General features: G+C 40.7%; 1 protein-coding gene across 8 annotated transcripts; it reads right to left on the bottom strand.

Moving 5' to 3' along the window:
- Positions 1–25,551: 25,551 nt before the first annotated feature.
- Positions 25,552–131,912, bottom strand: LRRC8D (leucine rich repeat containing 8 VRAC subunit D). Of its 8 annotated transcripts, XM_036998096.2 has the most exons (4): positions 131,285–131,429; positions 111,862–112,007; positions 59,323–59,419; positions 25,552–28,495 (listed from the first exon to the last, which is right to left on the bottom strand). In XM_036998096.2, the coding sequence occupies exon 4, from the start codon at positions 28,491–28,493 to the stop codon at positions 25,917–25,919; it is 2,577 nt and encodes an 858-aa protein (XP_036853991.1). In that variant the 5' UTR covers positions 28,494–28,495; positions 59,323–59,419; positions 111,862–112,007; positions 131,285–131,429; the 3' UTR covers positions 25,552–25,916. The 8 variants fall into 8 exon arrangements, with proteins under 8 accessions (XP_036853991.1, XP_036853997.1, XP_036853992.1 ...); XM_036998102.2 differs by lacking the exons at positions 59,323–59,419; positions 131,285–131,429 and adding an exon at positions 131,775–131,912; XM_036998097.2 differs by lacking the exons at positions 59,323–59,419; positions 131,285–131,429 and adding an exon at positions 131,705–131,844.
- Positions 131,913–144,179: the final 12,267 nt, after the last annotated feature.

Raw genomic sequence — 144,179 nt, 5'->3', positions numbered from 1 at the left:
TTTAGGAATTCTGTGCCAGGAACATTTAATATATATATATGTAATCTATTATAATATATATTTTTTCTCATATTTCACAGCTTTATGTGTATATGTAAAATGGAATTAGATCTTAGGTTTGGTGACTACAAACAGGTTTCTCAGCTACATGAGCCTTGATCTGGTGGGATATTTGAGAACACTGTGTGATGAGGGACAGTTCTTTGTTGTGTGGGCCATCTCACTTATTAAAGCATATCTCTTTTCCCTGGTGCCTACCCACTAGATGCTAGAAAGGCTAGTCACAAATTTCCATATAGTCCCATGGGAGACCCACTTCTATTGAGGTGAGAGAATCCCAAGTGCCAACAGCACTGAAGGTCTACCTGTTACAGGTAACGTAGGAGATACTGTCTACCTTTGAGGGTATTATGACTGATTAAAATGAGATAATATATGGAAGCACATAGCACAATGCCTGGCCCATAGTAACACTCAATAAATAGTAATCATCCCAACTTTATTCTGTTCTTTGAACATCCCAAACCTATTTTGGGCTGAGAGTTTTAGAATTCCTGCTCCTTCTGTTTAGAATGCTTTTTACCAGTCTTGTCCCACTCAAGTCTTAGCTCTGAAAGTCTCTTATCAGAGAAGCCTTTCATAACCACCTACCTAAAGTAACAAACCCCATTCCTTCTTATACCCTGTCATATGACCTTGCTTATTTCATTCACAGCGATGGTCACACTCTGAAATGACCACGTTCACTTGTCTACTTGTTTATTGTCTCCTTCTGCACACCGAAATACAAATTCGGTGAGCGCAGGGACCTTGTCTGTCTCCCTCACTGCTCTGACCAGCATCTAGAGGAGGCCCAGGCACAGCGTGAGGCCCTCAATGAATGCTGACTGAATGAGTGGCTAGTGTGATGGTTAAATCAACATCAATATGGCTGCAACTTGAAACTGATCTAACTGAAAAGATCTTAGAACTAGACGGCCTCCCATGAAATCCTCCAGTCCAGCCTCTGGAATCTCTCCTTGTTACAGATAAGGCAAAGAAGGAGAACCTTCACAGCATGGACAAGACTAGGCAGCTGAGCATAAGAGTGGGGTAAATAACAGCTCACATATTTAGTCTCGAATACCCAGGAACATGTCTTTTCACTCCTTACTGGGATCTGAGCAATTAATTTATAGAGAAGTAAAACAGGAGTGGAGCTGGAGCTGTGGGCTAAGAAGTTTGTACCTAGTTCACGGCAGTGCAACAACAAAAAAGTGTTAAAGTCGGCCAGGAAAATGCAGAGGCCAGAAATGCCTATGGGAGGACCAGTCAAAAGCTGGAGCCCCCCTTGGAGCCAGAAGCTCTGCTGATCTCCCTTGTCCGCTACCGACTTTGATAAGCCCCTGGAGAAGTAAATGTGTGACCAAATACATATTGGGCACTTCATATATGCAAATCAAAGGGTGGAAATTAAATATCCATTTCCATCTTATCTTATTTCTGAGGATTTATCCTGAGGAGCTTAGAGGGGCCTGTTCTTTCATGATGACTGGATCTCTGTATCTTTGCAGACAAAGGGCTACTTCTTGTAGAGACAAGCCCAGCCAAGCAGGCTGCAGGGTGTCTTAATCCTCTCTAATTCTGTGTTTATTTCTGCCCCTTAGGAATTTAGATGCAGGGAACATCCTGTGGGAAAGGCACTAGAAAGGGCCAGAAATTTGGAGTCAAGTGGACACAGGTTTGAAATCCACCCACCAATGATGATTAACTAAGACCTTAGACAATTTACATAACCTGCTGTGCTTCAGTTTCCCACTTTTAAAATGGAGTGAATATTTCTGCTATGAGGTTCATATAACAACTAAACCAAATTGCAATGTATATAAAATACTTAGCATACCATTCAGGGGCTGCATGCCAAGTATTTATTTCCTCACCATTAAATGGGAGGGTGACAATTACCTCCAAGTGGGGGAGCATGATGAGGGAAAGGTTCCCACAGCTCAGGTTCTTGGAGAAAATAGAAAAGCAGAGACAAAGGGGAGGACACAAAAGTGACTAATGCAGAAAGAGGTCACAGCTGAGTTATCAAACAGGCTAAAATTACCTGAGTTCATAATCAGCCCTGGGAGGCCCCAAACAGCTTTGTGACTTTTGCATGGGTTTTGTATTCATATCCCAGCTCTGCTGCTTGTCTGTGAGCTGGGGCATGTCACTTCATTTCTCAGGCTCTGAGAGGCAAAACCTTAGGGTCAGTAATACTTGCCTTTAAGACTATCATGAAAATGTACTGCACTGCGAGATGGAAGGCACCTGGCTCCCAGCAAGGGTCTGATATGTAGCGGCTGAGCAGGCATGTGAAGAGAGGCAGGACTGATGAACACGAACTTCAGCTCTTTGATAACATTTTAGTCAGGATAGGCAAGAGGATGCTGTGGTTCCAAGTAACCCTAAAATTTCAGTGACTTAAATGTGAAGATTTATGTCTTACTCATTCTATCTCTATCCTGTCAGCTCCTGTCAGCAGGAGGCTCTATTCCATACCACTGTCGTCCCCACTCCAGGACCCAGGCAGACAGAGCAGCCACTAGCGGAAAGGCCGCTGGTTGCCATGACGAGAAAATGATTAGATGGTGATGCATCTTGACTTTCAAAGCTCCCACTCACATTTCATTGGCCAAAATAAGCCACATGGTGGCACCTTCAAGTGGGTGGGAAAGAACAGCCCAGCATATGTCAGGGAGGAAGAGAATGAGAATGTTTGTGAAGAGCCCTAATGACTACTGAAGTTAGGGAGCAAAGACTTCAGGAAGAGTTAATTATCTCTTTTCCCAGAGAAAGATTTGCTGTGAAGTAGCTTGTGGAGAACTGGCACCGTTATCAAGGATGTTTTCTTTTCTTGATGGAAATAAATTATTAGCAAACAACCTTGCTGAGTCATTGCACTTTTCACAGGATCGTCAGTCGCCATGCCCACTGCTGGGTTTAACCGCTCTCCATCATTATAGCCAAGACGACTGCCTTTCCTTCATCTGTGGAGCTCCTCCTCTCTCCCGTGTATTAAATGGGTACCTCCCTTACACTCTCTCTGATCACATTTTTGAAACTCTACATTTCTAACCCAAAAATGGAACACAGTATCAAAAGCCAATGGGTCTGAAATGTGCCTTTTTGTATTTGATTTCCCCCTAGAGTTGGCACTCTTGTATTGTGACTTAGAAGTGCGGGACAACATTGCTTCCAATTCAATGTTCAATATGCAAGTGCTTCTCAGATCCTTCTTCTCTAGGGAGCTTTCCTAAAACTCAGGGAGTGTGTTTGTTCTCTACTGCTGCGTAACAAACTACCCCACTACTTAGTGGTATGAAAGAACAATAAACATTTGTATTTCTCACACTTTCTGTCAATCGGAAATTCTGGAACAGCTTAGTGGACAGTCTTGGCTCAAACTCTTCCATGAGGCTGGAGTCAAGCTGTCAGCCAGGGTGGGACCCCTGAAGATTTGACAGAGGCTGGAAGGTCTTCTTCCAAGACAGCACCAAAAACACACTTCCAAATTACTTGTAAGGCTCACTCACATGGCTGGGGAGTTGGTACTGGCTGGTGACAGGAGGCCTCAGTTCCTCCCTGTACATGGCCTCTCCACGAGGCTGTCTGAGGGGCCTTTCCCCTGATAAGTGATCAAAGGCAGGCAAACACAGGAGCTGTAATGTTTTTTATGACCTCAACCTGAATTTTGCCACATACTTAAAAATCTATAAGAACTATACTTATAAGCCTATAAGAAACTATTTCTGATCAACTTTATTGATTAGATTGTTCCCCCATAGGCACCAGGTTTGAGAATTAAATGTGTACATAGGTCTGGGTTTGTTTAAGGTCTGTAGGATCAGTTTTTAGTCACATAAAAAATTTCAGAAGCCTTCTGGGAAAGAACTGACTCTTAATAGAAGTGAGAGTTTGGTTGAAAAAAAAAATCTTAAAAATGGGAAGGGAAAGGCAATTTGAAAAATAGCCCCACATGTACCTATCAAATTATATGATTTCCTAGCCCCCGTTTGCTCTTGTCTGATTGCCCAAGAGATGGGGCTAGAAATAAAATGGATGCATTAAAATCTGCAGCAGCTTGACACAGAGAGGTTTTTCATGTGTCACCAAGAGCTGAACACAGTGCTCCTAGGGTGGTCTGATCACAAAGGAAGAAAATGTAAACATTCCTCTATTTGGGGCATTATGAACTTAAAATTCTACTTTGGAGGGGGTGCATTTTGTCAACTCTTAATTCACAGTGAGTTGACAAAAATCAAAACTTCATTTTGCATTGTAGTAACCACATCTTCACCTGGACTTTATATTAACCACCATCTTGTTAGAGTCATGCCATTGCTCTTCTCAGTCTAGCTCCCTCTGGATCCTGCTTTATGTTGTTAAGCAAGTCGTACCTTGGGTAAGCATCCCAAAACTCCACACTCTCCCTCTCCTGCATTTGATATCCTGCTGGAGCCCCTCCTGGCCGGACCCAGCCATAATCCATGGGAACCTGCTGGCATTGGGTACAGCTAAGTCAGCCTCTACAGAGAGCAGGCCAGAGGTAGGAGAGCGCCTCTGCAGGAGCAAGTCCAAGCTAGGCAGCACAGGTAGTCTTTTCTGGGTCATTAATTAAAATGGAGACCACCCAGAACCATGAATAAAAATCTTCTGCACAGCCAGGAGAAATTTTTCATTTGATATTCATCTATTCATCTGAAACGTGCAGTCTGTACGATGTATCTTAACCAGGAAAATTCTTAAGGTACTAATACCTCCTTCTTCTAGTACTTTTTTAAACAGTTTGACATATAATTCACACATCAAATAATTCACCCTTAACAGTGTGTAAATTAATGGACTTTAGTATGTTCAAAGTTATGCAACTATCACAATAATCAGCTTTAGAAAATTTTTTATCATGCCAAAAGAAACTCCATGTTCATTATCATTCACTCTTCATTCCTTCTCGGACACCCCAAGCCCCTGGCAACCCCTGATCTACTTCCTGTCTCTATAGATTTGCCTATTCTGGACATTTCATATTAACAAAAGTATACAAAATGTGGTCTTCATGTGTTTGGCTTATTTCACTAAGCATAATGTTTTCAAGGCTCATTCATGTTGCAGTATATATCAGTGCTTCATTTTTTTTTTATTGCCAAATGATACTTCATTGTGTAGATCATGTTTCTTTATCCATTCATCAGCCAATGGACATTTGGGTTGTTTGGGACTTCTTGCCTATTATACATAATACAGCTACAAACATCGAGGTACTAGTTTTTGTGTGGACATATGTTTTCATTTCTCTTCAGGCATATGTTTCCTTTCTCTACCTAGAACAAGAATGGGTAGGTCATATGCTTATTCTATGTTTAACCTTCCTAGGAGCTGCCAGATTGTTTTCCAAAGTGGCTGTCCCCTTTTACATTCCTGTAAGCAGTGTGTAAGGGTCTGTTCCTCCACAACCCTCACCAACACTTGTGATTTGTCATTTCCATTATAGACATCCTAGTGTGTGTGAAGGGGTATTCCTTCACGGATACAGACACCAAGTGGTATCTGCAGTTTTAATTTGCATGTACCTGATTGCTAATGCTGAGCATATGTTCACATATTTACTGATCATTGGTATATATCCTTTTTGGAGAAATGCCTATTCAGATCCTTTGTCCACTTTTAAAATTGGATTATGTGTCTTTTTATATTGAATTATAAGAGCTCTTTATATATTTTAGATAAAAGTGCTATTAGACATACGGTTTGCAATTTTTTTCTCCCATTCTGTGGGTTATCTTTTCATTTTCTTGATGATATCCTTTGAAGCACAGTTTTTAAATTTAAAGATGTCCAATTTATCAATTTTTCTTTTGTTGCTTTTAGAGTTATATTCTAGTGCTGTTTTTAAAGCTATTTTTTTCCTAGCTTGCTATTCAGTTTTAGAAAAATAGTTCTAATTTCCCTTTCCTGCCCCAAATTACATAGAATTGTGGAAGCTAATATTTACTAATCCCTTACTGTGTGTCAGGCTCTTGCTAAGAGTTCAGACAGCTTGGGTAACCAGCCTCTGGGCTAGGAGAGACCAATCCAGGCAGTCTGACTTGGGAGTCCATACTCTCAACCACTTCACTGTCCTACCGAATGTATCGTCCTCACCTTGACATTTGTTTCACTTTTGCAAGAGGAAAATGCTACATCTGCTATTGGTGTTGGACAAGTTAAGCAGCTCTTGCTCTTTGTTCCCTTCCCTGCCCTGAGGTGAGTCCCCCGCACCACCCTTTCCAGGACTGCTAGAATCTACAAACTGTCCAACACACACACACATTCATCCAAGAAGGCAAAACAACACCCTTGCTCAGCAGAATACTGAGGTCCTAATGCTGCAACGGCAGTCAGTCACTCCCTGACTGTCCCTCCCCAGCTGTGCTGAGTCTTTTCTTTGGTTGTGATCTTCTAGGACATCCAGGGCAGCTTTGGAAGGGAATTCCACTCTGTGGTTCACCTTGGAATCCATGTTAAAAGCCCCCAGGTTTAAAATATTTCAACTATCAGTTTGATCAAGTAAAATCATGTGGAACAGTAGATAGTGAAATCCTCTCAGTTCTTCCTTTCCCTTTGAAGGTACTGATGTTTGACTTCAATTTTATTTTCCTGAGAGGTCAGAATTATGTAACAGGAGCCCAAGAGCTTCTTGCCCCCACACTGTCCCCTTTCCCAATGTATCCAGTTGCCTATCAAATCTGTTTGAAACTACTTCAGAAAAATCTGACTCAGCCTCCTTCGCCCATTTCATCAGCTGCATCTGTTCTGATCCTTGTTATCCCTTAGGTGAACAAACTGGCTCATTTTGCAGTCTTCTCTTCAGTCTAATTGAATTGAAATGAATCATCTCTTCATGACGTCTTCCCCAGTAGATATGAGACCCTTCAGGTCAGAGACCAAAAAAAACTAATTTCCCCTGAACTTAGCATAGGGTCTGCTATCTAACACCATTTAACCAGCACTTATGCAAAGAATATCAGTGCCAAAATGAGCCCAACACCTGCAAATCCTTTATTTAAAAAAGGCTTTTTAATAACAATCTTTTAGTGTCACGTGCCCCAGATGCTCCGGGAACCCCTTCCTGTCCTCCCACGTTCATGAACTTTGCTAGCACCTGAGGGAAATCAAGGTAAAGTAGGCATCTTGTCTGTCATGATGAGGAAGTCATCTGCTGGTTTGTAAACTCTTTATCTTAGTTATGTGGGAGTCTGGCCTGTGTCCCTCTTAGACCTGTCTCCACAAGGGCCCACCAAGTGATCAGGAAGTTTGCAGCCTTACCCAAACCCATCCATACCGCTTTCCTAAGTCCAGGCAGCCCCGTGAGCACTGATGAAGGAGTAACCAAAAAAGGTAGGTAGGCATTGCAAAATCACTCCTAGTATGAAGACCCGTAGTCTGACACTATGTCTTAGTAACCTGCTCCCTCTGACCATATGGGGCAAGGGGAGGTAAGCAGACGGAACCAGAATTCACAGGTCAGGCCTTCAGGAGCTACCCCAAATGGCAGCTACCTTGCTCTCTAATTCTCTCGTCCCCGGCCTCCACTGTCCTCCCCCCTCATGTGTTCCCTCTAAGGGCCCTGGGTGATGTTCCCATCCCTTTGCCACAGTAAACTGTCCCATTCTGCCCCATTCCCCACAAGAGGAAGTGGTCCCAAACTGCCACTTGCCTCTTCTCATTAAGTGCAAAAATAAATGTTTGAGCTTCAGCTAATGTTGATAGAAGGTTTCCTCTGCCCAGCCAGCAGTTAGCCCTCAAGTGGGAGGACCATGGTAGGAGAACACACGGGAGGACACTAAATATATTTCACTTCCAGGCAGCGCAGGCTGCTGGCCGGGCATTTCCTCCTGAATCACCCAAGGACAAGTGTCTCCCCAGGGGCGGTAGGACTCTTCTTCCAGTGTTACAAAGGCCAGCATATCTTTCAGCTTAATAACATGGTTTTTGCCTGATTCTATTATTAAAACTCTGGCATTATTGTGGTGAAGTAGTCTTTGTTTCCTCCTGGATCTATTTTCATTACAGAGGCTGCTTGCTGGTTGAGAATGTTTGTTTACTTCCTATGATAGCATTTGTGGATCCCCAAATCTCTCCCCAGATGGAGGGGGTGTGGGAAGGATCTCTGCTTACTCTGCCAGAGCAGTAAACTTAGAAGTTAGACTATAGAATTAGCAGGGTAATTGCAAAGGGAATGTTTAGGGATTCAGGGCCTTGATCTAGTCTCCTTAAGAAATCAACATCTTCAGTTTCAAAGGAAATAGTGAGATTCCTAGGCAACATGTGTCTTTCTGCCTAGGAGCTAAACTCTCAACTCCTCCCCACCCACTTTCAGCTCACTGTCTGCAAGATGAAAGGAAACAATCTAAGATTTCCAGAAGATCCTTCAAATTCTATGTAATTCAATTAATGTCTACTGAGTATCTTCTATGTGCAGTATTGGGTGATGAAAATCCAATTTTGTATCAAAGTTCCCATGATTTCTACAACCCTTCTTTGAGAAATCCTGCTAGAGAAAGGTTAACACAGAGCATTATTTCTTTTGCTACGTGAACCTAACAACAAAGAAAGAAAACTTTTCCCAAATGATTTATCTTAAAAACCCTGAGCACGACTGTAGAGTCTGATGGCACAGGTCACTGGGGTCCAGAGTTTATGGAAAGGCAATGAATTCCTTCTGTACTTTCCTTCAGTAGTGACTTCACTTAACCTTGGTAGTGACAAGGAAAAACACCCTTGAAGAGGAAGAAAGTATTTGAACAATAATTCAATCTTAACCATTCTTTCAGCTGGAAATATGAGCATATTAACGGTATAGAAAAATGTGTTAGAAGTTCAGGCAGGGGGAAAAATTAACTCTTCCTTAAACTCTTACAAATGACAGAAATTATTCATGGGAATACCAAAGGGAGCAATCTCTGAGAGTAGAACACTATGATTTAACAGTGGGTCTTCAGAAATACCCTAACTTTCCATCCACTCCTGTTCTAAGAAATCATCTACTTCCATTGGAAAATTCCAGGCTTAGGCAAAAGGGTCTATTTAAATTGCACTATATTGCAAAACATTGTTCCCAGAGAACTCCATCACTTATCAGGGGAGCTTTTTTTTCCTTTTTAATGATGTTAGCAAATTATTCCAAATTCTCAGATGCATTTATTTACCTTTCTACCTTCCTTATAAAATCAGATTCTAAGTGACATTTTCACCTGCATACTTACAAACAGATGCTTTAGGAGAGTCATTCTTGATTTTCCCTTTTCCCTTGGCCAAAAACACAAGTTTCATTTTTTGCTTTTGGTTTTCTCTCTCAGGAAATGGTGTCACCTGCTGCTTGTTGATGAAAACGTAAATCCAGTGGACATCCTTGATATATCCTTCCTATCTCCCCTCTCTCTCACCCACCCATTTGTCTGATTGGCTCTGCCAGTAAATCACATTCCAAGTCTTCTGCTCCTCTGTTTCAATTGCTGGTCCAAGCCACTAGCACTGCACACAAGGGTACTACTCTGGTCCCCTAAAATCCCTTCTCCTTTCACTCCTGTGCTTCTAAAGTTCATTCTTCCCATGGTTGCCAGGTTGATCTTCAAGGTTTAAATTTGGTCATGTCAATCCTTGCCCCTTTGAGATCTTCCCATGTCCTCCATCATAGTAAAAGAAAAGTTCAGGCCTTTGAGGCCCTGTGTAGTGTGGCCTCCTTCTCTGATCTTACTGCACACCCCTCAACCCTCCCTCACTACTCCCTGCATATGTAAAATGGTGTTTCTCGAACCCAAATATCAAACTCTTTCTCACCTCACACCTATGCAACTGCTGTTTCCTCTTCCTGGAACTCTCTTCTTCAGATTCTTTTCATTATCCTTACAGCAAGTGCTCCTTGGGCTAGAACGTAAGTTTCACTTGGGACCTTTAAAGAAATGCAGTATCTCAGGCATCAGTCCTCACCTATGAAATCATAATCTGCATTTAAACAAGATCCCCAAGTGATTCATATACAAATGAAAGTTTGAGAAGGTCTAGCTAAGGTATCCGCTCAGTTGTTACCTCCTCAGGAAAGCTTAGCTGACCCTCAATCCAAGCTAGCTTCCCAAATCATTCTCTATTATTTACACCACATATTTGATTTTTCTCACAGCAATTAACTTGAGATGAAAATACCTTACTTGCTAACTATTACCTTTATTGTTTTTTCTCCCACCAGAGTGTAAACTCCATGAAAGCAGGGGTCATATTTATATTGCCTACTACTGTTTTACAACTTCACTATTTCACCACAATCATCAATACATATTTAATAGAAGAATGTATGTTCAAATACACATTTAATCTTAATGTTCAAATAGATAGTGAAATAGAACAAGTTTCTGAGTTCTGTTTATCTGGTTCTTTTCTGACCTAATTATCACACAGAAAAACCGTGAATCAAATCAGTCGTTTTGGCACAGATCACTTGTAGTAGTCTAACTGAATTGAAGGAAGGAAGGAAGGAAAGCAAGCAGGCTGACCTTGGAAGATGAGATGGTAATAAATGAAATGGCATTACAAAGGACTACATAGGACAGGGCTGCAGAGACAAGCAAAAGAAATCACCAGGGGACTTCCTGGCATGGTGTAAAATTATGCCAGTTTCTCACCTTCTAGAGCTTGTAAAACACTGAAGATTGAAGCTTTCTATTTCCTATTGTACTGCCTGGAATAATCACCAGTCAGTAGCCATTAAAAAGGAAAAAAGTATGTTAACATTTGTGTAGTAAAAACACCTCAGTCCTGGGTTTCTTCTTGCCTCTCACACTACTACCACACTCACACCACTTTGGACAACAAGAAATTCTGCAACATCAGCTGTGTGTCCCACGATTAACTCAATTCCCACAGGTTAAGTAATCAGTCCCAAGACTGGCCTCCATTTCAGATGCCAATTGCAAGTTACCCATACTCCTGGCTGACTTGGCTGCAAATCATTGGTTCCCATGAACTTCTCCTCCTTGGACTGATTATTTGGCAGAACAACTCACAGAACTCAGGGAAATACTCTGATTCATCAGCTTATTAAAGAATATGATAAAGGATACAGATGAACAGCCAGATGAAGAGCTATATAGGGTGAAGTCTGGAAGGGTCCTGGGTGCAGGAGCTTCTGCCCCTGTGAGGCTGGGATGTGTTCACCCACCTGGAAATTCTCCAAACCCTATACTATTGGGATTTTAGTCAGGCTTTCCTCACACAGGCATGATCAATTATTAACTCCGTTTCCATTCCCTCTCTCCTGTCTGGACAATGGGGGACAGGGCCTGAAAATTCCAAGCTTCTTCTAGTCAGGCTTGTCCTTCTGGTGGCCAGCCCCAACCCAGGAGCCATCCAGGAGCCCACCCAGAGTCACCTCATTAGAATAAAAGATGCTCCCAGTGCTCTTATCACTTAGGTATTTACAAGGGTTTTCAGAGCCCTGTGTGAGACACAGGGAGGAAAAACCAATCTATATTTTTTCTATTATCTCACAATTCAATTAAGAAATTAATCACATGACAACTTAAAGCAATGTATGATCCTCAATTGGATCCTGGGTCAGAAAAAAAAAAAGAATATTTCGGGGACATTTGAGGAAAGTTTGAATATGAATTGTGTATTAATTATTGTTTTGTACTAAACCATTCCAAAGCGTAATGGCTTGAAAGAATAATGTAATCATTTAGTTTCTCACAATTTCTTTGGTCAGGAATTGGGAAGTGGCTAGGTTGGGCAGTTCTGGGTCAGGGTCTTAGAGGGTGTAGTGAGATGCTGGCCAAGGCTGCAGCCACCTGAAGGTTTACCTGGGGCGGGAGGATTCTGTTAAACTGGTGCTGGCTAGTTGGCTCCTGTCCTGTGGCTGCTTGGGAATCCTCGCTACAGGGCGGCAGGCTTCCCCCAGGATGAGCAATCTGGAGAGACCAAGGTGGACGCTGCAGTGCCCCATGTGGCCTAGGAAAACACAGACCAGCACCTCTATCCTGTCATGTTCTATTGGTTACATGAACCAGACCTGGACCAAGTGGGAGGGAAGTGCCTAAGGGTCTGCATACCATGAAATGAGGATTGGGTGTCGACCTGGTAGCTGTCTGTACAGAATTTATATTAGATAGCATACTATAGTAATTTAAATTTCCTGAATGTGAAAACTGTAATGTCTCTGTTCTCAAGAGAAACGTGCTAAGGTACTTAAGGCTCAATGTTGCAATATCCATAATTCACTCTCAGATGGTTGAGCAAAAATAACTATAAACAAGAACAAAAAACAAACAGAAAAACTTAAACACTGCATATTTCATATTGTTGCACATTCATATAGAATTATTATATATATTATATAACTGTTGGAAGCTGGAAATCAGCCATGGTGGGAATTTTTACGCACACACAGAAGACAGCAAACATTACAAGTGTCCCAGGAGGGAGAGAAAGAGAAAAAGAGAGAAAGCAAATGAGGCAAATGTTAAAAATTGGGCAACCTAGGTGAAGAATGTACAAGTGTTCTTATACTATTCTTGAAACTGCTATAGATTTAAAATTTTTCCAAATAAAAAGTTACAGGAAAATGTAAAATGCACTCATATGTAAAGGTATATTACAAATGAAAAAAACATGAGCCGTAAGTTGATACAGTTAAATTGGATGAGGTGCTCTTAAGGTTTATTATAATATTCTTTCTACTTCAACATATTTGTGAAACTTTCCACAAAAAAAGCTAACAAACTCACACAAATGAATTAATATATAAAGGCATTTAATTAGAGAGAAACACATTGCTGAAATATGACAAATGTTAAGGACAGAAATGTTCATTGAAATATATTAATTTTGCTCAGGCCAGGCTCTACCTGGCACACCTTGAAGACAATGCATTCAGAGAACAAGTGTTTGCAAGAAAATCTGAACTTTCAGTAAGTAACCACACTAGGAACAAGTTGCCCCTATTTTTATGATGCCTGAACCATAAAACCTATGATTCTACTGAGAGTCAAATTGAATAATTAAGCATAGGGAGTTTGTGCTGTCCACACAGTAGGCAGTCAATACCTATTTACTGAGTGAATTAAGAAAAGAAAGGTATCCTTCCTAATCTCAGGATAGGTAAGTGCACGAACAAACATTAAGACACTTGGGCCAAAGATGGAGACTGTGTGGTGAGAACAAGGGAGGGCACAGTCAGAAGGTGTGTGTCACAGCTCCTGAAGCACATTGGGGCGTGGAGCAAGGAGCAAGGTCTGCTTTGAGAATGCGAGACCTGTGTATGTCTCACACTTGGTTTAATTCTCCGCTGTCACCTTCCTGAGATTTTTTATAATTTTATCTTTGAACTTGGATTTCACAAGTCATGCTGATGGGCCAAGTGAGCAGGTGTGTAAGCAGACGAGCTTGAATGCAGCAAGAAAGAAATGGCACCTTAAATGTGTTAGTTATTTAACAAATGAGGAACTCCATCATACCCTTTTTCACTCATGGTACTTCCCTGACATAGTCAAGCACTTAAGCTCAAAATGATGATGTAGACAGAAAGAGGAAGATGGCAAACTGAAGCTTCTTTTCCTCCCAAGTTTTGCCTGCTCATCCGTAAACTTGAGGTAAAATATTGATAGCACATATTAGTATCGACAGGTGAAATAAAAACAGCTGCGTTAGTTTTGTCTAGCATTTCCACTGTTCTGGTAAGGAAAAAATCCATCTGCATGATTGAGATATGAAATACAAATTGTGTAATTTCACTATTTTGCATTTAAGAGTCATGCTCTTATATTTGCCTTTAACTGGGACATTGCACAATATAAAGATGAATGGCAGAATATATGCTGATCATCTAAAATTAAGATTTTTCTTTTCTTAGAATATAAATAGCAAATTAAAAACATCCTGACAAGTCAAGAGAAAGAATGAGGCAGAAAGGATAAAGCTTTCTATTTAAAAAATGACTTCTTTAACTCTAACCTCTAACTTGCTTCTAGCTACAGTTCACAGGCTGCCAAGGGGCTTTTTTTAAAGGAGATCAGCCTTCCTCTCCACCCCCTGAAGCATTGCACACAGCTGGAAAGTACAGAGTTGAGTACCTTCTCCATCTGGCATCCTTTTCCTTTGATATGGAGATTTGCTCATTAACCAAACCTTCTCAACAGCTCAAGGGGAGACGGAGAGGAGATTGTTTTGTGCTCCCTACAGGCTCAAACCAGGCCTTACCCAGACCAGAAGAGCCTGTCAACCCAGGGTTAGGCACCGTGGCTTTAAAGTTTACACAAACAGTGCAGTGCAGCCCAGGGCAAGGTCCATAAACATAGGTCCCAACACCCTTACCTTAGTGTCTTGATGGCTCTGAATCATGAAGACTTTGAGGTTTTGGCCTCCATGGGAGATTTCACAGAGCCATTTCTTGTCTGGGCCCCATGGCCTACAGCCATAGGTTGACCCAAGCTGCTCACAGATCTCCCAAAGCCCAGGAGAGGGAAATGTAAGAGGCAAGAGAGTGCGTTTCACGTGGAAGGCGGCGTGGTGGCTGGTAGGAAGCCTGGGATGTGAAGTCAAAGCTCTCTTCTTATCAGCTGTGTGACCTTGGGCAAATCACTCTCCCTGTCTAGGCCTCAGTTTCCTCCTCTATAATGTGGAAGAAATGATACTTATCCTGCCTGCCATATGAGACTGTTATAAGTAAATAAAGTGGAGTGATTTTATAGGAAAGTGCTGTTTAACAGTAAAAGCACGCTGAGTTATAAATTAATAAAGATGAAAGGCTCTGGAAAATATTTTCAAGTTAATGTTTTCAGTAGTCACTTAACAAATATGTATCAAACACCCACTATTGACCAGGTTTTATTCTAGGCAAAGGAGATAACATAGGTGAACAAAAACAGGCAAATATACATATTGAATTTGTAGTTTGTTAGCCAAGGATAATAACTATGAAAAAAAGTAAGAGTAGAGTTGCAGTTACAGATAGGTTCAAATAGCAGATAGTTACAACCATGGTCCCTGGCAAATCATACTGTCCTATGTCCACATCCCCTTACAGTGGACTCCAGTGTTTCTGACTTGCTCATCAGGAGCCCAGGCCCTGAGGGTCCTTGAAGCTTACATTCTTGCCCTTTGGAAGCATTCATGCTGTTGTGTGAGGAAGCCAGACTAGACAGTAAAAGAAATGAGATACCCTATGAAGAGGGAGACCTTGCCAACAGCAGGACTGAGGCCCAGCTACATGGGTGAGGCAAGCTTCCCCTGCCATCTCAGTCGAGCTGCCAGATGATTGCAGCTCATGAACGTCCTCAGGGAAGTCAGCTGGCCCACAGAACTCTGAGAAATAATGAAATAGTGTTCTTAGGAGGAGGCCAGAGAAAGCTTCTCCAAGGTGATATGTAAACAAGGATATAAGAAGGAAGCTGTCAGAGACGAATGATTGTCCTTCCCAAATTCCCATGTTGAAGCCCTATCCCTCTGTGTGGCTGTATCTGAAAATAGGGCCTCTAAGGAAGTAACTGAGGTTAAATAGGTCATGAGGATGCCCCCAGAAAAGGCCATGTGAGGACATGCCAAGAAGGTGGTTGTCTGCAAGCCAGGAAGGGAGTTTTCACTAGAAACCAAATTGGCTAGGGCCTTGATCTTATTCTTCTGGTTTCTGGAAACGCGAGAAAATAAATTTCTGTTGTTGAAGGTACCCAATCTATGGTATTTTGCTATGGCAGCACAAGCTAAGACAGGAGCCAAGCAGACATCCAGGGAGCGCATTCCAGCAGGAGCAGCCAGTGCAAAGGCCCTGAAGCGCAGGCAATCTGGAAGGTTGTGAAGGGGAGCACAGTGAATGATGGCAGAGCTGGAGGACAAGGGATAAGGAAGGAGTGTGCAAGTCAGTAAGCCATTTAAAGACTGTGCCTTATACTCTAAGTTAGAAGGAAAGTCTGTGCAGAGTTTTGAGGGGTGGAGTGATTTGTTTTCAAAGAACGTGCATTTCTTTAATTTTTGACTTTTATGTAACAATGAACATGTGTTACTTTTGTAATCTGGAAATAAAGGCATCTGAACACTTAGAAGATGACACAAAAATAAGGAAACAAATACAAGCTGTGTCCTTTAATGCCAACATGTGGGTGCAGAGGAAAGCGGGGAGAGGCAGTGAGGAGTAAAAAAGGGTTGGGGGAGAGATGGCAGCTGAGTAGAAGTGTTCATCTCCCCACACCACTACCCTTGCCTTGGGAGGATTTGTCATGTCTTTTGACTGCTCTCCCCCTGGAAATTGCACCTCTGGACTAGTGCCTAGCAAGCAATGGGGTCATGGAGTAGAGGGTGGGGCAAAAATAGAAAACAAGCATGGATTGAATTCTTTCTTGATAGGAATCATGCATGTCTGATTTATCCCAGCACTGAGCACATTGCCCAACTACAGGCGAGCAGGAGCTAGATTTTCTCAATGAAATGAATGAACTGGCCTGAGCAGTCTCCCTAAATTATTCTGCACCCCATTCTCTCCCCCTTCTCTGTTGGCACAATTGAATTGTAAAGGGGATCTTTTGAACAAAGAGTGGGTGTAGTAGGGGGCTGACCTCTGACATAATAAAACAGTAAAAGTCTGCTGTATGTAAGTCCTGAATATCTCACAATCTGTGACAGACTGAGCTGAACTTCCAAGGAGAGGTTGAGATCTCACAGGTTCTCAGATAAGCCCTCCATCTCGTCATCATTTATAGCTAAGTGTGGCCTGGGACTTGCAGAGTTAAAAGCACAATGGAAATGTTGTACGAGTTGTGTTATCTTGTGTAAGTTCTATTCACTTTTGTTTCTTCTTTGATTGGCAAAGGGACAGATGACTGACACAGATGCTCAATGCAAGCCTGGACCAAGGATGCTATTTAAACAAGCATACTGTTTAAAGTGCAAGTATGCTTTGCTATAACCAACAGATGCACTTCCTAAACTTCCTACTGTACATAACCCACTTTTGCTGAGTTTCAGAGGAGCCAGCCCTGATGTACAAATGGAAAGATTGTTTTGTTTTTGTTTTGTGGATGACCTCTTAGTCATTTGTTCTATTAACATGGCATTTTATGGATCAGGTATTTTAAAAACAGGGTACATATCTATATTTTTAAAATGAATTCTTTAAAGGGAGCAATGACCAACTATTTGTGATCACAGAGATGATTTTTCATTTTCTTGGATAAGAAAATGTCAAACACTTTTAGCCCCAATGACCAGTCTTAGTATGAGTTTCAAGTTAACCAAAAAGCAATACAAAATACTGCTCATCCCAGTGAAGAAGTATATGCCATCCCAAAATATGCCACCTTGGCATAAGGATTATTTTGAGCTAAAAGCAATTGAGAAAAAGCATACAAGGAAAGCTCTCTATCCACATCCATTTGCCTAAAAGCAGCCCATAAATTTGCAAAGCTGTACTGTCCCCCTCTCTACCAGGGAGGACAGAAGTTAACAACTGGAGACCTGTAGCCCTTTATCATCTCAGAGTTGGCACCAGAGGAATCTACAAAACAAACTTTGCTAAAGTTAACTCTTATCTGCTATTAGTTTCCCCATATATTTGCCTGCCCACAATTTGCCACCCCTAGAAGTTCAAAGTCCTTTTCCTTTGCTTGTCACTTCTCTAAAAATGGATTATTCTTTAGTTAAAATGTTATATAGGCCCAAGATCTAATCATCCATTTGAGTTACTCCTCTTTGGGTATTCCCATGTGTATGCACAATGCACAATGGGAAAATCAAACCTCTGCTTGATTTTCTCTTGTTAATGTCTTTTCTCAGTCTAATTTATACCAGTGAACCTTAGTAGAGGGAAAATCATTTTTTTCCTCCTCAATACCAGCAATCAATTCCTTATCTTCTGCACAACTAACACGGTCAACCTTCCTTAGTGAGGACCCAGAGCATTAGCCCGGGGCAGTTCCTTGCAGTTGTTCATTGGAAATCTGTCTTTAGGCCTTTGGCCAAGTGGGTCACTGGGTCTGACCCAAGTTTGGAGAACTGTTTAGACACATTCATAACCAACCAAAGAGAGTTCTTAATACTACAAAGTCTGGTTACTCTGATTTGCTAAGCAAAATACACAAATTAATACATGTATGAAAAGCTGCTTGTGAGATAGTCATTGCCCAATGACTTTTGAAGAAAGAGCACAGTTAGTTATTTGGGCAGTGTTCATATCCTTAACCCTAGATTAACATCACATTTAAATAGCTTTATTTTCTTTTTTTCTTACGGACACATCTTCCAAATGTTTTAGAAACATTATTAATGAAAACCACTAAAATGTATTAAGCACTCATGCTAGACATTGTCCTAAGTGTTTTATATTTGTTAACTCATTGAATCCCACAACCATGCTCTGAGGTAAATACCCTAATTAACCTCATTTCACAGAGTAAGAAGTTAAAGCAGATCCATGCTAAGTACCTTGCCTGCAAGGCAGTTCCAGTAGCTTGAACCCCGGTCACTAGACTCTGCAGGTTCTCAGTTCCAGTGACAGAGCTAGTGGTCAGACTTTGGGCAGAAGGCTGTATTTATACACAAGGAATTAAGTCTGAGGCCAAGAAAATTTATTTAATTTTATACCATTAGGAGAATTTTAGCGACTAAGAACTCAGTACAAGTAGTTAACTACCTCTTCTAATCTTCCCCAAAGCAATTGCAACAGATCCTGATTCACTGCAATTTAGCACACATTATTTACTACATCTCTAGCTCTGGCTGGTGGAAGAACTGAGGCTATACTCAGAATGTGTCATTGGGTTAATTTAATTCTGTAAATAATAGAATAACTGTTAACAATATTTTAAAACCTTTTTCTGGGCCTCCTCTGTGCTCCTTATTGATCCATCTGCAGACTTTCTTGGTCACTACTGACTCTAATTTTAGTCCCGGTAAATGAGAAGATTCTTCTGCTTATATTGATTGTATATGAGTTGTTATCTTATAAAATCTCTGCTCACTTTTACAAGGGGTTAAAGATATGAAACACACATAAATGCTTTCCTAGGGATGATTCATGTTTTGGTGAAAATTCACTCTGCCAAACTGAGCTCACTTTAGGCATTAGGACTAATTACAATGGATAATGAAGGAAGAAAGGCAACTACCTGCCTTCCCACCTCTTCTAAAAAAATAAAAATATTCTGGAGGCTTTGAAATGTAAATCTGGAGTGTGGGGGATGCAAAGGCACGGGAATGTTCTTTCTCTCAATCTACTTCATTCTTTCCTTCTTGTAAGCAGTTTATTCCATGTAAAACTGGTTCTTTCTCCCCACGGACCACAAATAACAGCTTCTTGTCCTAGCCCAGATGGCAGAGTACAGTGCCTATCAACAGAAGAAAGAGATTCACTGAAAATAAAGGTCAGGACGATGCCAGCGCCGGTGCCGCCTGGGCTGGCGACAGCCTGGGAATCTGCGTCTGAAATGCCACGCTGAGAAGAAAAGTCACATCTGCCCAGAGGGCTCAGCAAATGTTAGTGTTTTCCTGCACCCACCGTTCTGGACCTGTTGAATGTCACTCAACCACATTCACTCTGCAGTAAATAGCCGAGACAGAGCTTTCTCATTTCTGAGTAAATGACCATGAGTAAAGATGGTCATGCCTTGAACATTTAGTGAGGGGAAATAATTACGTTACCTTGAGTGGATTGCCCTTTCATGACTGTCAGGCAGCCGACAGAGGAAACAAGTTGTATCGCTAAGGACAGGTGCTGAAGCACATCAAAAACTTCTCTCTAATGCTAACAAATGAAGGAAGATCTTAGCTTGGGGCAGACTTATGTAACCTGATGTCAACAGATTTTAGAACCTTCTTCTGAGTTGCTGACGAAGCAGCAGGCATCTGCCATGTAGCTTGGTGGTAGAGCATAGGTCTGGTTGTAGGTATGCCTGAGTTTCTGCAGCTTACCATGTGGAACCAGAGACAAGTTAGCCTCTCTGCGTCATAGTTTATTCATCTCTGGAAAGGGAATAATGCTCTTCTCTTATTGGTTTTCTGAGGATTCCATGAGATAAGATATGTACACTGTTTGATGTAGCACAGCCCCTGTCTCCTGCTGGGTAGGTGACCTTGGGCAGATTGTCCAACCTGTTTCTTCACCTGTAAAATTCACACTCCTGGGACTGCTGTGATGAGTAAGTCAAAATAAGCCAAATGCCCATGTGGCAGAGAGTCAGAGCTATTAATATTGCTACTTACATGTTCAACCTGCTTCTTAATGTCTTTTACCTTCAGAAATGGAAACCTGAAAAACAAAATCTATAGAATACAGTTACTTAGAATTGATCAGTGGAAGGTGTAGTCTTGAATATACATAAACTATGCCTCAGAGATGAAAAAACTGTCTCCAACTGAATTTCCTGCCTACCACAATGATACATTAACAGCAAAGCATATTTATGCACTGTTTATCACCAGGGAGCTCCAGGCACCGTGCTGATAAATCTTTGCAACATCCTGGGGAAGAGAAGAAGATTGGTTAATCACCATCTTCAAGATGAAGAGTTATTATCTGGATGGTGACCAGCTACTTCCACCACAACCAAAGGCAGATAAAGAGCCATCAGGCCTAAGTTGCAGGAAAGACTTAGGTTAAACCCTTGGAGATACATCTTGAAGAGGTTTCCATCCAGGCGGTACTTTATTTCAAATCACTGAATTATATGCCTACTGTTTATAGTTTTATGGTGGCAAATTGAGAAATATTTCTTTATAGTATCTATGTAGTTTGGCTCAACACCTGGGTGATTCCTTTGGGTGGGTCTTCCCTGAAACTACTCCAGCCAATTTTCACATGCTATTTGGCAGTTTCCCAGGGACATTCTGAGAAGGCTCAAAATGAGCAGGTTATGATGCAGTTGAGTGAGTTTTATGCAGCTAACCTGGACTCAGCCTGAAGGTTCAACAATGGAATGGAGTTGTTTAGCAACCTGGGCTTATGAAGAGCTAAGCATAAGCATGTATGTCCTTAGAGCAGTTACAGGACCTTCAACCTCACAGTCCTGGGAGAATGACATACAGTACTGATGCCTCTTAAGCAGCTGGACTGCTAGCCCTCCTTCCTATGGCTGCTGTGGTGACTGATATGATTACTAGCAGGAACTAATGGGGGGCATGGAAGTTGGTATAAACCACAAGCATCAGCAAAACCCTACTTCATCCCCAGTTAGAGCCCAGCAAGGAGCTGATGGGACAGACTCCGATGATGGTAGAAGCACCTGTCACCAGTGCCCTCTTCTCCCTGGCTCCTGATGAGGACTGGCTGACTGGCTCTTCACAGGTGTGTTAAGTAGCACAATGCTTCTCACATTTTAACATGCCTGTAAGCCATTTGGAGTTATCACGTAAAAAAAACAGATTTTAGCTCAGCAGACCTGAGCAGGGATCTGAGACGCTGCATTTCTAAGTTCTAAGTGCTGTCCCTGCACGGCAGTTTGAGTGGCAAGGTCTTTAGGAATTGCTGCATGTATCAGGGTCCTAATCAACAGAGGCTTAAACAAGACTGAGTTTATTCCTCCTTTATGTAATCCTGCTCCTTGAAGCTGTCAGGGGCTCAGGCTGCTTCTACCCTGTTGCCGTGCCTGGCTTGCTGCCCTGCTCTGCCCAGTCTACACTGGACTCATTTCTGTGTCTGCAATTTAACCAGCAGACATGGGACAGGGATGGTACGCTCTTTCCCTTTTAAGGGCCGGAGCCAGAAATCACATATTCCACTTCCATTCCCACTCTGTGGACTAGAGTTTAGACACATGGCCATATCTAGCCCCATGTAAGGGTGAAAACCATTTCATTGTAGGCACACGTTATTCTGTGTTCCTATGTGTTCAATGAAAATTCTATGTCCAAGGAAGGAGAGAACACATATTAAGAGAGGTTAAGTAACAGTCGGGGATAAAAATAACAGTGGGATGTTACTAATGCTTACTATCTGTCAGGCGTAGTAGTACCTTAAATGAATCACCTCATTCAGTCTTCACAAAAAATGCCACTGGTAGGCACTATCATTATTCCCATTTAAAGAAACTGAGGCATAGAGTAGTAACTTGCTATGGTCCTAGACAGGCAGGATCTGCTCCAGATCCTGGAATCTTAGGGGTTAAAAAAAGGACTGATGACAGAGACAGCAGGCAGTTCCTGGGTAGGTTCTACCTCAGGGTCCCACAGCAGTGGGAGGGTGGTGGTCCTGAGCCTACAGGATGAAACCCTGCAGGACTGATCAAGTAAAACATCTTGTGCATTTCCACAAGGAAGACCATGCTTACCTGGGACAATTTATACATTCTATTTCCAGAGGCTGGAGGATGAAGGACAGCTATTCTTCAGAGTAAAAATTTCTCTGGATTTGTGAGCTAAAGGGCTTCTTCCCCCCATGGTGGTGTGACCATCACCCCAGACTGGGTCAGACTTGAGAAGCTGTCTGGGCCTGCTGTTCTGTCCCTTCACCCGACTCCCCTGCAGCAGACATCACTCTGCTGCACTTGTCACAGGAGAGCCACAGCTAGCTAGGACCAGATGGGGCCACTTCTTTGTGTCATAGTCACAAGTTAGAGGACATTTGAAAACTGTTTTCCAGAGTTTCTTTCCCCCACTTCTTTTCATGAAAGGGGCTTTTTGTTAGTACAGCTTTTGTTCGGGGATTCGGTTGATAAAGGGACCATTTTATTGGAATGAATTACTGACGTAAGTGCTGCCAACAATCTTCGCAAGAGGACAGCACTCTGGCTTTTATTCAGCAAGGTGAATGGAGACAACTACAGTGAGTCAGTATCAAGAACACTTGGGAACTTGCTGCCATCAGCAGCTAGCATTTAGTTACTGGTTGAAGTACAGTCCAGGGGAGACAGTCAGAGAAAGTGTTAGCAGTAGTATTAATAAAATACAAGATGTTTCCCTTTACATATGAAAACATATCAAACGGCTAGAAACTGTTGGCCAAGACTTAGATAGAATGAAGTCTTTCTACCTATTAAATTGCTAAATATCTACTCCTAAGAATGGGGTCCCTGTAACAATTTCAGTTCATCTTTCTGAACCCCTAAAAAAGCCAATCCTCTCTGCTGAGCCAATTCAATGCTGGTGAAAAAGTCAGAGAGCCAAAACTAGATTCTCTCAGACTCTGTGGGGCTCACATAGATATGGAATATTTAAAGACACTTTATAGTAATTTTCTTCAGATGGTGCTCAATGGACTTTGGAAAAAAATATGAAAATACTGGTAAACCAAAAACTTCACATTCTTATGTGTCCACCCTCCACCCACCCCTGCCATGTCTGATTCATGCAGCACCAACATAAACTTGTGGACACATGGGTTGACAACAGTGTATTTGGGCCTATGATCTCATCTGCTGCTTGGTGGAGTCTCTGAGTTCAGTATATTTAAAGACTGTTAGGTCAATCAGCATTTCTTGGGATACCTCTTTTAAAATGTTGCTATTTGCAAGCAGTGGCAAGAATGTGACATTTAAATCAATTGACCATGAACTCTTCAGAGTTCAGGGAAATCATTAAGGTTTAATAAAGTCAATAAATGTTTGGGTGGAAGAAATGGTACCCCTTGATATAGTTTGAAGGCATGGAACACCAATCAGGTCTAAGTGACTGAACTCCAAGTACTGATTAGGAAACAAGCACCTATGGGCAGCTGCCAGTGGCCAAGCTTTGGGAGTGCCACACAGACTCTGACTCTCACAGGTCTCTCCTCTGAAAAGCAAGGTGAGCAGTGTATCACTTGTGCCCTTCAAAAACAAGCACTCATTTTAACAAGAAAGATAAGTTTCCTGATCTTTAGAGCAAGGATCATAAGGTCTGGCCTGTTTATCTCACAAGCAAGATGGTGTGGCATCTACTAAAAATGCTGTACGAATTTCTGGTGGTAGCATTACTATACAGGGAGAACAGTGTCCTATGTGGCTGGTGGGAAGGAAATATCCAGGATAGTTTATAGGCAGTTTGTAAGTGCAGAACTTCTCTGAAGCTCCTCTTTAACTAAATATGCCCCTTCCCAGCTATTACTCATTCATACAGATTCTATATATGTTTTCTATTACAGTTGCAATTCATCAGTAGAATTATTATTTCCTCCACTTTGCTATAAAGCTCCATGTAGCCAGGGGCTCTGATTTGTTCTAACAGTGAATCCCCAGTTCCTTGAACTGGCTAGGTGCAAATCAGGGGCATAATCAAGACTAGCAAATACATCAATGAATGCTGAGAGAAATGAAAGATGCACACATGAAAGAGAATTTGCTTTTACCAAAAAAATGCCCTTGTCTTCTGATTTTCTAAACTTGGGCTTTTGTAAGCTAGACTTCTACCTCATGTCTTTTAGGAGGAGAGGGAGCAGCCAGGAAGCGGGAGCTGGGGTCAGTTCCTAAGTCAGCTGTGTGGCCACAGCCTTCCTACTAGTGACAGTACCTCTCAGAGTGTTTACAGGCTCTGCAGCAGGCAAGAGTCACCAGAGCTTGTAACAGGCCAGTACCCTCAAAGACCAGTTTGGGGGAGGAAAAGCAAGGATGTGAGTCCATCTTTTCACATTCCCTGCAAAACCCTTCAAGCCACTCAAAGGTGTGACAAGTGCATGTCCAGTGTTTCATTAAATGAGGCCAGTTCTATACAGAGAGGACAATACTTTGTCATCCAGAGTTCCAAACAGCTCTCTCCTTTTGAAAAAACACTCCTGTAGAAAGGCCTATGAGATACCTGCCAACTGATACCTAAACAGGTGGCAGGGAAATTCTGAGATGTATTTAGACATTCTGTTTATAAGTTAGATAAAGGAAAACCATCTTCGGAAAAATACATTCTACCAGCAATTCTTAGGACATGAAAGGACCCTTCCCAGCTACAGATAAACACAGGAAATACAGCTTGTCACTAAAATGAATAGAGAAAGCCAGTTTTCCAACTCAACTCAATGAATCACAAGTCCTACTTTTTCTAACAACAGTGGAAAAGGCAATAAATTAAATGATACTTGCTTTGAGTCTGTGTTATTTTCCAAACGGTGAAATATTTGTTAATCACTAGGCCATTAAAAATTGTATTAAATTGTAATTAAATTCTTTTTAGAAAACATTTTCTATTTATATGCAATCCTATGGTATTGATAGAAAAATATATAATATAGTCAGAACTCCAGAAAAGCAGTTTTTAATAAAGGGAGTGCTATTTTTATTTTTTCTTGTTACTCGTCCTTAAAAAACAGTCCTCCCACCCCCAACAATTTCACACCTTTACTGCACTCTAGGCCTTCAGGAGTGTAACATCTATAAAATGGATTTTCAGAAGCAGGAGTACCTGCTTCTGAAATTAGTAGTGGCTGAATTGGTAGTCAAATATCATAAAAAGTGCTTATTTGAGGTGCTTTAAGTTAAAACAGGAAAGAAATCAGTATTCCAGCAAATCTAAATTTACACATTTGGACCTGATGTGTCTTTAGTGGCCTGAGTTAAAGCAATATGGCACCAATTAAGAAAGTAAATCAAGACACCTCCCAAAAGGTGGTATAGTAAGAAAATGTCAATTTAATCATTTACGTTAGCAGGCAAGCAATTTGTAAACATTCAGTAGCGGCAGCATCCAAGTTACAAACAATTTAAAAAGAAACCAAGATTAGTGATTATAATTTTTCCTTCCCTTTCCCCAAAAGAAATAAAGAAAAGAGAGAAGATTTGGAAATGAATGACTTAAAACACTACAAACATGGAACATTCAGTTATGTCTTCTATCAGCTTCTATGCATCCTCTGTGTGTTTTATTTTTAAAGATGTATCTACTCCTAAAATGCATTACCTTGCACTAACTTGTAGGTGAGCATTTGCAATCTAGGAAGTTGTCCCTGCACATGGACGTGCACAGATTGTCTCAGTTTAAATCCCATTTGCAAAGGGAACATTTATGTCCTGATTCAATGCTTCTTTGACTTCGAGCGGCAGGGTGTCAAAAAGGTGATCTTCCACAACAAGCCCGCCTTTCTTGAGCAGGCGACACTGGCCCAGCTGGGCTGGCAGGCGGTCCAAGCAGTTCCCCTTCAGCTCCAGCTGAGTGAGCTGGGAGAGCTGACCAATTTTCTCTGGGAGGGAGGTGATGCAGTTTTGCCCCAGACTCAAAGTCCTCAACTTCACACATTTAAACAACTGTTTTGGCAGTATGTCCACCTTGTTCCCAGTGATATGCAAATGCTGCAGGTTCTGAAGCGATCCTATTTCTATGGGAATCACTGAAATGTTGTTGTAGCTCACATCTAAGCATCTGAGTTTCTGTAAACTAAACACTGCCACTGGTAAGGATTCCAGCTTGTTATTAGAGAAATAAAGTGACTCCAAGTTTTTGACATGGGTAATGGAGGAAGGAATGGTAACAATTTTATTATGCCATAATTTTAAACAAGTCAGACGTTTTAAGTGCTGGAAACTGATGATTTCCTCGATTGTGCGGATGTTATTTGATTTTAAGTCCAGTTCCTGTAAATTAGAGAGGCTGAAAATAGCATGGGGGATTCTCTCTAGCTCGCAGTTCTGGAGCTCGAGCTCGGCGACATTCATCATTTTCTTAAGGCTGTTCAGTACCAAGAGTTTAGTGCCATCATTATGAATGACTAACTTCGTAAGATGTGGAGCCACATCTGTAATGTTGGAGGGAACTTTGGTCAAATTGCTCTTGACATGGAGAATCTTAAGGTGCCGCAACTCTCGGAGAGATTCAAGTCCTATCATCTTATTGTTTTCAGAGTTCAAATTGCCTATCAAGTACAACTCTCGAAGGTTTTTGAGCAAATATACCCAGGCAGGAATTTCAGCCACATCGGTGAACTTGACATGAAGGCATCTCAAGTGATCTCGGAGGAAGCTAAAAGCAGTCTGTTCGACTTTTGCAGGGCAGTGGCAGAGATGAAGCTCTTGGAGATTAGTCATTTGAGAAATTTTAGCAGGAATTTTAGCTTCTGGAATCAGTTCAAGTTTTAGCACATCCAGGTCTGTGAGGTCAAAGACGGCATCAGGCACCCCTGACAGCATGAACAGGTGCAACTCCTGCTTGTCCTGGGCATTCCGTGACACATGCTGCCTAAGTTTTTCAAATGTCCACTCATGATTCAAACTGATCTCCCTAAGTTTATTTTCACTGACTTCAGACAAGAACACACCAAAACGCTTGGAATACAGCTGGTCATACTGGTCTACCATGTGTAGAAGGAACGCAAAATCATTTTTGACATCTGGAATGTCACTGAAACTGCTCTCTTCTCTGACTTTTTCAAAAGAGTATTCCTTCAAAGGGATCCTGAATAACCAGAAGAGAGTGTAGAGGCAGATAAAACCATAAACACAAATAATGGATATGTAACTGATGAGAAGCTTTTTCAGCATGTAAGCCATATTGTGGGTACACTCAAATACCTCATAACCAGTCAGGTGCTCGACTTTTGGCTTGCAGACGTGTTCAAAGCTGATGGCGTTGACAAAGTTTGCAGTGTAGCAGAGAATGAAAATGAACTTGGCTGTTTTGATCACTGTTTGGACCACATAGAGCTTGTAGATCAAGTCGCTGTCTTCCACATGTGCCCGGAACTTCCTCACCTTCTCGAACAGGGCTTTGGCCTGCTCCCCGTCCTTCTTGTCCAGGATGGTCATGCTGGGGACTTCGATTACCGGCTTCTCGGCTGAAAACCTGAAGCCTGTCTTGTTGATCATCGGGGTACTGGCACTGGGGCTCCCTTCATCGCTGCTGGTAGACACATGCTTTGGTAGAGTCTGGGCACCAGTTATTCTCTGCTTGTTTTCCTCCGAGTCTTCACATGCTGTCTCAGACAACGCTTTAGTGGTCCAAGGAGACTCAAAGCACTTTCCTAATATTGATACAAAATGTTCTACTTTTGAGCATGTTTTGGGATATTTGAACCAAAAGTTGCTACTGACCATGAGAATAATAGTATGTATAAGAGCAAGGTATGGAAAGTACTTAGAATACCATGGAAGGGCCAGATGGTAACACATCTGATTAATAAATACATATTGCTGAAAATCCAAGTTTGTTTTTCGGCCTGTCGGATCTTTCTTCTCCTTCTTTGCCTCCTGACTTGGAACTGTGGAATCTAGGTGAGGATATGTGGCTCTGAGAGGTATGTCAGGTGTCACAGCAGATGTGCCAAAGGAAATGTCATTCGTTGTTCGCCCATCTTGGTCTTGGCCGGTGACTGCGTCCATCTTCGGGATACTGGTGGTAACGTCGGCATTTCCCGGTGGTGCGTGTACCTTTGAACTTACAGGGGATGGCAATACTGGCAAGCAGACCACCTGATCTTTGGTAAGTTGCATGGTTCCTGCAAAGATGGCTACCATCAGCATAACGACAGCCAGGTAATCCATAAATACGTCCCACCATGGTTTCAGGATTCGGTAAGTTGGCTGAATGTCATTAAGTGAAGCAACTTCCGCAAGGGTAAACATTCCTAGAAAACAAGAAAACAAGAGACATTATTCCAGGGATGTGAGTGAGAACATCTAATGAGAAAATCTCTTTCCTTGTGCCAAACTAAAACTTTCTCATTCAGGTTCTGTCTTTTTATCCAAGATGGGTGTAGCAGAAAATAAAAGAAAAGGAGCAAATATGAGAAAGGTAGTGGTTTGTTGTAGCAGCTTTTTCCTTCTAGCTCATGAGAAGAGAAAAAATGGGTGGGGAATAAAGATGCCTTCCAGGTAAGAAATACAGTCTGCACGAGGTCTTTAGTGGTTAGAGTAAAGAGGGTGGGGGAAATCTGAGAGCTATTTAGGAAACTGAATTGAAAGACTGGAAACTGACTGGACTTGAAGAAAGATATGAGAACAGTATGGTAGTTGTTGTGGATTAGACTGATTTAAGGTTCAGACTCAAGTTCTGGGGTAAAGAGAAGGGTGGGATGATTTCTATTTTGTACAAGCCAAAACGGAAGGGTCTGGGCACATTATTAACCTCTACATAGCCTTGTGTACAGGACTCAGGCTAACCACTTATTAACGAGTCATTCTTTAAACTTTTATCTCAAATCTGTATAATGGGGATGATAACTTCTAAGGATTGTTGGAAAGCTTAAATTAGGTAATGATTGTTGGAAAGCTTAAATTAGGTAATGATTGTAAAGCTCTTTGCACACCCTCTGGCCACAAGTATTTGTTAGCTCTTATCACCCTGGTGGAAATTTCTCATGGATGGTTGAAATTAAGGGTCTAGAGTTTAGGAGAAGCCTTAGTATACATACTTGAGATTTATCAGTATACATAGCTGGAACTCTGGCCTTGGTGCAGCACCAATGGGAAGTGAAAAAAGGAATGAGAAAAGGGCCAAAGACACAGGTGGGCATGGAACCATCAGTGATGATGATACCGAGGAAGTCAGGACCAGAAAGACCTTCTGATCTCCATCAAAGCATGTGACCCTGCAGCAATGAAGGGATTTCCAGTGCCAGGACACTCAGAAGCATGGCCACAATATATTAACAGCTGGCAGCTTTATAGTCCTGAAACTACTTATACAGATAATAAAATACAAGGACAATCATTCTGGAAGTAATCAAGAAAAACACAGAGTCAAGTAATGGGAATGGGCTTCTGTATTCATGAATGTGAAAAAAACATTTATTTTCTTGAATTTGGAAGTTTCAACTTCTTGAAAAGTAACATTACCATATTCTACTTTCTCAGGAGGTTCTCAGGTTCCAATATTCATACATAAAATGTTATCTTTGAAAAGCTAGCCAGATAGAACAAAAAGGTAAAAGGCAAGGAAAGTACTAAAGTTTCTGGGAATATACTTATTTTTATAACAATGGATAGAAGATTTTTATCTATCTATGCAAAAGTTGCCTGGGGCGCTTTTCTGGAAAGGATTTTGAGGCTGACTCTGGCTTCAGTAGGAAATTGTGCTATGACTGGTTACTAGTGTCTTTTCTGGAATGACCGAATGGAGAGTGGTGCCACCATCACTTTGATTCTGCTCGTGCTGTTTTAGATCAAGTCTCTGAAAGCAGGGACCACATCTTATTTTTTTCTGACGCTCTCCCACATACTTAATACAGAGCAGGTATGTAATATTTCTTTAAAAAATTCATGAATATCTATTCAATTGTAATAGCAATTCTCATATCTGTAGGTTGTTTTTAAGTGAAATATCTTTTACGTAATCAGGTAAACATAAGCCCAGGAACTCCAAACATATCTAAACTATTGAGTTGTACTTGCAATTTGGGGAAAATTACTAGAAATCACATTTTCATACTTCAGGACTTAAGTATGAACTGCCTGGCACCCAATCTTTAAAAAAAAGAAAGACAGAGGAACTGGGGAAAAAAACAAGAAATATTTGTACCCCAGGAGGGCAAATGGGAGATAACATCTCCAAGGGAGCCCTTTATTCTGAGCTCCTGTATCTTGTATGTGTCTTGCTTTTGTGAGTGGTTGGGAATTTAAGCAGGAAGCAAGGTTACTGAAATGCATAGTGGACTAAATGAGAAATAGTTCAACCACATGTCAGGTGAGAGCCTGAGTCCCTGTCTAGAAAGCACAAAACACAACACTGAGCCACAGGTTGCACAGTGACCTGACATCATGTACAGAGATCGAAGAGCACACTTTGCACAGGTTTATTCCTGGCAAGGAACTTCATATGGCCACACCCAAGGACCACGGTTTTCAAGGGCCATCTTGAAACAGAAAAATATACATTTGTGTATATAACACTTCTTTCTCATAGCATTTTTCTTTACTCTTCAACTAGCTGTATTGTATAGAGGAACCAGGATGTTGGGGTTGGAGGACTGAGGCAGAAGGGAGTTTAAAGTCACCACAATGAGAAGGTTGGTTACTTGTCTTTTAAGCCCCATTATTACAACCGGTTTCTCTGCCTCTAGTCTTAATTCCTTTCAATCCGGCTTCTACTCTGCCTCTGGTCCTTCGGTTAAAAGCCTTTTTCTCTTGAGATTCTCTATGCTCTAAATTGATGACTTCTTCCACTTTCTCCAACCAGCCATTCTCCCTTGCGTTCAGCTCCTCTACACATTGCTTCCTCTACCTGGAATACTTCCTTTCCACTCCCCTTCATGAGGCTATCAGGTTTCTGTTGCTTTTTCCAGGAAGCCCTCCCTGATTCCTAGGCTGGGTAAGGTGCTTCACCAATGTGCTCTCACAGGACTGTACCTCTACCTATCACAGACATTATCACACTGGTAGAACCAACTGTTTAACTCTCTGATCCTTCATAATTATAAATTCAATGGGGACAGGGACCATGTCCGTCTTCCTTATTGCTATATAGCCAATGACTGACACATAGTAGGTGCTCAATCAATGAAAGATGGTATGTGCTCTTGATCATCATCTTTAGCATCATTGTCATTATCATTATTAATAAAAATTCCTCAAGAAGATTTATTAACTGCCTACAGATGGTACTGGGCAGAAGAGCATTTTATTTTACTTAATTGCCATCACAAAGCAACCTGGGCCCACACAAGAATAAATATGTAAGTCAGGCCTCAACATAAAAATAAACAGCCAAAGGACCACATGGCAAAGAAATTGTGGGATCTTTGTAACCAGTGATATTTTGCAGCTATCAAAGCTTCAGTGGTCATCTTCAAGCTCTTGTACTTGGAACAGGCTTTGATCCCAGGAGAGAGAAGAGACTGATCAGGAGAAAGGAAGAGGGAAAAGGTGGAGGCAGAGAACACAGCATTACAGAGCTGTGACTCCACACTGACTCTGAATGGTTGGCAGCCCAGCAGCCCCCACATCCCTGCAGGACAACAACACCAAAACCACTGAGCTCAGCAGGCAACGCCTTCAACCTTGGCTGTGCTCTTCCCCCTGCACACCATCCATGCTGTCACTCTCTCTTGGCATTTGTGCCCCTGCCACTTCCTCTAGCCCACTTCCCTTTGTTTCTTTGGTGAACTCTTATTGTTTAAGTTTCAGCTCAAGTTCTACCTCTGTCCCCAAACTCCTATCGTTTACTGTCTAACAATAATCTGTTTCCAATATTGTTTTCTTCAACTAGATCTTGAGCTCCTGGTGGGTAGAGACTATGTCTTATTCACCTTTGTAATGGAATACAAGTGGGGCACTGCTTAAATCCCATCCAACCTTCACAACATTACTCTAAGCTGCCAAAATGCTATCATTTTCCTTTGACAGGTGAAGAAATAGACTCCCAGGAGTTAAGCTGTGGGAGTCAAATAATTAATGGTGGAGTCTAGAATTAAAATCTCATCCAAGACCATACCTCTTGTTCTTTCTGCCAGATTACATGGCCTCTGTTTACTTCTCACATTTGCAGTGTTTTACAGTTCACAAACTACTTTTCTATAAAATATTTCAACTGATGTTCACAATAACTCCATGCATTAGGCATTACTATTGCCTAAAGGTATGAGGAGGGCTGAGGTACCAAAAGCTTAAAGACCTCTTTGAGCTAAGTGAGAGAGCCGACACAATCTTCCATATCTCCAAACCTTTCTCTATCACCCAGTCATCCAATGGCCGTGCAGTTGGCTAAGAGTTGGTTGTTGATGAAGGAACTTCTCACCATTGTCCTCGGCTTTGAGGACCCAGAGGCATGAAGTTATGTAATTATCACCTTCCCTAAGGCTAACTTCCCTAAGAAAACCAAGGGCCTGACACCATGGAGGGGAATACAGAAATGATGTAACCTCATCCTTGCTTTCAAGGAGCATCTAGTCTAGAGAGGGTTGGCAAGCAGTAAGTGTGCTATTACTACACAGTAAGAAAAAATTGCTCTGACCTGTTTAATGTAAGTACGAGAGAGATGCAGGACTGGGGAAACCCATGTCTGCATCTGGTAATTGGGAGGGCTTTCAGAGAGGTGGATTTTAAGCTAAGATCATACAGAGGGAGAATGTCATAGAGTGGTGGGGAGGGGAGGGAATACAAATTTGGCAGAAGAAACAGCAAGTACAAAGGCACAGAGACATGGGACAAATTATATGTTACAGAAACCACAAATAATTCTAATGTCATCCATTATTGGCCTTATAGGCCCTTGTATCGATACTGCATTTTATGAGTAAGTAAAGAAATGGAAATCAAGGCATGGAAGAGCAGTTTTAAGGAAGTGCTTGGGCCACAAGGCAGGAAAACAATACTTTTCTGCAATTTCAGCTATTGACTAGCTCTTATCTCAAACAGAGACTTCAATTAGTCTTGTTATCCTACCTTACCTCTTAAGAACTAGATAAAACTTTTCTATCTCCCATGGAATGTTTCAACCATTAATTGCTCAAAGATGCAGTAGCACTCTGAAAATAAAAGTTGCTTTTCATATATCATGTATGTGTGTGTGCACAAAGTATATTAAATGCATATTCATATAGTATATTAAGTCTATCACAATCCTCACGTGACTTTCTAATGTAAAAGTCAACTCAATGAGAGTACCTAGCTTTCTGAATTCCATATCTTGAGGTTTGATCTTCTTAGTGAATGAATTCAAGACTTAGAAGGGCTATAAGTGGTTATCAGGGGATTTTTTTTTTAACCCCAAGAAGAGGCATTTAGTATTAATTGCATACATTTTTTGGGTTCCCCTTTGTAATATGTCTGCTGCAAAAGACTGAAAGAGTTACATTATGAGGAAGTGGATTTCACATTCCAAGGCTTCTCTATCGCACATATGAAAATCAGCTTAATATTCCTATAAGCTAAGATCATACGGAGGGTTGGCACTCCCCTTCATGAGGCTATCAGGTTTCTGTTGCTTTTTCTCATGGAAGTCGAGGAACCTTCCTGTACTAGAACTGAAAAGAGGAATTTACTGGACTTTGGTTGAAATAAGATGAATCAGAAAATAACAAAGATTTCTATATTCTTTTATGATATATGATTCTATTTTCTTATCTGAAAGTATGGCCAGTAATAATGAAATAAACCAATAACCAAAAGTCAGGTTCAAAAATTAGAAGCTATGGTGGTTGGATAACCTAATAACTATACTAAAAAACACTGAATTGCACACTTTCAGTGGCTGATCGTGTGGTACATGAATTATATCTCAATAAAACTGTTAAAATGTATAAACTACACCTCAATCTTTGCTTTTGTACTACCTAAACTGCCTTTCAACAGAGATATGGTAGTGTAAGTAGATAGGGCTGTAGCCTAATTGTAGATATGCAAGCTAAACTACATTTTAAGTTCAAATATGTTTTTAAATGATTGTTGTTACCATCACAATGAACTGGTTCTGGAGAAAAATCTTTAGCATTTTATTTATCCTCCCTAAGCATGCCTCATCTATGAAATCTTGATAACAGTACCTATCTCTCAGGGTCATGTATGAAATACCAAATTAAGGGTCTAACATAAAATAAGCCCCCATATATCATTAAGGAGAAAAGTAAATATGCACACTTTAATCAGTCTTTAACTGAAGATAATCAGGTCTTTCTTGAATTTTGAACTAACACGTAGCACTGTGTACACAGAAGAAATCCTGAAATAAATGACAATAAAACTTTGTATTCAATTTCATTTATTCTTTCAAAAACATTTCAATTAAAAGTACTTATATTAGGAGGTGTCAAATTATACTAGAAAGAGGAAAATTTGGATGTCAAAGGGATCTGGATTTAAATCTTGCTCTTTGTTCATGTGTATTACCAGTGTAAATGTGGGTCATTTAGTATTCATTGGAAAACTTACATTAATGAGGTCATTATTAGCATACAGCAAAATTCTAGCGCCAAAACAGAAAAATATTGCCTAATTTAAAACTTCAAAAATTATTCCCATCTGCGCCAGGAGGTCTTGGATACCCCAACTAAAAGGAAGTCAAATGGCTTTGAAATGTTATTTATGAAAAGAATTTAGTGTATGAAGAAGCAATCAGCTTGATTAATCAATTTAATATAAACTTTTCACATAGGCATGAGTTCCCTACCCAATCAAATACCAATTTTCATTTTCTTTCTACTGTGTTCTGTGAAAAAACAATCAGTTTTCTTAGCCGAACAGGGTGAACAAGGGAACACTCAAGACTGGTGAGGATCAAATTCTCAATCCTTCATTGAAATAAGTCAAAGAATAACAAATTAAAGTTCATAAAGAGATAATAAACTACACTATCACTACAAATAGCCCTTTGTCAACACTCAATATACACAGAAGCCTATCTATATATATCTATACCTATACAGATATATAGAAATATAGATACCTGTACATAGATGCATACACATACCACACTCAATTCAGATCATCAAAAATTCATATGGTTAAGGGAAATAAATACTTCTGAAGAAAAATGAGAAAGAAGAAATGATTCTGTTTTTTTCAACCGAGCTTGTATTACTGGGATAAATATTAACAGTTATGGATATTACTATTATGCAAGATACTCCATAGCTGATATAATTCTACATACAAACAAAACAATTCACTAGTGCTTACTCCCTCTAAAAAGATTATGCTAAGAAATTATACTTTTTAAAACTGGTTTTCTTCTAACACTATCTTGGTGTAGATACCTCAAAAATTACTGAAGGAATAATGTTTAGAGAAAAATCTGCCCAGATTTTATAAAACACTTGTTATAGAAAGCCTACCCAAATCAGAGTTCACACTGGGCAAAATCCATCCATTTGGTAATCTCCCAAAGCTTCTTATAAATCCATTTAACACCCAAAAGTAGAGAACTATGGAAAATTCAGAACTTGTGAACTAGAAGAACTTTACACAAAGTATCTTTTAGTACCTATTTTTTTCTTTCTAGAAACAAGTTTCTTTGTAGAGTACTACTATTCACAGAGAAAATTTACTTCAAAGCCAAGGAACATGACTCTAAATACACTTTGGTAGATCTAAGGCTAAATACCTTAGGAATTAACAGAAGTGTGCCAAACACTTGTGAATTTTTGTGCTTTTTCTCCTAGCTCTAAATTCTAAAAGTCAAGGCCCATGTTTGAGAATTAGAAAATGAGTTCTTATTCATGGAACTATATAAAAGAGCCTCTAAATCACTAGCTGCCACATTTTCTTCCAGTATCAGTTTCTTCTGTAAGTTATCACACTTCCACAGTATCAATTTCTTCTGTAAGTTATCACTAACATTCCCTTAGCCATGAACTCAGACCAACAGAATTTCACAAACGCTTCCATAAATACAGACCTCGCCTAGTGTACCTTCTACTAGAAATTTCATTCAAGAAATATTTATGGAGTATCCTCTAGGTGCTCGATACAGTTTCTGGTAGTAAAAAGGGAAATAATAATGAAAAAACTAGTAGCTGTCCTTACCAAGAAAGCAGCCCAGAGGAAACATGGAGAAGGACATAATGACAATGGTCTGAGCTGTAGCTAATAGACCTTAATAAGGGCTCCAGAGAAAGCCAAAACCACGCTCAGAGTCAAGTATTTGGTCAAATCTTTAAAATCGAAATTTCATCCAGTTTACGAGGCTGCCAGGAGGACTGTTTAAGGGCAGCTTTGCACTTTTAAATTTCCTGCTTTTTTCCATCTGTACCAAGATAGACAATTTAGACCAAAATTGACCATTGTCCTTATAAGTTTACTCACTTATATATTGTTTCTCTACAGTATACTTTGCACATGAAACTGCACTGAGGGATGTTAACTAGGATGGAGCTCCCTCACAGCCTAAGCAGCTTTCCAGGGTCCCAAGAAGTCTGCCACATTCTCTTCCAGTTGTCTTGAGGACAGAAGTCCCCTCTGATCACAAACCCATGGGTATCTCTGCCCTAGAAATGGAAAGCTGGGAGCTGACCCATCCTTATTCCCGGTTTGGTAAAGACTGCTCAAAGCATCTAAGTACCTTGCCCTGGTGCCCATCTTACTAATCCTCAAAAAACTTCTCAGTTAATAAAAGATACTCAGATATTGACACTATACCTTGGATAGATAGCTTGCTTAATTAAAAAGGCTACTTGGCAGTTTATTAGGAGACCCTAGCCACCAACACTAAAAATGAACCTAGGGTGAGACAGTGGTTGCTCATGACCCTTGCTGGACTCTTAAGTTCCATCTGTTTCCTTTCCTCCCTCCACCTGGGTTTGAGTTTCTAACCTAAGGGACAGGAAAACTTTCACTTTTTTTATCTGCATGCCCCCAGGGCACGGCACAGGCTAGGCCCTTAATAAAGGTCTGTGACAGAATGAGTATCAGGCAGATCTCTAACAGCATTCTAGAAGCGATTTCAGCAGGCACTTGAACCTGGGAGCCAAATACTGTCACTGTAAGTCACAGTGACACATAAGGTCACTATCATGTGACAGTCAAAATGATCAGCTCCAAGGTCCAGATGGACAACAAATACAACTCTTTCAACAGGCTATTCTGAAGGTAACGTTAATAGACCTTTTGCAGGCAGTTTGGCTCATATTAAAAATTCTACAGGAAAACAGAAAGACAAAGGTAAGTTTGGGCAGACTCTCCCCAGGAGAGAAGACTAAGATTTGACTCCTGAGGGAGGGGAAGGGGTAAGCCAGGGAGAACTCTGTGGCATAGGCAAAAGAGCACACACTTTGGCACACCGCCTGGGGAGATGCTGGCCCCACAGGAGGGAGCGCCACAGGGAGCCTGCCTGATACCGCGAAGCACCAGAGCCTCGGGCCTTCCGACTTTTTGTCTTCAGGAGGGTTTTCTGCCTTTCCCCACAGGAAATGGATGCAGAAGTTCTGACTGTATCTAAATGTATCTAAATGTGTGTGCACAGTTTACTGGAGTCAATAAACACTTGATCATAATACCCTGTCAAAGGGTTGAGCAAAGGCCCAGCACATGCTACGTGCTCAATAAAACTTAGCTGCTGTGGTTATTCACTGCCTTGAATGAGGCACTTTATATAAAGAACCCTATAAAATTCTTCTCTACCACTAGGTACTAAGAGAAGTTTGTATTTCATGATATAAAGAGCCGTGGAATCCAAATGTTAGCTTTCAAGAAATTCAGCGAAATTTTATATAGGCATTACAAGCACTGACTCTTGGCCTGTGTCTTCATTATTCACTTACTTTTCCCTCCATCCATGAAGTGCATACTGTACACTTGAGTGCTACTGTGATGCAAATCCCTAGACCTTGGTGAGCAAATTCAGACATATTTCTTTTCTCACAGAGTGTACAGTCAAGGGGAGAGAAACAGTCATGCAATTAAACATATAAAATGGTTAACTCAGGAGAGTTGCCTAGGAGAGGCAGACTCCCTTCATAGGCCCCTTTCAAGGCCCTGTACCTACTTTTCTATTTCGAATGTGGTGTTCTTTTTCTTAAAGAGAGTCCCTGATTTCAGATTCTGGAAAACTCAGACATTCCCCTGCTTGCATGGTATTATGAAGGTGGACAACGGGAGTTTTTTCCAGTCAACGAGATCAGGGAGGAAGTCCCAACTGAAGGGAGGTGGGAAGAAAGAGCACAGGAGGAGGCTGGCCCACAGTGGAAGAGGCCCTGTAAGGGCAGAGAAGGAGCAAAGACCAGCTGAGGAACTGAGAGAGGTTAACAGCCAGGAGCTTAGAGAGTGAAAGTTCTGCATGAGAAAATGCAGGGTCCCGTAAGCCACGTGAAATTTCCTGATGTCATTAAACTAAGGCCAGTAGAAAGGAAGCCACTGATGTGTTCAGCTGGACATGGCTGGTGGATGAAAATCAGCTTTGTGTCTCTTCAAAGATTATTGTTGGCCCAGTGAAGAGGTTAGTGAGGGAAGATGTGAGGTCAGGAAGGCAGCTGCTGCATTCCCCTGGGAAAGGATGGAGCTAAAGACTAGGCTGTGAGTGGTGGAGAAGGGAGTAAAATTGGCTAATAGGACTTACTGTACCCTACAGGGGGGGATGGGGGTGGGAGTGGGGTTGAAGGGAGAAAGGTGTCATGGGTGACTCCCAGATTCCTTCTAATTGTCCACTTTACTGTTCCATACCCTTGTTCTTTTATATCCATTTACATGATTTTATTGAAAATTAGTATTTTTTCATAAGCTCTCCAAATTATTTTTCTCACACATCTTCTAGAATTTTTTTTTCAAATTCTTTTAAAAAGTAGGCAGATTATGTATAATAAGTGGACAGAAATATAAGCCCTCACATGGGTGTATAGTTCATGCTTGGGCAGTGATATCTACAAGCTTAGGTAGTTTAGAAAACATTACTTAGGTGTTATCAACATACTGATTGATAACTCTTTTTACAATACTTCTGAGATGACGAAAAAATTTAAAACCAAAAATAGTTCTATCTTCATCTATCTTTAAGAACACATACATTGCACTCTGCAACATTATGTGTAATACAATCAAAAGGAACCAGCATATAATACTCTGAGAATCCTATAGTCGAAGCCTGTGATTACTCATGCTAATAAAATCTGGTTTCTGGAATGAACCAAAATAGAAATTATAAAAACAAACCCAAAAAACTTTCATTACAACCTTCTTAGGGAGGTAGAGGAAGACAGCATAATTCATTCTTCACTGTGTTTTGTTTAGGTCAATATTAAAATGAGCCTGCATTTTATAAGTAAATAGCCAGGCAGGGAGTAGCAGTGAAGGTGTGGCAAAGATGTAAAGGTAATAGTATGGGAACAAAACTAAATACTTTAAGCCTGTACAAAGATAATCAAGAAAAAAAAACATAACAAATGCAGAAATAATCTAGAGTCTCTTTTCACTGAGCTAATAATTTTAAAAAAGAATTTCATTTCTTAACAAGGTGGTAGCATAATGGACAAGAACGTGGCTGAAGGAGTTAGCCTGCCTGAGTTTTCATCCCATCTCCACCCCTTAATTCATCTGTAAAATGGGACCCCAGATAATCTCTCACATCGCTCGCTCTGCACACTTGAGCCTGCATCTCCCTTACCAGTGAGATGGGTGACACACATCACCCAGTATCATGCTGAGAGACTAGCAGGCATGCTCACTGAATGTTCCCTCCCCAGCTACACCTCAAAACTGGCTCTCCACATCCAGAAAAAATGGAAGAAGATGGGAGCCTCTGAGGAAAACCCAGGATTTGGGTTCTGGTGGCAAGAGACAGGAAGAAGAACCAGGATGGCTTTGAAGGGAAAAGAAAAGAATCAATGAAGAAAAAAAGAGGAGAATAGACAATCAAAAAAACCAAAATAATGAGGAGGAGACTAAGGTATAAATCAGTCAAAAAACTGCAGAGATGAATGATAATCAAAACTCTTCAAAATTAATGACCTTTGATAATATAAGCTCCTTTATAGTAGAATTCATTATTTGACCTAAGAGACCATCTTAGGAGTTAACCAAAAATTCCTTGAAAGGGTTACTTAGCCTTTTAAAGTAACACAAACTGAGCCTTATTTTGGAATAAGTGAGAAATTAGTAAATGTGGCTGATTATCACTTTTGTCCTATTTCAAAGGATTTGATAAAACAAAGGACTGTGTTACTCCTATTCAATTTCCTTAATCTTGTTTTAAGTACTTAGCATCTATATGAATAGCTCTTGTGAAAATTACAAATGATCTTTAGAAAAGCAGGTCTGATAGGATATTTAAATGGAAACTGTTCACTAGCTAAGGGGTGTGTGGAATTAATGGTCTCTTTTCTTTCCCAAATTGTAATGAACTAGTAGAGTTTTAATATATAACCACAGCCATGATGTTATAATTTATAACGTTTCCCCCGGGTACAAAGAATTAGTGGAGCTGTAAAACTGAATCACTACCAAGCAGCCCACAGTTGTGAAAACCCCTAAACCTTGCTATGTTGGGAAGGTGGTGTATTATCAGCTTACCTATACATAATCACCTTAAGTATAAATAAGCATGATTTTTAATGCAGTATGCTTTTACTTATTTTAGATGAGTTACTTCTTTAAAGATTATATGAAGATCTTTGACTTTGGAAAATGTTGAATATTTACTTTCTGATAAAGTAGGACTTCTACTTAACTCTGAAAAAATGGCCCCTAGGTAACATTTTTAAAAAAATGTGTTATACATGCAAGTGCCAGTAGTGCCAATGCATTTATTTATTTAAGCATCGGCTATTTTAACTGTAGAGATCATTAAAAGTACTCCCCAATCCATTCCATGTCATGGCCCACAGAGGAAAGGACATTTTTAGTGCCCTTGGGTAAACTGAAGAGGGTACATGCATACAATCCCAGGGTGTTAGGCTCCACCCAAAGAAACTGATATTTCATCCATCTGGTACCCATTCCTGGCACACCTACTGGTAATTCCAGACTAAAGAATCATTACAGGGTGTAAACTAAGGTCTAAATCTTCTAAGTCACAGAATTTATCCATCGGTGACATACTACTTCATGGAATGATTAAATGGTACCTTCCTTCTTTCCTCATGAGAGCTAAAACCAGTAAAAACAGATCATTATAACCAAGAAACAATTAGCTCATTTGTGTAATTTTACATGCAACACATCAGAGCTATAGTAATAATTACTACTGTCTTGATGGACCAATATCATTAGGTAGAGGCTGCTAATGCTCAGATTGAGGTGGGCTATTGAGTCATTCATCTCTTCACTCTCAAACACTACACATCGTATTAGCCATTAGAGATTTGTAGTTGAAGGTAGCTTGTCTTACCTATCACTGACTTCAGGAAACCTTTGTTGCCATGAAGCCATCAGACTTATACCATCCACATTTGCAACACATATTTGGCTTAGCAAATGTGACATGTGCTGAGAATATGTACATAATAGAGCAAGATGGATACAGTCCTTGCCCTGGAGCTTAGAGATTTGTCCATGCTTACCTTAAGTGATAGGAAAAGATGAAGCATGAACCACTAGCACCACTGTGCCCAGAATTTTTTAGGGTAAATGGTCCTCAAACACCCTAATCTAAATGAAAACAATGTAAATGTGTGACTGTTAAGAAACTGTGATAGCTGAGACCTGCAACATACTGTAAAAGCAAACATATAATTCACACTGTGAATCAGAAAACTTGTGAGTGTAACAAATGCTAAACAAGGTGGAATGGCAGGATAAGGCCTAACTGGGACCCTTCGAGGAAAATAAGGACTTAACACCCTAAGCATAGGCCACATGGGCTAGAAATATCTGATGCCATTATATAGGGCTCATATATAACACAAGTCTAGATTTTTAAGGGAAATAACTGGTAGACACATTCTATCTTAGATATTTCATGTTACTATAGCTGATTCAAAGTAGTTGATGTCTCTAGATAGTCTTTACTACTTTATGAATGGGGACTGACTTTTATCATGGTAATGCATTACATATCATTATTACTTCTAGTAAGAAATCTAAATTTAAAAAAGGTATGACATAGACATAAGCCATCTAAATAGCATGTCCCAATAGGATATATGTAGGAAATGATAATATTTGTACTATACCAAGTAGAAAACTGTTGAAGCTGTTCAAAGCTGGAGCGCCCTGCATTGTGGGCTAAAAGGATTTGTATTTGGGCAAACACGTCCTTTTCTGTTACTAGCATGCCATGCCACACTGGCTAAGAAATTGATTCAAATTATGCAACACATTAATAGATGATGTTCATTTGCACATCTGAGAGTGAAGAATACAAAATGGCAGGATGAATAATTCCACTTAAAAACAGACTATATCAACATTACATTTCAGAAAATGTCCTGAAGATGGTGATAAAATGCTACCACAAGTTGCACTGAGTGTGAAAATAGAAGTGATGATGCAAAATGGGTAGAGGGCAATTCCATGCTCTGAGTATCAGTCTGTAGATAATGCTCATGTATCTTGTGCCACCAATGTTTACCACAAATGCATAAGCTGAGGAGAAGAGCTACAAACTGCCCTTTTCATTTTATATGTCAACCCTGGATGGCATACTTTATGGAAGGGGAAGGAAAAACAGTAAGAGGTGTTTGATGACTCCTATTATCTACATATGGCAACTGCTGAAACGTTCCAGAGTGTGTCCAGGTGGGTTAAAAAAAAAAAAAATCACTCATTTTCTCCCAGTTCTTTGTTCCTGTGATAAACACAAGTAAGTGTCCTCCAGAAACCATTCTCCCTTTCTGCTTTTTGGTAACAGACACCTCCTATCATCACCACTCAGTTTAACTGAGTGCACTGTTGCTCAACTGAAGATATTATTTCCAAGCCTCATTTGCAACCAGGTATGGACATGTAATTAGGCTGGGCAAATAGGATATGAAAAGAAGTGATTGTTCATTTCCTGGTAACCTCTGTAAAGATAAGGCTATTTGATTTGGCCTTCCTTTTCCTTTTTTAATGCTGGCTAGAAAATGGGAAAGCAGGCACAACCTTAAGAACCCCGACTGAGGCATGGCAGAGCTGTTCCGCCAGCCTTCTGCTCTTATCCGGACTGTATTTGAGAAGGAAATGTCTCCCTTATTTAAGCCACTCTAACTTGGAAATTGCTGTCATAGCAGTTTAGCTGGTACCACAATTAATAAAAATTTGAGGTATTTAAAAACGACTCTTAAATAAAAGTATCTAGAAATTTAAAGATTTGGCTAGCCTCCTTTGTGAGTACTCCAACACAAAAGGGCAAAAGATTTTCCAGGAGTAAGACTCAGGGAAAGCGCAAAATTATCAGATCCAAATTATACAGGGTCAATACGGAATGCTGAAGGGTTTGAACAAAAAGGGAAGGAGATCTAGCACTCCGGTTTAGAAAGAAGTCTATCCAGAGTATGATAGTGAGGCAGCAGCGAGGAAAGACTGGAGGAAGAGAAACGCATGAGGGTTATACTAGTCAAGATGACTGCCAGGTAAATTCAGAATTTCAGCTTGAATAGCTAGAGTTGTTGTAATGAATTTATGTAGAGATGTCTAGCAGTCAGTTGACCCAAATCTCAGAAGGATCTGGGATGGAATTGTACATTTATGACTAATCAGTATATGGACGATGAGACTACCCAAGGAGAATATATATACAGAAGAAAAGGTCATAAAATCCTGCAGATCACTAACAGTTAAACAGGTAGAAGAAAAGGATTCAGCAAAGGAGAGGGAAGGAAGAAGTACAGGAAGGGGAAGCCAAGGGGAACAAATGCTTCAAGAAGAGAATGGTAAGCGGTACGACGTGTCACAAGTTGTTAAGGACATTAGAGTGAAGAGTGACTGCTGACCTGGTATTTGAGAGTCACTTCAGACTTCAGCCCACGTACTCACAGTGAATAAGACTGGCTCGTGGTGGGCAAGGAGTAAATGGGAAAATAAATGTTTGCTTCTTGAAGGTTGGCTGGTGAGAAAAACAAAAGGTTGGGACAACATCAAACAGGTTTGATGGAAGGGTTTGCTTTTTAGGACAGGCAAAAAGCAGGGAGGTAGAAGTTAAAAATAACAAGGTGAGAAAGAACAGAGATGTTTTTTCATATGGCAGTTCCTTATTTTGAGGATAAAGTAAAATCATATGCAGTAAACACATTTCTACTAGTAGCTCTAACTCAAGTATGTAGCATGCCATTATGACTAAATAAAGGTTTCAAGCTGAAGGAATTCATAATTCCACAGAAATTTTTAAACAGAATTTGGATGTATATTGTTTGGTTTCCCCTTCAGTAAATTAACATTAACCATATATTTCTTATCTAGTTGTCAAACTTGAAAGCGTCCTTTTTGGGAAAAGTCTAAAGGGAAAAAAAAAAGATGTCTTGCAAAAAAAATTCCACAATGCATAGAACTTTGAAAACACAGCATGTGGACACATCAATGAGCAGCTTTGTATGTTCAAGTAATCCAAACAGTGCCAGGTTTCTTGCCCACTGAAAACTCCCGGTGAAGGTCTGTCAACATTAAAAGAACTCAATTCACATTACACTGAAGGAAGAGGGTGGGAAAAGAATACTTCCTATTCCTAAGGAGAGTGTTAGTGACTGAAAGCAGCTTAATTTACTTATCATTTCCCTGGCCACAGTATGGAGGGAAGAAGTTGAGGTAAGGAGGAGAGGTGGTGTGCACTGCTGGCATCTTTGAGGGGCAATCGCAGGTTGTATCGCATTGAGCAACACCGAGACTACTGCAAATATACAAGAGGAAACAGAGAAAATAATCCCTATCGACTACCAAACCCTTCCACACTCGAGCTCATTAAATTCTCACACCCTCCCTGAGTGGTGGTACTACTGTTCTAGTTTCATTGAGAGAAACTGAGGCTTAGCAAGTTTGAGTGAACAAGATCATGCAGATAAAATATGGTCATCTAGGATTCAGACCCAGACTGGGCTGGCCCTACCAAGCCCATGCCTGCCCCCTTCAGCTTGTTTTAAATTACAGATCAGCTCAAATTAAATTACTGCCCTCCCACAAACCCCCAATTTACAAATTATTAAAAGGAACTCTTAAGTGGAAGAGAAAAAACCCTGGTGTTCAAAGGCTGCCTGAGGAAACAAGCAGCAAAGTCTAAAAAGTGAAATTATAACTTATAATCAAACTGCCATTTATAACAGTATTACATAATGTCTTTTTCATCATCTCAGTTTTTATGCACTTCCATGGATTCCAACTAATCTGCTGAGAGACAAAGAAATGGTGTCAACTTCACTTTTCAGCCAAGAAACCATTGCAACAAGGAAATGGCAGAGCTGAGGTTAGAAGAGAGGAGTTCTGCAAAAAGGCACCCTACAGTATGGGAGAATATATTTGTAAATGACATATCCGACAAGGGGTTAACATCCAAAATATATAAAGAACTTATATGTCTCAACATACAAAAAGCAAATAACCCGATTAAAAAATGGGCAGTTCTCCAAAGAAGAAATTCAGATGGCCAACAGACACATGAAAAGATGTTCCACATCACTAATCATCAGAAAATGCAAATTAAAACTACAATAAGACATCACCTCACACCAGTAAGGATAGCCAGCATCGAAAAGACTAAGAAAACAAATGCTGGTGAGGATGCAGAGAAAGGGGAACCCTCCTACACTGCTGGTGGGAATGTAAGCTAGTTCAACCATTGTGGAAAGCAATATTGAGGTTCAAAAAACTAAAAACAGAAATACCATTTGAAGCCGGGAATTCCACTCCTTAGAATTTACCCAAAAAATACAACTTCTCAGATTCAAAAAGACATATGCACCCCTATGTTTATTGCAGCCCATTTTACAATAGCCAAGAAATGGAAGCGACCAAAGTGTCCATCAGTACATGAATGGATAAAGAAGATGGGGTACATATACACAATGGAATATTATTCAGCCATAAGAAAGAAACAAATCCTACCATTTGCAACAACATGGATGGAGTTTGAGGACATTATGCTCAGTGAAATAAGCCAGGTGGAGAAAGACAAGTGCCAAATTATTTCCCTCATTTGTGGAGTATAACAATGAAGCAAAACTGACAGAACAAAATAGCAGCAGACTCAGAGACTTCAAGAAGGAACTAGTGGTTACCAAAGGGGAGGGGTGTGAGAGGGCAGGTGGGGAGGGACAGAGAAGGGGATTGAGGGCTATTATGTTTAGTACACCTGGTATGGGGGATCACGGGGAAAACAGCATAGCACAGAGAAGGCAAACAGTCATCTGTGGCATCTTACTACACTGATGGACAGTGACTGCATTGGGGTATTCTTATATTAAAATAAGATATTTTACTTATCTTCAGAAGAGTTGTTAATGAAGTCAGACCAAATATACAGTATAAACTTTTCTTGAATTATAGGTTGTGAAGATTTCCATTTTATTCTGAACTCATTTAAAATAAATGGTAATTCTTGGAGAATAAATCACGTGGGCCAGCCAAGTGCATACTATGTATGGATTATCCATCGTCAACAGCATATCGCTGTTGCTATGATTTTAGGAACTGAAGGGGACTGAGGGGCTTCAATCAGAGCTAAGATTTTTCCTCAGCTGGAGATTTTCGATGTTTACTACATTCTTATAATTCTACTTTGCCAAATAAATCTCCTCTAGTTTGTTTCTGGAAAGATGCACCGTTGGTGCCCCTACACACATTCTCTTTCTTACATTGGTCAATGAAAAAAATTGGCATTAGAGAAAATATTTCTACCTATTACTCTTACTTATGAAGTCATTGGTTATTATGCAGCCAAACCCACTGAGCGGCATCCTGGTCATCTATACACCTGACAGCTACTTTCCATAAACTATGTATGGTGGCAAGTGAGGAGGGAGTTATTTTTAAATGACTTGGGTCTTTATTCACTAACAACACAATCACAGGAGGAAGAAAAGCCAGACCTGAACTGCACAAGAGTAATGCCACTGATATGAATTACAGGCCTCCTCTAAATCAGACTGTCATCAATCTCACATAGAGCTTCCTGTCCAGTACAATCTGCCTTAATTGGTTTTCTTTCTGTTGTTATTGTTGAAAAACAGAGAGAATGAGCCAGCCCTGGCGGCATAGTGAGAATTTCAGACACGCACACACACACACACACACGCAGGAACGCACGCACACACACGCTGACACTTTAAAGCTCAAGCGAGTACATCTAGCTTTTAAGGAAATACTAACAAGGAACAGGTTGGGGGTATTTTCCACTGGTTTAAAAATAAAGCATTTTACCCTTTGAAAAAAATAAATCTCAGAATTATAGAAACAGGAAGCAGCAGCTGGATTTATCATCCTTCATTTCCTCTGAGAGTCACAGTAAGGAACTCCCCATCGAGACAAAAGCAATGGCAAGGCTGGCCACCTCCTGCCTGGGTCCGTACAACCCACACGCCGCTGCTGATGGTTGCCCGGTTGGCCACTTCAAAATCAAACTGTTCACTTTATCTTATAAAGCGTTCTGTCTCCAGACCCTGCATTTTGATAAAATGAAGAATCAGATTGGAATCTGAACAGCCAAATGGAACGGCCCTGGTTAGAAGAGCCCAGGATCAACTCTCCTGTTATCCCTCCCAGGTGTGTCTCTCTGGGGTTCACTCCCCGAGGTGTGCGCAGAAGCTTCAGGACCTTCAGGACACACCCTGTGGGACTCACTTCCTGTTCTGGTGGCTGTGCTGGAAAGAGCAAGAGAGCTGGCTTCGGGCTCCTTCAGGCTCTTGTGATCTGCAACTGGACTACTTCATCTTTCTCAGCCTCAGTTTTCTGATCTGTGAAATGGCCATGACACCACAGGGGTATAATGAACAGTAAATGAGATGCTGAATGTGAATACTTTGTGAATCACACACAAATAATAACAGACTAAAGTAATAGCAATATACATCCTTGTACAAGGGGTTTTACCAGTTCCAAAATTTTTACAAATATTATCATTTCCTTTGATCCTCAAAATGATACAGTATGACAAGTGGCAATGCGGAATCATCATCATCAACACTGTTATTTTTATTGTGTTATAAATGAGCTATGGTAGAAGAACAAAACAGGAAAATTTTGTTCTAACTCCTTAGCACGCATCCAAATCATTTGAAAACATTTCTGGAAGCACATGAATGATAAGTACTAGACTGGGAGTTACAAAAGCCATTCACATTTCAGGTCTGCTACTCTGGGCAAGTCCCTTAACCTCTCCAGGCCACATGATTCATCCATTTGTCACCAGGCTGGTGGGAGACAAAAATAAATTAGACCTGTTTCCAGCTCTTGCAGAACTCACTTGGAGGTAAGAGTGGGGGATGGAAAGAAGTGACATATAAACAGATTAATTAAAAAATAGTATTTACTTAAAATATAGAGTTGAACAAAGTGCCTTGGGATCACAAAGCAGGAAATGACTAACTCTGTCTGGGGGACTCATGGAAGAATTCCTTTCATCTGTAAACTGGAAAAAGAAGGAAATCAGACTACATATTCATCAATGTCCCTTGTGGGGCTAAAACTCTGAGAAATTTAGGAGAGACTGTCAGCAATCTCAACACACAGCACCACTCCTCTTAACACAACTGCTCATGGCCAATACCTCATTTAAAGTAACTGAGCTGGTAAAACCCCTATCTTAAGTGTTAGAAACCTATACTACAGGGAACTCCAAAAAATAAGATTTTTAAGAATATCAGTCAAACACCTCTATAGCATTTTACTATGCTGATTGACAGTGACTGCAATAGGGTACGTGGTGGGGACTTAGTAATAGGAGGGAATATAGTAACCACAATGTTGTTCATGTGAAACCTGAGGATAAGACTCTATATCAATGACACCATAATGAAAGACAAAAGAATATTAAACACAAATCCTACTCAGAGGAGTTCATGGTAGCTGAATCTATAGTTAGCCCTACCCGTAGTAATTACAAGACTACATCACAGAACCGGACTGTCTGAGTTAAATTCTTGACTCTACTAGTTACTGGCTTTGTTATTAGGCAACCTGCTTGATCTCTGAGTGCTTCAGTTTCCTCATCTATGAAATGGTGGAGGTGGTAACAGGAGTAGTAGCAGTAATAACAGTAATAAAGCTGCCACCGACCTCACAGGGTTGTTGTGAGGAGTAAATGAACTAATATACACAAGCACTCAAAACCGTTCTTAGAACAAAATGCAGGCTGCCTGAGTTAGCTGCTCTTCTGATTTATGGAGGTGTAAGAATGGGCATTTTTGAATTGCTCTTCTGAAAATACTCTCTAAGCCTAAACATTTCTAATTTGGTCTCAATCCACAATTTATATTTTTTTGAAATTTATGGAAAGTTCAGTTAGTCAATCATGATATATAGGTTGTCTAATTCAGAAAACACAAGTAAATTTGGGGGAATGTAACACACTAACTGTAATTTTAAAAACATATTTCCAGTGGCAGGTATGAACTTAATATAGGCAATACAGATTTAAGGTGATAGAATCAGAAATGTTTGTATTTCAGAAAATTGTATGCCTTTAAAGTGACTGAATCAGAGTTTTGAATGGTATTTTGGAAATTAAAGAAAAGCAGAAAATGAACAAAGGGGGAGATGCTTAGATTCCTATAAAAAAATTTTTCTCCTATTGTTTAGTTTTAAATTTAAAACAATTTATAGTACTTCAAAATTTTAAGCATTTGGTAGCATTCAAGTTGTAAATTTAGCCACTACCAAAAAATAGAAACATCTAAAGAACAAAGTTACTATTTTCATTTTTCTCATCAAATTCACATAGAATTTTAGGAAATTATGTGGGCCCTAACAGTATTTTATCATTATATAGTAAGTATCAGGAGAAATGGGTTATAGCTAGATAAAATTAAACTACTGTAAATCAAACTGGATGTTTTAATTGGCAGAGTTAGCACCATGCACCAAACTAAAGGATTTTGCATTTAATATTTAATGTATCAAACATCATTCATCCATTGGCTCTCAACCAACATCAATACTTACTGACTCTTGGGGCCTGTGGTTTCTATCTTAGTCAATAATGCTTAGGTTCAGGCTTCAAAACGAACCCTTAAAATTTGCTGCTGCAAAAAATGTTCGCCAGAACCTCGCAAGAATAGAGAAGCAGGATATTTACCATACTCTTACTATGTTCTGGAAAGAATGGGATACTTAATCGCAATACAAAACAGGTTTGTTTTGCGACTCCTCTTGACGCTTTCTAACATATCCATATGAAATGAAGCAAAATAATTTAAGCTATGATTTACTGAGAGTCAAGTGCATGACGGGCATGTTGCTGGTGGGATTTCAAAAAGATTGTTTCATTGAACTGGTGTAACTCTTTGAGGCAAATTATTTCTCTAGTTTTACAGATGAGCAATGACAGAACACTTGGAAATGTTAGGTAATGTCCTTATAAAGTCACAGAGAAACAAAACTACACACACACACACACACACAGTTTTGCAGGTTGTCCAGGTAATCCTTTTACAAAAATATTAAGGAAGGAAGGCATTCAAATGTTTCCTGATGAGGGTATTAGTCTCCCTGATCCTACTCATCAGAAATTAGACATGATATGCTGAGATACTCTTCTAAGTGCTTTGTTGGGTACACGGTCAAAAACTTAGGAATAAACTTTACAGGGACAGAAATTTTTGTAAGGTCAAAAGTCCACTCTAATTCTCACCTAACTAATTCGTATAATCAAATAAAACAAAGAGTATAGTGGTATTTTAATTATTTTATAGAAAAGATTTATTTAATACAGGGTTCAACATTCAAATAATTCTGTGCCATTTATTAAGTTTCTGTTATGTACCAGGAGTGATGCTCAGAAAATAAATGAATGAGATTCTTTCATCTCTTCTTTTATCTGCCTAATTATATTACGTGATGTGCTTATGTATTTGGTGAAATGATTTATAGCTCCTAGATTACCTGTAGGCCACAAACTATTCCAATTAGCAAGTTTCCAGAGTGCCCTGCCTTTTACTATTTTTGTAATAAAATATTAAAACAATGCTGTTAGTCCATGTACCAGGAGAGCTATTACTTCAGGCTCATACAGAAGAGAATTTATCCATTAATCAACCCTCCTAAGACAGGTTTGAGTACTCCAAGTTATTTTCTAGAAGAAACTGTAAAGTTCTGATACTGATTAGCTATTGGATCCTAGCAATGGCAGTTAAAATCTCTAGGTTTCTGGTTCCTTATCTGTGAAATGAGAAAAACTGCCTGAGGTTGTTTCTTCCTTCCTGACATAAAATTCTAAGTTGTAGTCCACACTTAAAATCAAAACGTGAATATATCCTTCAACGAAAGCCATTTGCCCTCCATTCCCACCATGAAGCAGAGTTAGCTGCTCAGAGTAGCTGCGTCCCACACTACCTACCTCACTCACAGTTCATTAGGATATAATTATGTTTACCCAACAAACTCTAAATTATTCCAGAGGAGAGACTGTGTCTTACTGATTTTAGTATAATCTTCATCTAACAGATTCTAATTGCCTGGTATATAAAAGACATGCAACAAATGTTTATAGAATAACTTCTTTGAACCACTTTATCAAGCATTCATTGGGTAAGTCCTTCATTTGGGCCCTAGACCACATTCTGGAGATATATCAAAGTTCCCACCCATTAAAGCATTTCCAATATAGGAATGGGATAATCATGTGTGATGATGAATAACAACACCAGTTTTGTGCATTTAAGCCATACATTTAAATGAGTTCTATAGGAAAAAGCACACTTTTGGGATTTAAGATCTCCAAGATCCTTTGCTGCTTTAACATTTTGTGACCCAACATGCATGTATACCTCCTCTATCCCTCCCCTCCTCTGTACTATTGGCATGAATCTGTGTCATGCTGATTTTTAGTGGTTCAACTGTTCAGGAGAAAAAGTGATATCAGAAGGGTAGAGACCAACTATGAGCTGGAGAAAGTGAAAACACTTAAAGATAAGCAAAAGAAAAGAAGTTTAGCAAAGGTTGACAAAACATTTTAATGGGGTGGTGTAAGAGTGAGGTTACATCAGGCCAGAGCAAGGAAAAGAAAAGAAGTAAAGATACATGTTTTTTGGCCTGGAAATGTTTAGCTTTCAAGTTCCAAAATAAAATTTCATGTGGTACTTGTCTGTTCTTTGGTATTTTTCTTATTCGGCACATCTCTGGCAGTTAGCAACAAAAGGGAGTGGAAGCTGTTGGCACTTGTGCATAAAAGCACAGTGGAAGACAGGAAGCCCAGCACCTGAAGGATGGCCAAGAAGCCCTTTGGGACCCTTGCTGAACAACTCACAATGGATTTTCTGCATGAATAAATGCTGACAGGTTTTATGTGGAGGAGCTTGAGTTACCCACTCTTTTGTGTTTCTTCTAAAGTAACAACTGAACCAAGATGAGCTGGGGTATATATTACAAATCCAGCTGCCTGGCCTCTACTCAGACATACCCCTTTCTACATGAGCCCCCACAGATCTGCAAGAGAGCCTCTGATAGGCTGGAATGCAATGAGCAGTAAAGCAAACTAAATGCAGGCTAGGAGCGCTTGCCAGCTGGGCCGCACCAAGATGACTCAGCAGGTGAGAGCTGTGACCCTTTACTTCTGGAGTCATTACTCTGGTTCTTATCCAGTGGCTACTACACACAAATGCAGATGCATGACTGGTCTTAAACCAAAGTCCATTAGAGAACAACATGGAGTGGCTGATACAACTTGGTGTGATACACGGGCAGGCTTTTTGGAAGATAGCCAGCCCCAGGTCCTGGTTGACAACCAGCACCAAAAAAGTCTGGTGAGAACACTAACAGAATAGTCACGGTCCTACTTTAAATTCTGTTTTTTAGAGAGAGCACACAAGTTGGGGAAAGCAGAAAAGTGGGGTGGGGGGTAGGATTTTGGGGTTGTCGGTTAAATGCTATAAATCCATTTTCAAAGCAATGAAACAATCACAAGAATAATAATGACAATAAATTCTCTTCAGTGGTGAGGTTCACTCTATTTTTCCTATTCTTCAGCAGCTGCCGTGTACTTGCTTCTGTTTGAGGAGAACCACACAATGTGCTTTTTATCCTGCTTATTATATATTTGGGGTAAAATTCACCTTTGGGCTATGTTGTTTACACCTCCAGATGTTTGGAAAGCAATTTATGAAGAGGAATTGTTCCTCTCCCCATTTTTTTAGTCAAATAAGAATTAACTTTTTAAGGCCTAAAAGTGGTGCTCAAGAAAGAAACTGCAAACGTAGGGAGGGAGCCAGAAGTGTAAAGGGATGGGGGCCAGGTTAAAAGAGAGGGGAAAATGTGGAGCCACATAAAACGTGCTCCTCCTCCACATTTAAAGCTTTAGATAAAGCCGTGAAGAGGGTAATTTTGGATTCAACGTAGCTATACAGATGCCCTATCTCCCTCCCTCACTGAGTGTCCCTGGGGAGCAGGGCCAGTCTAATCCATCTGAAGACCCCACAGTTACAAGAGGACTTTGAATCACTCTCCTAATGCTATCATTTGGAGAGAATTCCCCATGTAATAGACCTGGCCTCCCTCTCCACCTCTTTCCTCCTCTTCTCTTTGGGATCTGCCTGCCTGCAGAGATGGTGAATTCTGTACTCCTCTCCTGCTGGGTGGTAGGAGGCTTTTTCCCTGGCGGATGCCAGCTTCCATGGTCCTGCTATGCCAGGGGAGGAGTGGATAAGTCTATCTAATTCAAGGATGAATTTCAGAAGGTCCACTTGGCTGCAGACCCAAAGCCACATTCTCCAAAAGGCATTTTCAGTAATAAAGATGACATTTTGCTGTCAATGAGCCTGACTCCTTACTTAACCTCTCTCCACTGCTTTTTAATTTGGGTCAGGAGGAGGGGTTATTTGTGGGCCCTTCACACTTCAAGAGTGGACAGGTCTCTTTGCCTTGTGTATCTTATAATTTTTTGCAACTATTTATTGAAGATAAATGTGCAAAAAATGTGGTGAGAAGGAAATTAAATAATGATTTGTTCATGGGTGGGTATGTGACCATATCCCATGACACCAAATTCCTGGGAAGGCAGTCCAAAACACAGTATCTAATTTCTGTGTGGATTCTTAGAGGGAAATCAGTCATCTAAAATATATCCAAAAGAGAAACAACCCTAGCAAAAATATTGATGACTTAGCATGTGGAAATAGGTTTTTGACCTATGAGGAGTATCAGCCACCTGGAAAATTTCTTTCAAATATTTTCTAAGCCAAATGACACAGGGGAAAACTTAACCCTTAGGATGACTGCTCTGTGTGTGCTGGAATAAACCGCAAGGGCACCATGGCGTTTCTTCACAAGTTCTTCCCCATTTTTAAGGCCAAATATTTTGTACTATCAATCCTTTATAAAAGGGTTATTACAAACCTTCAAAATGAAATGCTTCCATTGTAACAACTCACATAGCTAGCAATTTGCCTGCAACTGAAAAAGCCAGCTGTGGGTGGAAACCAAACAGCACATATACTGGATAGCTAACAGAGTGACTTGAACTTGTGTCATCACTTTAATTCCTCTTCGTGATACCCTGCGAAACAGGTGTCACTATCAACACCGAACTAGGGGAGAAAACTGTTCAAGAAGTTCATGTCCTCACCCTAGATTACTCAGCTAAGTAACAGTAGCAGCAACAGCACTCAAACCCAGGTGTCTTGATAATAAAACATAGTGCTTTCCATGAAGTCATGATTCTGGAGCTGGGATACCAAGGTGTCCACATCCTTTCCTGCAGGGACTGGGCACTGGAGGAGTGACCCACAGAGCTCTAGGTACAACACTCAGCCCCAGACAAAAGTAACCAGAAGCATAAGCAAGCTCACCAAGTTCAGATTCCCCTGATCTGTATTCCTGCATAGTCCTTTGCAGAAAGAAAAGTGAATGAACTTATTTATTTCCTTCCTTCCCTTCCCTGGGTTTGACCCACAGAGACAGCCCAGGAACCAGACCAGTGGGGAGCCATCATCTCTAAAGACAGTTTCACATCTGTGAAACTCTAGGATTCTCCATTAACTAGAAAGAGAACCTTCTGCTTTCTTGAATTCCCCAGTGGTCAGATGGTCATTTACAGCTGCGATGAAAACCGCAGCTGAGCCTGGGGACTCTCAAAAGAGCCAAACTAAGGGTGAAATGCCTTTGGCTTTGACTTAGCACAGGGGGAGGGTAAGAGAGATCCTTTCAGAGTGCTCAGAGAACTCTCTCCACTGCTAAATTTTCATCCTGCCCTCTCACTTTAGTTCTTTAGACCTCACTTATCTGGTTTATCTTTGGAGTAACAGCAAACAGGCTTGAATCCTGAAGGGGGAGTTGCATGGTCTTGGAGTAAACTGAGAATTCCATGATGACCATTATCCTTAAGGGCAAAAACACTGAGTAACTGGAGCCTCCCAAGTCACTAGAATCATTATATAAAGTCCAAGTGTATGTTAGATATGAGTTATTAAGAGAATCTTAAAAGTATACTTATGTTTTGGAAGAAATCAGTTCAGAGATAACTATAAAATATCTGGACTCAGAATGACCTTGAGGCATCAAATTAGTCTTCAGAACTCCATTCACGGGAAGTACTAGACTGAAATGATCATAAAGTAAAGAGACTCCTGTTTATAACTCTTGGTTGTCATCACAGTTATGAGCACCAGCAAAAATCCCAAAAGGTCACTACAGAGGAAATATCTACAGGAAACCTGCCTTCTTAAAACAAATCAATCAACAATACCAGAATCCTGTAGATACATTTCAATGTGTGTATCTGTGTTTGCCTGCAGAGTGAGAGATACCTAAGATCACCCTTTCTGGCTAATCCTACGATTTATCTCCCTGGTAAGAACAGTGTCACCTGATTGGAAATCATACTTGGCAATGCGATACTGTGTACCTCATGGAAAAGGTATCCATATCAGACAACTTCTGTTTTAATCAAATTTGGGGTAAAAAAAAAAAAAAAAGATGAGGAATACTGAAAAGATGGGATTACAGAGAAAAGATATTACTTAATATATTCAGGTGGAAGACCTTTCTGGAATTCTTGTTAACAATTCAAATAACTTTCATCTTGATGCAAAGAAATTCAGAATCAGGTGTTCTTCCCAAACACAAAGTACTACTACTTTCCCCAGGCTGCCCCCAGCCCCCCACAGTGCTCAGCTCCTCTTCCTGTGAACACGTACTACAGTGTAAGAGTCAAGAAAGGGCTCAGAAATCCCACTGATAGAGTAAAAATTCTGGCTCTGCTACTCATCATCTGTATCATTGCCAGCTGGGTCAACGTCTCTGTTCCCTCCCTTTCCTCATCACTAAGATGGAAAAAATAGCACTCATGTCAGAGGCTGTGGTAAGCACTTCATGAATCCATACACACACTGCATTTAGTACAGTGCCTGGCACATAATAAGACTCAATATATTTAGCTTTGATGATGATGACAATGACAGGGGCCTAACCAGACTATGTGAACATAAGGAACTAGGGACCAATCAGGGCCTGTGCAAAAAGCCCCATGATCCCCTAGGCAGCCACACAGACAGAATCCACTAGAAAAAAGCCTTGTATTCCGTGGGCACAGGGAACACAACTTTATTCCTCATCTCAGTGGCTACAGCAGCTTATCAGAAGCGGCAGGCCCAAAGGCCCACAGCCAGGACAGGGCCAATATGGAGGAAAAGAGACAGGGTGCCTGAGCCTGGGAGAAACTAGTCTGGAGCAGCTCTGAGAATGCGACAACAGTCCACAGGCGTGGGATTTAGCACTTAGAAATGAAGTGGCCATTCAGATACCCACATTTTGTTAATGTGGTAAAATACCACCACGTTTCCTCCCAGGTCCCTTCATGAGGGAGCACCTTCCAGAAACCACTCTGCCTCTGAGTTCCTATAACACTACTTCAGATATTTATGGCCACTTTTGGCATTCAATTTTCTGGAGAATAACTTCTGTCTCTGTTCGACTGTAAACTCTGAAAGGAGGTAAGTGTGTCTTACACTTTTGTGTCACTCTTCAGGGCCTACCTCTGTCCCAGGGCCTAACATCTACCACAGACATGTTCAACTGGAAATAAAATACACAATAAAATGGGAGACTCGGAGTGAGCCAGTGCTAGAGACACATGTTACTGTACTAAAATAAGCACACAAATGGCTGGTATGCAGAAAAGGGCAGAGCACAGCAGTGTGCTTGCCCCTGCCTCTGAGTCCAAGACGTTTAGAGGAAGAAGATTAAGCCTTCAGTGGTCTTAAGTTCTGAAAAGACTGTAGCATTCCTCCAGACAGAAATTAATTTAAAATAACAAATCATAACATAGGAATAAGGAAGTCCAGCAAAAGTCTGCATTTTTCCCATGATGCCTGCTTTGGTATTTTTTTAAGCAGTGAATATCAAATTCCTTTAAAAACATTTTCTAATGGTGTCTTTGCCTTGCAGGTGCCTTAAACACATGTTGAGTCTGCTTATCTGGTAATCTAGCCCTACTTGGGCACCGAAGGAGTCCCTCCTGATACAGAGAGACAGCATGAACAATGGAGTTGGGCAAGGCAGGGGGGAAGGGTAAAGTGGATAGTGGGAACCACGGAGAAGGGGGTGGGGGCAGAGATGGGGGAGGAAGGGGTGGGGCAATGATGCAGTTAAAGTAAGGTTAGCAACTTCGATTCTTATCAGGTCAAACCTAGACAGAACTTCAGACATGATCTAAACTCAATCTTCACCTTCTACAAGAGAAAAATTATAACCCACTGATGATGACTTGAGGCCAAAGCTGCTAGCTTCAGGCAGAGCTGAAACTGAAATCCAGGTCTCTGGGCTGCCTCCTCAGAGCTCCTCCTGCTCAGCTCATGTCCTCTCCTCTACAGTTACATGGCATGGGGATAAGGGCTCAGACAGACAGCAAAGAAAACCTCCAGGAGGAAGCCCTGCAGTCTCCCCTGCCTCAGTACCACATGTCGACAGAATCAGCAGAAGAGGCAAGAAAGATTAGTCCCTTGGTTACCACACTGTTTTTGATGAAACCAGTGGGACTTCTGATAGGATTTGCTGGACCAGAAATGTATGGGTACAGTCTGTTTCCGAGCCAGGAGGAGGTGTGGCTGGATCAGGCTCAGGCTTGGCAATTCATGGCATAAGTACATACAGCACATGAATTCTGCACCCCTTACGTTCCCTGCCCCACCCAACCTCTGCTGGCTGTTGTAGGAGAAATGAAATCACCACTGGATACCTGGCTTTGTGATTCCTGACTTCCAAGAGAGTACAACTGGTGAGGATAAGACACATAAACCAATGGAGGCAGCTGCTTTAAGAACAGCCTTGAAGGGATGTCCTGATTTTGCTGGCTGTAAAACCAGGACAGACACAGAATATTACTGTGAGGCTCACCAGCTGCTCCTGGTCAGGGCTCTGTGTGTGTGGACCATGTCGATTTAACCACAATTCAGACCTCCTGAGCTCTAATGGCTTTCTTTATAAAAATCAGCCTCCTTCCTCCAAGAGACGCCCTTGCAAGTTGCACTGTGCTGCAATGCCTGCCTCAAGTGTTAAACGCATATGGCACCTGACCTGGACAAAGGGCTCTTTTTAATCAGGGGGTTTGATGATGTACCTAAATCATCAACCTCACTCCTGCTCCGTATTTCAGACACCTATACAAAACAATCAGGCAGATGAAGAGGAAAACACATGATGACTGTTTTAACCTCTACTGTCTTCTTTCCTCCTTGAATCCTTTCCAGTACACTCTACTCAACAAAATGTCATTTTTCCCAAGGGAAAGCAAATGAGAACTGAATATGTCTATCAGCATTAGTGTCACATCGTCCCTCTTCCAGAGTCTCAACCGTGAGCCTTCATCTACTCTGTTCCCTTTGCTTTCTCTGATTCACCCTGTTAACTTCCTTTTTATCTGCCATCAGCATCCATGGAAAGCCTTCTTTGAAATCCCTATGCCAATATCGTAGTCCTTCGAATCCTCCCTTGATGCTCTGAGTATCCTGTGCATTTCTACCCCCTGACACCCTTTTATAATTACCTGGTTTTGAGTCTATCTCCTTCACCAAGCTGTAAGATCCTCCAGGGCAGGGATCAGAATTTATTCATGTCTGTTTCTCCAGGGACTAGTACAGCACCTGGCACACAGCAAAAGCACAACACACACAGTTTGTAAGGTATTATCATACACATTCATTAACTGGAGTCTTAAAGTAACACTTAGGCAGACATCATTAGCCTCATTTTACAAACAAAAAAACTGAGGCTCAGAGAAGTTTTATAGACTCCCCAAGGCCACCAGATCTGGCACCTTCTAGCTCCCAGGTTAGATGTGCACTGGAACAGATTATCAGTTAACTATACACGTTCCACCAAGAAGCTAAAAGAGAAAGCACTGATCCCTTAATGTAGGCACATACATAGTGACCTATTCAACTGAAGAAAAGACACATAAAACTTTCATTGTTCTGAGGGAAGGAACACTGATCATATATGGAGATGGAGTTTACACTCTTTTCTCAAGAAACTTTCCATCCCCCAGCTCTGCAAAAATGTCTGGTGGGCATGATGAATTAAGATAAAAACAAAAGTTCATCTGGGTAAAAAGGTCATGAAACGTTTGTCTCTGGTTAAACTATTAGCACTGCCTCAGACACCTTGAAAAAGCTGGTGAGCCTGGCAGCTGCCAAACCAGAAGTAACTTGGCCATGGCTGGTTCGGCGCTTGGGCTCAGGGAAGCACAACGGGCTAGAACTGCGGCAGCGGGCAGGACAGGGCTGGTTCAGGCCTTTTACCCTTCATGACCCTCTGAGAGCATTCGAGCCTCTCTTCAGCTGAGGAACTTAGATTTCAGCATAGCCGCACCCTAGAATAACACAGGGCAGCCTCTGAAAGGCATCCAGTCAGCCCCAGAGGTGCTGACTTAGCCTGCCCGGTGTGTGGCCCTCACGTCTGCCCCTGGTGCGTGGCAGCGTCTCCCCAGTCCTACTGGGCAGCCAGAGTAAGAGAACAAGCCCACGGAAACATCTTCTGGGCCCTTCTCGTAAAGGAACTTAAAATTTCCATCAAAGTTTAAAGCACTTAAGTGAGCATTGTCTCAGCACCCTAGGGAGTTCAAACTGCTTTAGAGTTACTTAAAATCAGCTTGCCTAGAGATGGAAGCAGAACATTCCTCTACTATATCCTTGACTGGGAGATTTTTCCAGACTATTCTACTCAAACGTTTCCCATGACAGGAACTTGCTACCTTAAAAGACACTTTGGAATCATATGCTTAAAACAGGTGGATGATAGCCTACAGATGAGCAACGTCATTTAACACAAAGCCTATTTATAATAAAAGACCGAATATCCCCTGTAATTTATTGAATGCTGAACTGAAAGTGAAAAACAGAATGTGAGCATATTGGCTATTTACCCTCATGATCGCATGTCTGACTGGGAGCTGGGGCTCGCTGCTACTGCCCAGCATCACAGGAGAGGATCCTACTGCAGATTACCAGCCCAGGAAAACATCACAATTAAAAATTTGCAGTACAGTTTCCACTGAATGCTTATCGCATTTTATACCATTGTAGGATTAAAATATCGTAAATCAAACCATTGTAAATTGGCGACCATCTATATATTTCAGCAAGCTGGTGCATGCATGTATGTAAGGCACTTTCATTTGGGGAACAGCGCTTATTACAAGAAAGTGCTTTTGGATTAGTGTAAAAATCAGCCTTGCCATACACTATACCTACTGCTTCTAGCTTTGCTACTGGGCCACTCAGACTTAAGTCTAATTCCTCTTCCACTTGATTCTGGAGTCCAGCATACCTGGATTTGAATCCATTTACTCATTAAGTGACCCACAGCAAATGATCCCCACATTGTAGGATTTGTGAGGGCTGGAAAGCCCATAATACCTGAAACACTATAAAGTGATCAATGAATAATGCAGGCCCTTTCCCATAAAGGTGGTGTGCAGGTCTTCTCCAAAGTTCTCCTGTTATAGACTAAACATAGTGTTTAGCAATCCACAGCTATTTAATGATTCCACATTGGGCTGTGTTTGTTCCATTCTTCACCACCTAGCTCTCCTCTGAGCTCCTGACATTTGACAAACGTTGGTGGTGGCCTCACCTCTGTTGCATCAAGGAATTCTGGCAGAATGAAGGTGGCATACCATCAACTCCTTATGGCTCCCTGTTAAATGGTTTTCAAGGTTTAAGAGCCCAAGATTTCCCTCCTGGCATCAGTTGCCTGTGGTCACAAAACTATCTGGAGAGATTCAGCCACATTTCGAGGCAATGAGTCATCTTTGCTCAGTTCCTCGGGAGTAGGTTCAGGTGTCAGGTGGGAATTCCTTCTGTTACCTGCTGTGCTGCAGGCAGAGATGGCCTCCTGTTACTGCACCATGACAGACTTGCCCTTGTCACAAGCTTTCAGGACCAGGTTTACATTTTGCATGCATCTCATGTATCATATTATGTCTATCAGAGGATGTATTTGTAAACTACATTGAGATTATATTAAGTCTACAAAGTCTACTAGTGATTCCAACAATAGCCTATTGGGAGAAAGGATAATATATATGCTATGTAAAATGTTGAATAAACATTTTCTGACATGCCTTTCTTCTCCCAGTGTTCCCCATGAAACCTTACCCCAAAGTGCTGGGGATGATATTTTGTAGTGTCAGAGTCAGAGACAATCTATGCTGGGCTTTACAGATTATATACAGATGTGAGCCACTTCAAGAAAACATGATGAAGAAATCACTAAAATCATAAAAAAGAAAAGTTATGGGTGATTCTTTTTCTTTTTTTAAGAGCTCTTTTAGGATACCTAAAAATAATTTAGCTTATAAAAGTTCAAGATCTCAACAAATTTTCAGAAGCTTGATCGCTATATAAAATGAAATATAAGTGAACAGAAACTTATGAATATATAGACAATTTCAGTAATTTTAAAAATTACATGCCAAACCTGTTCACATAGAAAATTAGAAACTAAATGTAAGCTAAAAAGAGAATGAACAGACACTTCTTTATATAACATTTTCAAATCAACATTACATGCTACTTAGAGGATGCATGTATTACATAGAAAAAATTCACTATACAAATATTTATGTACAGTTTTCAGAGCTTGCTCAGGGCTAACTTAAGTTGCCTTTGAATTTAAGCAAATAACTGGGGTAAAATTACCTTCCTGTGACTTTTTCTAAGCTGTTTGCTTGTTTACAGTGATAGCTTGAAGGAAAAACAGTCTACCATGTTTATAAGTACAAAGATTTAAAACTCTTTGTCAAACAAGAAAAACAAATTGAAACACCATCTAATAGCCTTCTGGACATATTCTATGAATATAGTAGGCTTATCTTTTTTTGGCAGTAATCTAAAAGTCTTGCATATGCTCCCAGTATATTCAGTTATACATTTAGGAATATCTAATAATTTTGCTTCACAAAAATTTTAATGCATCATCATGCATGGTGTTCTTAATTATCCAGCACATCTATCTGTCTCTGGGAAGCAATTAGAGGAGTCAGTTAACAATATTTTCTGTAGCCACTGAAACACCAGCCTGTCTGCTCACTGAGTAATAGGTAGGTGGTGGAGGACACATTTGGGTCCTGGAGCTAACAGTGAAGGAACAGGGATATGCTGTGGGAAAGAACAGCCTTTTCCTTTTTTGGTCGCATGGTTCTCTCCAAATTTGACAGAACTTTCTACAAAGAAACCAAGAGCTTTCTCACCTGTAATATATGCAACACCTTGTATCTTGAGGAAAAGAGAGATACCCATTTAAGTGGTTGTTTACACTGCCTTTATGAAAATACTTATGTCACACACATCCAAATAATAAGTGTAAGTTATTTTCTATAATTCAGCTTAGTTAATATTGTGCTGATAATGTACATGAATTTTGTCTTCTTTGTTTACTCTGTTTTCAATTCACATTTTTAGCCAATTTCTGCCACTATCCTTGATTATACTACCTTGGAACCCAAAGAATATGACTGTCCAATTCACTAAAAAAAGGATTAATGTACTTCTCTAAATTTCTATGTAAAGTGATGTTCAATAAGAAGGACCATCTGAGTTTTCTATTTCTGAAAGTTAACTCTGTGATAAACAAGAATCAGCCACTTGTACTATACATTCTAGTCATCTTCTATGATTTCCTTTTATGTTCTTGTGTTACTGATATCAAGAATGCTATACACTTGGCTCACTGTGAAACAAAGAGTAGAGAAGTGAGAGAGATGACATGGAGATACAGAGCACTCTGCTGTCAGCATATACTGCTCCATCAGTTACAAGGGAAGGGCTTAGCATGTTTTAATCTTATGTCCATTTAGAAAGAATCAGTTAAAAATGCAAAAAAACACACAATTATCTGTAAATACCAAAACAATCCAAACTAATAAATTACTCCAGATGTACATCGAACAAAACTCTCGTTTTCCACTATGCTCTATTGAAAAGACTAAGAAAACTTCTATCATCTGATTTACAGCAAGTCTGCAATCATCAAAAGGTCTTCAGTCTAAAACCCAAGTGCATGTTTTTAAGGCTGTATCTATACCAGATACTCATGCATTCAAAACAATAACCCATTACAGTACAGATGGGTATTCCAGTTATGAAATACCACTGTACCTACACTAGGGAAGACATGTACACTTGGAAAGACAAGAGCATTCTTACCAACCCTTCAGCATCCATACTTTCCAGGATTTTGTTTCTTATTTTCAGATGATACTGTATTCCTGGGAAATGTACTGATCCTCTTTCTGCAATTCTGTTCTCCCTTTTTTTCCTACCATTTATGTGAGCAAAGAAAAAATTCTGAGCATAAAATTAGATGTTTTCTAGAATAAAAAAGCATAAGCAAAACTTAAATAACTGGACCATGCCCTTCCGTTCTTTGAGTATGTCAAGTTCACACATGTCTCAGGACCTTTGCACTTGCTCTTCCCTCTGCAGGACTGTTCTTCTCCCAGATTTTCTCATAGTTTCTTTATTCTTACCATCTAGACTGTTTCACAATTATCACCTCTTTACTGAGGACATTGCTGATTAAACCCCACCCTGCTTTACTGTCTTCATAGCTTTTATAACTATTGGAAATGATCTTATTTATGTTTTCATTTGTTTGTTTATCCATAAGCAAGGGCCTTATCTATTTATTCACACTATAGTCTTACACCTAGAACAGTGTCTGCCATATAGATGTTCAATAATTTTATGTTTAAGGATGAATGAATGAAAGAAAAAGTAATTGAATATCAATGAAAGGCCATAAGAGACATGTAATTTCAAATGAATTTTGTCCCACCCAATTTCACCTTTCTATGCTATAGCAGGGAACATAAGAGATAGTCTATCTTGATCTCATAAGTCTTTAACGGAGATGAACACAGTAACTGAAATATGATAGAAATATCAATCCAGTGACAATTGTGTAGATTCCTTACACATTGAACCACTGCACCTAAAGGGTGAGAAAGAATGCCAGAGAGGTTCCTCTGTGTACTTGGTCCTGCCTTACCCTACACTGCTGTCACTGGGAAATAGAAAAAATGTTTAGATTGCACAAAGCTGAACAGATAGCAAATGGGCTGGAAAACAGAATTAGATATCAGAAAGATCTCCATCAGGAAAGACAGGCCAAACCAAACAAGATTATATTTAATAAGAATCAGCCCAAAGTCTTGCACAAGAGTAGAGAGACGGAGTTCAGGACACCTTGTTTAACAGCAGCAGTACCTGTGAAAAAGACCCAGTTTTCATCACTGAAGGTGAGCTTCACAGGGCACAGCACCATGGCTTGGCTGCCGAACAGCCACTACAAGAATGTGAAACAGAACAATGTAGCATGATTAGGGAGGCTGAGCCAGGGCTATAAAGGCCCTAAAATTATTTCATTCAAGTTTCTGGGCACTTAGGATGTGGCAGGCATTCCACACAGAGCTGGAAATGCAGGGGTAAGAGACCAAAGGCCTAGTGTGGGAGAGACAAAACCCAGAATGACCACAGAGGGTGGTAAGGATGACGGCAGGAGGGCAAACTCTAAGTGACAGGAACAAAGAGAGTTATTCAGTCCATACAGAGAAGCTGGAGAAGGTTCTCCAGAAAAGGTAACTACTGTGACTGGATGATCTAATTTAGAGGGTGTTATGAAAAGTAAGTGAAATCAAGAGCTTAGCACAGTGCCAGGCACACGGCAAATCATAATAACAATGCTGGTGTGTTACTATTATTATTATAATCAGTATTATTGTTGTTTGTAATGGTTATTACTAGAAATGAATGCACCCCAACAGTTCTTTATTAGAGAATTCCAATTAGAGACAATGATGGAAACAAAAAATCACCATAAGGCAAACACTATAAATTAACTGCTGCAGGCAAGAATCATTGATGGATGTATTAGTAGGTAAAAGTCTGATGAGAAAGAGGATTTTTACAGAGTCTCCAAGTATCTCTCCACAAGATGCTTATTACAACAGGAAAGATAATAATTTGACAATGGAGAAACCTAGCATATACCATGCCGACCAAGAGGCCAAAGTTAAAACCACCAGTGATAAGACATCAACATCGCATACTTCTTGGTGTGAGGGACCAGGAAGAGCATGTCTCTTCCGTGGGATTCTTGTCAAAAATGCATAACCCCCATCTGGTCATGAGAAAAAAAACAGAAAACCCAACTGAAGGACAGGGTACATAACTGGCCGATATGCTTCAAAAGGACCAAGGTTATGAAAGACAAACTGAGGAACTAGCTCAGAACGTCAGAGGCGAAGTGCCCCATGGGATCCAGGACTGGGTTTGAAGTAATAGGACATTAATAGAAAAAAGAAAAATTCTAATAAGGCCTGCAGATTGGTTCATTGTATTGTATGAGTGTTAATATCCGGTTTCTGTAATTGTTCTATACTATGTAAGATATTAGCATTAGAGGAAGCTGGATGAAGGGTATTTGAGAACTCTTATAATTTTTGTGACTTTTCCTTAAGTCTAAAAATACTTTAAAATAAAATGTTAAAAAGGTGGATGTACCTGAGCCAGGAGCCAGAGATACTGCCAGGAGATAAAAGGAATGAGAGGATGCCTCAGACCTGAATTTCAGATACTGGCCAAACTCTATCAGTCAGACTGAACGGATGATACAGAGTGTGTATAGAACCCGGGGCTAGAAATATAGAGAAGCTGGCTCTGACCAGGAAAATGTAGTGAGAACTACTCTGAGATGAAGTGGTACATGGGTATAGTTGAACATGTTCTTGATGACTCAGCTCCGCATCAAGAGTATCAATTAACACGCTGTTTTGTAACATGGAGGCTCCCAGGCTCCTGGGCTATGATGGGTAGAAACTCTTTCTGGTAATGCTTTTGGAGTCCTGGCACTTTTTTTTTTCCTTTTCTTTTTCTTTTTAAATGAACGCTTTACTTTAAAATAGTTTCAGATTTAGAGAAAAGTTGTGATGAGTTGGAATAGATCTCACACTATTTCCCCTACTATCAAATCTTACATTAGCATTACATTTGACACAGTTCATGAACCAATATCAACACATTGTTTTTCTTAAAGTCCATGCTTTATGCAGATATCCTGGGTTTTACCTACTGTCCTTTTCCCATCCCACCGTATCACATATGTTTGGTAGTCCTGTCTCCTTGGGCTCCTCGTGGCTATGACAGTTCAGATTCTCCTTGTCTTTGATGACCTTGATAGTTAGAGGTCAGGTATTTTGTAGAATATCCTCCAACTGGGATTGAAGTTTTTCTCATGGACAGACCAGAATCACAGGTTTCTGGGAGGAACACCCTAGAGGTAAAGTGCCAGTCTTATGTCACATCAAGGGGAAATACTATCATGACTTACTGCTGTTGCTGTGAACTTTGGCCACCTGGCTGAGGTAGTTCTTGTCAGATTTCTCCCCTTTCCATACTGTATTCTTTGGAGGGAAATCACCATGTGAACCCCACACTAGTGGAGTGGCAGTTAGGACCAACCTCCTTGAGGGAGGGTATCTACATAAATCATTTGAAATTTATTTGCACAGATTTGTCTGTTCTTCCTCATTGATTTACTTATTCAACTATTTATTTATATCAGTATGGATTCAGCATATTTTATAATCTGGGTTGTAATTCATTACTATGTTGTCTTTTTGCTCAAATTCTTTGAGCTTTGGCTACCAGCTGGCTGCTGTGCATCTCTGACAAACCTTGGTCACTGTGGGCTTTGGTGAGCACTTCCTTACTTTTCAGTACTACAAGATGCTCCACGTTCATTGTGTACATTCCCTGCCCCAGCCCTAGAACCAGCCAGTCTGCAAGGAGTCCTGGTTCCTTTTATCAGAGGAATGTATTAAAAACAAAGATCTGGGTGCTAGGTATGCTCATTGTTACTGGGGTGGTAGTGTTTGTAGGCCTTCTCAGCTGACAGAGCAAAGAAATATATGTGTGTATACTCACCTGCATATACACACATATCTATAAATATATTCTATGTATCCATCTGCTGAACATGAATTCATACTGGTATCTCCACCTGTAATCCACTTCCACAGATCATTCCTTCCCATTTGTAACTTCACATTCCAAAATGAGAAACGTGGCTCCCACCATCCACTACCCATTTATGTAATTATTCAATTCCAGTATACATGTATTTAGTGGTTTCAGAATCATTAACCTGTAACCTCAGCCTCCTGGGAAATAACTTTCCCTCCCAGAGTTTATTAAGTGCTTAGGCAGGCCCTCTGCCTTTGGCCTTGCTGTCTCCACTCACTTCCAAAGCTTATGTCAGCACTCTTTTAGTGCACTCCCCTCAGTGAGTTCACTTCACACACTTGTAATGCAATTATTCTTTTGTCATAGTCTGGATCCCATCCTGGGATCTTCTAACACCCTAAATGTCATGTATCCCCTGGGGACTTTTATTTATTTATTTATTTTGCCTCTTCCTGCCTCCTCCTGGGGCATCAGACCATCATATCTCAAGATATGGTCAGGCCACCAACCTCGAAGAATCCTTCTCCCTCTGATCTTTATTATGTCCCTCCTACTGACTTTGTGCTTCATTTGTTCTTCTTTTTCTAGTTTCATTAATTGTGAGTTAGACTGTTCATTTGGGACTGTCCTTCTTTCTTGAGATAAGGCTGGATTGCTATATACTTTCCTCTTAGAAGACTTTGTTGTGTCCCACAGAAGCTGGGGTGCTGAGCTGCTATTTTCATTTGTCTTCATATATTGCTTGATCTCTGTTCTTATTTTGTCACTGATCCAGTGATTATTAGGAGCATGTTATTAAGTCTCCATGTGCTTGTGGGCTTTTTTGTTTTCTTTGCACTATTTATTTCTAGTTTCATACCTTTGTGGTCTGAGAAGTTAGTTGGTACAAGTTCAATCCTTCTGAATTCATTGAGGCTCTTTCAAAGCACTTTCTATTAATTAATTTAACCAGATCAGGATTTTTGCTTCTTGGTGACTCCTCCAGATTTCTGCCCAAGTGACTAACCACTATATTCAAGAGGGCACATCAAATCATTTGTTGTCCCACATTATATGCCATGTTTTTTCCTCATTGTTTCTTTTAAAAAAATAAAATTTAAATGAACACCAAATTGGCACACACCCATCATGTGGCATAACTCTTTAAAGAGCAACTTTTCAAAAATGATTTTTGATGACAGTTAATAACACTCAAAGAGAAATGGAAGACTACAGAGAGAAGGAAGCAAGAGAAACGAAAACAAATCAGATAATTTTCCAGCCACTGTTATCATGTGTGCCTGTTCTCTTCCATTTTTGGCTGTGAATAAATTGGTGGTTTTCATTTTCCAATGAGGCTAGCATACTGCATATGCATATTTGTATTTGACCTGGTTAACCTGATAGGCATTTCCCCCTTTTACTAAACAGGCTGTATTGCCATCAATTTATGGGCTGTGAATATACCATATGTTTCGAGGTAGAAAACAAGGAAAATGTTTCCTCCTCCACCCCATTTTAAATTACTTACAACCAAGTGCTTTAAGGTTTCTAAAGAGATATCCTCGTTCTTGGAAAAAAGAGTGTTAATAGAAAAAGAGATGCAGCTTCTTAATTGTAAAGATGATTTAATGAGGACTTACATTATTGGGTAAGGAGAAATTTCAGTGAGCGAGCTAGACTGTGAGAGCTAGCGGTAATTAACCCTCTAAGAAGAAACTCAGATAAAGAAGAAAATCCTTAATGTCACTGTCATCTTTCAGGCTGTTACAAATTACTACTCTTTGTCTGGGCCTCTTGAAAGGAGCACATTTCTGTCTTAAGGAGGTTTCTTCCCACTCTTCAGAAGTGAACTGACAAAAAGAGAAATCTTTGGATATTTAAGTTCCTACTACCTGCCACAGATGAAGACCTATACATTAGAAAACAGGAGAGAGAATTTCAAAGAGGAACATCTCTCTCCTTTCCCTCACCTTAACCTCTTATGGAAATAAAGGGATCGAAGGAAAAATGCAATTCGGTGAGGTGAACTATCTCTACAGACCACAGTAATTTTAAATTGTGAAGACCAAGCAGAACAGCATATGTTTACATGTCCAAGAAACATCTGGATGTACCTAAAGAACACCCCTGGAAAGGAGCATGGGGGTGAGCCCACATTAACACCGTCCCTGCATAACCAATGCTTCCAGCTATGCCTTACTTTCATTAGTTCACAACACAACATCACAGACGTGACTTCTGATATTTGAATGAGAATATATATGGCACTCGGGAGCTCTAAAGTGCTGAACAGATGTTAGGTATTATTTTTATTATTATGTGGGCGTTTTCTTTCAGTGACTAATGTCAGGGAACAGAAAGGGCTCCATTACACACACAGTCTACCTCATCTACAGCCCACCCTAAAGATGAACTTGTTAAGGCTTACAGTGAGATCATTTCCCTTTATACCAAGATACACAGGACAAACAAAGACTATGTGTTCACACATTTAGGATTCATGCAGGAAGGCCTGCCTGCAACTTTAGGTACAGGCTGCAGCACGGCCAGATGCTGTACAAACAGCCTGCCCTAAACGTAGCCTGCCCTAAAAACAGCCTGCCCTAAAAAGTTCAGCAATGACAAAGGGAAAAAAGGTTAACATGAAACACTCTAAACTAGCTGGTTTGTTTTCCTATAAACTTTACCTACAAAGTATTGGTAATGCGTAAGCAAGAAATGGATCAAAGCAGCCACATTCTGCCAAGCTCTGTGAGATGCCCTGTGAACTGGATGCTGGCAGGGGGTGGCTGGTTGGGTTTTCGGAAATAACCCAGCTTTTTTAAAGTCCCTATGTCTCCACGGACAGATTCACAGAATGATGGTGCTCAACAGGATCTGAAGGGTAATTTGACAAAGGAGGGAATTAAAGCCCTAAGAAATCAACACTCAGCATTCTGCATTTTCTGCCCAATCACCAATATTCCAGTTACACTGCTTGTACTACATGTTGGATCTACAAAACATACAAGCAGCCCCTTTGGGTTTTCCTTTCTCATCCCCCTGCCCCACTGAAACCCCAGTACTAGGCATTTTAACAGTGGTTTCAAAGGCCTGGAATCTGCAGCTTAGTCCAGCTCAAATGCCTGGCTCAAATGCCACTCTTAAAAGAACCCCTCTCTAGTATAGTAGCAAGTTAATTTCTGTCTTGTAACATGTACTTATTTATTCATTAATTAAATTAGTATTTATTAAGCACTTGAGTACCAGGTACTCTGCTGGGAATATAAAGATACTTGGAAGTAGAAAGACAAATTATCAAGTAGTGGAGTTTCCATAGCAGGATGTGTTTCTGGAAGCACCATGGCTTCCCTTTTCCTGAGTAGATGGTACACTCTCTGAGGACAGGGTGAACCCTTTTCTTCAGCCTCTTCTCACGGCACTCAATACCAACTGTAGATGCACAGAACTCTCAAGCTATCTCAATTACGGAATAAATATAAACGTATGATAATTTATCTGCTTATCCTTGAACACAGTGACATTTGTTTACATTCTCAACAGACCATCCAGTGCATGCATGTAGCAGTCACTCAGTGCATGAATGAATGGAAGGGAGGAAGCAAGAAGCAAGCCACCTTGACAGAAGGGGTGCCTGCCTTCTTCCCCCTTGTTTCCCAGGAGGCCCAGGACAGGGCTGGGCACATCTGAGAACACACAGTTAGCAAATAACCACAGCCACTGTCCTTGAAGAACGTATCCCTCAACCAACTGTCAGATTTCTAGTCTCATTGCCCAGTGTACAACCAGGGGAAGTTGTGAAGGAGGCAGGTTTATAAACAAAAACAGAAGTCCTGGTTCCAGTGCCAATGGGAAGAGGCCTGAGCTCTGCTTCACCCTCCCTGGCAGCTGCTCTACTGGGCAGGGCCTTAAGCGCCCGCTCCTCCTGTGACTTTACTCCATCATCTAGGCAGCGATGTGGATGAACTGCTTCCACACTGAGACTCATGCACAGCTCACAGAGAGGTGTCAAAGGACCAACTCCATCTCCTTAGTTCATGCCAGGGGTACCCTCAGCATGGTCTGGGCCAATGACCGCTTCACTCAGTTATCAATTTGGAAATGAAAAGCAGAAGATAAAAATAAAGTTCCCTGAAACTGTTCAAAGTTAATGGGATGGAAACCATGGAGAATTCAGGCCTGAGGGCAAGGCCCTTGCTTCTGGGAGATAGCTCACAATCAGCACCTCCCGGCTCAGTGCTTTGTAACCTCTCACAAGCCCCTTCTCAGAAAAAAGAAAAAAAAAAGAAAACCTGCTCTTGTGTCTGGGGCTGTATGATACAACTCAGTATCGAGTTTGCTTCCACCTAATGTGGCTTCAAGTTCTTCCTTGAATAAGGTGAGGCACAGATGCCGTTTCATGTCTGTGAACCTTGCCCTGGAAGGAATGCCCTCCAGAGAAGTGGTGGCCAGGGATCTAAGTGCAACTTGCTGCTGTGCTAGCGATTTTAAAGACATTAAAATCGTGACTCTGTTTTTGTAAAACTGGAAGATGCAGCAGCCTGGGATCCACACACCCCATGGTAGTAACAACTATAGCGGAGCTGTCCCCCTTCAGGAGGACCACGTGCCTGCAGATGACCACAGACCCCTCCCACACTTCATTTTTCATTTTTTGAAATTCGTACTCTCCTGACCCCATGAATACCTGAGCTTGGAGACCACACTTACCTAGGCAACGCAAGCTAAAGCCTCAACAGCATCCCCTACTTCACTCTTTTCCTTTCACTCCACATCTAAGCAATAGAAAGTTCTACTTACCTTTTAAACATTTCTGAAACTCCCTAATTTTCCATATCACTCCCTCTAGTATTTACTCTAATAAACTGTTAATCCCACTGAGACTAAATCCCACTAATGCCACACTGTCACCCAGCCCCCTCACATGCTCTCTCCACCCGTCTATTATAAGCCCTGCTTTCCTTCTTTCCTTCAGCTCAGCTCCCCCTGCCTCTCTTTCCTTCTGCATCCCACTCACCTGGCTTGTAGGCTCAGTTCTCGTTATAAACCCAAATCTCTGCTCCCTCTGCACCTGAACCCGGGCTGCTCAACATAGCTGGAAAAAAAACCCCAAATCATGCTGACCACCAAGATCTATTTTAAAGTCATGACCACTGATCGCCGGGGGCCCTCAGTTAGCCTTGACAATGCTACTATAGTACCCTAACTCATCACTCCTCCCCTTTCCAAGACTATTTCATACTTTCTCCTCTCTAGAAACCTCCTTCCCACCCTCAGCTGAAAACTGTGAGTTTTTATTCCACTGAGAAAACAGACGCAATGCAAGCATTTCCACTTCCACTTTTACCAACCTTCCTGCATTTATACCCACACTCTTTCTAACTCTGTGGATGACCTATCTGCCCCTATTTAAAGCAAATCCTGCATTACTTGTATACTAGATGCCTATTTGTCCAACTTTACCACACCATCATTCCTCCAGCTTTCTCTCCTGTCACCAGTCTCCCCCTTGCCACTGGTTGTACCCTTCAGCAAACTGCAGGCTACAATTTTTTCCATCTTAAAAAAAACCCCATCATCTGACATCCTCTTCCAGGTTCTGTTCTATTCCTCTGCACCCCTTTATAGAAAAATTCCTCAAAAGAGGTGTTACACTCATTCCATTCCCTTTAAAGCCCTTCCATTCCACAAGCATAATCCACTCCAGCTCCTTAGGATTCCGTAATGAAACTAAATGCACCAAACATCTCTTCTGCCTCAGGGCTTTTGCCTCGGCTAACCCCTGCTTGGCACATTCTTCCCTCAGATGGAGCCAAGGGGCTCCTGCTATCACTCCCTGACCGTCACATTCAAATACACACATCTCGACACTGCCTAGTCCCCCACCATCTTATTTTTCTCCATAGCCCTTATTTCCACATGACACATTCTGTTTGTGCCATTGTTATCTCTTTCCCCTCTCACCAGCTTTCTCATTATTAGGTTTTGAATATAATAATTTTGTGTGAGCTTTTGTCCTGTGTGACCTGTGGATACTCTACTAAGATCACAGAATACTCCTTGGATTATCAGGAGCCTGATAAATCCAAGAAAATAACTAGTTAGCAGTCTCCTTTCTGTGCAACTCTGGGCGGATGCTGGGAAGGCTGCTAGCAAGCTCCTTAGGTGTTCATTCCAACACTGTAAACAGTTGTAACTCAATGCAAGTCTGCAGACCTCCTGATGCAATGAATTACACATAAATCTGCCACTCACATAAAAGTATATATTGAGTGCAAAACTAAACTATTCAGATGCTTCTCAACAACATTTTCAAGATTATTTCATAATCATCCAGATGCAAAAGTCACTTGGTGGACATAGGCATAAAATTTCTTTTTTCCAAACCACTCAAAGCTGTGGTCGGTGTAATATATTCATCTACTATTTGGTTAAAATAATGCTATCATTTCTTCATCAATTGTCTAGGCAGGGGATAAGTAAAATAAGCATTGAAGTATTATGTTTTGAAAAAGCTATTCCATCAAATGGTTCTGCTGTTATTTTTAACATTTAGAAGGAGAAAAATAGCCTCTTTGGAAATGTCACCAAGGAAATAATGCCAAACCCTAGAAGAATGACAGGCACATGATAACCAGCATTACAGGCTATAGCATTTTGCATGACAACCTGATTTTCCAAGCATAGCAAAATGATGATGGTATGCCACTCAATGGAACATTACACGGTAATATAACAATGATGATGGTATGTTAATATGGAAAAATGGTAGTACCTCCAATGTTCTGTGTACCACAACTTTAATTATATCTTTGGAAAGAGAAAGTGATCAAGATGTTAACAGTGAGTGTGGAGGCATTATTTTATTTTATTTATTTCCCAAAGTTTATTATATTGCTGCTATAATTTAAATGTGCCCCTAAATTTTAAAATAAAATTAAGAAAATATAGATGATTTTGGCACATATATTCACATGAAAGGGCTCATCTGCATGTGCTATTTTGTGACTTACTGGGTCTTGAGATTTGAGTCCATACCCTGCTCCAACTCTCCAGTCATTCCTAAGCTCCTCTTTAGTTCCAACCTTCTCTACTTAATAGCTCTGTTTTAATTTCCAATTTATACATCTATAAAAATCACAACTTAAAAATATATACAGAAGAAATGCATACAGAAGACAACAGACACCTTAACATGTTATCTCTTTCAACAGACTAAATTACATATAAATATCTACCAGTATCACTTTTTAATGTGAAAAGTCAAAAGAATAGCTATTTCCTTGCCTGCCCATCACTTTTTCAATTACCAAGGAATGTTATTCTTTTTTTTGTAAATGCAAAGATCAAGACAGAATGAGTGGTTCATTGTCTCACTAAAAATTCCTCAGTATATCTACAATTTTGTACAAAACTGGAATGATTTTGCTAAACTAACATAAATTCAACCATTTATTCAACAAATATTTAGATGTCACTAATGTAAGGTGCTTAGTGCTATAAATACATAGTTCTAGCCCTCAGGTACCTTACAGCCGGGAAGGAGTGATAATGTGCTTCTGCATATGTCACTAGGTGACTCGAATGGGGATGTGACTTCATCTCATCTGTTTCTTCATCACCTGATAGTATGTGACACATATTAGGTGCTCAATCATGTTGGCTGAATAACTGACAATGAAAAATGACACAAGAGATATAGAGCAATAGAGAAAAGAGACATTAGTTTGTACTAGGAGGATTAGGGATGGAAATGGCACTGAAAATGAGAAGAAGCCAGAGAAAGGCAAGTGAGAAGGAGAGATTCACACTGGGATAGTTGGAACCACTAGGTAATAAACCTGCTTTACATTCTTCAGGAGACGGAATGTCATTGAAGATCTTTTAAAAGGACAATAACATGTATGTTGCACTAGAAAAAATTAGTCTGACATTCTGCATTTAGGATAGCTAGTGTAAAATTGGTTCAGAGACCTGCAATATGTAGTCCATGCAAGAAGAAATAGGTGTTAAACCTAGGAGGTTGACATGGGATAGAAAGGAAATAAATTTAGGGTATCTGGATGACTGGGCAAGAGCCTTCAGCCTTTAGATCCTATTTTTTTATTTAGATTCAACTGATAATTTTATTAAGTTCCATATATATGTGTATATATATATATATGTATGACCCCAAGCCTCAAGCAGTCACATATGGGGCAGTATTTTTGGCCCTCATGTTATGGATGAAGAGACTAAGTCTCTGCAGAATGCTTAACCCTAAGCAGTAGGAAAAAAAATTAAATCAACCCAGGTCTCTTATCTACTCGTTGGGTATTATTTGCACTTTATGACAAACATTCAACTTAATGAGATTTCTCTGTAGTACAGTCTAGAACTGGTATCTAAAGTTCATCACTCCAAAGCCAATACATTCTGCATAAACACTTTGCCTCTGATTGCCTCTGGCAGTCCTCGGAGTGACTGGAAAGTCAAGTTTTTCATTTGGATTAGATAATTTGACTCCAGTATATCATTCCCATCTCTCATCTAGTTTTCTGTATCCCACAAATCCTACAATGAGCTATATCAGACTACTCAACATTCCTTCCTCACACATCCTGGCCCAATTCTCTCCTATCCCTAACCAATTTTCTGATCTGTAGAATGAAGAAAACAGTGCCAAATCTCCTGGAGATATCAAAGCACATTTAAAAAAAACCTCACACATTGCAGATACCAAATAAATGTGAATTATTATACCTGCCCCTTCCAACCTTATCTGCCTTTAAAGTTTTGTCTGTGTCAACTCCCTGGACTATTGCAGGAAGAATTAAGTGACTGTCTCTTGACATTTTTTGCAATTTGACTTTAATATTTTTCATAGTCTCACTTATTTTCTAGCTAAAGTGCACATGTCTATTTCTTCAATTAGAATACAAAGGCAGTGTCTCATTTACATTTTTTATCTTCCATGAGGCTAGCAGAGTGTGATGGGTACAGTAGGTCTCAAATAAATACCTGCTGAATTCATTCATGTATATTTTAATTAGTAATTTGCTAATTAATTTTAAAATGAATTTGCAGGAAGAATAATTATAAAACACACATCATTAAAACAAATGTATCTACTAGAGTGCACATTTAATGTGTTAGTCTCATTCACCTATGACTTAGGAAAAAATAAGTATTTCCTTGGACATAACACTATAAGTAAGGTAACATCATATATTTAAAAGAAGTATTTTTGCTATAATATCTTTGAAGTGGACAATATCACAGTATAAAATAATAGCTAATCCAGCTTCTTCCCCATTTCCACATCCCCACCAGAATCATCTGATTGAGCACGTCCAAGGTCTGATAACAGCAGACTGCCAGCCAGCTCCAATGCTTCATAAATGTTTTCTTATACTGAGCTTAAATCAGTCTTCTCATAACTTCCATTCATTAATTCTAGCTCTGCAATTTATATTAATAAGGTTTCTACCCCAAGGAAATGTATAACTGGAACCACAGTCCTCTGAACCACAAGCTGAACTCCTCTCTACAGTTCAAACAAAAGGAGAGGGGAAAACTTTGGATTTATAGCAGGAGGAAAGTTTTTAATGGTTACTCTGTTTCAGCTGAGGTGTGCAAATGGGTGTCAATGGGTGGTAGACAAATGTGCCAGAAGAACGTGGATGAAGTCTAGCAGGCAAATGCAGAAAGGTGATAGGGCAGGTTGGTGCAGATAAGTGCATGTAAAAACAGAGTCTGCAGTCAAATGGCTGTGCTTACTGAACAAACTATTCCTTCACAGGCCACATCACATCAGAGACTTCGATTACTTCCATATCTTCCCCCTCCCTAAGTTGGCGGAAGTTTAAGGCTGTACATGGTTTCCAGCTAGAGGATATTAGTAGTTGATTATTTTTCATTCTTTCTGCCCTGTGTAAAATGAGTCCACAAAAACTCTCAGCTTGATGCATCTCAGCTACAGTTAAACATAACCTAGATTTCAAAAATCAAAAACAAACACTATGGCCTAAAGGATGGGACCGCTACTTTTATGATGAAACTGCACTTGCCATCTGGGCAAGGCTTTCTTTTCATATTATTTTCTTATCAAGAGTGTTGTAACATGGTCTTACAGATCAAAAAGGCAGCCTTGAAGAGTGACTATTGAGCACATAATATCTGCTGAACACTCTGTTGTTGCAGCCTTGGAGAACAGATCTAAGGACTAAGAAGTATTGTCACATCATTACTGCCTCAGAAAACCTGAAAGCAGATTTTCAAGAGGCTGTATTCATTGGCTTCTAAGAAGCCTTTAATAGATACATTGTTTAGCCATGGCAAGATACAACGCTGGATTATTAATAGATAATACCCAAAATGAGAATATTAACAGTCACTCAATCTTTAAAAACCCACAGTGATATTCTGAATATTTTTTTCTGACTTCTATTACTGTTATCATTTATACAAACAATTGCCACTCCCACCAACCAGTATGTTCATGCCGGCCTTGCTCACGCTTCTATAAAAAGGTAGACATCAAGCTTACTCATGTTAGGAGATTCTGACGTGTCTTAAGATAAAATAGGAACAAACTTCCTTTCAAATATTACTAGGACTTCTTCAGCTTAGGGACAAGCATTAACACTAAGAAATGGTCTGCTTCTAATTAAGTATGTCTGTTTTATTTGTTAAAAGTTTATGCAAAATAATCTGGTCAGATATCTATCAATATTTACAGTAACCATCAGTAAAACTCAGATAATACCAAACTCAGACAACAGGTTAACCCAAGAACCTGCACAGAAGGACATGAAACACAGCTGGTCTCCAATTAGAAGAGACTACCTTAGCCAGGTAAATGTACAAATTGTCCTAGAATTCAGAATCAATTTCTTTAAAAAAAAAAACAAAGAAAGGGGTAAATAATAAGGATTGCTTTGCTACACTAGGCCACAAAAAAAAAAAACTATGAAGCAATAATAAGAGCAACAAACAGAGTTTTTACTACATGCAAGGCACTGTTTAAGCACTTAAACTTTATAACAATCTTGTAAGGTAGGTACTAATTCCCTTCCTGTTTGACAAATGAGGAAATTGAGGCAGACAGAAGCTAAGTAACTTGACCAAGGTCAAAAAGCTGTTGAGTGGCAGACATGGATCCTAAACAGGTAACTTAAAACTCACAATGGAAAAAATGAAAAGTTCTAAAATGTATCCTTTCTAGATGCTTCTGTCCCCAGGCTCCCTCTTCCCAGTGGCCTAAAATAAACCTTTGACAGTACTTAACTGACATCCCACAGCCAACCCTAACCTGAAACCTTTTCTCTAGTCCTGTACAATCTGTTACAGTTACCAGCAGTCAAATGTAGCTATTTAAATGTGAATTGATTTTTAAAATTAAGTTAATTAAAGCTAGATAAAATGGGAATCTCAGTTACTCAGTCACATTACCCACCCTACTCAACTTCAATGATCAGTGGCTAGCCTATTGGAGAGTATAGACAGAAATGTTTCCATCTTGACAGCGAGTTTCTCTTGGATAGCTCAGCTGCCTAACAAACTTTTTCTGTGATAAACAGTTCAGGTTTTGCAGGCTCTATGGTCTTTGTAGCAACCACTCAATTCCACCATTGTTGTGCCTAGCAACCACAGATAACACATAAACTCATGAATCTGGCTCTGTTCCAAAAAGCAGGCAGCAGTCCCACAGGCCAGTTTACAAAGCCTTATCCTGGATGCCTCTGGAGTTTTCAACTTTTCTTCCTTACCCAGCAGAGAAAAGAACTGTAGGAGAGTAAGTATCCCCTGCATGCTCTGGAGAGAAACTTGTGTCCCACGATTCTTCCCTATCTCATCTCTTCTATGGGTAAGTGCACATCTTCTAACCCAGGAGCTCTTAATCAGTTTTTAAAACACAGACTTTAGGGCCCCATGTGCAAAGATTGATTTTGTGGGTCAGAGGTGGAGCCCAGGTGTCTGCATGTTAAATGAGACCCACAGTGGTCTGTGGACCACGATATGCAAAACACAGCCTATAACACATTAGGTGGGGGAACAGATGGGGAGTTAGAAGGTAAATTCCCCTCTAGAAGTTGTAATCCCTAGACAAAAGAGAGAAGCTATCACTTAACTGCAGAGACCCAGCAAAGTCCAAGTGTCAAGTGCACAGATGAGGGAACAAATGAGGTCTCAGATGGGTCCATCAAGAAAATGCACTGAGTAGATGGGAAACCTAGGAAGAATGGAGGCCTCCTGGCTTGAAATGCAGAGGACATAAAAGCTTTTCAGAGGGACCTCAGTGCTGACATGCTCCCAGTGTGTGTGGAGTCTCATCCGGTCTGCTGTTCTGAAGCCCAGAAGAACTGCAAAGAATCTTAAAGTCTTATCTTTCTTTACATTATTTTTTCTTCTTTTATAAACAGATTGATTCATTATTAGCTATAACCTCCAAATTCCTCAACATCTTGATGCCTTAGTTTCTTCCTAAAATTAAACAAAGTATACTGAGGTATTTGTGAAAATCAAATGAAGTAATATTTGTAAGAACTTACAACACTGTTTCGAAAAACGAATTTTTAAAAAATCACTATTCTATAAAACACACAAATGACAACAAAAACCTAAATGGAGAATGTGCTCTGTGGCCCAGGAGGCCTGAGGTGACCTGCACACCTCCCTGTTCTGAACTGTCCCCCTGCTCTTCCCATAGCTCACTCTGCTCTGCCAGGGTGCCCTTCCTCAACCACAGAGCTGTCTGTCGTAAGGCCTTCGCACTTACATTTCCTCTGCTCAGAATGCTTGTTCCCCTAGTGTCCCATCTGGCTTGTACCTTCACTCCTTTCAGGTCTCTGGCTCAAGTGTCACACAATCTGAAAGTCCTTCCCCAATCACTAACACCCTCTTCTCCTGTTGCTGTGTCCCCTTATCTTGCTTGATTTTTCTTATTAGCACTTATTACAGGATAGCTAATAGATACCCATAGAATGCATGCTTATCAGTCCCATCTACTATACAGTCTCTTTATGATCCCTACTGTATCTCTAGCTCCTAAAACAGTTCCTGGAAAACAGCAAATGAACAAAAACTATTTATGACATGAACTAATGAGTGGATGAAGAACATTTAATGAACTCTTATTATATTACAGTACTTTGTAAGGGCCAGGTAGTCAAGTATTTTAGAGCCTCTCACTTTTTAAATCACATGTATATTCTAAAAGTTGTAGTCTGGTAAATTCCTTCCACATTAAAAGAAATAAAACAGGAAGATCTGACAATCTAAAGAACATTTATACTTTGAGTCAAGTCCAAAGATTCTGCTTGGCTACTTAACATATAAAATAACATTGTTCATGGCTTCATTCAGACATCTCATTTATCCTCATAATGATCTTGAGGGTAAAGATGGGATAGATATTTCTCCCACTTATTAATGAGAAATTATTCAAAAGCTGCCTTATACACACACCATGGATAAGTAATAAAACTGGAAATCAGACATCCTTTCCCCTCTCACAAGTTTTTACTGAATCACTAAGACTAAATGATTCAAATGCCACTTATGAGATATTCCTATTATAGAAACTACTGGAATGACAGTCACAGCAAAGTCTTAGTAGAACTCAGAATTAAATGGATATATGAATAAACATTCTCATTAGCCAATCCAGCCAGCCTCCTTTTCTACCAACCTCTTAACATTCCTGACTATTCCTTAAGACTTTATCTCTACTTTTATTTGTGAGTGGCAGTTATAGTTATTAAATGTCACTTTCTGGCCACAAGTCAAATTAAACATCTCCAATTCAGATTACTGCATACTTCTCATCACTAGATGGTATCTGCATCCTATGTCGATACATACTGAGCAGAGAAGAAGGCAGGATCCACAAACAACAGGCAACATGTGGAAAGTCACCCCATTCTTTACTGAGCGTGGATTTTTATTTTAGGCGATACAGTCTCATTACTCTTGATATGAGACACATCTAAGCAAAACATCTCTCTAATAAACAAAAAATTTCATACTTCTGTAAGAACAATGAGGAAATCAGAGTCATCATTTAAGGGTCACACAGTCCAACATCATCTTATCACAGATGAGAAAATTGAGAGCCAAGTGAGTTAAAAGATTGTCCAAAACCACACAGCTAGTTTTTGCAAGAGCGAGAGCTAAACACCCAGTCTGCTACCTCCCAATCCAGAGTTGTACATTTACAGGCTGACAATCCATATAAACGGGGACCTTTTCCTCCTAGTTTTCCCTGTAATGAGATTTTTGGTTTTGTGTAGAGGAAAATTAGTCATTAAACAAAGTACCCACAGACCTTTTGACCGTTAAATGCCCCATAAATATTTGAAGTGAACTGAACCAAATCTGGATATGACCTATCCCCATAAAAAGCAGAACGCCTAATACTTAAAGACTATTCCATTTGTGATTTTTGGTTTCCATAGTGATACATAACATTTAGTGCTATAAGTGGTCTGGCTTACATCTATGAACAAGCATTTCCTGATGAATGGCAACTCCCACAAGATATAATTTCCCAAATATTTTAGACCACTGATGAGGAAAAAACATTCCCCATCGAAAAGATCAATAACTAATTAGGTCATTCAGTATTGAAAGGCACTGTAAGTTTGTTATGATACAGCTGATACTCTGCCCTTATAAATTTGTTTTAGGAACATAAGGGTAACATTTGAGCTCTATTAGCAAACTTATTAGACAGGACTATGAATTTAGGATTGTAAGAACCATGTCATAAATTTGATTCAATAGTTTAAGTCAAGGTACTTTCAATCCTACACAATGACCACGATGTATTTCATATTTTAATTCTTCAGTGGTTAGCTTGAGCTTTACAGGATGGTCCTGCTTTATGACACTGACACCCCTCTTCTATTGTATCCAGCATATTGGGAACTCAGCAATGCTGTCATTCCTTCTGAACATAATCTCAGAGTGATGTACAAAGGAGAAGCCATGGCAAGGAGCCGTGAGCTTCAATAACCACCTTTCCCCTCATGCCTACAGCTGTCTTTTGTGTGAGATAGTTCAGTGTTTCCACAAGAACTAAACTTACCAAAAATGTTTAAGGTAATAAGTCATTAAAAATAGAGGAGGCTTCAGAGTTGGTTCTTTTGAGAAAATAAAAATAGATAAACCCCTAGCCAGACTTATCAAGAAAAAGAGAGAGTACAACATAAGCAAAACCAGAAATGCAGAAGGAATAATTACAGTGGACACCACAGAAATACAAAGAATTACTAGAGGATACTAGGAAAAATTATGTCAATAAGTTGGACAACCGAGAAGAAATGGACAACTTTCTAGAAAAATACAACCTTTCAAGACTGACCCAGGAACTAACAGGGAATCTGAACAGACCAATTACCAGCAATGAAACTGAACTGGTAATCAAAAAATTACCTAAGAACAAAACCCCTGAAACAGATGGCTTCACCACTAAATTTTATCAAACATTTAGTGAAGACCTAATACCCATCCTCCTTAAAGTTTTCCAAAAAGTAGAAGAGGGAATACTTCCAAACTCATTCTATGAGGCCAGCATCCCTCTAATACCAAAACCAGATAAAGACACCACAAAAAAAATAATAGAATATCCCTGATGAACACAGATGTAAAAATCTTCAACAATGTATTAGCAAACCAAATTCAAAACTACATCAAAAAGATCATCCATCACTACCGAATGGAATTTATTCCAGGGATGCAAGGATGGTATAATATTCACAAATCAATCAATATCATACAAAACATTAATGAAAGAAGGATAAAAACCACATGATCTCAGTAAATACTGAAAAAGTATTTGACAAAATTCAACATCCATTCATGATAAAAACCCTCAACAAAATGGGTAGAGGGTGTGTACCTCAACATAATAAAGGCCATATATGACAAATCCACAGTCAACATCACCCTAAATAGCAAAAAGCTGAAAGCTTTTCTTCTAAGACCAGGAACAATACAGGATGTTGACTCACCACTTTTATTTAACATAGTACTAGAGGTCCTAGCCCCAGAAATCAGACAAAACAAGAGGTAAAAGGAATCCAAATTGGTAAGGAAGAAGTTAAACTGTCACTATTTGCAAATGGCATGATATTATACATAGAAAACCCCAAAGATTCCATCAAAAAACTATTAGAACTAATAAATGAATTCAGCAATGTTACAGGATACAAAATTAATACACAGAAATCTGTTGCATTTTTATACACTAACAATGAACTAACAGAAAGAGAAATCAGGAAAACAACTCCAATTACAATTGCATCAAAAATAAAATACCTAGGAATAAACCTAGCTTAGGAGGCGAAAGACCTATACTCTGAAAACTACAATACACCTATGAGAGAAATTAAGGAAGACACCAAGAAATGGAGTCTATCCCATGCTCATGGATAAGAATTAATATTGTCAAAATGGCCATCCTGACCAAAGCAATTTACAGATTCAATGCAATCACTATCAAAATATTAACAGTATTTTTCAATGAACCAGAACAGTTCTAAAATTCATATGGAACCACAAAAGACACCAAAGAGCCAAAGCCATCCTGAGAAGGAAGAACAAAAGCTGTGGGGATTACATTCCCTGACTTCAAGCTCTACTACAAAGCTATAGTAATCAAAACAGTCTGGTATTGGCACAAAAACAGACCCACAGAACAATGGAACAGAATAGAGAGTGCAAATATAAACCCTGACATATATGGTCAATTAATATATGATAAAGGAGCTATGGATATACAATGGGGAAAAGACAGCCTCTTCAACAACTAGTGTTGGAAAAACTGGACAGCTACATATAAGAGAATGAAACTGGATTATTGTCTAGCTCCATACACAAAAGTAAACTCAAACTGGATCAAAGACCTGAACGTAAGTCATGAAACCATAAAACTCACAGAAGAAAACATAGGCAAAAATCTCTTGAATATAACCATGAGCAACTTTTTCCTGAACACATCTCCTCGGGCAAGGGAAACAGAGTAAAAAATGGACAAGTGGGTCTACATCAAACTAAAAAGCTTCTGTACAGTAAAGGACACCATCAGCAGAACAAAAAAGGTATCCTATAATATGGGAGAATATATTCATACAACAATTTATCCAATAAGGGGTTAACATCCAAAGTATATGAAGAACTAATGCCTGGACACCCCCAAAATAACAACTGATTAAAAAATGGGTGGAGGACCTGAATAGACACTTCTTCAAAGAAGAAATCTGAATGGCCAACAGGCACATGAAATGATGCTCCACATGGCTAATTATTAGGGAAATGCAAATTAAAACCACAATGAGATACCACCTCACATCAGTTAGGGTGGCTGCCATCCAAAAAACAAGGAACAACAAATGCTGGCAAGGATGTAGAGAAAGGGGAACTCCTATACTGCTGGTGAGAATGTAAATTGGTGCAACCACTATAGAAAGCAGTATGGAGGCTCCTGAGAAAACTAAAAATATAAATATCATTCGATCCAGTAATTCCACTTCCAGGAATTTAACCAAAGAAAACAAAATCCCTGATCTGAAAAAATATATGCACCCCTATGTTTATCACCGCAGTATTTGCAACAGACAAGATATGGAAGCAACCTAAGTGTCCACCAATAGATGAATGAATAAAGAAGATATGGTACATATACACAATGGAATATCATTCAGCCATAAACAGAAAAGAAATCCTGCCATTTGCAACAACACTGATGGATCTAAAGGATATTGTGCTCAGTGAAATAAGCCAGGTAGAGAAAGACAAATACCATATGCCATATGATTTCACTTATTTGTGGAATATGAAAACAGCAAAACAGAAGAAATAAAACAGTAGTAGACTCATAGACACAGAGAAGTGACTACTGGTCACCAAGGGGGAGGTGTTGGGTCAGTGGGGAGGGAGGGTGAGGGGAATTAAGGGGCACATATAAACTGATCACTGGACAGTAAATACAGCATGGAGAATATCGTCAGTGATTCTGTAACATCTTTCTATGTTGATAGTAACCACACTAGAGGGGGTGAAGATTTAATAATATGAGTAACTGTTGAACCACTGTGTTGCACATTTGAAATCAATATAAGATCAAGGATACTTTAATAAAAAAAAAAAGGAGGATGCTAAGAAGGGTATACATGCAATTACACATTTAGAAATAATGCCCCCCTCCACAACCCCCAGCATTCTCTTTTCAGAAGGCTGTAACAGAGACACTGATTTTGATCTCTTTCCTATTTTTGCAACTTTGTGTTGACAGCTTTGAGGGGTTGCTGAGTTGGACGGAAGGAGTCAAGTATTTCTCAAAGAGGACAGGCTGAATTAGTATCTTGATGTTCCCTGGATCTCTATTAGCTCTCCCCTGTTCAATTACAGAAGCCTGTACACACTGTTTCTAAGAACATTTCAACAAAATTGCCTTTGGTGAGAACAAGACAACTGTTCACAGTCTGGACAGAATAAGCTAATCTTTTGTACTGGAAGCCTGGTTTTAATTGGCTTAAAAATCCATCTTTAATCATCTCAGGTTATAAACTATTCCTACCTAAAATTCTCAAGGTTCTATCCCAGTTTCAGCTCTCCACTAACCCTCTCCCAAACTTGTGAAAATTAAGCAAAATATTAAATAAGAGTTAGGCCTTTAAAAAACATTCATGCAAGCTTTGTCCTAACATAAGCACTTATTATACACCTGGCACAGTGCAGGAGATAAGTTAGTACAGTCCCTGAGGATAATTATGAACATCCATTTAAGAGAAGAGGGGCAAAGTTCGGGAAAAGAACAAAAAAACACTGCATTCACTTCAAGGAAATGCCGCTGAATTTAGCAAATAAATAAAACCCAGAGGAAAGTCAAATAGCTAAATACAGATACTGTTTGGTTTCTCCAAAAGACAGCATAGATTTACCCCTTCAACATCATTTGGATATGTTTCTCACAGTAAGGCTGCCCTCACGGAAATTCTCAGAGAGGTGGAATGAGTAAACCAAAGCTGGGGAATGCAGAACAGACTGCTAGTGTTTGGTAGAGAACACGGCTGATGGGTGGCTCACCTTATGCCTCCTCTGTGACATACAGCAGAACAAAGTCCTGGTCACTAAGGGCCCCCATAAAGAGTGAAGAAAGCATTAACGGCTAACTAATTGCTCTACTTCCCACCCCACTGGACAGTGTCAAACCTCACGTCTTGGTAATGAGTGGTTTTGCCTGGAACGCATATATGCAACATCTCTTGACAGCAGCCAGCAGAACACTCTATGTTCCACTTCCAGATGATAAAGCTGCTCATTACGCATACTGGGCAACTCACTTCAATGAGCACAGACCATCAAAGTTTAATATTTAGTTAGCTAGCAGCATGTTAGTTGCTGTAAGGAGATAATTTACATTTAAGCTACAGTACTTGTTCCAAAAATATGCATTTAAGTTGGGGACCATTTATACATTCTCAGGAAAGTGATTATGTATAGACACCTAAACCATATACCAATTCATAAAATATAAATTCGAAATTCTGCAAGAGGTTGACAGGTACTGAGGAAGAAATTACTCAAGGGGCTGAGCCATACCATGTCAACAGAACTGTAATGGCCCCAATGCCAAATGAAGGTAAAAGCCAAGGGCGCCCAACAGCAAAACTGGAGAAATATGAGATAGCATTTAAAAGCAAATAAACAAAACTAAAGACCTTGAAAGTATGATAAAAAAAGAAAAAAACCTCATAATATTTTTAATGCAGTTTTACTACAAAAAAGAGCCACTGAAGGTACTGAAATAAGCCTGTCCACCATCTGTACCAAGCCACAGGCAATCAGAAACTATGGGTCACCAACATTTCCAATTGCAAATCACTAGTAAGTTTTATAACGAAGCTGACTGACATAAATCATTAACTCTTGTGATGATAGTTAAGGGATCTTGGTAGCATTCCTGTAGTAGTATTAATGAAAAAGTGGAACTTTCTCGCTATTAGAGACCTAAGAGTAATTATAAGTTATGTAAATTAATATAAATGAGAACAGCCAAAGAACTCTAAGCTTTGAATTCTGTTCAAATATATTTTAAGTCTCAAAGTAAATATATATTTTCAGGAGTGGTAAGTGGATATCTCCTGAATATTTGAACCCTGAAAGACAGTTATGTACCATCACTTGGGAGAAAAGCATTTCTGTGTGTTTTTAATTAATCATTAATGAGGCTCCAATACCAACTCAACCTCAGGTAATCATCTACTCACTTTTTTTTTTATCAAAGTACAAAATAGGAACTTCATTACGCTGCCCATGACATGTTTAGTACATTAACCCACGACACTGACATTTAACCCTGGATATACTTGAGATAATTTTACTCTGTAAACATAAGACAGCTGCAAGACAAGACCAGAGATAATCACCACACTAAATGCCTGGGGCCTGTACCTTCTAGCAGCAGCAAATGACTTTTCTTCACTAGTATTTTATCTGTAAACAACTAACATAACTTCCCAAACTTGAGGAATGAAAGAAATAGCAACACAGGGTAACTTCATCATGTGCCACTTCAATTCTATATTGCTAAGTATCTCAACTCAGAAATCGACTGTGAAGTAGAATTATTAAAGTTTAATTATATACCTAAATTGAAGGTAAGGAGTCTCCTATAGAAACTACTTAAATTCTTCCAAAAATAATAAAGTGCTGAGACTACTCCTGGTTTAGTTTAAAATGATCAAACTGGACAAATGTTCATTAGGTTGAACTGGGAGGGACACCAAGTCACAGGCTGTCAATGTTCCCTACCAGGTCTGTTTCCCTGAAATGAAAGCTCAGTCTTCAGGAACCTTATAGTCAGGGACGGGGCTGGATAGATGTTCGGACCTACGATGTGAAGCACCCGTGTTGCCAGATTCAGTTCCTTTGGGGAGGGGTAGAATGTGAATTTCCTCAGTGACAAAATGTTGTTTCCTGAGTTCCCCTTTCTCAGTGTTCCTGCTTAAAAGAAAATTCTGCAAAAATGCAGGAAAACTTTAGTAAAAGTACTAATAGTTTAAACCCTTTTCTTGCCTTCTACAACTACCAGAGTCCAAGAGAAACTTTTGAGTTCATCAATTTTCTAGAAAAACTACAAGGCAAGCAGACACAATGAACTTCTTTTATCTTCTAATTGACTAAAGTACCCAGGGTCTTGGACTAGCAGAGTAGAGCCTTGGGTCTAAGCTGACCACTGGCTTTATAGTAATACTCACCCCAGCTCTCCCCAGTCCTACCGCTCTGCGGCAAGCGGGCTCCCAGTCCACGTCTCCCAGGTCAGAGTTCTGAAAGCCATCTTTGAGTCTCTCTCGCTCTCACACCCAGAAGGTTGCCAGGTTCTAACGGTTTCAGCTCAGAAACCTTTCATACTGGTCCTCTCCTCCCCACTGCCTAAATCAAGGCTGTACCCCATACTGGACTCTCTCCTGTCGTCCATCTCTGCCTGCTCCAGTCTATACTTCACAAGCTCTCAGTTCTACTTCTTCAGAAAAGGAAAAGAAAATCTAATCATGACTCTCCCCAGGTTAAAATCCCCCGCTGATTCTAGGTCGAGTCCAACCTTCCCAGGTGGGCACAAGCCACATCACCACTGAAGGCACACTCATGGCCACACCTGTGAGTCCCTGCCACACTCCGCTGTGCCCGCAGTGAGCAGGCCAACCGGGCGGAGACAGAATCTCCCTTCAGGTAATGGCTGTGCTAATAAGGACACCAAGTTCTTATTCTACATCTTCCCAAGCCCTGCAGCAAAGACTGAGAGGATTAAGGAAAGACTTTTTTGTGCTGAATACAAGGGTGGAGAGCACTGGCTGTAGGCCTGGAATCCTCCTGGCCTGCCTCTTTGGGCCAGTGTAATACTCGGCAAATTACTCAGTTGTTCTGAGCCTCAATCCTTTGCTATAATATGGGAGTAAGAGCAGGACTGACCTCACTCAAGTGCTTTGTTAACTAAGTAACACAGTGACGGTATGCTGCTTAGCACAGTGCCTGGTATATAGTTAGAGCTCAACAATTAGCTTTTTATTATTATGAGAGTTGATTCACCTTATACAGGGAGGAATAAGGTGAGGCATATTTAGATAAATAAACCTCACTGGCATCATGGAGTTCACAAGTACCTTTTATGTGTGTGTGGTAGCAGTCATAGGACAGATTAGGCAGGTTTTTTTTTAAAAAAAAAAACAAACCTGTGTGATCTGAGGAGGCCTGGCAGTTTTTAAGGAAACCTAAGGATGCTTTATTTTACAGCCCCTTTTTAAATAATGTAAAGATCCTGGCGAGAGATCACTAGCTTCAAATTCTTCTATTTTATGATTCTGAACTCTTAGTTTGTCTGCTGTATTCAAGGTTATATCTTCTTCAAAACCAAGAATAAATACTTTGTGCCAGACACCAAACAAGGTAATGGAGACTATAAAGATAACTTTTGTATTTTCCCACCATTTGCTTTGGCTTGGTGGTGCAGGTAATTTAACACCTTGCAAGGGAATCTCTTACATTTAGGCCCATTTTCCATCTTCTCCTCCTTCCTTTGCTTATCAGACAAGGACCCCTTTTAGTAGGTTTCTAAAAATGAGAAGATTGTTCAACTGCTTTTGCTTAAATTCTAACCTGCCAATAGCAGTCCTTTTGATGAAGGCAGCTATTTTCTCTCAGTCTTCCAAACCTTGAAATCACAGTAATTCGGATCAAAATTGTATCTTCTTAAGTGAATTAGACTTCCTAAAAGTCAAGGAAAACTTCATTTTAAGAAAAAAGTGTTTAATTAAGTGTCTTCACATGAAAAGGTGCTCTGTATCATCAGTCATTAGAGAAATCAAAATCACAATGAGATACCATTTCACGCCTCCCAAGATGGGTTATAATAAAAAAACAGAGATAGAAACAAGTGTCAGCCAGCATGTGGAGAAATCAAAACCCTGGTAGGCATGTAAAATGATACAGCTGTGCTGAAAACCAACTTGGCAATTCCTCAGAATGTGAACTATAGGATTATCATATGGCCTATCAATTCCACTCCTAGGTACATACCAAGAAAAATGAAAATACATGTTCACCCAAAAACTTGTACACAAATGTTCGGAGCAACATTACACACTACAGCTAAAAAGCGGGTACCCAAATGTCTGTCAACCAATAGACTATCAAAAATTCTTATCTATCAAAAGTTTGGGAGATTGGTTTGACAATGTGAATATACCACCACTGAACATGCATTTTAAAATTTTGGCCTATGTATACAATGGAATATTATTTGACCATAAAAAGAAATGAAATACTGACAGGCGCTGCGACACAGCTAACACTGAAGACATCATACACGATGTTCAGTGAAAGAGGCTGGTCACAAGAGACCACATATTATATGATTCTATTTATAGTAAATGTCCAGCAGAGGCAAACCTACAGAGACAGAAAGTAGGTAAGTGGTTGCCAGGGGCATGGGGGAGAATGGGGAACAACTTGTAATTGCTATAAACTTTCTTTTGGGTGTTAAATATTATAAAATTGATTGTGTTGATGACTGTACAACTCTGTGAATATACTAAACACCATTAAATTGTATACTTTAAACGCACCAATTGTATGGTATGTGAGTTATATCTCAATACAGCTATTAAAACAAAGAAGAAAAATTAATCAAGTGACTTGCTAAGTCCTTAGGCCAGAGCCATGATGTTGTTTAGCTTAATCAATGCCTTCAACTTTGGGGTCTACATCAACAAGATCTGCATCAATTTGTCCTTTGAATGTTGAGTCTAAGGACCTGGTATACCTGAAACCTTCACTGCCCGCCAGCTGCTCTGCTGTGCTCTTACTGTGCCCTCCTCAACAGGTGCTCCACGCCCGAGTGGCAGGGCTGCTTGCAGGGTTACCTAGGGAACCACACACAGCCAGTGAGCTGACAGCAGAGAGCCTATAAGGCCTTAGTGAGATCAGAAAACAAGGCTTCTCCATCCTTTTCACCAAGAAGGAATTTTGTTAAGATGAAGGGACAGGCTAGGACGTTAGATAAGTAGAGAACCAAGGGAATGACTCACATGAGCCAGACCACCTCAAGAAAAACAATGACCTAGCACAGTGATATGTCTGACACGAGCATGTGTTCTCAAATGGGGGTCTGAGGAACTCTGGAGGACCACAGACACATGCAAGACTGTGACTTCTCCAAAATGACCTTTCAATTTCATGTTTTGGTTTTAGTGTTAATGTAGAAGAAACTGATGCAAACGCACACCGGACCACACGAATGATCTCCTGACCCGCACGGAGTCCAGGCCCGCACCTGGTTGCAGCGGCACCAAGGGACCCTCATCAGTGACAGGCTCAGGTGTGCCAGCAAGCACAGGCGGGAGTGGTAAAGGTCAGCTGGAGACTGAGTGAGGCTTTGATTTCATGACGCCATGAAATGGCATGCAGCGGAGTACTGTACTGTGTTAACTGTTGCAGGCTAACGAGGAAGAGACAGAGGCAGATTTCATACATAATCGATGTGGTCACACTATGCAGAAGTCAATCATATTGAAGAATTCATAGTCATACCTTCATAATGGCATGAAGGTGTTGCAGGACAAAGGTTTTGTTTCAGTAGTTCAAAAATTACAATGAGGAGGCAATGGTGAGGCAATGGTAAGAAAAAGAGTTCTGTTCAAGTTTTTTTTTTTTTCTTGGAATAGTGTGAGTCATTGCTATCATCTATTGACTTCCTTCAGCAGACTGACACTTAGCTGCATGCCGAAACTTTAAAAATGTTCCACATCTGTAAGAACTAAAATTAACAAACATTATATTCCTATTCTGATTCTAGTAATAGTTGGATTAGATGTATGTTTGAGGTTGATTTCAGTAACTGGAGTACTAATCTTATCTGCATGAGACATTACAGCACCAGCGAGAAAATTAGAAACCACTAAAACCAGCAAAATTGTATGTAGTTCAAGGACTGCTGACAGTTGTGGTCTGATGGGGTCTCATGGTTCTAAGGCACCAAGGAAGGCCTTCAAGTCCATAATGTGCTTGTGAATAAAATATTTATTGCAAATAAGTATTCTTTGAAGTACTATTACCAAAATCAAAGGACTGATAGATATGCATTAAGTATACATTAGGACCCAAGGCAACAACTTTGTATTATTTTTAGAAACCAACACAGGTGATTTAGTTTCAGCAAAAGAACATTCATCATTAGTACTTTTTGTCTACCTTTTAATGGTTCTTAAATACCTTTGCTATTATTTGCGATTTTTCAAACGTTTCAATAGCTGTGTAAGAGCTATAAGGACAAGGAGTATATATCCTCCATGTTCGTACATATTTAGTAGAATTAAGCAAAGCTAATTTAAGACAACAAGGGGAGTCTGCTGAAAACTTCTAAAGGAAAGAAATTCATGCATGAGCTGTTAGTGATCAATACTATAAGTAATAATATGGGAGTGATTTGGAACATATTCAAAAAACATTTGAGATCCTACTGCGTTTCAGGCATTAGGATACTGTGGGGAAGAAGACAGGGCTTGGGATCTATTAGAAAAGGCAAGTAAATGCAATAAATGAACGGTTGAGGGGGGACAAGGATATGAAGGATATGACATTTAAGTTAAAGCAAAGGAAGAAATGGGAGTTAGCTAAACAAAAGTGAAGCAGCAGAGAGGGAAAACGGCGTTCTAGGCATCAGACACATGCTGAAGGATCATTGTCATGAAAGTGAAACCGATTAGAGGAACAAGTTCCATGAGGCTGTAAATGGTGGGTGGGAGGTAAGGCAATAACTGGAGACTGGAGATGGGGGCAGACTTTCTCCTGCAAGGTCAAAGTCTTCTTAAGGAATCTGGTTTTTAACTCTCTATGAAGGAATCCTGCCTAAGGGCAAGGAGAGTCACTGAACACTCATGCTCTTACACAGGTCAGTGACACACTACATTTTGTTTTGTGAACACCCCGCAGGCTTCAGTGTGTAGAGAGCACTGGAGGTCAGAGTCAGGGAGGGCAGGTGGAGGCAGCTTCAGCAGTCCCCGCCAGACCGGACAGTGGCCGCGCTGGAGCTGTGTCCTGCAGCAGCACACTGGGGAGTTTCAGGAGGTTCACATCAAATTTAAGAACTTAAGTTTAAGATAGAATTGAGACAACTTGGCAACTCATTGCAGGTGGAAGGTAAATGAAAAGGATATTATGAAAAATGACGAAGGGGTAACTGGTGGATGGTGTCTTTCACAAGATGGAGGAAGAAATGTAAATCCTTGTATGTTGAGGACCACCGGCATTCAAAGACTGCTTTGTGCAAGTTGTTGAAAAAGTATTTTTGTTTTTCTTGCAATTTCATACCTTTGAATCTATTATAAAGAGTTTTTGTTGCTTTTTTTTAAAACAAAAATACTACTGACTTGCATAATCACTCGCACCCAGAGGCGGCAATATTCCAAACAAGTCTGTTCTTTTTGCAAAGTCTTGGTTCAAAGACAAAAATCAGAGAACAGATGAATCTTTTGATCCTTGCTAATGACATGGTGCTTCAGTGCAACCCCAAGTGCTACTTAAGACCTCTCTTTGATGGGACAGAGGGCAACAGCCCAACATAGGCACTCAGAAAGTTTAAGAGGTTCTGCTCAACACTTTTTGCCATAGAAACAAGGATTTAAATATCAAAGGAATTGGGAACTCAAGTTCAAGTGACCAATGCACCTGGCAGAATTTCAGCCAGCATTAACCTTTCTATGCAAATTCACAATTTTATAAGAACAAGTCTGAGAAAATTTTCCCATGATCCACCTCCTCGTGAACATTTTTAATATTTCAAAAATGCTTGAAAACCGGAACAAAGCAATAAAAAAATCTCAAAGGGTCACAGCAACTGGAATTAGTTTAAGAATGCATTATATATGAAAGACACCAGGGCCCTATAAACAGGGCTTCTTCACACCAAAGCACAAGAAAACAAAGGAAGAACTAAACCAACCCAGGCCACAGAAAACATCACGTGGAAGGAAATTCATGCTTGGCCTACCCTATACCAGAAACATCTCAAATAAAGAGGTTTGGTTTCTGTGTGCTCCCAAAAAGCAAAGAGTAGAAAAAGGAGAACCACGTTTTTAACATCTTGGAAGTGAGAGACAGAACTTTATTAATATTCCAGGTATTCAGGAGGCGAATAGAAGCAGAGGGCCCAGAGCCACCCTCCCTGCCTGTTTCCATAGCTCAGCCCATTTTCCACTCACTGCAGCACATGATCTACATTTGAGTTGGCTTCTACCTCTTCCTCCAGGGGCTGCAGATGGGAAGGCCATTCACACGGGTGATCATTTGTTTTATTTAGTCAACACTTGTGCTGTACTTACTATGAGCCAGGCACTGTCCTAAATGCTTCACAAATGAGAAGCTACTTAGTCTTCGTAACAACTGTATGAAGCAGGCACTAGGATTATTTTTGTTTTACATACAGGGAACTGAGGCATGGAGAGGCTATAAAATTTGCCCAAATTAAAAATGCTAGTTAAGTGATAAAGCTGAGACTTGAACCCACTCTTAATCATCTGACTAGGGAGCTATAAAGGTTATTATAACTGCCTCCTTTATTGCCTAAATTTTCATAGTTTTTTTAAATGAGGATTTGTTATTTTTATAATAACAAAAAGCTCTAAGATCACTTTTACTTTGAAATAGCAAACCAAAAAATAATTAAAAACAAAGCCTTGAAAACTCCATCTCTGAAATTATAGGAATAAACACTTCACCTGCTGGAGGTCATGGGCTAGGCCAGATGATCTTCCTTGGATCACCTGCCACAGACCGTCTATTTCGTATGCTGTTCCCCCATTGCACAGGCAGTAAGGGGAGCAGAAAATGTAGAGAAGGGCAGAATTATGAACATGTGGTCTGGTAAAACTGACCTGGGATTAAGCTGTATGACCTAGAACAAGCTGTTTAAGCCATGGACACTTCAGTTTCTGATCTGATAAAAGGGCATAGTTATAGCTGTCTCCTGGAGTTAACACATATAAACCACTAAAAACATAAAAGCACCTGGCATAACAAGAGGTCAAAAAAACTGTTAAACACAGAGGAATCAAACTGTCTAAATATGTGTCTATTTAATTATTCCTGGGCTGGAGCTATCAAATCAACCAACGGCTTCATAAAATCATCAAACATGGTCAAAAAAAGAATCTGAATAAGAACATAGGGTTTTCCATCCATGCCTTAGTTAGCAGTAAGGGCTAACAGGGTAAAGACCATCTTTGAGCCACAAAGAAATGACTCCCAGGTCTATAGGCTGGCATAATGGTGCTGCCCGGGAATGTAAGAAAATAAGTACAGTGTTAGGGGCCATGTCTCTCTGACTTGCCTTTTTTTTAATATGAAGAGTTACATTTCAAAGAACAAGTTTCTTCACCTCTCTGACTTTCCATTTCATTATTTATAAAAGAAAGTAATTGGACTGAGTGGCTCCAAAGATTCCTTCCAGCTCTTAGTTATGAAGTATGCACTTAGAAGATTCTACCACATTTCTAAGTGATACCACTCTGTCAAGAAAGTGGGTTTTCAAATAGCTTTGTAATGAATCAATTTTTTATATTTCCCCTTTAGTACCTACAGAAATTCCCCCAAATTATGTTAGATGTCCTCTTAAAATAATGCTTCTGGTCCTGATATTCTTCTTTTCTCTTAGGTACAACACTTGTAAAAAAATACAAGCAGATACTTAAATAGAAAAATTAAATGCTACCACCACACCACAGATTTCTATTCCATAAGCCTTTGCATAGAAAGACTTTTCTGTATCTATATCCAACTGCCATTTAGTGATTTTACACCCACAAGTGACAAAGCACACGGTGCTGTGGGAAAAGCTCATGGAAAGCCCGGGTGGTGGGAGGCCCTGGTTTCAGCGCTGTCCCTCGTGCCCAATCCAGAAGGCCCAGAGGAGGATGGCTGTTTGCTGACGTGCCCAGGGGTCAGGCCCTGCTGGTGACGCTACTAAATGAGCTCAGGGCACCCCTGGGCACCACACAGATCCAAAGGCCAGTACAGGGAAGAGGAAATAAAAGGAGAGAAAATAATTAAAGGCTCTAAAGGAATGGGAGGGCAGGAGAAGAACAGAGAGGAAGGAAGAGAGGCACAGATTGGAAAGCTACAGAATCACAGCCAGTTCGAAGGAGTAACTATACCAAGGGTCTTACATATATTACTTTCACATGATAAGCCTTACATCATTTTATACTCATTTTAAAGATGAATAAATTGAGGCGTAGAGAATTTAACTTAAGACTGAATGGTAAAGTGCATTTTGTGACCTTAGAGAGCATCTCCAGCCACAGTCCCACAGGAAGTTCCCAGTCTCTACACCCTTGGCCAAGGATGGTGAGCCTCCAGGAGGTGCCCTCAGGGCTGCAGCTCTGGACACTGGGCACTTCAGTCCAGCCCTGTGCAGCTTTGAAGACTGTTCCTCATGTTAAGACAATGTCTGTCCCCCTGCAACTTTCACCTGCCTTTATCCCACGAGTTTGCCACATCTGAGCAAATGAGATTTCCTGTCAAAGCCCCTCAGTAACTAAACAGAGGAAAAGAAAATCTTAGAAAAGTTTCTTAAAAAATCTCAAAATATCCTATAAATTAAAAAAAAAATAGGACTTATAAGGTATGAATAAAGAACCTTGGGATTAGTAAATTGACTACAGAGAAGGTTGAAGGTGGGCCTGTCTTAGGGTGATGTATATCTATTTCTATTAAGGAAGGAATCAGAGCTGCCTTAGTTTTAGCATAAAAGATTTAGTTAAAAATATTATTGGTTTGAGAAAGATCAGAGAGTGCAGAGATTTTTATTTCTTGTAGAAAAGCTTAAATTATACATTTCCTCTATGTTGGACTGGTTCAGATAAAAGCATGCCTTAAGTAGGAGATTTGTAAGCTTTCTTCCCAGCACTGATGAGAGCTTCCTTAGGAATGAAAGCCTCATCTAATGTGTGACCTTCAACTTACTATCTGGCTTGTAGGTGCCATCCATAAAGTGGGAATACTGCAAGGTAAATCGCATTTTAATACTGTTGTAAAAGTGTTGCTTTTCAGCCTTACTGTTACTGCTCCCTATATACAAATTGCTCATCTAGAATTAAACACTAAAAGAGACATGGCAATTTACTTCAGCAAATTATAAAATATTTCATGTTATGTCTTAAACATTACATGTATTTATGAAATGTACTATTTAACCTGGCAATTATATAAATATTATGTTAATGCTTAATATGTTTACAGGATGCTGACAAAATCACTTTTGCAATTTTAAAATTTTCACTTTACTGTTTACAACTACCTCAAGAAAGCACAAAATGGGATTTAGCCTCTTTGTCAATGCACTGCTCTAGTATCTAGATCTCATACTGGGCATTTGTGACAGGATTGAAAACAAGCTCCTATTTTTTTTTCAGAGAGCAAATAATTGGGAAACACATAGAGAAACCATCATGAAACAGATGGACAGAAATGCAAAATTAGTGCCCACCGACACTTCACCTAAAAGGATTATTAAATCATTATGGCTTACATTTACAAAAGCAAAGATGATCTATTATACTATCAGTTCTTTAGGGGATGAAAGCTCAGCCTTGCAGATAATCCTCTTTCCCTGTATTTAAAATAATGAGGATTATTTCTTTCCTCCAGTTTGAGTTCTTACCCCCCTACCATCCCTCACTTCCATAATTTTCACAGCTGTACCTGAGGAACAAAAAGGCAGACAGTATGTTACAATGTAGACTTTGACAGGTTAAAACCAGAGTGAAGGGATCAACGGCAGGAGGTCAAAGGCACCAAAGCCGACACAGGTAATGCTGAGATAAGTCAGCTAACGCACTAACCATCCCTAGTTTTTAACATTGTTTTCCACTAATATTTCCGCTCAACAAGTCTCTCATTCAGAAAGGAGTCTTAAAAAGAGTCAAATTACTTACCCTTCTTACTCCTCCCACCTACTAGGTAGTTGGCTACATGTTTATACTGTAAACATAAAAAAAATCAGTAACATTTCAAGGTTATCTTAATAAGTATCCCAGAAACTTGATTTCTGTCCTATTTCTTAAATCAAAATTATTATACAGAAAATTTATTAAATTTTACTCATAGTCCCTTAAATGCAGTATTTATTTTTGTATTCCCCTTAAAGTGTGTATGTACCTTGACATAGTTGCAGTAAACAATGTTTTGTTAGCAAATTATTTTTAAACTGATTTGTAAGTTTTTTCTAATAGTTTTTGTGTATATGAAAATGTTCAATTTCATTAGCTGTAAGCAGAATATGACTACTACTTCATTTCTGACCCTAAGTGAAATTTCCTGACTCTAATAAGATACATTGAAAAGGACACCTGTAATTTTTTTACCCAGAAGTGCAGAAAAAAAGTTTCTTTTTTAGACTCTTCTTTTAGAAGACCCAAAAGGTTCACTTGTGGTTTTTTTTACTTGAATGCAGCAGGTAAGCAGCAAAAGATAATTGGTCCCAATTTTACAAGCTAGCAAATGGTGGTATTTATAAAATTTACAACTTCATTGAAATCACAAGGCAGGTTAATTGGTGCTAAAAATAATTCCATAAACATCTACATTTCATCTGTTTCCACACAGCCATGCAACTTTCCTAACCTTAACCTGGGTTTGGTTTACATACAAACCTAAATAAATTCAGAAGATACAGTCAACATCAGAACAACAGTAACAGTAATTTTCTTCAAAATTACACAAGGGGAACTGAGTTCCCTGAAATCCAGACAGAACAACAATCTCATATTGTTTCTAGTATCTTCACATATTGCCATAGACGCTGCTCCTAACACCCCCTGCCACTCCCCTCCACCCCTGCCCCTAAAGAGAGCAAGTTTCATACCAGCAAGCCACAGAATTATTACAAGTTCTGCAAGGAAAGTGGTACTTTATAAACTGTTTTTCAAGTGTTCTCAATCTGATCTTTTTTCTTTTTTTGAAAGACAGTTTAGAGGCATAAAGACTTTCCATATAGAGGAAAATTTAATTATGCAGAAATAGAGGGGTTTGGTTAACTATTAGTGTATTATGTCAAACCACAAGGTAAATTAATCCTAATTCATTCTAAGAATTCATTCACCCTGTGTAGGCAGAGAAGGTACGGGACAGGAGCTGACGACCTTCGGAGTGCAAGGTGAGAGGCAGCCACCCGCTTTCCTTTTTCCTACCCGCAGAGCTGGGCGGTTCTGGGTGATTATCTCCAACTGAAAGCTGAGAGACGGTATATCTTTTAGAACCATGGGGGTTTTTCAGCTTGTTTTGTGTGTTTGCCATTTCCTTTCTCTTCAAAATGAAGAGCCCTTGTTGTTTCTGATCGTAAAAGTACTACCTGCTTGCAATTAAAAAAAATCAGATAATACAGAAAACTATAAAAAAGTAGAAATCATCTATAATCTTAGCACCCAGGTATTAACTACTCTTAATATCCTAGTATACTACCTTCCATTTTTTTTCTATGCACACACACACACAATTATGTTTTTGCCTTTTGGGTTTTTATTCAGAAAGTGAAATAACTTAGGAACTCTAGAGTAACTGCTGAAATATTCTGGAAAGGAAGTATGCTGCAAGAGGAGATAAAACAGAATCATATAATATGTTCACAGAAACCACAGAAGGCAGAGAAAACAGAAAAAGAAACGGAGTGGATGCAACAAATAGAAAACATTTATAAACATGGTAGATATTAAGCCAATAGTCACTTTAAATGTGAATCATCTAAAACATACCAATTAAAAGACATAGATGGTCAGAGAAGATTAAAAGAAAAAGACCCAAATATATGTTGTCTATGAAAGACCTACTCTAAAGACTTAGTTTAAAGACAGAGGGGAAAAAAACTGAGATCATGAGCTGCATAATGCTTTTAAGGTCTGCTTTTCTACTTTTTCTTATAAGACAAATACAGAAAGAAAACTAGTTTATTGAGAAATTCTATAGAATTCTCAATGTACATATAATTTTCCCAATACAGTTGACACTCAAACCGCATGGGGTTAGTGCCAACTTCCAATGCAATAAAAAATCCACATACACTTTTTAGTCGCCCAAAATTAAACTATTAATAGCCTGTGGTGGAAGCCTTATCGATAATGTAAAGTCAATTAACACATATTTTGCACATTGTATTTATTATATACCATATTCTTACAATAGTTAAAGAAAATGTTTTTTCAAATTGTCACAAATCTCCAAAAAAATTTCCAATATATTTATTGAAAAAAAAATCTGTGTATAAGTGGACCCATACAGCTCAAAATGTGTTGTTTGAGAGTCAACTGTATATATAAACACTGTCCAATACTTCAAAATGTCAACCTATTTTATACTATTTTGAGAAATATAGACTCATATATTATTTGAGTCCACAAATGAATGATAGATGACTATTTAACACATACATTTGTCCTAAATCCTTCTTGTATCTCAGAAAAATCTGCCAACAATAACACAACTGATTTCCTTTAAGCTGGGCTCTCACTCCTTGTTTCTAGAAATAGAGAAATATTAACAAATGTCCTTATTCTGACCTGAGAGTGTGTGTGTATGTGTATATATATATAATTACTATAGCAGATTCCTTCTTCACTGTAATTCAGTGTTCAACATGAGCTGCTTTTTTTACTAACAGAACTTTGAAATAATTCACTGACCTAGCAAGTTTAGGTTCAAATTTAGATATTACATGGATGCAGAGACTCAGTTGGTTTTTCTCCATTCTTCCTAAATTTAATGCCCAAGAAGGACATTTTTCATTGCTGCATGTCTAGCATGTCCATACTGATCAAATGTATCTTGGAAATGAACTCTCCTAGACATACTATTTTAACATTCAGGCTATGACAATTTCACATATGCCAAAGTGTACTTCTGAACTGTACATACATATCCTAGTTCCTTGTGTTAAAAAAGAAAGTCTTAGATTTGACTTTTTGAGGTTAGAAGAAATGACTGAAAGTTTCCCATTGTGTGGTGATGCCAGAATCTTTGATCTTTACTACTGTGAGTTCAGAGTCAGGCTACTTAGTTTATTTTGAGAAAGCAAATCCTTCCTGTTGTTTCTCAGGAAATGGAAGAACACATTTATAGACTATGTTTTAACTTACATTTAAACAGTTTTAATTTTTTAACTATGTTTCACTTTGAAGAACATTTAATTATGCGGAGAAATTCAGACTTTCAGAAAAAAAATTAGAGCAGTTGGGTGGAAGGAGAAGAGTATTCTCAGACTTAAAATAAAGGGTGAATTTTTAAAAAATGTCTCACACAAACTGTTACACCCTGTTTCTTCCTGTGAAGAATTTTCCAAGCATTAAGTTGTGTAATAGCTTAATGAGGAAAAAAAGGAAATGCCCAAGGTTCTCTCAAATATGTTAACAGCATAAAGAAAGATTAGAGGCTTAATTTTAAAGAGTGTCCTATTACCTGTTTAGGCTTGTTAAATTATTACAATAATCTCTGGAGTCACTCACCTGATCTGGAGTCACTCTTTAATGCTAGCCACCCCTCTAGGGCTTTAAGATGCCATCTCTGTTCTAAGTGGGAGGCAGAGACAACTACATGGCTTTGAAAAGTCAACCTTCCAGGGGAAGAAAATATCCAACCAAGAAGGATGATGAAACGCTTCAAACTGCTGATTTCTCTACAAAGAAGTCAAGGGGTAGTGAAGGAGATGGGAAGGAGAAAGACTTTATGGTAAGATGCTCTAAATAATGCTCAACGTTCCTCAACTGTTGACTTCTTTTACAATGCCACACTTTCAACTAAGATGAAGCAATAAACCCAGCAACAATAAAATGCAATCATACAGGGAAGGAAAGAACACAGACTGTAAATGAAAGACCAGAAGCACCCTTATGATGCGACCCATGAAGCCTTAGGGCGCTGCAGCCCCCAGCAAACCCATCTACCTCTGCACAGCCCTGAGCACAGCCACACTTCCAGCCCTGCTGCCTCTCTTGCCTCACCTGTGCAGCCAGGGGAGGACACTTGGCCACGGTGATCTGACAGCCATCCAGGTTCATGTCAGCTTCCCAGAGACACTGGTGTTGGAGTCACTATCAGAACAACTCATGAAGGACAAATGACAGGAATCTACCTACACTTATCCATTTGTCCACTAGTGGTATGCAAGTCTCATAGAAGCTCTCCAAGTTGCAAGACACTTTAAGAGGACATGAAGTGTAACTTCCTTCACTGAGCTGAGGAAATTGAAGCTCAGAGATTAGCTGACTTCCCAATGGCCGTCCTCTGTTAATGGAAGCACAGACTGGAACTCAAGTTCCCTAATGCTCAATCTATGGCTCCTTCTGTCTTACTTCTCCTCCCTTCTACCACATCTCTAGGGTTTCCTTAAATCACCATCTAAACTTAACATTTCGGCAAGCCCTGTGTGTTTTATTTTAAAAGGTCATTCATGGTATTCATCTTACTCTATCACCCAGAATAAAACCCCACCATCAGCACCTAATCCCCACTGATAAAACCCCAACTGGGCCTTCAACAATACACGACTATTACTCATCCTAAACCAGTGAGGTCCTTTTCCCAAATGAACCGTGACTTTCGGCCTCTTCTCACGGGCTCCTCACACCAAGCCTGTCATCTGCTCCTACTTTACTGAGAAAACACAAGCTATCAGGAATGAACTTTCTCAACCTCCTTCCCCTCCACTTGCACACGCATCTACGGTCACACATACCTTCTCCTCCTGCTGTCCCAAAGGAATGAATGCCTCTGTGGCCTCCCAAGACAACCCCTTTGAGAGGCTTGCACTCCAGACCTCGGCTGCCCTATCTTTTCTGGAATGTTATTCCATTAGTTTTTCTCTCTTCTACTTTTAGTCACTTCCTCTCCACTCTTCTCAATGAAAACATAAGCTCCAGTCACCATTATGCACAAGACATTTCTGCACAGACAAAAGTACACACACACACACTCCACTCGGGGCCTCCACTTCTCAACTGCTACCCTTTCCTCACCAACAATCTAGATTTAAACTTCAGAGCTCTTCTGACTAACAACTGAATACCTAATTGCCAAATCTAATCTCCTGTTTGCAGTCTTTTCCTGACCTCCCGTGGCCTCTGACAGACCTGACAGCTCTCCCTTCTTACTACCTGGGCAGTCTGACAAGGTGCTTCCCTGAGCTTTAGATAGTTCATTTGTAACAGACAATAACAAGAACTATTTCAGGGGGTATTGTTGTAAGGATTGTATGACATAATATATGGAAACAAACAAAAAATACTCTGGCGCTCAATATTACCATCATTTTTGTCTGAGGCTCTTCCGGATCTCCTCTTTCTCTCTCCCTCTATTTGTCTGCTTGGTCTGGGTCTTGGACCACCCTTGGGGCACCTCGGCTGCATTCATGGCCACAACCATCAGCTCCAGTCACTCCCTAATAAGCGTCTCCAGCCCTGACTTCCCTCCTGGGGCCCTGACCGCCCCACTACCCCCCAACTTGACTTCAAACTGGACTCACTATTCTCTCTCTAAACTTGCTCCTCATATATTTTCAATTTGAACTAATGATATCTTCAGACAGTGAATCTCCCACTAGGAACACCAAGGGTCAGCTTTCTTCTTCTGCCCCCTCATCCCCTCCCACTTTGTATCCACTCAGTTGCCGGTGCTTTCTCCTAAATGAGTCTCAAACCCACCCCCTCCTTTCCTTTCCTGCCATCTTCACCTTAGTTCTGATCCTCATTATTTTTCCCCCATGTTATCTTAACAGCCATTGAACTTCCCCCTGCTTCCTTTTAACATACCTTAAGACAACAATCTAAGAGTTTATTTCACCTCCAATGACTCCACAGTGCTGTCAGGAAAAAGCCCACACTTCCAGAAACAGTATGTATGGCCCTAGACGTGGCTGCACCAAGAACGAGGACCAAGCTACATCTCCAGCCTCTTGTCCCCTCTGCACTGCAACCTCTCTGCTCCAGTCACTCATTCTCCACGTTCCTCACACACTGAGCTATTCCAGGCTCTGAACATGGGCTGTTTCTTCTGTTTTTTTCTCCTCTTCAGCCTGGTAAATAATCCTATCCCTCCAATAATCAGCACCAAAACTACCTCCTCCATGAATTCTTTCCTCACAAACAAGAAAGAACAAATCACTCCCTCCTTTGTGCCCCACTCTCTATTATTATTTATTACAATGTATTGCTGTGAAGTGCCTCACACTGTAAGTTGCAGTGAATGACTTATGTGTCTGTCTTCTGAGGTCAGGCACTTTGTCATATTCACATTGTAGCTTCAGAGCTTAGCACAGTGACTGGTACACTGCAGGTAGGAGGAAGAGATAAGGGAACTAAGAGTTAACATTCTGGAGCTCAGCAAAATGTCTGTTGAATGGATGAAGTAGCTTGGCTGTCAACCACATTAGAATAATTGAAAGAGAGAGGCGGCTAGGAGGCAGGTGTATCTGACAGCTGGTGAGGTATGCACAGAGGAATGTGAATGAGAAATGGCAAACAACCCTACTGATGAAGTCCTCTCCTGAGTATGTAAGTACAGTCAGGTCAGAGCTGGGGCTTTATAATTAAACTCAGGTGAATACCTAATAAATCCTGTTCAAAACACAATAGGAGAGTAAGTCCAACAGCTCAAGGACATGGTCTTACCTAAGCAGGTTTTGGACTATAGAACATTCTGTATTACAATTTTATCAGACTTTGTGAAAACTTTGTAAATTTCAGTAGCCTATAATCCTCCCCTATATCGATAAAGCACCTTAACTGCAGGCAAAAGAAAAAGAAAAGGAAATAACAGTCTGTCACCCATATGGTCCTAGAACTGGTAGCTAAAGGTAACATTTTTGGCCTTGACAAACCATGTCATGCAATATCTATTTTGAGACAATTTATCCCCCACAATAATTTCAAATGTATATGATAACAAGCCATGTTATGTACAACATGGTTTCATCCCATTTTATAAAACAAAGGAAAAAGTATACTGTATTCTGCATAGGCATGTAAATGTCTGCTTATCAAACAAACCAGGCCAGCATTCAATGTGACACACATTAGGGACTAGAAGAGGGATGAGAACCAGCGAACTGAGTGGAGCAAAGTAAACTTGGAGAAAACCAAGCCAACACTGGTATTGTTTTCCCAATGCTAAAAAGACATCTATAATTAACAGGCTTTCAAGAGTATTCAGCCATGTATTATGGCATCACACCTCATAAAACTTTCATTCAGAAGCCATACTTGAAATGCACCTTCCAGCTCTATAAGCACATGCAGAGTACTGAGAAGAAAGGGAAGCCTTTGAAGTGAGATGACCAAGTGTGAAAGGGAACCATACTGATATAAATAATAATAAAACTGAGAAGAAAATGTAATGTCAGGGATGTTAAAACTGAATTAAATTTATGTTGCTAAGTAAGTTAAATAATGTCCCCAGGGAAGTAAACACATTTCTAGAAATTATGTTTGCAGGTATAAAGAGTTAACACACAAGCAAATAAGGGCAAGAAATCTACCTGAAATATTTTTGAACTCTTAAACTCTAGTAAGATCAAGTCATAGGAATGTATATGGGACAAGATAAGATACTATGGCTTTTATTTCAAAGCCATAGTAATTTTAAAAGTGTATCAATGACCCAGGAACACACAAATAAGCCACCTGAACAAAACAGAGATCTCAGCAAGAAACCTGTATAAATGTGCACATAAACACCAGAAGATAGTTACAAAAATCTGTGGCGATTTTGGTAGTTCCAAAAATCTTACCAAACAAGAGTGGCTTATTTGTTAAACAGTGTGTTGGGGATACTGGCCAATAATATGACCAGATTTTAAAAATAAGAACAGATTTATATGTCATTATCTTGAATTCCAAATAGTATAAAACTCAAATATGAATAAATGTATGAACCTAATCAGATGAAGACAAAGTATACTGTGAGCCCAGAATAGGGAAGGATTTCTTAAATGTCTCAAAATGCACAGATCACACTACTATTAAAAAAATGGTGGGTGCAACTACATTAAATATTATTTTGTTGCTGTTAACAAAAGGCACTATACACAAAATTATCAGGTAAGTGACATATTAGAAGATATTCACAATATCTAAAGCTAACAATGAATTAATTTCTAGACTATACAAGGAACTCTTTCAAGGAACTTCTTAAAAGAAAGAGAAGAGATCCAATTCACAGAAAAGGAAATTAAGTAAATGAAGAGATGCTCAACCTCACTTGCAATCAATAAAAGGCAAAATTAAACTATGAAGTGTAATTAACATGTATCAGATTGGAAAAAATCAGAAATTGTGTTAATAAAAAAAGATCATCGTATGCTGTATTGGTGGAAATTTGTTCAAAGAAAAAGAAATGATTATGCATAGAAACCTGACAACAATCTGTAAAGTTCCTAGGAAAATTAGTACGCTTATATCCTAAGATTCAGCAGTATATTGCTTGTGGAAAATACTGCCTCAAGAAACTCTCATTAACAGATTCAAAATACCTAGGCTTCTTAGGGAAAAAATGAATACATACTGCATGAAAGCCAAGATTATTTGTAAAAATATTGGCTCATTCATGTCCCTATCCCTAACATCTGCATATTCTCTATGGTTTTAAGTTAACCTCTGGTGGAAACATAACTAAGACCAAACAAAATACTGTCACTTCTCTTCATAGGTGAGAATAAGGACAGAGAAAGAAACAGATGTAATAACGGAAATGTCTGCATCCCAGTCCAGGCCTTAGTTGTCCACATTGAGTTGGCTGACTTATATCTCTACCTGCCTGTTTCTCCATCTATAAAACAGGGATATTACTCACCCTGCATGACACCAGGAGGATGAGAGGCAAGCCATTTAAGTGTCTAGCTCCTAAGAGGTGTTCAATAGTGACTTTTTCTTTTTACCAGAAAATAAGATCATGCACTAACCCTAACAGATTTTGGTGTCCTGCCTAATTCATCTTAAACAGAATATCAAAGCCAGAGCAATATGCACAGAAACCAGAGAGACTGATTCAATATGACCTTGTATGTCAGTTTTTTCCACTTCAGACTAGGGATAAATAATCTCTCTCCTGTCATATACTTATCAGAAACTGTAAAGGTTAAGGTTGGGAAGCCTCTTTCAGCTTCTAGGAAATGAACGTAAGGCTGCTGCTAGTGGCAGTTAATAGCAGGGGTGATTCTGCAACTGGTGTCAGAGTCCTGACTGTACGAACATAAGGAAGGAATATTCACATAAATTCTGTTGGGAAAATGCTCTTATGAGAAATCCACTTATCTACGACTGAGTAACTAGAAGACCTCAAAGCCGACCATGAAAAACAACCCACAAACAAGATCAGCTCCAAAGCCAGGACTTTACAAATGACCTATTTAATGTACAACAAAGAGGAAAAATTCCACCTAGGAATCTTGTGACCTGATGGCTAACATACTGTATACTTTACAGCACCCTTTCAGCATCCTCCACATGGAGCATGTTTGACTTTGGTCCTGATTCCCAACCTGGGGACTTTGGGGTTCTAACGGTCTGGAGACTGAATCCCTGTCTCACACATGTATGTACCAAACATGGGGAATATGCTGTGGTCATTATTTATAATTTATATTCAATTGAGTGATATTAAATAGTAACTTGGTCACTAAATATTAGTGACCTCAGAAATAAGACATAAAACTCCAAATCAAGTCAAAATCTTTGAAATCTTTTAGTATTAAATAAAAGCTTCCCAACTTGTGTAAGGGTTGAGAACTGCTTCAAGTTCACAATTTCCAATTGAAGGTAATTTTTATTTCATAATACATATGAAATATGTATTCATACACAAAAAGAGACAGGGAAAAAGAGACAGGATTTTGGAAACTCTGAAAATCCTAACACACAGTTATCTCTACTCTTAGTCCTCTCTTAGCCATAACTTTTCCTTGGCATTTAACATCAAAGCTGGTTACCCTTTCATTCCTAATTCACAAGCTACTGCAACCATCCAAAATGGACAGAAATGGCAGTGCACCATGTATGAAGAAAATATACATATATTATTTCATCCCTCACTTTTAAAAGATCTCTCTCTCTCTCTTCTCCCCCTACTTTCTCCCCCTTCTCTTGATACTCTGACACAATTCTACAGAGGGGAAGTTATATATCACTCTACAAGAGAAAAAATATATTTATCTAGCATTTCCCAGTGAAAATGTACTCCAAATTTTAATATCTATTCTTCTAAATGCAATATAAATACTAGCTAAAGAGAGCCTCAACTCTGAGTATTGCAAAGAAAAGTAAACTTAATTACATCTGGAGAACATTATAAAAATATTTATGTTTTTTTTATGTACTTATGTACTTATATAACTTTAAGTACATAAGGGTTCACCCAGGTCTTTCTGCAATATGAGTGGGTTATTATGAACTGGTGGGAAGGCGAGGGGGCTTTGCATTGTGGTGGGCTGTGGCAGTCATATACATCATTTATTAATTTATTATTTCTTTTCTAGGGTGTAAACTGTCCTAGGATTAAGCCGGAAGTGCTGTTTTATTCTAGAACATTAAAATATGCTTATCTGACCCTTCAAAAAGATACTGTTCACTGAGACCTGACGTAAGATATTATGTAAATTAAAATAGGCCATTAGAATTTTGGCAGTAGAAAACAAATCACATTGATACAAATAGCTATATTTAGTCACTAACACAGAGGAAATGTAAATTTCAAACATGGGAAAAAACAAAACAAAAACTCCTCTGAGCTCTGGATGGAGAGCAGTGGGAAGAGATGAGATTTAGGTAAAGCTAATCTGAGTCAGTGTTTACCAGCTCTCTTGGAATGGCTAAGAGCCACCTGAATTAGCACGGCCATCTCCTCCTTAGGCAGCAACTTGCCAGAATACAAAAAAGCAAATAACTATAAATCAAAAGACTCTTGTTCAAGCCCCAGTACCTCCATTTACTAATATGACCACTGGCAAGTAGCATTTTATCAGCCTCAATTTCCTCTCTCCAATAAAGCAGATTAAATAAATGCTATTTCACCAGACCATTGAAAGGATTAACAAATTACAAATGAGATTTAGAAAATGTGCCCTGTACACAGAAAATGAGGATCTAATGGCCAGGTAGTACTACCTGTGGGATATTATTTAATTACTGTTAAATCTAAATAGGGTACAGGTTTAGAAGGTCCAAAGACTGTTCTATTTTATCTTGAAGGAGGGGGACAGATGCTAAAGGAAGTCCTCATATTAATGAGTCAGAGGGCCAGGAGTATACCTGTGTATAAAAATAGAGAAAAATACGACACGGTTATGAAGAGTCTCTCTTAAATCTCATGATGTCTCTGGCAAGAGACAAAACATAAACACAGATCTCACAATTCAATTCAAATTTAAGAAGTCCATGGCTGTCTATCTAGAAAAAGACCAAAAATTAATTGCTCAGTTCTCACAGTATATTTTGGCCACTTATTGCTAACACAATTATACCAATTATTGATATTATCACAGTGCTCAAAGCAGCTTCATTTTAAAAGAGGTTAAAGTTCTGAAAGGACTATTGGAATAATGGGATCTTACAGCTCAAATTACCTCCATGCTGCTGATAGGAAAACAAAGGGAGGGATGGGCTAGTACAAATTTACCAGGCTATTGGACTACAAAAGATTGTCCTTTCAAAGCAAAAGTAATTATATTTTATTATACATTTTTCCAATTAGAATGGTATGTTCAGCATGACATCGTGAATTTAAATTTTACAACTAACCCTGTTTCCTGAGGAAACATGGCGACCCAGTAATGTAAGGGAGCTAAGTGCATGTAGTACTATGATTATGCAGTTTCCCTCCTTGCTACAGAAAGAGACCCTTCTTTGCAGAATCTCACTTTCCTCGCCTCTAGTTATTTGCTCACAACCCCTTCCTCCAAAATAAAGAGGAAGATGATGCCACTAGTTTTAACATTGTTCGAACATTTAACTTGAAGCCATGCAATCTTCCCATCCAACGATTCTTCTCAACCATCCAGCTCCCTTACTGTCCCTCCACAAGCCTGGAGTTTGACCAGGTAGACAAACATAGGCAGAGAGACCAGCCCAGACTTTCACTGGAGGAAAAGGCAGAAAGGAGCCCTGCCAGGGAAAAAGCAGCAAGAAGCCTGTGCACAGAACTAAACTTTCCTCTAGTGCTTTGTTCTCTACCTGTGAGCATTTGGGATGGAGCAAGATATGGGTGTGAAAGTATAATCTACCTACTGAACGTGAGACAAGTCAGTCCCAGTTTTACTCTGATGAAAAAACGTAATTTAATGAATTAAGATATCTGGCTCCTCCCTTTAAAGGTACCTTCTGTCTCAGCAAGGGAGACTAGCTAAGGAACCACAACTGGAGTTAACAAGTCAGAGACCAGACTAAACACCTCAGAATTGGCTCTCCCTCATTCCTGGTCGCCACTTTTCCAGCGCGTGTCTGCCTCACTTATATCCTCCATTCCTGATGGCCTGGCTCTCCCAAAAAAAAAAAAAGCAAAGGGCTCTTAAGTTTCACCGGTTTAAGAAGTGGGATTTCTGAGCCTGGACACCAAGACTCTTGCTCTCCTTCCCTCCTTACGCTTCACCCAGAACTCGCCCTCTTTCGCTCCCTAGGTTCCCACCTCTCCCATTCACACCACCCTTACAACATCCAAGCCTCTTGTAACATCCAAGGTTCCCAGAACATTGCTGCAGATAACCCCAGGTCGGCAGTGAGCCACAAGGGACCACACTTCAGCAGCAGCAGGCGGAGAGAGTGGCGGGGCAGCTGGGGAGCCCGGGGGGGGGGGGGGCAGTGCAGCCTGGAGAGCTCCCGCCCAGGCTTAGCGAGGTCCGGGAGGGGCGCCGCCTAAAGCCTCCTGCCCAGTAACACCCCCAGGCGGCGCGACAGTCCGGTAGAGACCCCCGAAGGAGAAAGCAGCCCGGGGCGCTCCGCGAAGGGCTCGCGGCTCGGCGGCGCTCAGTGCGGCGGCCAGTGGCAGCCCAGCGCCCGGCCCCCTCGCACCTGGACCAGGCGGCCACCCTGCTTCCTCAGGGCGCTTTCCGGGACTCGGCTTCGGCGGGCTCCGCAGGCTGGAACCGGCGGCGGCGCGGAGACCTCACTCCTCCATCCTGGGACCCGGCAGCACGTTACCGACAGCCGTGCACTTCCTGTTTGAAAACGGGAGAGAAGAGCGAGAGCCGCGTGTTGGCGGGGTGTCGGGGGGCCCGCCGGCCGCGCGCACCGAAGGGGCTGCGGGCTGCCTTACCGCCGCCCCCGCCCGCCGGGCCCCGGGCGCTCTCCCCACGGGCGGCCACCCGCCGCACCGGCCCCCCTCGAGGCGGCTCCGTCGGCCCGGGCCTCCCTCTGCCGGCGGCCTGGCCGCCAGCGCGCTCGCAGCCCTTCCGTTTCCAGCCCCACCGCGGTCCCCTCCTCCCCGCCTGTACCCGCGTCCAGGGACTGCCCGCGCGCTTCCTCCCAACACCCGTGCAGGCTGCCTCCGCGGGCCTCCTCTCGTCTCCTCCCTGCCCTGCCCCTGGAAAAACATCGCCTTGGGGAAGGTGTAAAGACAAGACTGAGCATTTACAAGGGAGTGGAAGATGGATTTACGCAAAATTTTCAAAGTTAACAGCCACATCCCAGTAATCCACTACAGCTCAGCAGCCCAAAGAGCTTCAGGATGGGAAATTACTTGTCTTGCACCTGGCTGACTCAGGAGTGTGCACACAGCTGCCACAAACTGGTTGGGGGAGGGGGGGTAGTTCTAGGTGCCTAGGGACTCTTTCCTAGGATCAACCTCACCTTCACAGTCCCGACATTTACCTATATATTTCCATACAAAAGACGATCATATAGCGCATTCTCCCTGACAACAATCAAATACTTCTCTGTGTACATAAATCATCCAGCAGTTCCAAAGTTTGGCATTTATGCTCATTTTGTCACCCTCTGACTCAAGTTAGTTTCAAGGTAGTGTTTAAAAAATTGTAAACAGATGGTTTCCGAATCTGCCATATGCAGAGTGTACCAGCTTTATGAGTTCCCATGTGTTCAGTGGCCAGTTTCTGGGCTTCCTTCCGGGTGTGGACAGTTTCATCCATACTCTTGCCCTTGCAACGCAGATCTATCAAGTTACAAGGCACTTACAGGACTGTCTTTGATAAACAGTTCATTTAGTCATCAAGCTGCAGGCTTAAAGTTATTTATGTTTCAAAACAACATGGAGAACAGAATATAAAATGATTACTCTGTATCAAAAACTAAATTTTGACAGACGTAGAAATTGATGAACATTAAACTCCCACTTAGTGTTAGATGGCATCTCATTTTAATCTGTTACACTCAGTATTTTCCAGAAGATCAGCAGAAGTCCTATTCTCATATTCCCACTTGAGGAAACAGAATCAGAGAAGTTAAGTAATTGTCCCAATGTCTCTGATAGAAAGTGATCAAATGGAGAGTTGAATAAACAGGTCTTTCCTAAGTGTAAAATCTGGGCCATTTCCTCTGTACTGTGCTAATTCTCAAAACAAGAGTGAATCCTGGGAGAAAACTCAAGCCCAGCCACCATCTGTGATCCATTCCCTCACTCCCAAATGATCCTGCAGTTTATATGCTATCACTCTGTTGAACTAGCTAGCTTCCTTACCCACCTGAATAGTATGTACCTTGATTACTCAAGCAGAGGACACTGTGCTCTTTCCCATTATCTACCACAGGTTCCGTCAGCCTTTTGTGCATTACTCAGTGGCAAAAGTTCAAAAGGTTTTAGGACAGCCACTCATATGCCAAGGTACAAAGTCTGTTCAGTTCAGAACCTAGTCAGCTCATATTTGTTCCCTGAATGTGCCTTTTCAAGAAGCGGGGGAAATTCAAAACAAAACGGAACAAAAAAACACACAAGTGCCTTCAACTTTCCTTCTGCTTTAGCACTTACATTCACACTCACCTGTCAGTAGCATGCTGCTATTAGCCTCCTGACAAGCCACAAAACAGAGTGCATATTAAAAGGTGATTAAGAACCTTGGTGATGGTGGGATCCCAGACACTTGCAGAGAGAGTAAGGGAGAAAGTGAGAGCTTTTGTCTTGTCTTCAGGTGAACTGCACCTCACTTGCCCTTTGCCGCCGCTTCACTAAGCAGCACAGGTGCACCTCACTAGGGCAGGCAGGTGACCGGCAGGGGCAGTTCACGTGTGAGGGCAGGGCCCTCAGGTGTGACGGTATGGCCGGCAAGGGGCTGAGATGCATTCCCCTCCTTGAGGCATGCCTCATCTAATGAGGCTTTATTACTAATACCTACCTGAAGACTTCAGGGGCCAGCTCTGCCTCTGCTACAACTTTCACCTTCTCTCAGTCCCTTTTCACCCTAGACTGTCAACTCTTTATTTCTTTTCAGAAACATAATGTTTTTTCACAAAGTACTGCCATGTATTTTCCACAACATATGGGGAAGCACAAAACTGTAACTCAAAATTTCTCTCACTTCTATCTTATTAAAAAAAAGACCCTGTCAATAATTACTCTGTTTTAAGGATACAACTGTATTTTAAAACACCTTTGCTATATCCCTGCCTTCCTTTTTGTTACTCGTTATAACTCCAAGAGCCTAGAAGGAAAAACTCTTAAGAAAAAAGAGACTCCTAAGAAAAAGCAAGGAAACACGGATCCCATAGTTTGTAATGTGAATGATAAAACACTCCTAAGATTGCCTCAGTTCCCGACATGTTTCCCAACAAACACAAGGCCTAACCATCATCTGGTACCTTCCCATGATTCAGCTATTCTCCTGTGCCTTCTGTATTTCATGGAGAAGTATTTCTTCCCTAGTCCTGTGAGTAGGAAAATATATATATATTAAAATCATAACATCATAAGGAGAAAAATATGCTAAAAAATATGATCAGGTAGGCACAAATGATACCACCAAAGATCAAACTGATTTTAGAAGAATACTGGAGGTTCATCCTGAAAGTCTCCACTCCCTAAGTACCATAATCCATGGATGAAGAGAGCAACATTGTGAGGGCCATTTTGTAGGCTCCAAATTAAATGACAAGCAACAGCTTTTCTGAAGACTAACGGGTGTGGAGCAGATGATAAAAACCCATATCCAAAAAGGATGCTGCTTATCTTTCCTCCTCCTAAAAGAGAAACACCTTATTTTGGCGGTTAAAATGTTTGCCACAAGATTTCTGTGTACAGATTCTCAGTCATTATTACTGCTGGATTTTGCAAACAAGAAAAATGGCAAGCCATCTGGTAACCTAAGAGATTGCCTGTATGTATGTATTAGCAGCCTTCACATCCGTGTCCTTATCTCTGATTTCACTTCCAGGGGAGCACATGCAACTGGCTTTTCTGTGAAGGGGGTTTCTGGTCCTCATACTCCCCTCCAGGCCTCTGCAAAACCTGGGCATGGCTTTCAAGGAAGATGTCCTCAGAGCCAACTGGCTGGCTGGCTTGATTGGCATGTGCCCAGAGAGGGTCACTGACCATCTTTGAGGAGCCAGAGTGGCATTTTCCATGGCAAAAGTATAGCAAAGGGGTGCAAATTGTCTTTTTTTTAAAAATCTGCTCACAAGATGGTTTAGGGTCCCCTCTGTGCAGTTTCCTGCTCTGAGCTTTTGAGCTTAGAGCACCCCACAGCATGACATGGAAGACCCAGCTACAAGGTAGAAACACATGGCCAGGGCAGCTACAGCCTGAGCTGTTAATGTCCTGCAGCTCAGTGTGCCTTGGTTCCCTCCACTTCCACGTACATATATGCCTCCCCTGTGTTGCACAGAATTGGTAACTCTCACGTGCCTGCCTCACTGACGCCTCAGAACAGCCTTTGCAGGGGGAAGTTGCTGTCACTGTGCTGGGAGCAGCAGCAGGCTCACAGACACTGAGTCACTTTCTCAAAGCAGCAGGTAATGGAGCTAAAACTCACCCTAGGTCTGTTCTTCCTCCTTTGAACTGAACAGAAATGAGAGGGTGCATTTTGCTTGTGGACTTATTATTGTGTGCTCTACAACTCTACTCAAAAGAAGGTCACTTTTAAAACAACCTGTAATGTTCTCTCAACTGCATCATGTTACTTCATCACTTGGCCAAATTTCTGTGAAGTGTTAACTATAAGCATGCATTTTCCAACAGGCCAACTGATTTTATAGCACTATAAGTTGATCTACATTAGGTTAAATTTGCTCTTGGGCTGCAGCTGAATATTATTTTTAAAAAATAGTAACACAGATTCACTAGGCAATCGAGTTAGGATGGACAAAATCTTAATGCTTTTTTCCCCCAAGTTTCCCCTCTTATTCTTCAGTTAGGAAACAGTTATAAAGTGGGCCATTTTGACTGATGTACTGTGATTCAGTGAACATAAATATGAAAGAATAGCAAGAAACCACAAAAGTTTGACCAAATGCAAATACCTGTGCACAAGTTAAGAGTATTCAAAATGTTCCTGGCACACACTGCTAGCAATGAACAGACTAGGGTTATTTACTAACTGCTGATCATGATGGGTGTTGTGTAGACTAAACACTGTCCTATAAGACATTTCTCTTTGGAAGGCATGTTTCGTCTATTCATTTTCTGTAGTGGGTATTTCTGCTTCTTATTAAAAAATATTCTCAAATTTTCTTTGGGCATCCAGTTAAAAAGTAATAGGTTAAAATCCAACAACTTAAAAGGATTGGTCCTAACAAGTCAAATAAATATAATGTTCACTACTAAGAACATAATGTTCTTAAAAAAAGAGTTTAAAATACATAAATGTCTATACGGTTACATATCTGAAGGTACCAAAATATATGAGTTGATATGGAATAAGTCACATACACCGTCTACTGAATATATCAATTCTCCATTATCTACTAGAATGAAGTCTTAGAAAAGTAACTTATGAATAATTTAAGATGGCAAAATTGTATAGTTTGATTTTCATTTTCTTTCCTTTGCCTGCAGTGGAATGGCTAAGGCAAATAGCATGAGAGAAAAACAAAGTGCCCGGAAAATCCAGAAACATTATTATATACTTTTTAAAGATTATTCATCAATTTTTAAACCTACCTAAACAAATTCCAACCCCTTTACATGTATTGACTCAATTATTCCTGACATTATGAGGTAGGAATTACCGTTACCTCCATATTACCTACCAGGAAACAGACACAGAAATACTAAGTTATTTGCCCAAAGTAACACTCTCTGCTAGCAAATACCAGAATGTGGGTAGCCTGCTGGTCACAGAACCTACTTTTACCCAACACATCTTACTACCAATAGGGCGTAATTGGCTTGGGCTTGCTTTCTACAGCATGAAACTTCAAGGGCGGTAGTCTCACGGATATGGCCAGAGTAGAGTAAAAACTCAAGAGTTTTCCTTTTTGCAACAAGAATATAACCACTGGTTGTAGAGGGTCAGGGATGCAAAGCCTGCTACATGTTTCTGAATAAATGAATATTCAAAAGAAAGGAAAAGATATTTATAAAACAGAAAAGCCACAAAGAACGGCTACTTCCTCACCAGAATTTGACCAGAATCCTAGATTGCAGGGCTCCAAGACTATTTGGCTACAGCACAACTGAATTATCATGGAAAGGGAAAGATATGAACCCTATGTACTTTGATCCTGGAGAAGAGTTTGATACAGTGTCCCATGAAATCAGGAGCGCTCACTCAACTGAAACATGTGGCTACAAGAACCCCCAGGAGTTAAGCAGGCTAGAAAGAAAAACATTGGATCTATCTACTAGGATGATGAAGAAAATACCCACAAGGAAGAGTATTCACACTGTTATAATCAAATCTGCAAGTAACATTAACTTGGGAGGTGTGAAAAGGGCACATGAGGAAAGCCAACTGACTTGGTTACATGAACAGAGCAGTGAGGAGAAACAAGTTGTTTCACTTTTGTGCTCCCTTTAACTTTCAGGGAGGGGCTAGGATGCTCAGCAGGGAGTAAAAAGCCTCTAGACCTGAAATGCCAAGACTGATCTAAATAAAGTAAGCTATACCAAATTGGGTATGTTTAAAATTTTAGGACCATAGGTCTGAACTCCAACAAGCAAGATCCTATTATTCCACACACCATCAGTGAAGTTCCATGGGAAATAATATTCCTTCCAGCAAGAAGACTTTGTTAGCAAAACTCAAAGAAATGAGGGGGCTCAAAGGCTGAATTCAGAGGTTAGGTGAAAAAGTCAGTGGTGTATGTAGAATCTGGCCCCACTACAAATATGTTGCACAGGCAGAAGGTCATGAGAATGCTTTGCAAACACATGGCAGGATAAAGCACAGAGAAGAAAGAAGAGCAAAGAGAGCTAAAATTTGGACTAACATTATTTTTTTAAGCATAAATTATCATTTCTAATTTCTTTAATGTAGAGAACTCACTTCTCCCTTGGTAGAACTGTTTGCCTTCCCAGCAAAAATTATACTTTAAAACTCAGATTTAGAACTCAAGAAATGGGAGTAAGGGAGGCCTTTAACTCTTGGAAAAAAATGGCCAAACACCAGGCTGGGTCCCAGGAAATGTATGAGTGAATAAAATACCACTTCATTCAACTCCTAAGATGCTGAACAACTCAACTATTAGCTCCATAGCCACCCTGGCCCCAGCAGTAGACTGCAGAGCTCCTGCTCTATGAGAGACTATTGATGAAGACAGTCACCAAGGAAATCCTACATATTCCACTTTTCTTCTAAATAAACAAAAAAGGGAAATTAAGCACAAAGCCTTACAGATTAGAGACCTGCTACATTCTAGATATGAATGAGAAAATGTATGTGCAAATAACAATGCTCTGAGATTATGTAGTATTTACAGAGAAGAAAAAGCAAACCATAAAATCTTGACAGATATTGCCCAAGGTTTGATTACTGGCCCCCTCCCACGGTTTAAAAATTACCCAAACTGAAACAAACCCACAATTAGCCTCAGCCCAGAACCCTCTCCTGAGTGTCCTAGTGCCTACAGGGTGCATTCTGCTGCTGGCTGTACTCAGAATCACCTGCAGGGCCTTTTAAACACATCTTCCCAGCCCCCACCCCAGATCTTCAGTATAGAAATGGCTGCGGGGGTAAATCCAGGGATTCCCGGAATCTGCACACGTAAGAAATTCAAGTGCAGCTGGGTTGGGGACCCTCTGCTGCAGACATTTGCTATTTCTTTCATAGCTCTACAACTGTATCACTGAATTCAGAGATGAGAGCAAATGGTTTCCCTTCCCAAGAACCTTTAATGGAATAACCTTCAAAGGCAATGGAATGACGTCCAAATTCCTTAGCAGGACTCTCCAGGCCCCCTGTAATCTGTCCCCAGATGCTTTTCTGCCCTTCTTTCCTCCCACATCCCCTCACTGTCATAGCAGTGAGGGGCTTTTACCCCAAACACATCACACACAGCTGCCCCATCTCCTACTTGGCTGCCCCAGTGTTGCTCTGCTCTCCCACCCTCCCTGGCCCTGCCAGTCTCTAGATCATCCTTCAAGGCCCTGCTCAAGTTATTTTTCTGTGAAACTTTCTCTGATCTTCCCAGACAATATCAGTCTCTCCTTCTTCTGAGCAAATGTCCAAAAAACACTTAGTTCACACAAGAAAGACAGTGCATACAGCATGCTGCACAAACCCCACTAAACTGTTCACGTGCCAGCCTCCCCGTGAGCAGGAGCACTTCTTACCTTTCATGTTGCGGATGGGAGAGATCTAGGGTTCAAGTTTAGTTCTTCCAGCTAGTTACTGGCACTGCACCCTTGGCAAGTTATTTAAACACATGGAGCCTCAATTTTATAATCTTTGAAACGGAACAACAAAATGATGACCTACCTTCATGACTGATGTGAGAATAAAACACAAAAAATGTTTGATCGAATGTGGACCACCTAAAATTCACCAAAATGAGATTTTATTTTGTTTCTTATCCTATGAGAATGCATTGCAGACACAGTGAGTGCTCAAATAGCATTTTCTTTCACAAAAAAAAAAAAGGAAAGCATTGCTTTCAAAGTTAATAAGCAGTGATTTCTTAAAGCCTATTCTCCTTACCCAATTTTGTTCTTCTGTGAAGGACATTTCACAATATTTCTATTGAGAAGTCCTTTCTTAGTCCCTTTCTTTCCTTCAAAAATCAATGTACAAAATTCTAATGAACAAACCCGGTCCGTGTCCCTCCTACTCCAGCTTGGCTTTTTGCTTTGAACTACAGTAACTGCCTGCAGCCACAGGGCCGCTGCCCGGAGAATTGCCTGCTTCACCGGCACAACAAACAGCACTTTGTAGGCAAACTGGAGGGGAGCCCAAGGAGGAGGGGGGAATCAAGGAAAAGAAGTTTGGGCCAGAAACTGAGCTAACACCCTCATTATCGTCCAAACTGTAATACAGGTAAGGAGAGAACAGGGCAGGAAAGCAGCTCAGATCAACGAAACCTTCCCCAACTGCTCCCAAATAGCCACCTCACCACTCAGCCGCAGAAAATGACTCCCAGCCTCACAGGGGACATGCTGGTCCACCCGCCAGCTAACACATGCTGCTACTGTTGTCAATAAAATACTGTCCTGTATTTTATTAGCCTTCTTACCTTCACCAAATCAATCGTATTGCCGTTATTATCCCCTCTACCATTTACAGGGGATAAACCCCAGGTCTCCAGAACTCCATAGGCACAGTCAACAGAGAACCCCAGGCCCAGAATGCAAGTCCTCTCAGCTCCAAACCCTTGGTCCCTCCCAGGGCCCTAGAGTAAGTGTGAAGGCATTTTATAAACGTTCTCAGAAGCTCACCAAATCCACTAGCTGTAAAGGTAATAGTTTCTGTGCTCTTAAAACAAGTCTGGTGCCAAGAGGGTGGGTTGTCACAGCAACAAGGCCCCAACTGCAGCCTAGAATGATCAGTCTAGCATTATGTGTAGTACTGTGTTCCAGGAAGATCCTTTAGCTTTCTATTCCTAGATGGAAATTCTCCTGACAATTTTGTTTGTTCAGTGGATCTAGGGAGGAGGTACTAAGGAAGTATAATTTTCTTTCTTTTTAAAAATCAAACCCTGCTCCTGAGCTTAAAGCTGAGGTGATGTGGAAAGCAAAAGAAGTGTCTAAAGTAAATTTGTGATCCTTGTTGTGAGAGGACAGAGGCAAGAGCACAGACCTGAACAGCACAGATTCCTGAAGCCACAACCACTTGGATTCAAATCACAGCTCTGCCACTCCCTGGCTATGTGGCTTGGACTTCCCTGGTCACTCACTGTCTTGAGAAAGTGCAGCCAGACTGGGGAGCTAAGCCTTGGTGTCCTCTGCTACAAAATGGGCTGTGGTGAGGGGCAAATGACCTAATACACATACGGTGTTCCAAATAATGCCAGGCACGTGTGACCACTACAAAACTGTTTCCTATTATTATTTCCAAAAGAGATTAGTCTCTCTGATTGTGTTCTTTTTTCAGTGTATTTTATAAGGTTAAAGAAGACTTCATATACAATTTGTTAAATCCATAATACCCCAAATCAACACAAAGATTATTTTACAAGTTTCACTTCCTGATAGGATCTTCTCAGCTTTCCATCTGTGGACTATAGTCCCTAGAAGAAAAAACAGTGGGATCTGAAAAATTTTCCTTCTTCTCAGCAACAGTGCAAGGAAAAAATCTGTGCCCATTCTCTCAATACTACAAACTGGCTTCCATAATAAGAAGACAAAGACACTTATTGCATTAAACTAATACAAGGGCACATCTTTCAAATGCGTTTTTTATTCTAAATACAACCAAGTGTTAAACAATTAAGGTTACACCAGCTGAAAATGACATGGTTCAGCTCACACACAAATGACAGTCCCAAGGACTGGAGAATAAAACCTGCTGATGAATCAAAAGGTTTCTTTCCCAGAAAATGCTGAAATTCCAGGAACAATGTGCTATAGTTGGGATGATTAAGAGAAAAATGCTTTTAAAAATCCCCTCTCAGGCTAGGAATCTAGACTGTTAGTAATAGAGATCTACTAAAATATCGCCTCTTCCCTCTTTCAGAGGGGTCACATGTACAACAAATTAAACCTAAAACAATGGAAGGACTTTCCACAATACAGCAATAAAACTAAAGACAGGAGTAGGGTCACAATACAGGTCTGAGGTCATGTCCTGCACAGGGGCATATAGCCAAGGAGAGGGGCTGACACTCAGCAATACTGCTCTCCCAGCAGTGTGCCCTCACTGGGCAGATACTTCACACGAAGGGATGGTGGTGGCTGTTCCAAGCAGCGCTGAGCACACCCGCCCTCCACACTCAAAACAAACTGGTGTCCAGAGCCATCTGGGAGTTGGGGCTGCTATGCATAGCCCCCCAGACAATGCTGTAGTTTGGGGGGAAAAGAATGAGTGTTGGTTTGTACTCAAACGTAGTCAACTTTTTACAATGCAAATGTTTTCCAGCTTTCTTGGTTTACTGTTTGCTAACACCTGTTCTGGATCTCCTCTCCTTTCCTCACTCTTATTTTCCCCTTTCTGATATAAACTGTTCCCTTCCTTTTCACTCCAGTTCTACTTTTGCAGAAGCCATGGAAACAAATTCATGTGCATGCACTAAGGCAAAATAATAGCACTGTGCCTACCACACAGATTCTAAGTATGTCTAAGTATTTTAAGTATTTACTGGGTCACAATTTTCCCCTTCTCATGTAAGGATCCCTTTTTTTTCTCCCTCTTCCGATATTACCTCCAAATCAATTTTAAGATATAATGTTTCTCTTCCCTTATCTTCAGGAGCAGATGATCTCTTTCTTTACTTCCAAGTGGCACTTAACCCTTCATTCTCTACCACTGGGCCCCTGCCCGCTCATACGCAGATCATCTTCTAGCTGCTTCATCCCCATACTCTACGTATTTCTCTGATTCTATTACCGCTCAGGCAAGACAGCCCCTTCAAATGCATCCACTCCAGATACAGTGTATCAAATACGAAAGGCAGAAAATTGTTACCATTACAAGTGTGGGGCTTTTGGCTTGTTCTGCTTAGTGCACATATGGGGCAAAGGGGGTACCTAAAACAATGACCTGAAGTTTTGATTTGCTCCAACTTAAATTGATTTCTAAACATTTTTATTCAAAGCCTATGCTTCCATTCACCTGGCCACCAAAGGGCTAGCTATCTCTAAGGGCCCTGAGCTCACAGACTGTATATCCAGCCCACAAAGCTATTTTGTCTGGTCTGCAGGAAGTTATTTAAAATGTTGAGTGAGCCAACCTTTTAAATTCAGGGGATTTTTAAGTAATAATCCAGATTTCTGATTTACAGTGAAAAATCAGAAGATTTGTCAAGACTGGCCCACATTTCCATATGGTAACAATTGGCTGCTGAATAGATCTGCTAAACAGACCCCCTTTAAGCAGGACCTGCATTTTCCAGTTCAGCCCATGTTCACCCCTCCACTCCTTTCTGATCATCCTACCCAGGTACTGAGTACCAGCTGCCATAAATCATCTTCTGTGAGGCCCACTTTAGGCAGTGTTTGGTATTTGCCTGAGACCCCCAGGCCGCAGCTAGTTTCCAACTTTCACTCACTCTATAGTTAGTATAGAAATTAAGATGTAACTATTAAGTTTCTTCTTAGTACAGAATTTGCCAGGTATAGATAATTTATGAGGAGTTGGAACTAAGCAAAAAGAAATATGTTCCGTAATAGCAAAATGTATAAGACAGCTTAGTGTCTCTCTCTCTCTCTCTCTCTGTATAGGAAAGGGGTGCATTGTGCAAGCTGTGTAATACTACAGATCATCTCTCAATTTGTACTTTATTACTGGCTAAATAATATGTAAGATGAAAGTGTTAAGCAGAAACTAACAGGATGAATACCCATTATACTTGAGCATAATAAATCTATAAATAAAACAGACTATAAACATAAGATATAGATGGACATTTATTGATTTTTTACTTAGAAGGTATAGATAATTATTTGTTTTAATTACACATAGTTGTTATAGTATTTATTCAGCAAGCATTTGAACATAACACCTTAACAAATATTAACTACACGTTTATATGTTTACATATAGTTTTGACTGTAAGGTCAGATCTATTAGGAGGAAGGTATTTAAAGTGTACTATTACACCATTTTATCACTAACATTGGTGACAGAAGAGAATAAGGCTAGAGAAAGCACCAAAACAAGTTATTTTAAATTACTCTCTTAATTCTAGGATTAAACTTTCAGGTAGTTTTACCAACAGGTTGTTATTTTTCTAAAACCACTGTTCTCTGATCAGAACATTGGCCTGGAAGCATGAAGACCTGGGTGCCTCTAGAACTCTGCTCTTCCCAGCTGTGTTCCTACATTTCAGATCTGATCCACAAATGAGGAGCACAAACCAGATGAGTTGTAAGACCCCTTTACCTCAAAATGATTCTGTTTTTTAATGGAAAAATTAGTAAGTCTTATAAAATGAATACAAAGAAAGCTAAGAGAAATTAGTATAGTAGGTAAGAGAATGAGATCTGAAATAAATGAGACTAGTTTCAAATTCCACCTCCGCCACTTTCTGTAATTTTGTGGGAAAAAATGTAACCTCTCAATCCTCAGTTACCTTATCTGTAAAGTGTGAGTATGTCCATGTTCCACTCAGGATTGTTAAATCCCAGGGCATAAGTTTGGACAGTCAGTAAATGGTTGTTATTAACTTTGGATATTACATAAATCTTCTTTCCTTCTTGACTAGATTAAAAAAACCCATTCTTTCTGATAATAAACTAATTTCAAAGATTTATTCAATAGTAGGATGCTATTGCAAGCATCACAGGGGCCATTTTCCAAGGAATTTCAATTTTCAAACATTTCTTAGGACCGAGTGGGGAACTTGAGTGGAGAGAATTCTGACTGACAGCATTTCATACCCAGTGCGAGGGGTGTGGCTCTGCCCTGTTTCCGTGAGCTCTCTGGTGGGCAACACCCTCTAGAGAAGGGCTGTACTGTACTTCCTGTCTTCTGCCTGCTCTGTAGAATTCACTGCAGTGTTGGTGAGCTGTGGATGCTGAGATTTCACAATGGGATTTATGGGTTGCTGGGGAAGTGAAGCCTTCTCCTATTACCAGCTAGCAGAGGAGTAGAGTGAAAAGGTTTTTAAGAAATGTTCATAATGGAATCTAACACTGGTATCCATGAGCCTTCCCTGATAGCAGGTGTCAAAAGAATATAGGTATCTTGAAAACCTTGGAGTAGTAGTAGTTGCCAGACTTTTGATTTCCTTAGACTAGTAAAATGTCAATAGTAAAACAGCCATAAAATTGCCAGGTTTTAAGGCAATGAGGAAATGGCACCAAAAGGCAATCTTTCCCCATCCTTTCATAAAAGGACATAAAAGATACTAACCCCTCAAATTAGAAAGGACAACCCAAGATTTGGTGTGTGTGTGGGGAAGACCCTTTAAACTGAATAAACTTTGCACTAAAATTAAAACTGAAAAGCTTGCTGCATTGTCTTTATTTTTATTTTCCTAGTGGTTGGTGCAACTGTCATCACGGGCTGACTCTGGAAACCACTAGTCAAGCGGACTGTGAGTTGGCCCCCTCACTGTCCAGTCCAGGATGCAGTATCTCTGGGAGGCACCAAGGGCCACACTGTGGGCCATCAGCTACCTTGGTCATCACCTGTCAAGGGTCCAGACGTATCCTGAACGTTCCTTGTTTGTCTTACTTACCAGTTGTAGGCCTGTCAGCTACCAGTGTTTCAAAACCTTTTTGAAGATGCCTTCAGTCCCAGCCTTTGTGTACAATTAGGTAAGATGGTAGCTCTTGGTCCTGGCTGCCAATCAGAATCACTTGTGGGTAGGGAGGGCCATTCTTAAAGCAAAACTCCATTCCCACAGATTCTGATTCAGTAAGTAGGGGGAAGGGTCTGGGCTTTAAAACATTCCCCAGACTGATTTTTATGCCAGTCAGGGGGAAGAAAAACTGGTACCATATTTTTTTGCTTTCATCCTGAATATATGTCTTATATAAAGTTTGAAGGTAGACCTCTTCATGCATTCTTTCAGATGACAAAAATGGAGGGCCTGCCATGTACGGGGCACTAGGAAATCAGTAGAGAACAAGACAGATACATCCTTGCCCTCACCACACTGACAGAGCACTGGAGCATGGAGACAAGGAAGCAGGCAACTGCAATACCACATCACGTGCACTGGGATTAAGTGAACAGTCCAGATTCCCACTGTCCCAATCTTAGTGGCTTCCTGGGCTTCAAAAGCGTCTCCTCCCAGCTGTCTTCTTTCCAGATACTAGAAATCCTAATATTATTAGAAAAAAGGATGGAACAAGGCCCTGTCCTCATGAAGTTTCCATTCTAGCAGTAATATCTACACTTCCTAGGTATCACTACGTTAGTCGTTCCAGCTCTAGCATCTTTCCTAGAGTCAGATGCCCATGCTTTGAACAAAGTGCAGTGGAAACTTAATTAAGACTGTGTTTTCTTCTTTGTTTCCAAAAATTTTCTTCATGAAGCTTAGCATTTCCTGCTCTTTTTAATCTGTTGGGACACTAAGTATTTTTGAAGCCGTTTCCTGGGTTTTCCCACCAAAATACCATCCTTTGTCAGTTTGGTCATTTCCCTCTTAATACCTTGACCTCATATTTGCTCACAAAGAAACTCACTTGTTAATCTTCTGATGACTAGTACATCCTAGTCCGGTTTCCCTGGCATAAATTCCCACTGGTTAGGTATTTCATAATTCAGAGGAGCTTACTGTCATCTGTAAACCTAGAAATTCCACTGTGTGCTCCTTCTTTTGGATCAATTATATAAATAAGACCTGAGGGACCCCACTGTTTACACACCTCCAAGCAGAAGAGAAATCTTTATCCTTGGCCTTTAATTGTGATCTTTAAGGCAGATGAGTTCGAATGCCTGCTCTGTCAATGTGTAAGCTGCAGCTAATCACATCATCTCCCTGTGCCTCAATTTTCTCATCTATAAAATTCAAGGGTTGATTCCCTCCATCAATAAAATTCTATCTTTTTATTCAAAGTGATACATTGTATCCTTCATTCCAAAGAGACTTCAACTTTGATGCAGCCTTTTATTGTATAAAAGGACAATTATCTAAGGGCATTCAAATACATTCCCCCTCAAAAAATCTCATATAGTCACAAAACATTCCTTTTTCTCCTAGGAATATCCTTGCTCTCCCGAAGATACAGACAGCTTGCCCCTGTGGACCAGCACAGAAGTGAGAGCAAGCAGACTGTGCCATCCAGACAGAAAACATACCAGGAAGGGGTGAGGGTGCAATGGACATTCATGATAAAGAGGATGCACATGTTGGTTAGGAAACCTGAAATTCTGTTCTAGCACTTTGGCTACCACCCAAAACAAGTAATTCATGAAGTCTAGTTTGCTGGATAGATCTAGAACGTTTAGAGAACTTGGCACTAAGTTACCTATGATTTCTGACCTGCCTGCTTCCAAAGACATCTGAGAAGGGTAATTTTCTAATGTCGTCTCAGTGAAGACATGTTAAATCTCTAAGAATGAAATTACACCAATGGCAAGCTAAAGCCCAGTTCTGGGAAAAAACGCTTAAGTTCCAATCCTCCTTCCTCCCCAAAATGTAAATCTGTCACCAATTAAGTATTTTGGGCATACTAGCAAAAAGGAAAAAAGAGCTTGGCCCAAGTGGGAACTAGATGTATACATGGTTCACGCCAGCACCCATTATCCTGTTTACCTCTTCACAAATTTCAAAAGCAACTCTGATCTGGCAAGCTTTTTGCACAGAACATTAGAAACTCTCCTCCAGATGTCTAAACAGAATTACACAGGCCCTAGAGGAGGGAGTACAGATTTCAGAAGCTTGCAACAGACTCAAATAATTTCAAAGGGCACCTCAGATGCAAACATTAGCAAGAGCTATATGTGATGTAGCTGGGTCATGACCACAGATTTCTCAGAAGCCCCTAAAATAAGGTCTAACCAATGCCTGGGATTCACCTCCATCACTCTGCACACCCATATCTCAAATAACACCAGCAGTGCCAACTACTGGGTTTCACATAGTATTAATGTAGTGACTACAAAGTTTTCAGCCAAGTCACCCTCCACTCCTCTCTCATATGATTAAAGAGCAGAATCAAGATATTTAAATCTCAGGAGACCTGAAAACAGGACCAAAATAAGGACAGCACTGACCAGGGAAAAAAGCAAAAAAAACAAAAGCAAAAAAACACTTCTACTCAACTCACACAAAAAAAAATCAGGCCCAAAGAATCCAGATGCAGCAGGTCTTACAACAAGCATCTGTGAGTCCTGACTGTCCAGGACCTATACATGAGTCTGTGTTACGCCCCGCTTAAAAAAAAAAAAGAGGCAGTTCTGTAAGCTAAAGCCTCAACCAGTAGAGTTTATGCCTTGGCCTCAGGAAGCAGCCATCCTACTGTACTCTTTGTTGACGAGATCACATCTCATTTACACTGTTCAATCCCAGACACCAGTACTCTTCACAAGAGAAGCTGGCAAACTGAGAAGACATCCAGAAACATGCCTCTTGCAGGAATGGGAAAAGAATAGGGACTTTTTTGCACTGATTAAAGTTAATTGGAGGGGGGGAACATCAAACTGTCTTGTGCATTCCAAGGGCTGTCTTGGGTAAGTGGGTAGTTCCTGAGGAAAAGAATCAATTGAACAGTTTCCAGAAGGCCGTCTTGAGCTCAAATAATACTCAATGGTATATCTTCATGAGAGCAGAGTTCTCTGTTCCTAGGGGTCTTTAAACAGAGGCTGCAAGTGTAAGAATTTACTAAAGAAGTTACGCCAGGGGCTCAAAAATGTCCGCTTACCCAATGTTATACTGCCCTGCTAGCTAATCTGCCACTCACTCTCTTGAAAATGCCCTTTTCTTCTGACTTGCCCAGATCCTAATCACTTCAGCTCTGAGCACAGCAGGTCTACTAGACTGGCTTCCTACCTCAATGTCCTCCTACACATTCAAGAACCATCTCCTTCAAGTCCTGTTCTCAGAGGTGACTTCACCTCACAGCGGTCTTCATGTTCACCATCTAGAGCCGGGGCTCTCCACCTTGGCTCCGCTGACATTTCCGACAGGATAATTCTTTGCTGTGTGGTGACGTTATGGGGCACTGCTAGTGTTGAGCAGGATCCCGAGCCTCTACCCACTAGATGTCAGTAACACCTGCCTCCCAGCTGTGATGAGCAAAAAGGTCTCCACACATTGCCTCCTGTTGAGAGTCATTTTTACTTAAGGCAAATGATTAACACCACGGACTTGTGGTTCAAGCTTTCCACTTCCCAGATCTCTTCTATCTTCCTACACCAGTCATGTTCTCTGTCTAGCCAGGCAAACCTATTTAGTATTTTTGACCTGTGACATACCGCAACCCTTTCCCTAATACATGCTCCTCTCCCCTTCAGCACACACAACACTTCGGTCGGCTCCAGACACTCTCCATTTCAGCGGTCCTCGTCCTGCTAGGCAACTTGTTTGATTCTACTGGTGGGAACACCAGTACCTGTCGTACCTGTCCTCTAACAGTACAAGAATCCTCTCCACAGCATCTTCCCTGATTCTCTGTTAACTGCTAGTACTTCATAACACTGACTGCTGTTTCTCAGAATGTCAAACATCAGCCCCAATTGTACGTTAAAAATACATGAAACTCCTTACCAACTACCATTTCAAGAACATATGTGATCACAAGTACAGATCTGACAAAACTTTCACTTTCATAGCCAGTGCCAATTTACTTTCAGCACTGAGACTGAACCCAGTTTAATTTCCAAAATACAGCTACCAACACAATTTCGCTTTGGGACATGACAAACATCAAAATTCCCTAAAATTAATCAGATAAGCTCTGCACAATATAAAAATCAAGAGTTAAAAAAAAAGGCCAAGTCAAAGTTTTTTAAATTCTGTAAATAAAATCTCAGCGGGGGAAAACAAAGATACAAATATGGCTCAAAGCTTTAACTGTTACATCATTCTCAACATGGGAGTGGGAGACACTGGGGGACTGGGGCATCTAAGGGCAGTTTCCTGCAGCTTTCTAATGGGTTACGTTTTAATCGGCAAAGTGTACAGTCACACACCCTCAATAAAAATGAGACAAATCTAAGGTAAAACGTTCAAATATATAAATAAACCATGCCAATTCAAGGTTTCCATTTTTTCCCCCAGCCCCATGGATTACCTAACCAAGTTATGGGAGGCTCCCTAAATAACCTACAGAGACTAAACACTCCAAATCAATTTTGCCAGATTCTTATTTTAACAACCTAATTTTCATCTCCGACTCTTTCTTAGCTTGCATTTTTAACAAGGGTTTTAGTAGACTGATGATGAAGACAGAGTAAGAGACAACTCTAACCCTGTCCTATCTGATGGTAGGTGTTTGGTCAGTATTTATAAACTGTAAAAATAAATGCTGTAGGAAGACCCTATTTACTGGTTATGACGCAGGGTTCTTCCCACAGGCCCCAAAAGCTTTGCCGGGGAAGGTCTGAATCACTGCCTTTCTGGGCACTTGGAAACGCCCTTTGGTTGTTTATGAGGTAAATAACCCTCACCATTACTGCGGAGCATTCTCTGCCTGTCCCGACTCTTCCAAAGTCCAGCACAGAACACATAATAGGTGCTCAATAAATGCTGCTTGAATGGAATTTTTATTATCAAAGCTGCTAAGGAAAGTTTCCGAAAGTCAGCTCTTCACCCCTGTATCTTTCAAAATATGTCCTCAGAACATTCTTTGCCACAAAAGAAATACTTTTCCTAGTACGGAGGAGGACAGAAGGAAACCTGCAAAGCAAGAGCCCTAAGAGTAAGACCAAGTGGCTCCAGCTGGGCCCACAGTCGGCCAGGACTCCCCAGTGCCTACTCCCCATCTCTCTGCCTACCTCCGGAGGGCTCCCTGTCTCGCTTTGCGCCTTTTCTTTCCCGAAACCCTACCTCCCCACCTTCTGCCACAACCGCCAAGGCGCACCGCTGGCACCGCACACCCCACCTCTCCCTCTCCAGTAGGAACCTACCTCTCCTCCCTCGACCTGTAGCAGCTTTTCTTCACTGCGGCTGGCTTTTTAAAAACACCAAAGAAAACCTAATTTCTTTATCCGCTAGAGACAGTCCAAAAGAGGGGGGACAGAAAGAGGATGGCCCCTGTCAGCCCTCCAGTAAGCGGAGGTGATAGCTCCCTGGACAGCCGCCCCAATCCTCCTCCTTTCCAGCCCCCCTGCACAGGATTCGAGCAGAAGTCCTGCTCCCAAGTGCCCACGTCTCCAAACAAGCTAGAAGCGGATTATACCGGTACCCGACCGGAGACGGCCCGCGGCGGGCTGGGTGCACCTGCGGGCCTCCGGCTCCCTCCCCCTCGGCGCGGGGCGGGGCGCGGCCCTCACTTCCCCGCCCAGCCCACCGGGCGCGGGATGGAGGCGAGGGGAGGCGTTCCTGCCGAAGTTAAAGGGCTCACCTTCCGGGCACCGGGCCAGAAAGGCCAGACACCAAACACCCACGTCCGGCAGGAGTCGGCGGATCCGCGCCCGGGTCTCCCTGCCCTCCCGATTGCGCGGAAGGAGGCAGAGAGGGGAGCGCTCGGAGGCGCCGGAGGAAGGCAGGGTTGCTCTCCCCTCGCGGGGCCCAACGCCGGCCAGGCCCGCGGCGCCCGCCACTCCGATGGCCCGAAGAGCAGCAAGCTTGCGGCGCGGCGGTCAGGAGCCCAGCTCGGCCCCGCTCGCCGCCCCGCGCCCGGCCCCCAGCCCAACCCCCTCGCCGCGAGGTGCCGGCCGCAGCCTCAGCTCGGGCCGCGGGTCTGGACGCCTGCGCCGGGATGGGGGCGTCCGCTTCGGCTCCGGCGGCCCCCGGCGCCTGCCCGGGAAAGGGGCGCACCAACCTTGGGGGCAGCCCGGGCAGCCTGGCCGCCGAGCCACGGCTTACGCTGAGGCGCGAGGCGGCGGCATCACCTGCGGCGGGCGGCGGCTGCACCGGGACGCGCCGGAGCGGCGGAGGCGCGCGGCGCCCTGGACCCTGGTCCCGCGGCCCCTCCCGCGGCGGCCACCTCGAAGCGCGGCGGAGGAGCCGGGGCACCACGGGCGGCGGCAGCGACGGCGACCGGAGCAGCAGCACATGACTCTGTAACAGGGGGAATTAGACAAAGCGTAACATGGACTCCGGGCCCGTGCAGGCGCTGCAGCTCCGGGACCAACCGCAGCCGGCGAGCGCCGCGACTGGCTCGGCCGCAGCCAATCGGGCTGGCGCGGGCCTCCATGTGATTGCGAGCACTTTCCCTGGTGGCCCCGACGCGCCGGCCAAGAGAGGGGCGCTTCCGCCGGGGGGCGGAGGCGGGCTGCCCGGAGGGTGTGCGGCGAGTTAGGGGACTCGGGGCGGGGAACGGGGGCGGGAGGCTGCTGGACGCCGAGCAGGTGCAGGGGGCGGGGAGGAGCGGTAGCCGTAGGTGGCTGTGGCCGGAATACCTGTCAAATGCCTACCTGGCCAGGGCGCGGGGCCAGGCAGCCGCAGTGGCCAGGCAGCCGCAGTCGCCAGGCGCGAGCGAGGCAAGGTCAGGAACCTCCCTTTTCCCTGAGTCTCTTGAGTAAAGCTCTGATAGTAAAACTTAGGGAAAAATCCAATGAAATAGTAGGAAGAAATTTGCGTAAAAGTATTAAACGGCTCCCAATCCTAAGGAAAAAGAATTTACCTGGGATTTAAGGCATACATAACTTTATCTTGGCACGATAGCTTACCAGCTTCATTTATTCTGTCTCTGCTATGAAACATACATTGAAGAGGCAGTTCTTGTTCTCATCGGGGCCTACTCTTTTTTTTCCCCATTCCTTTTTTTGCCAAAAATGTCTTATATCTGAAGCAAGTAGATGAAGGTTGTCTTCTGCTTAAGAAGTATTTTCCAAAATGGTAGTTTTCCCTCTTCTGTTGTAAGATCAAAGTCTATTTTCAGCCTTTTTCATGGGTGGGAAGAAGCAAGAACCAAGAAATAAAGTCAGGAGGGATGTTTGGAATTGTTAGTTCTTAACAAGACAAATGGTTCCAGCCCAGTACTTCACTATTTCCTCTTATCTGAATCCACCCGGTTTCCGTGAACAATGGGAAGTCTCGCCTCTTTTGTACGAAGATCTCTTATGTCAGTGAATGTCAGTCAGCATTTACTCAAGCTTCTAACTGTTCTTAAGCATACTGTCCAAAATGTTACAAGTACTCTGGAAGATGTAGGTTCAGGTAAGTGAGGCATTAACGAGGATGGTTTCTAGGATTTCAGAAAAGGCTTCCGAGAGAAGGGGGTGTTAGAGCTGTCCCTTGGATAGTGAGCACTGGCTCATCAGGCATTGGAGGTAAAACAGAGCAGACCTAACAGAGCAGTATGAACAGAGAGATCCAGAGCACACTCAAGGGACTCCATACATAGTTACAAGATGACACTAGATTTTGAGCCCTCTGACCTTCTCTTGCTTTCTTACTGTCGTTGCCCTGTCCCTCATGCCAGCAGCCTCACCATACACCAAGCCAAGAAGGAGTGTGTGGGCAGGGACTGTGTGGCATGTCATCTAATCATAGTACCACATTTGCTGATCTGGGAGGTTAGGGCAATTTTAAGACTAACATCTAGTGCTGTGATATTTTGACTGGAAACACCCCACCATTATAACTAATTTGGAATGTTTTCCTGTTTGTAAAAACACTTGGTTCCATGTTTTGATCTTCCCTGGGTTTTGAATGACGATTCTAGGTTTGAGAGAAATGTGATTTCAACACTGATATAATTTGAGGAAAGAAATACTCTAAACAGTCAAATGTGGAGAAACAGATTTTCTCATATACTATAAATGAGTGCAAATTAGGTAAATCCCTTTGGATGACAGTTTGGCAATTTGGGGTAAAATAAATGTGCGTTCTTTTGACCAGGCGATTCCACATCTAGGCATTTATACTTTGGGCATATGTGTACAATTATGTATTTCAGAAATATCTACACATGTGTACAAAAACATATGTACAGGTATGTGTATTGCAGCATTGTAAGAGAGAAAACATGTAACGGTGTAAAAGTCAATAACAAAATCCTACTAGGGAACTAACTCAACAAACCATGCTAGGTCTGTAGAATAAAATCTTAAAACAGCCATTAATAAAAATGAGATCTATTTGTACCAATATGAAAGAATGTTCAAAATCTGCAAGTGAAAAAAAGCAAGCTACAGAGCAGATCCCAACTTTATTTGTATTTTTCCCTGAAAACATACATGCTTAGGGGATGCTTACTAAAGGTAAGCCTGGAGGAAACCTGGAAGCCTAGTTAACAAGCAGTCAACAGTGGTCATTTCTGCATGTGGAGTTACCAGGGCCATTCACATTCTGTACAAAGTTCTGTATGTTTGAATAGTTTTATGCTGAACATGTATTACTTTGATAATTAAAAAAATAATAAAATTTTTAAAGGTAAAATTGGTGAAGAGCTGTGTGATGACAAGTAATGAAAAATCACTGAGGGTCTAGGATGTAAAAAATTGTTTGCTTCCCCTATCTCTCAAAGAAAACAAATGGGAAGGAGTCATCAAAGGACAGTAACTGATTTGACTTTGTGTTCAAAATTAAGAGATGTGATGCAAAAGGAATCTGAGGCTTCTTTAGACCTGTCTACAGGAATGAGGTGGGGAAAACACAAGAAGGAAGTCCTTCCTTACTGCTCCAAGGAAGTTCTGTCAGCTAGAGCAGTACACTTACTGACTTTGCTGAGCTGGTATGGTCACAAATGGGCATGCACATGTTCCAGTACATGGTAAATTTGTATCATGCTAATAATAGCACCAGCTAATACTGTGCTCATGATGGGCTGGGTACTGCTCTAAGAACTTTATATACATTCACTTTCTGTCCTCACAGAAACCTTTTGAGATAGATACTATTACTATTCTCATTTTTTTAGATGGGAAACAAAGGCCCAGAGAGATTATATAAGTAACTCAAGATCAGCCTTTAAGTGGGAGAGCTACACTTTTAAGTGTGGCAGCCTGGCTTTAGAAGTCCAAATACTTACAGTACTGTCAAAAAAGGACCATGTGAGAAAGAGGCAATTATATGTATATCTCTTCTTACCAAGCATTGTAATTCTAAGTTGATTGACACCTGAACTATAACATTTGGCATGCCTTAAGGCACTCAAATTAATAACGAATGAATGAATGAAGAAATGATGTTACTCCTGGAGAAGAATCCGAGCTCCCTGGAGGAGTGATTTTGCTCTGTTCCTTCTTTCTTCCACTCCTAGAGTGCCCAACATGTGGTAAGCAGTGTGAATTTCAATAATCTGTGAACATGATTTTGAGCAACTGTGCAGAAATCAAGCTTTATAACTTGCTCCCAAATATACTGGGGTAGCTTATAAATGATATTATGATGAATTGTTTGTAAAGTAAGGAATAAACCTAGGGGGATAGGGCTAAATCTAGATATATCTGCATAATTGTACACAAATAAATGTGGAATATATTTGGAAGGGCAGTAATTCTGAAGAGCTGAAGGGATGCCAGACTTCAAACTCTTTGAGCCTCCCTGTATTCCTCTCACCTCTCTTGGTTTCTGAAATTAGGATAACAATGCATTTCTCAAGTTATTGTGAGGCCAAGGATTAAATGACATATAGAAAGGGCTTAACCAAGTGTCTAGAACATAGGCATTGCTCAATGTTACCTGTTATTAACACCTACTAAGTATGTCCAGATAGTATAAGTGTGAACAGATTTCTTAATCTATTGTGACTCTATAAATGCTGCAGCTAACATAATGGGGAATTCTCTGGGTATTCATATCCAGTGCTTGGAAATTATGTAGTAAGGGCTCAGCTAAGCAAATGGTAAAGCAGTAGTCATCTTTCTTCTTCTGTGCTGCCTCCCACTTTCCTCTTCTTTCTATTTCTTTAGATAGGTTAAGACCATTTCACTCCTCACACTTATTTAAACCCTCAGCCTTGGGGATAGGAATCATATTGTCCTCCCTTCTTCACAGCTAAGGAAATTGAAATGCTGGAGACAAGACCAGAAATGAGCCGGTCGAGGGAGGCAAACAGTGTGGAGGAAATGGAACTGGGCGGAGTGTGCGGTAACTCTCCATGTGTATTGATGTAACACAAAGTCCAAAGAGGAAGGGAAATTGCCAGATGGCTATAGTTAGAAATAATATGATGAAATTGAAACTAGAAAAGTGAAGGGTACATGTCCTAACCAAAATGAGAACAAAGAAGTGGACCTATGCTTTCTAAAATGGACTCATAGAGTGCTAAAATTAATGTTGCCTATCTAAGTAAGCCAGTGCTTCCTAATTGGTAACCCTGGACTAAGTGTTCCTTCACTGGAGAATTTTTTTTTTAAAGGCATAAAGAGACACCAAATTCAACCTTGAGAGGATCCGTACCCATGTCCTCTGCCTTTCTGCCTACTAGTACTAGGGATGAACTGTCCATGCTCTAATCAGAATCCAGTCCTTTCACTTCTGCACGAGATTTCATCCAATCTCAAATGACAACCCCAGCAATTGCCCTGTCTCCTGTATCACTGAGTTTCCCCTCCCTGCTAGATGATTGACATCACCTTTTTTAAAACAATCATATTTTTCCCATCATAAAGAGAAAATTTCTCTTGTCCGTGTGTTCCCCATTCCACTTCTTTTCTCCCTTTTGCATCTAAGCATCTCAGAAGAATTGTTTATAGTCATTGACTCCAATTCCTTTCTTTCCATTTTCTTTTCAACTCAGGCTAATCAGAGTTTTGCTCTCAGTGCATCACTGAACCTGATCTTGCCAGGTCACTGATGACTTCCAGTTTGCTAACTGCAGTAATCAATTCTTGGTCCTTTATTGAGCTCTCACTGGCATTGGACACCATTTCCTACTCCCTGCTCTTTGAGAAACTGCCCTGTCTTGCCTTCCAAGATACTAAAACACTCCCTTCAAAGAGCTCATCCAGTCATGTAGCTCTGAAGTCCTTTTCTATGCCAACAGCTCATCACGGATATCTCCAGCATAGCTCTCTCTCTTGAGCTCCAGTTCATTGTTTCTAACTGCCTATTTGGTTTTCCCACTTACACATTTCATAGATATCTCAAACTGAGTTTCAAAAGCAAACTGCCAATTTCCTCCCCAAATCTGTGCAATTTAAACAGCTTGCCCTCTCTCAGTAAAGGGCAACTCCATCTTTCCGTTTGGGCCAAAAGGCTTGGATTCATCCTTGACTCTTCTCTCTCAGTTTATATTGAAACCGTTAGGCAATCCTGTTGGCTCTAACCTCTAAATATACACCTCCATCGCCACACCTTGATTCCATTCACCCTCATTTCTCTCTCTAGTTAACTCATTAGCTACTTAATTAATCTATGTGCTTCTACTCCTGCCCCATCCCTCCCCATGGTCTATTCTCAACAGCAGACAAAGTGATCCTTTTTAACATGTAAGTCTGATTAGCTCATTCCTTTGCCCAGACCCTGTGATAGCTCCCCCATTTTCCTTAGAGTAAATCCAAAGTCCTTACAGCAGCTTGCACGTTTCTGACATGATTTGCATCAACCCCCAAAATGTCACTCAGGGAAGCATACCCTGACAACCATATCTAAGATTGGAGCTCCCTGCCCACTCTCATTCCTCTCACCTTGCTTTCTTATTTTCCTCTGAGCACTTACCATTTGCTTATTATATATGTTTTTGTTTAATCTCTATCTCTCCCTGCTAATACATAAGCCCTTTAAAGACATGACATTTTATCTGTCTTGCTCACTGATGTGTCCCATGTATTGAGAATAACATCTAGCACATGGGCCCTCAATAATTGTGTTTTGATGAATGGATGGATTTATTTCAGAGTTCTAATAAACATAAACTCAGGAAAATTTTTTCAAGGAAGAGATTTTTTTCATATCATGCTGTTCACTAAGTATTTGTTGAGAAAAGGCCTTCATATTCAGAATCTCCAAATCTAGGCATTTTACTAAAAAAGCACTTCCTGGTTTATGTGGCAAAAAAAGAAACTGAGTGGAAAATACTACCTTTTTGTTAGTTCCCTAGAAAACAGGAAAAGGAAAACAATCAGATCTGAGTTAGCAAGCAAAATTGCAAAATAATAATTCCAAAGTCCTAAATTATATTTTTATTAAGAAAAAATTTTAAGCCAAGTACCACAATAGGGAAACGAATAAGTTAGAGCAGATTAAACATTGACTTCCTCGTAACGTATTACTTGACACTGTCATACTGTGTATAAACTGTTTATGTATTCTAACCTGGGTGAAAGAGACAGTGTTAGTGAACGGAAAGAGCACAGATGTGACATAAAATAGCAAGTAGGACTCTTAATTATACTTTTGCCAATTGAAAGTTGAAATGACACAAAAATCCTGAGGAAAACACCGTAAAAAGGAATTGAGAAATGCTTTAAAACAAAATAAAATCAGTCCCCAAAGCAAACTGATTTGCATGGTCATTTGGAAAGAGGAAGGAGAAGTAATTGCTGTTTCCAATGGTGAGTTGAATGTTTAAAAATCCACACAGAGCTCACTGTGGGAAGAGACAACGAGCACAGCCAAATACCTTAAATGTCACGATGAAGCTGAGCAGTGCTTGAGCTGGAGGGAGGAATGTAGAGGACAGGAAGAGAGAAGCCAGCCCGTGGGGTTTTCTTACTCATGGGTGAAATTGTGGTATTCTGGGATTGAAAGATTATTATGTCTGAGCGCTGTCTGAAACTTCATCTGACAGCTCTTCCAAACAGTGTGGCCTGGAGATGGTTTGAAAATAAAGTTTAGACTGAGAGGTTGCGGTCATGGAACTAAAGGTCAGCATTGCCCTAATGTGAGCTGCTCCTTGGGCAAAGCAGACATATGGGAGGAGGCGGTGTCCGTCTCCAGTTCCTGATCATTCTCGAAGTCAAAGCCTTTGCTCAGCCCTGGCGGGCACCTGGGCTAAAAGGGATTTAGGCCTTGAGTCTAAATCTAAATCTCTATCTGAAATATGAGACTAGGTGATCAAGCACCTTCCATTCCTAAGATTCTGTGATATCCCTGGAAGTTTATCTCCAGCCCACTAATAGATGGTTCCTCTTGCTTCTTTCTGTATTAATGTTTGCCTCATCTCCTCAAATCTCTACTCTTTTCTCTTTCTAACAGAGTAACAGTGAGTTAGCTCTGTTATTCTTCTCTTTTTGAAAAGGTGTGGTACCTGGGTGACTACCTATAGACCCAATGCCTACAGATGTGTTTTAACTGCAGAGTGTTTTCTTAAAAGTTTTAAAAATTAGTTGCTAATGTTTAATAATCAGGAAATATCACATAAATACCAGGATTTCCAGCATTCTTAACCACCAGGACACCTGGCAAGCCTGCAGTAATTCCTGCATAGAAAATCCTGCTGGAGCTGAAGGGCTGCTCCCCCTTTCAACTGGTTCTCACTCTGTGGCTCCAGAGCGCCTCTGCCACTCCCTAGCGTCCCTGGTTCTGTGGCAGAGAGCTGCAACTGCTTTTTATCTTTTATGTACACTGTTGTCTTTTTCTATAACAGAGAAGTATTTCTTTGGACCATGTTTTAATATTTCCTACAAAAGTGCTGCACATCTCCTATTCCCAGCCTACATTTAAACTACCTATCTGTCTGCTCTAGGTGTTTGAGGTTTGTGATCCATGGCTTGTATTATCTGGCTGTCCTCCCAGGTTTTCAACAAGGAAACATCAAAACAGCATTCAAAAATGAAGTGGTGGAGTGCTTGAAGTCCCAAACAACCCACGACAGTACAGACATGCCTCCGAGGTACTGTGGGTTCTGTTCCAGACCACCACAACACAGCGAATATGGTGGTAAAGCGAGTCCAGTGAATTTTTTCATCTCCCAGTGCATGTAAAAAGTATGTGTACACTATACTGTAGTCTGTTAAGGGCACACTAGTACCACATCTAAGACATAAAATGTATATACCTTAATTAAAAATGCTTTTTTGCTAAAAAATGCTAACCACTGTCCTATCATAATCACTGATCACAGATTACCCCAGCAAATATAATAATGATGAAAAAGTTTGAAATTTTGTGAAAAGTACCAAAATGGAAAACAAAGACACAAAGTGAGCAAATGCTGATGGATGAATGACACCAATAGACTTGCTCAATGCAGGGTTGCCACCAACCTTCAATTTGTAAAAAGAAAACTTAGCATCTGCGAAGCAGAGTAAGGCCAACAGCCATAAAATGAGGTATGCCTGTATATAATTAATATAATTCCCAGGTAGTTAGCCTGAGGACGTACTTCTAACCAGGACTCTGGTATTCATACCTTATAAGTCTTTATAAATAATTTCCATAGAGATTTAGTCCTTAAACAATCCTGTGAGATATGTATCATTTCTATTTTTACAAATGCAAAACTGAGGCACAGAGAGTGAAGGGAGGTGCCCCTGGCCACCCACCTGATAAATGCCTGGACTGGGACCCAAGACCAGATTTTTGAGGCCAGGTTCAGGGCTTTTTATGGCACATCATAGCTGTTCCATATCATCCTTGAAAGTCAATGTGCTGTGATTCTGAAGAACCTTTGGAATGTTCTCCACCATCAATTCAATAATATGTTTGAAAGCTTCAAAGCCCAACTTGTGAGGAGAAATCTTGGAATCATCTTTGACTTACACCCCTCAAACCCCCAAGTCTAACCAGGCAATTGGGCCTGTGTATTTTTCCTTTAAAACAACTATTCTACCTACATGTTTCTCTCCATTCCTTCTACATAATCTCCATCCCAAATCCACTACTCACTCTTGAATTGACAGCATGTAACATGTAATTGTATGTTGCTTTGTGTCTCCCCTGCTATTTCATATATATTTCTTTTGACTCTCCCAACTAGGACCTAGATTGTCTTACATTTCTTTGCTTTCCCATTGCCTTGCACAGTCATAAGCCAATGGTTATTAATTTATGAATTAATACCTACCATCAATCCTTTTTATTACTGGTTCTCTTTGTCAATGCCATGCATGTATGCATTCAATAAGAACTTATTTTTAAATAGTAAATAAAAACATCTATTGAGTACTTATGAACTCTGAATCAAGCATTGTGCTGGGTGCTATAACACATATATCAATGGACCAATACCCCTGGTCCTTAAAGAGTTCACAGTCTAGTGGGGAGGGACAGAAACACACACAGAAAGATTGTACTCTGCCTGGTGTATCAAGGTAGTCTTCATAGAAGAGATGATAATTTTGCTGGGTCCCAAAGGATGAATAAGAATTTACCTAGTAAACAGGGAACAGGAAGAGGGAATGATATGAGCATGGACACTGAGCTTGATTCTTTCTCTCCATTCCCTTGTGCAGCCTTAGGACAAGGGACAAAGCCTCTTCAATTCAATGCATCCTTGAATAGGTAATCAACAAATTTCTGTTGGTACTGTGCATAAAGGGAAAGAGTTGGCTTTATTTTTTTGCCTCACCAGCAAACATGCAAGTAAAGACCTCAGCCAATTGCTTTTCTGATGGGGTTTGTTAAGTTTTTAATTTCTCATCAAGAATCTAAACATGACATTCTTTCCCTTTTTCATTACAAGCACTCGACTTGAGTAGCAACTCGAAAGAACTACTCTTCTCATCTTGTCTGCTTTTGATTAATTAATCAAAATTGTCTACATCATGAATAAATACTTGACATTCATTTTAACCAGAAACATTTTTTTATAGTAATAATTTGTTTAAAATTTCCTTTTACTCTGAATTTCTCCTTTATTTACCAGCATCCTAAAAATCTTTTCTTTTAGACAGGATGATCCACTGGCAATTTACCCAACCTTGATTGAGCATTTTTATCTTCTGAGTTATCATGGAATGCTTGAAATAACATAGAATGGTTATTTCAACGATACACTAAAGAATGGTGCATTATAACACTAACACAGTTCAGACAGAGCGTGCTCTTTATCCAAGGAGGAAGTTTTTCCTCTGATGAACTCTAAGTATTTCCCTCTTCTATCCAGAGACCTTAACACACCAGTGGCATTTAGGAAGACTGCATTCATCTGCCTCTAACTGCATGCAGCAAACTGGGGCCAGGGATCGTTTATTGCAAATCCATTAAGTAAAAGCATGGCCAAGCCCCAGTGAAGAATGAGAGTGCTGTGACTGGGAAAGGAATCGGCAGACTTTGGAACGGCATGGCTGGGTGTGAGCATCAAGGAGACTGGGGCTGTACTTTGACCCCTGGAAAGCTTCAAATGATACTCTGTGATACTTCAGCTTGAAAGTTCAAAGAGCAAAAGGCTGAATGCTGACTGCTTTCACCCCACTGGGGGCAGTGCTGTCATTTGGACCTGGACTTCTTGTTGTGCAGAACAGTTGAGAACCTTGTCCTGGAATCAACTCTGACCTAGGGGAGCTGCTGGGTTTGGGTGGCTGAAGAGCGGCGATGTTTACTGCCATGATCTTTTCTGCCTGTAAGAAGACTTGTGCTCTTTTTGGTTTCTTTTGCTATTGTTGGAGTGGTGGTGGTCGTGTGTGTGTGTTAGTTTTACATGATGATGAACAAAACTCTGAAATTTCACTCTTGTTCCCACTTACTCCATACCCTTCACATGCTGGATGGTCGGAAGCCCGGAATGGTGCAGGGGAGAGGGGCTGGAAGCAGTGGTAGGCCTCCAGGACTTCCATCTCAAGGAACCTCTCCTCCCCCCGCCCTGCCCTCTGCAAACCTGAGTTCTTTTTCTGAGCCTTTTCCTTAAATCTCCACCTTCTGTGAAGTTTGCGACGAAGCCCAGTGTGGCATCATGCAGAGGCTGCTGTCCAAAAATAAACTATTGTACTGAGGGGAAAGGCTGGTTTAAGAGGCGTGCCAGCCAGCCTCAGCGTTCAGTAGCACTTATTGGTTAATGTCTGCAAATTTTCTTTTTCTACAAAAAGCTAAATGGGGCTCATTAAACTCCTCTGGTGTAATTTTTTTTTTTTATAAGAAAGTACAAGTTAAAAATAGCTGACGCACAAGTCTTAGAGGCAATGAAAGCTTTGGTTGTTAGGAAGAACTGATGATGAGGTCTGGGAGAGTTTTCACAATTGAAATGCAGTGCCCTGCAGGAGCTGCAAGAGACTCAAATGGAAGGGGCAGGCTGGAGGGCTGGGTGGGAGAGGCCTGAGGGCAGAGCATTGCTCCAAGTGGACTGGCACTCCATTGTGTGCTTTTATCAAGCCCCTATTAACATATAAGCTACTGAGTGTTAATAATGTAAGTTCCTGGCTCACATCTGCTTAGGATGTCAGCATCCTGGTACAATTTCATGAGAGCTGGGACTGGAGAAGAAAGGACTGCCCCATTTTGAGGCACCAGTTCTTTGAAGAAGACGGTTGTCCTGACTCATCAGGGCTGATAATGCCTTGCTCGCTGTGTGCCGAGAGAACAGAGAAGACAAGTCAGCCCGCGAAGCAGTGTGTGGGTACAGCAGGAAGCACAACTGTATTCACTTGTCCTTTACTAATGATCTCCTGTGCTGAGAGCTGAACTGGGAGGCTTCGGGTGGCAGCAAATTATATTCCAACACCTCCCTCCCCAGGCTTTCCTGCTGGTGAAAGGGAAGGTGAGGGGAGTTTTGGAGATGAAAATTAGTCACCACTGAACACTCTGTAACTGAGAGCTTCAACAAGGGCCTGTGCCAGCTGGGGAAGTGCTGCTTCTGGGACCCAGTACATGCAGCTTTGTGTGTCCCTGGCCTTCTGAACACTGGGGCACAGAGCCAGCTTTCCTCAGACTGCCACCTCCCAGCTCCCCAGGACTTAGGGCCTCCTGTGCCCGTACCAATGTCACTTTAGAATCAAACATGGGAACCTCTCCTGTGCCTCCCTGCCTCCCAAGGGACAAGGGGTGAAGTGAGGGTGGGAACACATGACTTGTTCTGCAGGAGGGAGGGAATGGCTCCAACCTCCCCCAAGATTGCAGCCCTGCGAATCCCGGCTCTAGGCAGGCCATATGCCCAACACGTGGGGTTGACTTAGGAGATCTTGAAATCTTGAAAGTGTTGTCTAGCCATGACTTCTGGGGCTCGGGCACTATCTCCTGCAATGAGATGGCATGCAGATGGCAGGTGGGGTTGAGACAGAGTGTGGGTAAAATTGCAATATTTCTGGAATTTCTTGCCTGGTGTTAGTGAATCTCCATATCAATAGGTGTTTCCAAGGAGTAGAGAGAAGTAGTCCATCTCCATTTCAATAGGTGATTATAAGGGGGAGCTCCCACATATCTGGACTGGAGAGGTTGGGTGGGGTCCCTTTTTGCAGCTGGGTTGCTAGAGATACAGGTGAGCAGAAGTGAACAACTGCTTGTAAGTGATAAGCAGGTTTCTCCTACTT

Source organism: Manis javanica, chromosome 4 (genome assembly GCF_040802235.1).
Source record: "Manis javanica isolate MJ-LG chromosome 4, MJ_LKY, whole genome shotgun sequence".
Taxonomy (NCBI): domain Eukaryota; kingdom Metazoa; phylum Chordata; class Mammalia; order Pholidota; family Manidae; genus Manis; species Manis javanica.
The sequence above is the reverse complement of the archived record's forward strand: the minus strand, read 5'-3'. Positions and strand labels throughout refer to the sequence as shown.

Coding starts and splice junctions, on each gene's coding strand:
- LRRC8D (XM_036998102.2), bottom strand. CDS start 28,493: ATGTTTACCCTTGCGGAAGTTGCTTCACTTAATGACATTCAGCCAACT.